The sequence below is a fragment of the Staurois parvus genome, unplaced genomic scaffold (assembly GCF_062004578.1).
Source record: "Staurois parvus isolate SC_StPar_1 unplaced genomic scaffold, SC_StPar_1.0 ptg001471l, whole genome shotgun sequence".
NCBI classification, from domain to species: domain Eukaryota; kingdom Metazoa; phylum Chordata; class Amphibia; order Anura; family Ranidae; genus Staurois; species Staurois parvus.
Window position 1 is genome coordinate 98,368 of NW_028319267.1, and position 144,179 is coordinate 242,546.

The following is a 144,179-nucleotide window of genomic DNA, read 5'->3' on the forward strand; positions in this document are numbered from 1 at the left end:
ACATTCGGTCAAACTTACTCAGTATGTGCCGGGCTGTAGACACCAGGACTAGCACTGCCTGTGACTTTCCCAGCGTCCATCCTCCTGAAGACATTCGGTCAAACTTACTCATTATGTGCCGGGCTGTAGACACCAGGACCAGCACTGCCGGTGACTTTCCCAGTGTCCATCCTCCTGAAGACATTCGGTCAAACTTACTCAGTATGTGCCGGGCTGTAGACACCAGGACCAGCACTGCCGGTGACTTTCCCAGCGTCCATCCTCCTGAAGACATTCGGTCAAACTTACTCAGTATGTGCCGGGCTGTAGACACCAGGACCAGCACTGCCGGTGACTTTCCCAGCGTCCATCCTCCTGAAGACATTCGGTCAAACTTACTCAGTATGTGCCGGGCTGTAGACACCAGGACCAGCACTGCCGGTGACTTTCCCAGCGTCCATCCTCCTGAAGACATTCGGTCAAACTTACTCAGTATGTGCCGGGCTGTAGACACCAGGACCAGCACTGCCGGTGACTTTCCCAGCGTCCATCCTCCTGGAGCAGAGTGTATTCCAGAGACCAGAAGTTGAGTCCCCCAATGAGCAAAGGTGTATACAAGTCCAAGGTCACATTACAAACTGGGAAGCCCCTGAGATGCCTCCAACCCCTTGTCCTGCTGTGTGAGATGCGTTTATATTGATATTGATCATAAAATAATATAATATTCAGATTAATAATCTCTTACCTGAGCCCCCAGTAAATTGTAGGTCAGCTGGTGTTAAACGACATTCATCTCCATTTGACCTTTCTAAAGAGAAAACCATAATTCAGTGAGAACGTTGTCTGTGAGGTTCTTCGGAGACAACACACGGACAGGAACGAAGCAGGAACATTCTCCTAGTGTTTTGAGGCGAACACTGATCTTATATTGTATATATTGTGTAGTATGTGGTGTTGGGTGTCAGTCTTGTCGCAGTGAGCAGCACAGTGACTTGGCGGTTAGCAGAGCTACCTTGCAGCACTGAGGTTATTGGTTCAAATCGCAACCAGGACACTACATGAATGGTGTTTTCATGTTCTCCTTCTGCTTGCATGGGTTTCCTCTGGGTCCTCTAGTTTCCTCCAACACTCCAAAGACATGCTGGTGGGTTACTGACACCTGTCACTAGTAGGAGCCAGCGAGAGAGGGGGTTGTAGATTGTAAGCAATGTAAGGGTGTGGGCTGATGTGTCAATGCTTTATAAATACTTGTAATAAGTAAATATTTAAAGCACCAAAAAAAGTGTATGAAACCTAAAAACATATAATAAGTGTAACTAATCCACCTTTAACATCAGAATATTAACGTGAAATCTGTAATATTCAATTTATATTAAGCACCTCCCACCCGCCCGCCATATAGTAATGTGAGGCGGTTCTCTCCTTCTGATCGGCAGTCTTTTGACGGCCTTCCATTCTCACCGCGCATCGTGGCTCAGGGAGCGTGCAGCACGGCGATCGGCGGTGCTCTGTGTCCCTCGGACACAGCGAATCACCGATCCACGGAAACAGCCGAAGACGTCAGCTCGGTCATGTGATCAGCTGTGTCCAATTACAACTGATCACATGTAAACAGGGAAATGCCGGTTATCGGCATTCCTCTCCTCATGAGCTGTCACGCTGACAGAGGAGAGGAGCAGAGAGCCGGTAATCAGCATTCCTCGGAGGGGATATCTACACTGATCATCAAAGCACTGATGATCAGTGTGCCCTGATGATCAGTGCAGCCCCAGCAGTGCCACCTGTCAGTGCCACATCAATGCCACATATCAGTGCCCATCTGAGCTGCCTTTCAGTATCACCTATCAATGCCAATCAGTGCCACCTATCAGTGCCAGTCAGTGTCGCCTATCAGTGCCAGTCAGTGCTGCCTATCAGTGCGCATCAGTGCCGCCTATCAGTGCCTGTCAGTGCTGCCAACCAGTGCCAGTCAGTGCCGCCTTCCAGTGCCAGTCAGTGCCGCCTTCCAGTGCCAGTCAGTGCCGCCTTCCAGTGCCAGTCAGTGCCGCCTATTAGTGCCAGTCAGTGCCGCCTATCAGTGCTGCATATCAGGGCCATGTATCAGTGCTGCCTTTCAGTGCCCATCAGTGATGCCTGTCAATGCCCATCAGTGCCACCTACCAGTTCCTCCTCATCAGTGCCCATCAGTGATGCCTGTCAATGCCCATCAGTGCCACCTATCAGTGCCTCCTCATCAGTGCCCATCAGTGCAGCCTATCAGTGTCCATCAGTGCAGCCTCATTAGCGCACATCAGTGACGGAGAAAAATCACTTGTTTACAAAATTTTATAACAGAAACTAAGAAAAAACATTTTTTTTTCAAAATTTTTAGTGGTTTTTGTTTTGTTTAGGAAAAAGTAAAAATCCCCGAGGTGATTAAATACCACCAAAATAAAGTTCTGCCTGTCTCAAAAATGATAAATATGTCATATGGGTACAGTGTTGCATGACCGCGCAATTGTCACTCAAAGTGTGAAATTGGCCTGGGGGGGAAGGGGGTAGAAGTGTCCGGTAGGCAGGAAGGGGGTAGAAGTGTCCGGTGGGCAGGAAGGGGGTAGAAGTGTCCGGTGGGCAGGAAGGGGGTAGAAGTGTCCTGTAGGCAGGAAGGGGGTAGAAGTGTCCTGTAGGCAGGAAGGGGGTAGAAGTGTCCTGTAGGCAGGAAGGGGGTAGAAGTACCGGTAGGCAGGAAGGGGGTAGACGTGCCCGGTAGGCAGGAAGGGGGTAGAAGTGTCCGGTAGGCAGGAAGGGGGTGAAAGTTCCCGGTAGGCAGGAAGGGGGTAGAAGTGCCCGGTAGGCAGGAAGGGGGTAGAAGTGTCCGGTAGGCGGGAAGGGGGTGAAAGTTCCCAGTGGGCAGGAAGTAGGTAGAAGTGCCCAGTAGGTAGGAAGGGGGTAGAAGTGCCCTGTAGGCAGGAAGGGGGTAGAAGTGCCCTGTAGGCAGGAAGGGGGTAGAAGTGCCCTGTAGGCAGGAAGGGGGTAGAAGTGTCCTGTAGGCAGGAAGGGGGTAGAAGTGTCCTGTAGGCAGGAAGGGGGTAGAAGTGCCCTGTAGGCAGGAAGGGGGTAGAAGTGCCCGGTAGGCAGAAAGGGGGTAGAAGTGTCCTGTAGGCAGGAAGGGGGTAGAAGTGTCCGGTAGGCAGGAAGGGGGTAGAAGTGTCCGGTAGGCAGGAAGGGGGTAGAAGTTCCCGGTAGGCAGGAAGGGGGTAGAAGTGCCCGGTAAGCAGGAAGGGGGTAGAAGTGTCCTGTAAGCAGGAAGGGGGTAGAAGTGCCCGGTAGGCAGGAAGGGGGTAGAAGTGCCCTGTAGGCAGGAAGGGGGTAGAAGTGCCCTGTAGGCAGGAAGGGGGTAGAAGTGCCTAGGGGGAATGAAGGGGGTAGAAGTGCCCGGTAGGCGGGAAAGGGGTAGAAGTGCCCTGTAGGCGGGAAGGGGGTAGAAGTGCCCGGTAGGCAGGAAGGGGGTAGAAGTGCCCGGTGGGCAGGAAGGGGGTAGAAGTGCCCGGTAGGCAGGAAGGGGGTAGAAGTGCCCTGTAGGCAGGAAGGGGGTAGAAGTGCCCTGTAGGCAGGAAGGGGGTAGAAGTGTCCGGTAGGCAGGAAGGGGGTAGAAGTGCCCGGTAGGCAGGAAGGGGGTAGAAGTGCCCTGTAGGCAGGAAGGGGGTAGAAGTGCCCGGTAGGCAGGAAGGGGGTAGAAGTGTCCTGTAGGCAGGAAGGGGGTAGAAGTGTCCTGTAGGCAGGAAGGGGGTAGAAGTGCCCGGTAGGCAGGAAGGGGGTAGAAGTGTCCTGTAGGCAGGAAGGGGGTAGAAGTGTCCTGTAGGCAGGAAGGGGGTAGAAGTGCCCGGTAGGCTTGTGGCTAAATTATACATACTTTGGTACAAGCACTGTATATACATATGTGTACAAAGAAACACATATCCCTTCCAAATAAACTCCATTCACGGGTACTGGTGCCACATTGCTGTCATATCTACATCCATCAACCTCCAGTACAGCTCTGTGATCTCTCCTCCATCATCCTCCAGAACAGAACTGTGATCTCTCCTCCAACATCTTCCAGTACAGCTCTGTGATCTCTCCGCCATCATCCTCCATTACAGCCCTGTGATCTCTCCTCCATCATCCTCCAGTACAGCTCTGTGATCTCTCCTCCATCATTCTCCAGTACAGCTCTGTGATCTCTCCTCCATCATCCTCCAGTACAGCTCTGTGATCTCTCCTCCATCATCCTCCAGTACAGCTCTGTGATCTCTCCTCCATCATCCTCCAGTACAGCTCTGTGATCTCTTCCATCACCCTCGAGTACAGCTCTGTGATCTCTCTTCCATCATCCTCCAGTACAGCTCTGTGATCTCTTCCATCATCTTCCATTACAGCTCTGTGATCTCTCTTCCATCATCCTCCAGTACAGCTCTGTGATCTCTCTTCCATCATCCTCCAGTACAGCTCTGTGATCTCTTCCATCATCTTCCAGTACAGCTCTGGGATCTCTTCCATCACCCTCCAGTACAGCTCTGTGATCTCTCCTCCATCATCCTCCAGTACAGCTCTGTGATCTTTCTTCCATCATCCTCCAGTACCGCTCTGTGATCTCTCCTCCATCACCCTCCAGTACAGCTCTGTGATCTCTCTTCCATCATCCTCCAGTACAGCTCTGTGATCTCTCTTCCATCATCCTCCAGTACAGCTCTGTGATCTCTTCCATCATCCTCCAGTACAGCTCTGTGATCTCTCCTCCATCATCCTCCAGTACAGCTCTGTGATCTCTCCTCCATCATCCTCCAGTACAGCTCTGTGATCTCTCTTCAATCATCCTCCAGTACAGCTCTGTGATCTCTCCTCCATCACCCTCCAGTACAGCTCTGTGATCTCTCTTCCATCATCCTCCAGTACAGCTCTGTGATCTCTCTTCCATCATCCTCCAGTACAGCTCTGTGATCTCTCTTCCATCATCCTCCAGTACAGCTCTGTGATCTCTCCTCCATCACCCTCCAGTACAGCTCTGTGATCTCTCTTCCATCATCCTCCAGTACAGCTCTGTGATCTCTTCCATCATCCTCCAGTACAGCTTTGTGATCTCTCCTCCATCATCCTCCAGTACAGCTCTGTGATCTCTCTTCCATCATCCTCCAGTACAGCTCTGTGATCTCTTCCATCATCTTCCAGTACAGCTCTGGGATCTCTTCCATCACCCTCCAGTACAGCTCTGTGATCTCTCCTCCATCATCCTCCAGTACAGCTCTGTGATCTTTCTTCCATCATCCTCCAGTACCGCTCTGTGATCTCTCCTCCATCACCCTCCAGTACAGCTCTGTGATCTCTCTTCCATCATCCTCCAGTACAGCTCTGTGATCTCTCTTCCATCATCCTCCAGTACAGCTCTGTGATCTCTTCCATCATCCTCCAGTACAGCTCTGTGATCTCTCTTCCTTCATCCTCCAGTACAGCTCTTGATCTCTTCCATCATCCTCCAGTACAGCTCTGTGATCTCTTCCATCATCCTCCAGTACAGCTTTGTGATCTCTCCTCCATCATCCTCCAGTACAGCTCTGTGATCTCTCTTCCATCATCCTCCAGTACAGCTCTGTGATCTCTCTTCCATCATCCTCCAGTACAGCTCTGTGATCTCTCCTCCATCACCCTCCAGTACAGCTCTGTGATCTCTCTTCCATCATCCTCCAGTACAGCTCTGTGATCTCTTCCATCATCCTCCAGTACAGCTTTGTGATCTCTCCTCCATCATCCTCCAGTACAGCTCTGTGATCTCTCTTCCATCATCCTCCAGTACAGCTCTGTGATCTCTCCTCCATCACCCTCCAGTACAGCTCTGTGATCTCTCCTCCATCATCCTCCAGTACAGCTCTGTGATCTCTCCTCCATCATCCTCCAGTACAGCTCTGTGATCTCTCTTCCATCATCCTCCAGTACAGCTCTGTGATCTCTCCTCCATCACCCTCCAGTACAGCTCTGTGATCTCTCTTCCATCATCCTCCAGTACAGCTCTGTGATCTCTCCTCCATCACCCTCCAGTACAGCTCTGTGATCTCTCTTCCATCATCCTCCAGTACAGCTCTGTGATCTCTCTTCCAGAGACAGAAATTAAATGAAATGTGTTTTTTTTGTCATCTTAAGTTGTTTCTCTCCCTCGGCATAGACATACTTAGCATTACACCCCAAAACACATTGTGCTACTCCTCCCGAATATAGAGATACCAAGAGACTTTTGCACAGCCTAGACACACAGAGGGGCCTAAAATCCTAGGAGCACCTTCAGGCGTTCCAGGGGAATAAATTACACATCTAATTTCCTGAATAGTTCTCACATTGTTGGAGGCCCTGGAGCAGCAGGACAGTGGAGATACCGACAAAGTTACTCCATTTTGGAGAGTAAATACTCCAAGTTATTGTTTTAGAGGCCTGGTGAGTCTTATGAAGACGTTTGAAGACTTCAGAGTGTTCCTGACCTTTGACTTTTTCTCCGACTGTTTCCACTTCATCCCAACCTGCAATCGTTTGTTACCTTTGGCTTGTTTGCCGACTACACTTCTGCTTGATCCCTACATGTTTCAATTGTTACTGGACCCCGGCTTTCTCACCTCCTGGTGGGGCGATCCTGAGGACCGTGTCCTGGCACAAGCACACTGCAAAACCCATCCCCACCATCAGGAGCTCTGGTGAAGTTAGTGCTTAGACCCCACACCTCAGGTGAGCTTGCATCACCCGCCAAGAGAACCTGCTTCTGTTTTTAGACTCCTGGTTTCTGTGGGAGCCTTTCCACTGCTATAGCCACCGGCCTCCGAGCTTGACCCCTGACTGTGACAACTTTTTAGATCTTTGAGGCTGTGTTCTTCTGTGGTTTCTGGCAGCACCTCCCTTTTGTCGATTGCATACCGATTGTAACGGAACCGTCCCCAGTCTGTGCTTGGGTACTTCTGTTATAATACTGCTTCCCTGTCCGAACACCGACCACTGACACCACCGCTGACCATACAAGACTAGACCACACCAATCTGTCCGAACACCGACCACTGACACCACAGAGACCATACAGGACTAGACGACACCAATCTGTCCGAACACCGACCACTGACACCACAGAGACCATACAGGACTAGACGACACCAATCTGTCCGAACACCGACCACTGACACCACCGCTGACCATACAGGACTAGACGACACCAATCTGTCCGAACACCGACAACAGACACCACAGAGACCATACAGGACTAGACGACACCAATCTGTCCGAACACCGACCACAGACACCACCGCTGACCATACAAGACTAGACCACACCAATCTGTCCGAACACCGACAACAGACACCAGAGAGACCATACAGGACTAGACGACACCAATCTGTCCGAACACCGACCACTGACACCACAGAGACCATACAGGACTAGACGACACCAATCTGTCCGAACACCGACCACTGACACCACCGCTGACCATACAAGACTAGACCACACCAATCTGTCCGAACACCGACCACTGACACCACCGCTGACCATACAGGACTAGACGACACCAATCTGTCCGAACACCGACCACTGACACCACCGCTGACCATACAGGACTAGACGACACCAATCTGTCCGAACACCGACCACTGACACCACAGAGACCATACAAGACTAGACGACACCAATCTGTCCGAACACCGACCACTGACACCACAGAGACCATACAAGACTAGACCACACCAATCTGTCTGAACACCGACCACTGACACCACCGCTGACCATACAGGACTAGACGACACCAATCTGTCTGAACACCGACCACTGACACCACAGAGACCATACAAGACTAGACGACACCAATCTGTCCGAACACCGACCACTGACACCACCGCTGACCATACAGGACTAGACCACACCAATCTGTCCGAACACCGACCACAGACACCACAGCCGACCGTACAAGACTAAACGACACCAATCTGTCCGAACACCGACCACTGACACCACCGCTGACCATACAGGACTAGACGACACCAATCTGTCTGAATACCGACAACAGACACCAGAGCCGACCGTACAAGACTAGAGGACACCAATCTGTCTATATACCGACCGCAGACACCACAGCCGACCATACAAGACTAGACGACACCAATCTGTCCGAACACCGACCACAGACACCACAGAGACCATACAGGACTAGACGACACCAATCTGTCCGAACACCGACCACTGACACCACCGCTGACCATACAGGACTAGACGACACCAATCTGTCCGAACACCGACCACTGACACCACCGCTGACCATACAAGACTAGACCACACCAATCTGTCTGAACACCGACCACAGACACCACAGAGACCATACAAGACTAGACCACACCAATCTGTCCGAACACCGACCACTGACACCACCGCTGACCATACAGGACTAGACGACACCAATCTGTCCGAACATGGGACTCTTTATTTGAAACTCGAACTGGCTTTTTATACACTCAGGGGACAGTCCCCCCTCCCTGCATAATGACACAGGGCGGGGCAATCTATACTTAGCAACAAGAGACACACAGGTATTCAAACTTCACACCAGCAGATAGTCCCATCAGTAGGGAGGGCTGCTGGAGACACCCCCCTCACCAAGCCAATACACAAACACATACATCCCATAATAGTTTGCTCCTAAGCCAGACACATAATAGAACAATGGGATGCACCACATGACACCAAACAATCCACAACCCCCCCCCCCCCAATATTAGGACAGATCACCCTGCACCCCTAACAGGCACAGGGTGACTTACACATAGGAGAGATATGGGGAGCTGAGACAGGGGTCTCCCCACCTCTCCAAAGTGAGCTGTGTTCCATGGGCCCCCCACCCATAGTGAGCTGTGTTCCATGGGCCCCCCACCCAAAGTCACTGTCACACCGATGGTGCGTATCATATCTCTAAGTACGTAGGATAAAACAAGACATTTGTACTTTCGCTTGTATTTATAACAATTATTAACCACTTGCCTACCGGACACTTCTACCCCCTTCCTGCCTACAGGACACTTCTACCCCCTTCCTGCCTACAGGACACTTCTACCCCCTTCCTGCCTACAGGACACTTCTACCCCCTTCCTGCCTACAGGGCACTTCTACCCCCTTCCTGCCTACCGGGCACTTCTACCCCCTTCCTGCCTACCGGACACTTCTACCCCCTTCCTGCCTACCGGACACTTCTACCCCCTTCCTGCCTACAGGGCACTTCTACCCCCTTCCTGCCTACAGGGCACTTCTACCCCCTTCCTGCCTACAGGACACTTCTACCCCCTTCCTGCCTACAGGACACTTCTACCCCCTTCCTGCCTACAGGACACTTCTACCCCCTTCCTGCCTACAGGGCACTTCTACCCCCTTCCTGCCTACAGGGCACTTCTACCCCCTTCCTGCCTACCGGGCACTTCTACCCCCTTCCTGCCTACCGGACACTTCTACCCCCTTCCTGCCTACCGGACACTTCTACCCCCTTCCTGCCTACAGGGCACTTCTACCCCCTTCCTGCCTACAGGACACTTCTACCCCCTTCCTGCCTACAGGACACTTCTACCCCCTTCCTGCCTACAGGACACTTCTACCCCCTTCCTGCCTACAGGACACTTCTACCCCCTTCCTGCCTACAGGACACTTCTACCCCCTTCCTGCCTACAGGGCACTTCTACCTTCTTCCTGCCTACAGGGCACTTCTACCCCCTTCCTGCCTACAGGACACTTCTACCCCCTTCCTGCCTACAGGACACTTCTACCCCCTTCCTGCCTACAGGACACTTCTACCCCCTTCCTGCCTACCGGGCACTTCTACCCCCTTCCTGCCTACAGGGCACTTCTACCCCCTTCCTGCCTACAGGGCACTTCTACCCCCTTCCTGCCTACAGGACACTTCTACCCCCTTCCTGCCCACCGGGCACTTCTACCCCCTTCCTGCCCACCGGGCACTTCTACCCCCTTCCTGCCCACCGGGCACTTCTACCCCCTTCCTGCCCACCGGGCACTTCTACCCCCTTCCTGCCTACAGGGCACTTCTACCTCCTTCCTGCCTACAGGGCACTTCTACCCCCTTCCTGCCTACCGGGCACTTCTACCCCCTTCCTGCCTACCGGGCACTTCTACCCCCTTCCTGCCCACCGGGCACCTCTACCCCCTTCCTGCCCACCGGGCACTTCTACCCCCCTCCTGCCTACAGGGCACTTCTACCCCCTTCCTGCCTACAGGGCACTTCTACCCCCTTCCTGCCTACCGGGCACTTCTACCCCCTTCCTGCCCACCGGGCACTTCTACCCCCTTCCTGCCTACAGGGCACTTCTACCCCCTTCCTGCCTACAGGGCACTTCTACCCCCTTCCTGCCCACAGGGCACTTCTACCCCCTTCCCGCCCACAGGGCACTTCTACCCCCTTCCCGCCTACCGGGCACTTCTACCCCCTTCCCGCCTACCGGGCACTTCTACCCCCTTCCCGCCTACCGGGCACTTCTACCCCCTTCCCGCCTACAGGGCACTTCTACCCCCTTCCCGCCTACAGGACACTTCTACCCCCTTCCCGCCTACCGGGCACTTCTACCCCCTTCCCGCCTACAGGACACTTCTACCCCCTTCCTGCCCACCGGGCACTTCTACCCCCTTCCTGCCTACAGGGCACTTCTACCCCCTTCCTTACCAGGCCAATTTTCAGCTTTCAGCGCTGCCGCACTTTGATTGACAATTGCGCGGTCATGCAACATTGCACCCATATGAAATTTTGATCATTTTTTTCTCACAAATAGAGCTTTCTTTTGGTGGTATTTACTCCCCGTTGGGCGCTTTACTTTTTGCACTATAAATAAAAAAATGCAAAAAATTTGAAAAAAAAAAAAAAAAGTTTCTTTGTTTCTATTATAAAATTTTTCAAACAGGTATTTTTTCTCCTTCACTGATGTGCGTTGATGAGGCAGCACTGATGGGCACTGATGGGCACTGATAGGCAGCACTAAAGGGCACTGATAGGCAGTACTAATGAGGTGGCACGGATAGGCGGCACTGATAGACAGCACTAATGAGGTGTCACGGATAGGCGGCACTAATATGCAGCACTGATAGGCGGCACTGATGATGGGTACTGATAGACAGCACTGACTGGCATCACTGCTGGGCACTGACTGGTGGCACTGACTGGCACAACCCCTGGGCACTGACTGGTGGCACTGACTGGCAGCACTGCTGGGCTGCACTGGTGGGCAGCACTGGTGGGTGGGCACAGGTGGGTGGCACTGGTGGGCACAGGTGGGTGGGCACAGGTGGGTGGTACTGCTGGGCACAGGTAGGTGGCACTTCTGGGCACAGGTGTGTGACACTGCAGAGTGGCACAGGTGGGTGATCTGCTGGGCACAGGTGGGCGGAACTTGCGGGTGGCACTGCTGGGCACCGATCATCAGGGCACTGATCATCAGTGCCCTGATGATCGGTGCCGATCCCCGCTCTGACAACTGCCGGTTCTCGGCAGTACTTACCTCACGATCTGACAGCGTGAGGAAAGTGCAGCCGAGAACCGGCACTTGCATTTCCCTCTGATCAGCGTGTCATTGGACACCGCTGATCACGTGGTAAAAGGCCGCTAGGATCGGCCTTTTACCACATCATGTGATCAGCTGTGTCCGTAGGACACAACGATCACGGAGATCGCCGGGTACGCGCCCCCTGGGGCGCGCAGGAGAGCGCGTTCTGGGAGGACGTCATATGACCCCCACCCAGAACTGGTCGGCCGCGGTGAAGCCGTCATTCGGCTATCTGCAACTAGTTAATAGATTATTATTAAAAAAGTGGAATAAGTTAGCGCTGAAAATGATGTAATATAACAGCAGCTATGCACCAAAGGCACCATATAAGACCTTCAAGTAAACAATAATATAAAGAGGGGGTGCAGCGCTGGTAAAATTCACAAAAATAACAAATAAAAAAAAAGTATAAAAACAATAAGTTCATATATAAATAAGCACAATAAAGTGACACTGCAAATATATGTGCCCCTGAATATGTGGCTAATATCGTGAAAGAGGTGTACTCAACCAACTTAAAGGTAAGTCCAAGGTGACAATGTGAGTGAGATCTCGGATGATCTTCAGACGTCCAATAACTGAAACCGTGGATGAGGTGAGAAAATGAAGTATAGATTGCGCACTCACCAGATACGCAATCTTTATGTGCATTTGTATTGTATATCAAAAGACATCAGATCACATAGGTCTGGTCCGATCTGGTCATGTATCATTCCCTGCCTCATGGTTCACACACAGGGTTCACACTCAGGGATGACCGCTCTGCAAGTATAGCCAGGTCCCACAGGGGCTCAAAAGAACAGAGGAGGCCAACAGTGCAGTATGCCAAGGATGTGTATTCCAGGAGTCAGGCAAGTGAGCATGATAGAAATAATAAGGCAATACTGACCAAGTCAAGATGGCCGCCGGGATTGATGTGGGATGTGAGGACATCTGAAGTCTTTTGATATACAGGGTGCAGCAACATAACTTCCTTTTTTGAAATGCGTGCCATTCAGGCTGTAGCGGCCATAGCGCGGTGGGAGTGGTCTCAGGCGACAGGCGTAGTTCTAAAGTTTTTGTTCTCTTCCAGGTCAGTCATCATCATGCGTTGGAACAGTGAGCAGCGTGCGTTTGCCGTAGAGGCCTACTTTTCGTATGTGAACATGTTGGAGGAATTTGTTTTTCCACGACTTGATGAATTGGACTTAGGGGGACATTTGGTTCCAACAGGACGGAGCGACGGCTCGCACTTCAAGAGCATCAATGGCTGTTTTAAGGGAACACTTCCCGGAGCGCCTCATCTCAATAAGGGGCGATTTGGAGTGGCCAGCCCGCTCCCCCGATTTGGCCCCTTGGGACTTTTTTTTGTGGGGTTTTTTGAAATCCCGCGTTTATGTAAACCGTCCAAGGACCCTACAAGACCTGAAGGCCAACATCCGCGCAGAAATTGCCAACATATCGGCTGCTATGCTGGTAAGGGTCATGAAAAACGCCAGAAATCGGCCTATTCAGTGTATGGACAATGGGGGGGGTCACCTACCTGATATGATGACTGTGTAAAACAGAACTTTAGATATGTACCTACATTATTAAAGACAATAAAAACAATTCTAATTCATAAAATGGGTTTTATTGCGTTTTGAAAAAAGGAAGTTATGTTGCCGCACCCTGTACAATACAAATGCGCATAAAGATTGCGTATCTGGTGAGTGCGCAATCTATACTTTATTTTCTCACCTCATCCACGGTTTCAGTTATTGGACGTCTGAAGATCATCCGAGATCTCACTCACATTGTCACCTTGGACTTACCTTTAAGTTGGTTGGGTACACCTCTTTCACGATATTAGCCACATATTCAGGGGCACATATATTTGCAGTGTCACTTTATTGTGCTTATTTATATATGAACTTATTGTTTTTATACTTTTATTTATTTCTCATTTTTGTGAATTTTACCAGCGCTGCACCCCCTCTTTATATTATTAATAGATTCTTGTATATACTTTGGATTGTGTGCCCACCATTAATGTTGGAGATGAACAAAACGCGAGTCGGTTGCTCATCTTTTTGCAGTAACGTTGTGATTTTTTCCACTATCACTCCCGCCCCGCAAGCCAAAGTCCTTGGCGTCATTCTTGACGCGAACCTCTCCCTCCAACCGCATGTCAAATCACTCACAAACACATGCAGGCTCCACCTCCGCAACATTGCCAAGATCCGCTCCTTCCTCACCCCAGACACCACCAAACTTCTAGTACACTCCCTCATCATCTCACGCCTGGACTACTGCAACTCCCTCCTCACTGGCCTACCCAAGTGCAGGCTCTCCCCGCTCCAGACCATCCTGAACTCAGCTGCCAGACTCATCCACCTCACCACCCGCTCCACCTCTGCCACCCCCCTCTGCCTCTCCCTCCACTGGCTCCACCCCCCTCTGCCTCTCCCTCCACTGGCTCCCGATTGCCCAACGCATCAAATTTAAACTCCTAACCCTGACCTACAAAGCCGTTCACAACACTGCCCCTGACTACCTCACCAACCTGATCACCAAGTACCACCCTACCCGTACCCTTCGCTCCTCACAGGACCTCCTTCTATCCTGCTCCCTGGTCTCCTCCTCCCATGCACGACTGCAGGACTTCTCCAGGTCCTCCCCCATCCTCTGGAACTCACTGCCCCAATCCATCAGACTGTCGCCTTCCCTATTCACATTCAGGCGCTCCCTCAAAACCCATCTCTTCAGGGAAGCCTACCCCACCCTCACCTAACGGCCATCCTCCCTCATTCCTCCCACCACTTCATCCCCCTCAGCCACTTCCTACTGTACCTTTACCCCCTCCCTCCTAGATTGTAAGCTCGTAAGAGTAGGGCCCTCTTACCCCTCGTACATTGTTTGTTGTTGTTGTATTGTGCCATGTATTGTCCCCCCCTATTGTACAGCGCTGAGCAAACCCTTTGGCGCTATATAAACTCCATGTAATAATAATAATAATAATAATAATTTTGCTATGAATGGACCTTTAGAAGAGGATTTTCTCTGTATTTAGTATAATAGGCGGGCACCATGGGGAACGAGGGCGTGGAGGTGCAGTATGTTACTACGTGTGAGTCTTGTACTATCGGCCCCATTAGTTACTATTTTAGGAGGTTTTTTCCTATCTACACACTTCAGGACTTCCTCCGGGACCTTAACAGTCCCATACTCTGCCTCCTAAATACAAAAAAAACCCCGGAAAAGCCTTGGCTACATTTTTGTTTAGTCCTGGATCAGCGTATAACGGAAACATTAAAAGTTCAATAATAATGAAGCTTCTTACCGCGATAGACCATGGGCACTGGAAGGGAGAGAAGAGAAGGAGCAGAGTTAGCTTGGATCCTCCATTGATGTCAACGTTATTTTATACAGGATAACCAGGATGTACATAGTGCACTGACCCCCAGCAACCAATCAGATCTCAGCTTACTGCAGTCACATGATAGAAGATGTGATATTTCTCAGTGAGCCTCTTTTCAACCACTGAGTCTTACTGAAGAGTTAAGCTGCCTGTGGATGGTGTCAAGTCAGCAGGTGACCATACTCTCTGGACAGATTGGGTCTAAGGAGGTATGCCAATGTATACTGTGTAGCAGGGGAGGACTGACCATTTGGAAAATCGGGCACTGCCCGAGGGCCCGGGGTCAGTAGGGGGCCCCATGAGATGCCCCTGGTACCTTTTTCATAGGCTTTTTTGAGTTTGGGCAAGGACACAGGGGCCCCATGACCCCTATTGCCCGGGGGCCCCATGAGTTGTCAGTCCGCCCCTGCTGTGTAGCTTCTCCTCTCCCTCCCCGCTGGCTTCCAATTGCTGTAGGCAATGCCAGGACAATATAATCTAGAGCCCAGGGTGAACATGCCGAATTGGGCCCCCCCCCCAAGATGTATGTGTCAGCAAAAATCACCTCTCCCCCGCAAAAGAATCAAGAACTAATCTGCATGCTTACCCTCTAAACATAAATCCCCCCTCCCCCCAGTACAAAATGTGCTGAAATCCCCTTCCCAGCATAAGTATTTGCCCCCCCCCAGCTCAAATCCTCCCATTCCTCATAGTCTCCCAGCACAAATCCACCCCCCGTGAAAAAATCCCCCCCCTCCTAGTACAAACCCTCAAATTTTACTTATGAGCATAAGTTCTCTCTCCCCACTCCAAATCCCCCCTCCATCGCAAATTATCTCCAGTCCCCCCATCCCAACACAAATTCACCCAAATTTCCCCTCCTAGCACAAATATCCACCCCCCCAAAAAAAAATCTCCTACTAGCACAAATTCCACCCCGTCCAACCTCCTTTTGGTGCCCCCCTGCACTGCCAGCTTCCATCCTCCCTTCTCCTTCATGCAGCTGCTTGGGGCACACAGGGGGATTGAGGGAAGGAGAGCTGTAAATATGTAATATTTCATGGGCCTTCCTTTCCTGAAAGAACACAATGAGCGATCGGTACTGATCATTCCTGTGTCCATTCATCACTGAAGCATCATAAACTGTGTTTATTATGCTTCCATTTGTGGACGGATAGGAAGCTGCTCAGCACAGAGCACTTCCCACTAATTCACTGCACAGTGCAGCTGAGGCTGCAGAGAAAGGAATCGAAGAATCTGTTTCCTCAGTTCTTTTCTCTGTTTGAAAAGTGAGACATCAGGGGTTCTGTTCAGACCCCTGATATTTCACCAAAGCTCCGCCCCCCCAAAAAAAGAAATCAAATTGTAAAAAATAAGTTTAAAAAAACATAATTAATGTTGATTTTTAGGCGCCTTCACACTGTCAGTTTTTTTAGGTGAACCTGTTCAGACTCTCCATTCAGCCCTATGGACCAATGGGTGCAGACGGACTTCTACCCCCGCCTACCTCCAATTGATCCTGACTGCTTGAAAAAAAAAACACGACAGGGAACCCTCCCCTCCAGAAATGTCTGATAATCTGATTTGTGGACCAGGACTATGCAATGTACAACTGCTGCTGATAAAAAAGCAATGAAATAGTGCGCTCAGACACGTACCTGGAACCTGAAGGGCCCTGGTGCAAGAAACCATGAAGGGCCCCCCAAACCACTGCCTGGGCCCTTCCCTCCGAGCTCGGAGCCCTTCCCACTGATCCTGGGACTCTTTAGTTCTGTCGCAGGGCCTTTTATTACAGCCATGCAGTGAATTCCTTTCACATGTTCTGCATTGGGCCCCCTCCCTACCATTGTGGGCCCCCTCCCTACCATTGTGGGCCCCCTGCCTACCATTGTGGGCCCCCTTCACAGTGGCAAAACACCAGAGCGAGCCTTTGCAGCCCTGGAAGTTCTGCCAGTGGTGTCAGTAGGACTGTGAATGGTGTCATTCAGCAGAGCAGTGAACGGTGTCCATATAGCAGTGGATTTTGACAGTAATGCAGTGGACGTGATCAGTAGGACAGTGCATGTGATCAGTAGGACAGTGCATGTGATCAGTAGGACAGTGCATGTGATCAGTAGGACAGTGCACGTGATCAGTAGGACAGTGGACGTGATCAGTAGGACAGTGCATGTGATCAGTAGGACAGTGCATGTGATCAGTAGGACAGTGCATGTGATCAGTAGGACAGTGCATGTGATCATTAGGACAGTGGACGTGATCAGTAGGACAGTGCATGTGATCAGTAGGACAGTGGACGTGATCAGTAGGACAGTGGACGTGATTAGTAGGACAGTGCATGTGATCAGTAGGACAGTGCATGTGATCAGTAGGACAGTGGACATGTTCAGTAGGACAGTGGATGTGATCAGTAGGACAGTGGACATGATCCGTAGGACAGTGGATGTGATCAGTAGGACAGTGGATGTGATCAGTAGGACAGTGGACATGATCCGTAGGACAGTGGATGTGATCAGTAGGACAGTGGATGTGATCAGTAGGACAGTGGACATGATCCGTAGGACAGTGGACGTGATCAGTAGGACAGTGGATGTGATCAGTAGGACAGTGGACGTGATTAGTAGGACAGTGCATGTGATTAGTAGGACAGTGCATGTGATCAGTAGGACAGTGCACATGATCAGTAGGACAGTGGACATGATCAGTAGGACAGTGCATGTGATCAGTAGGACAGTGCATGTGATCAGTAGGACAGTGCATGTGATCAGCAGGACAGTGCATGTGATCAGTAGGACAGTGCATGTGATCAGTAGGACAGTGCATGTGATCAGTAGGACAGTGCACGTGATCAGTAGGACAGTGCATGTGATCAGTAGGACAGTGCATGTGATCAGTAGGACAGTGCATGTGATCAGTAGGACAGTGCATGTGATCAGTAGGACAGTGGACGTGATCAGTAGGATAGTGCATGTGATCAGTAGGACAGTGGACGTGATCAGTAGGACAGTGGACGTGATCAGTAGGACAGTGGACGTGATTAGTAGGACAGTGCATGTGATCAGTAGGACAGTGCATGTGATCAGTAGGACAGTGGACATGTTCAGTAGGACAGTGGATGTGATCAGTAGGACAGTGGACATGATCCGTAGGACAGTGGATGTGATCAGTAGGACAGTGGATGTGATCAGTAGGACAGTGGACATGATCCGTAGGACAGTGGACGTGATCAGTAGGACAGTGGATGTGATCAGTAGGACAGTGGACGTGATTAGTAGGACAGTGCATGTGATTAGTAGGACAGTGCATGTGATCAGTAGGACAGTGCACATGATCAGTAGGACAGTGCATGTGATCAGTAGGACAGTGCATGTGATCAGTAGGACAGTGCATGTGATCAGTAGGACAGAGCATGTGATCAGTAGGACAGTGGATGTGATCAGTAGGACAGTGGATGTGATCAGTAGGACAGTGCATGTGATCAGTAGGACAGTGCATGTGATCAGTAGGACAGTGGATGTGATCAGTAGGACAGTGCATGTGATCAGTAGGACAGTGCATGTGATCAGTAGGACAGTGGACCTGATACGTAGGACAGTGCATGTGATCAGTAGGACAGTGGACCTGATACGTAGGACAGTGCATGTGATCAGTAGGACAGTGGACATGTTCAGTAGGACAGTGGACGTGATCAGTAGGACAGTGGACATGATCCGTAGGACAGTGGATGTGATCAGTAGGACAGTGGATGTGATCCGTAGGACAGTGGACATGATCCGTAGGACAGTGGACATGATCCGTAGGACAGTGGACGTGATCAGTAGGACAGTGGACGTGATCAGTAGGACAGTGGATGTGATCAGTAGGACAGTGGACGTGATCAGTAGGACAGTGGACATGATCAGCAGGACAGTGCATGTGATCAGTAGGACAGTGCATGTAATCAGTAGGACAGTGGATGTGATCAGTAGGACAGTGCATGTAATCAGTAGGACATTGGACGAGATCAGTAGGACAGTGCATGTAATCAGTAGGACATTGGACGAGATCAGTAGGACAGTGGACGTGATCAGTAGGACATTGGACGTGATCAGTAGGACAGTGGACATGATCAGTAGGACAGTGGACATGATCAGTAGGACAGTGGACATGATCAGTAGGACAGTGGATGTGATCAGTAGGACAGTGGACGTGATCAGTAGGACAGTGGATGTGATCAGTAGGACAGTGGACATGATCAGTAGGACAGTGCATGTAATCAGTAGGACAGTGGATGTGATCAGTAGGACAGTGCATGTAATCAGTAGGACATTGGACGTGATCAGTAGGACAGTGCATGTAATCAGTAGGACATTGGACGTGATCAGTAGGACAGTGCATGTAATCAGTAGGACAGAGGACGAGATCAGTAGGAAAATGGATGTGATCAGTTGGACATTGTCATTAGGACAGTGGACATGATCAGTAGGACAGTGGACATGATCAGTAGGACAGTGAACGTGATCTGTAGTAAAGTGGATGTGATCAGTAGGACAGTGGACATGATCAGTAGGACAGTGGACGTGATCAGTAGGACAGTGGACATGATCAGTAGGACAGTGGACATGATCAGTAGGACAGTGGACATGATCAGTTGGACATTCGACATTGTCATTAGGACAGTGGACATGATCAGTAGGACAGTGGACATGATCAGTAGGACAGTGGACATGATCAGTTGGACATTCGACATTGTCATTAGGACAGTGGACGTGATCAGTAGGACAGTGGACATGATCAGTAGGACAGTGGACATGATCAGTAGGACAGTGGACATGATCAGTTGGACATTCGACATTGTCATTAGGACAGTGGACATGATCAGTAGGACAGTGGACATGATCAGTAGGACAGTGGACATGATCAGTAGGACAGTGGACATGATCAGTAGGACAGTGGACATGATCAGTTGGACATTCGACATTGTCATTAGGACAGTGGACATGATCAGTAGGACAGTGGACATGATCAGTTGGACATTCGACATTGTCATTAGGACAGTGGACATGATCAGTAGGACAGTGGACATGATCAGTAGGACAGTGGACATGATCAGTTGGACATTCGACATTGTCATAAGGACAGTGGACATGATCAGTAGGACAGTGGACATGATCAGTAGGACAGTGGACATGATCAGTTGGACATTCGACATTGTCATTAGGACAGTGGACATGATCAGTAGGACAGTGGACATCACCAGCAGGACATTGGACATGATCAGTAGGACAATAGATATTGCAGGACAGTGGATGTGATCAATAGGACAGTGGACATAGTGAGTAGGACAGTGGACATGATCAGTAGGACAGTGGACATGATCAGTAGGACAGTGGACATGATCAGTTGGACATTCGACATTGTCATTAGGACAGTGGACATGATCAGTAGGACAGTGGACATCACCAGCAGGACATTGGACATGATCAGTAGGACAATAGATATTGCAGGACAGTGGATGTGATCAATAGGACAGTGGACATGATCAGTAGGACAGTGGACATGATCAGTAGGACAGTGGACATGATCAGTAGGACAGTGGACATGATCAGTTGGACATTCGACATTGTCATTAGGACAGTGGACGTGATCAGTAGGACAGTGGGCATGATCAGTAGGACAGTGGACATGATCAGTAGGACAGTGGACATGATCAGTAGGACAGTGGACATGATCAGTTGGACATTCGACATTGTCATTAGGACAGTGGACATGATCAGTAGGACAGTGGACATGATCAGTAGGACAGTGGACATGATCAGTAGGACAGTGGACATGATCAGTTGGACATTCGACATTGTCATTAGGACAGTGGACGTGATCAGTAGGACAGTGGACATGATCAGTAGGACAGTGGACATGATCAGTAGGACAGTGGACATGATCAGTTGGACATTCGACATTGTCATTAGGACAGTGGACCTGATCAGTAGGACAGTGGACATGATCAGTAGGACAGTGGACATGATCAGTTGGACATTCGACATTGTCATTAGGACAGTGGACATGATCAGTAGGACAGTGGACATGATCAGTAGGACAGTGGACATGATCAGTTGGACATTCGACATTGTCATTAGGACAGTGGACATGATCAGTAGGACAGTGGACATGATCAGTAGGACAGTGGACATGATCAGTTGGACATTCGACATTGTCATTAGGACAGTGGACATGATCAGTAGGACAGTGGACATGATCAGTAGGACAGTGGACATGATCAGTTGGACATTCGACATTGTCATTAGGACAGTGGACATCACCAGCAGGACATTGGACATGATCAGTAGGACAATAGATATTGCAGGACAGTGGATGTGATCAATAGGACAGTGGACATAGTGAGTAGGACAGTGGACATGATCAGTAGGACAGTGGACATGATCAGTAGGACAGTGGACATGATCAGTAGGACATTCGACATTGTCATTAGGACAGTAGACGTGATCAGTAGGACAGTGGACATGATCAGTAGGACAGTGGACATGATCAGTAGGACAGTGGACATGATCAGTTGGTCATTCGACATTGTCATTAGGACAGTGGACGTGATCAGTAGGACAGTGGACATGATCAGTAGGACAGTGGACATGATCAGTTGGACATTCGACATTGTCATTAGGACAGTGGACATGATCAGTAGGACAGTGGACATGATCAGTAGGACAGTGGACATGATCAGTTGGACATTCGACATTGTCATTAGGACAGTGGACGTGATCAGTAGGACAGTGGACATGATCAGTAGGACAGTGGACATGATCAGTAGGACAGTGGACATGATCAGTTGGACATTCGACATTGTCATTAGGACAGTGGACATGATCAGTAGGACAGTGGACATGATCAGTTGGACATTCGACATTGTCATTAGGACAGTGGACATGATCAGTAGGACAGTGGACATGATCAGTAGGACAGTGGACATGATCAGTTGGACATTCGACATTGTCATTAGGACAGTGGACATGATCAGTAGGACAGTGGACATGATCAGTAGGACAGTGGACATCACCAGCAGGACATTGGACATGATCAGTAGGACAATAGATATTGCAGGACAGTGGATGTGATCAATAGGACAGTGGACATAGTGAGTAGGACAGTGGACATGATCAGTAGGACAGTGGACATGATCAGTAGGACAGTGGACATGATCAGTTGGATATTCGACATTGTCATTAGGACAGTGGACATGATCAGTAGGACAGTGGACATGATCAGTAGGACAGTGGACATGATCAGTAGGACAGTGGACATGATCAGTAGGACATTCGACATTGTCATTAGGACAGTGGACGTGATCAGTAGGACAGTGGACATGATCAGTAGGACAGTGGACATGATCAGTAGGACAGTGGACATGATCAGTAGGACAGTGGACATCACCAGCAGGACATTGGACATGATCAGTAGGACAATAGATATTGCAGGACAGTGGATGTGATCAATAGGACAGTGGACATAGTGAGTAGGACAGTGGACATGATCAGTAGGACAGTGGACATGATCAGTTGGACATTCGACATTGTCATTAGGACAGTGGACATGATCAGTAGGACAGTGGGCATCACCAGCAGGACATTGGACATGATCAGTAGGACAATAGATATTGCAGGACAGTGGATGTGATCAATAGGACAGTGGACATAGTGAGTAGGACAGTGGACATGATCAGTAGGACAGTGGACATGATCAGTAGGACATTCGACATTGTCATTAGGACAGTAGACGTGATCAGTAGGACAGTGGACATGATCAGTAGGACAGTGGACATGATCAGTTGGACATTCGACATTGTCATTAGGACAGTGGACGTGATCAGTAGGACAGTGGACATGATCAGTAGGACAGTGGACATGATCAGTAGGACAGTGGACATGATCAGTAGGACAGTGGACATGATCAGTTGGACATTCGACATTGTCATTAGGACAGTGGACATGATCAGTAGGACAGTGGACATGATCAGTAGGACAGTCGACATGATCAGTTGGACATTCGACATTGTCATTAGGACAGTGGACGTGATCAGTAGGACAGTGGACATGATCAGTAGGACAGTGGACATGATCAGTTGGACATTCGACATTGTCATTAGGACAGTGGACATGATCAGTAGGACAGTGGACATGATCAGTTGGACATTCGACATTGTCATTAGGACAGTGGACATGATCAGTAGGACAGTGGACATGATCAGTAGGACAGTGGACATGATCAGTAGGACAGTGGACATGATCAGTAGGACAGTGGACATGATCAGTTGGACATTCGACATTGTCATTAGGACAGTGGACATGATCAGTAGGACAGTGGACATGATCAGTTGGACATTCGACATTGTCATTAGGACAGTGGACATGATCAGTAGGACAGTGGACATGATCAGTAGGACAGTGGACATGATCAGTTGGACATTCGACATTGTCATTAGGACAGTGGACATGATCAGTAGGACAGTGGACATGATCAGTAGGACAGTGGACATGATCAGTTGGACATTCGACATTGTCATTAGGACAGTGGACATGATCAGTAGGACAGTGGACATGATCAGTAGGACAGTGGACATGATCAGTTGGACATTCGACATTGTCATTAGGACAGTGGACATGATCAGTAGGACAGTGGACATCACCAGCAGGACATTGGACATGATCAGTAGGACAATAGATATTGCAGGACAGTGGATGTGATCAATAGGACAGTGGACATAGTGAGTAGGACAGTGGACATGATCAGTAGGACAGTGGACATGATCAGTAGGACAGTGGACATGATCAGTTGGACATTCGACATTGTCATTAGGACAGTGGACATGATCAGTAGGACAGTGGACATCACCAGCAGGACATTGGACATGATCAGTAGGACAATAGATATTGCAGGACAGTGGATGTGATCAGTAGGACAGTGCATGTGATCAGTAGGACAGTGCATGTGATCAGTAGGACAGTGGATGTGATCAGTAGGACAGTGCATGTGATCAGTAGGACAGTGCATGTGATCAGTAGGACAGTGGACCTGATACGTAGGACAGTGCATGTGATCAGTAGGACAGTGGACCTGATACGTAGGACAGTGCATGTGATCAGTAGGACAGTGGACATGTTCAGTAGGACAGTGGACGTGATCAGTAGGACAGTGGACATGATCCGTAGGACAGTGGATGTGATCAGTAGGACAGTGGATGTGATCCGTAGGACAGTGGACATGATCCGTAGGACAGTGGACATGATCCGTAGGACAGTGGACGTGATCAGTAGGACAGTGGACGTGATCAGTAGGACAGTGGATGTGATCAGTAGGACAGTGGACGTGATCAGTAGGACAGTGGACATGATCAGCAGGACAGTGCATGTGATCAGTAGGACAGTGCATGTAATCAGTAGGACAGTGGATGTGATCAGTAGGACAGTGCATGTAATCAGTAGGACATTGGACGAGATCAGTAGGACAGTGCATGTAATCAGTAGGACATTGGACGAGATCAGTAGGACAGTGGACGTGATCAGTAGGACATTGGACGTGATCAGTAGGACAGTGGACATGATCAGTAGGACAGTGGACATGATCAGTAGGACAGTGGACATGATCAGTAGGACAGTGGATGTGATCAGTAGGACAGTGGACGTGATCAGTAGGACAGTGGATGTGATCAGTAGGACAGTGGACATGATCAGTAGGACAGTGCATGTAATCAGTAGGACAGTGGATGTGATCAGTAGGACAGTGCATGTAATCAGTAGGACATTGGACGTGATCAGTAGGACAGTGCATGTAATCAGTAGGACATTGGACGTGATCAGTAGGACAGTGCATGTAATCAGTAGGACAGAGGACGAGATCAGTAGGAAAATGGATGTGATCAGTTGGACATTGTCATTAGGACAGTGGACATGATCAGTAGGACAGTGGACATGATCAGTAGGACAGTGAACGTGATCTGTAGTAAAGTGGATGTGATCAGTAGGACAGTGGACATGATCAGTAGGACAGTGGACGTGATCAGTAGGACAGTGGACATGATCAGTAGGACAGTGGACATGATCAGTAGGACAGTGGACATGATCAGTTGGACATTCGACATTGTCATTAGGACAGTGGACATGATCAGTAGGACAGTGGACATGATCAGTAGGACAGTGGACATGATCAGTTGGACATTCGACATTGTCATTAGGACAGTGGACGTGATCAGTAGGACAGTGGACATGATCAGTAGGACAGTGGACATGATCAGTAGGACAGTGGACATGATCAGTTGGACATTCGACATTGTCATTAGGACAGTGGACATGATCAGTAGGACAGTGGACATGATCAGTAGGACAGTGGACATGATCAGTAGGACAGTGGACATGATCAGTAGGACAGTGGACATGATCAGTTGGACATTCGACATTGTCATTAGGACAGTGGACATGATCAGTAGGACAGTGGACATGATCAGTTGGACATTCGACATTGTCATTAGGACAGTGGACATGATCAGTAGGACAGTGGACATGATCAGTAGGACAGTGGACATGATCAGTTGGACATTCGACATTGTCATAAGGACAGTGGACATGATCAGTAGGACAGTGGACATGATCAGTAGGACAGTGGACATGATCAGTTGGACATTCGACATTGTCATTAGGACAGTGGACATGATCAGTAGGACAGTGGACATCACCAGCAGGACATTGGACATGATCAGTAGGACAATAGATATTGCAGGACAGTGGATGTGATCAATAGGACAGTGGACATAGTGAGTAGGACAGTGGACATGATCAGTAGGACAGTGGACATGATCAGTAGGACAGTGGACATGATCAGTTGGACATTCGACATTGTCATTAGGACAGTGGACATGATCAGTAGGACAGTGGACATCACCAGCAGGACATTGGACATGATCAGTAGGACAATAGATATTGCAGGACAGTGGATGTGATCAATAGGACAGTGGACATGATCAGTAGGACAGTGGACATGATCAGTAGGACAGTGGACATGATCAGTAGGACAGTGGACATGATCAGTTGGACATTCGACATTGTCATTAGGACAGTGGACGTGATCAGTAGGACAGTGGGCATGATCAGTAGGACAGTGGACATGATCAGTAGGACAGTGGACATGATCAGTAGGACAGTGGACATGATCAGTTGGACATTCGACATTGTCATTAGGACAGTGGACATGATCAGTAGGACAGTGGACATGATCAGTAGGACAGTGGACATGATCAGTAGGACAGTGGACATGATCAGTTGGACATTCGACATTGTCATTAGGACAGTGGACGTGATCAGTAGGACAGTGGACATGATCAGTAGGACAGTGGACATGATCAGTAGGACAGTGGACATGATCAGTTGGACATTCGACATTGTCATTAGGACAGTGGACCTGATCAGTAGGACAGTGGACATGATCAGTAGGACAGTGGACATGATCAGTTGGACATTCGACATTGTCATTAGGACAGTGGACATGATCAGTAGGACAGTGGACATGATCAGTAGGACAGTGGACATGATCAGTTGGACATTCGACATTGTCATTAGGACAGTGGACATGATCAGTAGGACAGTGGACATGATCAGTAGGACAGTGGACATGATCAGTTGGACATTCGACATTGTCATTAGGACAGTGGACATGATCAGTAGGACAGTGGACATGATCAGTAGGACAGTGGACATGATCAGTTGGACATTCGACATTGTCATTAGGACAGTGGACATCACCAGCAGGACATTGGACATGATCAGTAGGACAATAGATATTGCAGGACAGTGGATGTGATCAATAGGACAGTGGACATAGTGAGTAGGACAGTGGACATGATCAGTAGGACAGTGGACATGATCAGTAGGACAGTGGACATGATCAGTAGGACATTCGACATTGTCATTAGGACAGTAGACGTGATCAGTAGGACAGTGGACATGATCAGTAGGACAGTGGACATGATCAGTAGGACAGTGGACATGATCAGTTGGTCATTCGACATTGTCATTAGGACAGTGGACGTGATCAGTAGGACAGTGGACATGATCAGTAGGACAGTGGACATGATCAGTTGGACATTCGACATTGTCATTAGGACAGTGGACATGATCAGTAGGACAGTGGACATGATCAGTAGGACAGTGGACATGATCAGTTGGACATTCGACATTGTCATTAGGACAGTGGACGTGATCAGTAGGACAGTGGACATGATCAGTAGGACAGTGGACATGATCAGTAGGACAGTGGACATGATCAGTTGGACATTCGACATTGTCATTAGGACAGTGGACATGATCAGTAGGACAGTGGACATGATCAGTTGGACATTCGACATTGTCATTAGGACAGTGGACATGATCAGTAGGACAGTGGACATGATCAGTAGGACAGTGGACATGATCAGTTGGACATTCGACATTGTCATTAGGACAGTGGACATGATCAGTAGGACAGTGGACATGATCAGTAGGACAGTGGACATCACCAGCAGGACATTGGACATGATCAGTAGGACAATAGATATTGCAGGACAGTGGATGTGATCAATAGGACAGTGGACATAGTGAGTAGGACAGTGGACATGATCAGTAGGACAGTGGACATGATCAGTAGGACAGTGGACATGATCAGTTGGATATTCGACATTGTCATTAGGACAGTGGACATGATCAGTAGGACAGTGGACATGATCAGTAGGACAGTGGACATGATCAGTAGGACAGTGGACATGATCAGTAGGACATTCGACATTGTCATTAGGACAGTGGACGTGATCAGTAGGACAGTGGACATGATCAGTAGGACAGTGGACATGATCAGTAGGACAGTGGACATGATCAGTAGGACAGTGGACATCACCAGCAGGACATTGGACATGATCAGTAGGACAATAGATATTGCAGGACAGTGGATGTGATCAATAGGACAGTGGACATAGTGAGTAGGACAGTGGACATGATCAGTAGGACAGTGGACATGATCAGTTGGACATTCGACATTGTCATTAGGACAGTGGACATGATCAGTAGGACAGTGGGCATCACCAGCAGGACATTGGACATGATCAGTAGGACAATAGATATTGCAGGACAGTGGATGTGATCAATAGGACAGTGGACATAGTGAGTAGGACAGTGGACATGATCAGTAGGACAGTGGACATGATCAGTAGGACATTCGACATTGTCATTAGGACAGTAGACGTGATCAGTAGGACAGTGGACATGATCAGTAGGACAGTGGACATGATCAGTTGGACATTCGACATTGTCATTAGGACAGTGGACGTGATCAGTAGGACAGTGGACATGATCAGTAGGACAGTGGACATGATCAGTAGGACAGTGGACATGATCAGTTGGACATTCGACATTGTCATTAGGACAGTGGACATGATCAGTAGGACAGTGGACATGATCAGTAGGACAGTCGACATGATCAGTTGGACATTCGACATTGTCATTAGGACAGTGGACGTGATCAGTAGGACAGTGGACATGATCAGTAGGACAGTGGACATGATCAGTTGGACATTCGACATTGTCATTAGGACAGTGGACATGATCAGTAGGACAGTGGACATGATCAGTTGGACATTCGACATTGTCATTAGGACAGTGGACATGATCAGTAGGACAGTGGACATGATCAGTAGGACAGTGGACATGATCAGTAGGACAGTGGACATGATCAGTAGGACAGTGGACATGATCAGTTGGACATTCGACATTGTCATTAGGACAGTGGACATGATCAGTAGGACAGTGGACATGATCAGTTGGACATTCGACATTGTCATTAGGACAGTGGACATGATCAGTAGGACAGTGGACATGATCAGTAGGACAGTGGACATGATCAGTTGGACATTCGACATTGTCATTAGGACAGTGGACATGATCAGTAGGACAGTGGACATGATCAGTAGGACAGTGGACATGATCAGTTGGACATTCGACATTGTCATTAGGACAGTGGACATGATCAGTAGGACAGTGGACATGATCAGTAGGACAGTGGACATGATCAGTTGGACATTCGACATTGTCATTAGGACAGTGGACATGATCAGTAGGACAGTGGACATCACCAGCAGGACATTGGACATGATCAGTAGGACAATAGATATTGCAGGACAGTGGATGTGATCAATAGGACAGTGGACATAGTGAGTAGGACAGTGGACATGATCAGTAGGACAGTGGACATGATCAGTAGGACAGTGGACATGATCAGTTGGACATTCGACATTGTCATTAGGACAGTGGACATGATCAGTAGGACAGTGGACATCACCAGCAGGACATTGGACATGATCAGTAGGACAATAGATATTGCAGGACAGTGGATGTGATCAATAGGACAGTGGACATGATCAGTAGGACAGTGGACATGATCAGTAGGACAGTGGACATGATCAGTAGGACAGTGGACATGATCAGTAGGACAGTGGACATGATCAGTTGGACATTCGACATTGTCATTAGGACAGTGGACATGATCAGTAGGACAGTGGACATGATCAGTAGGACAGTGGACATGATCAGTAGGACAGTGGACATGATCAGTTGGACATTCGACATTGTCATTAGGACAGTGGACGTGATCAGTAGGACAGTGGACATGATCAGTAGGACAGTGGACATGATCAGTAGGACAGTGGACATGATCAGTTGGACATTCGACATTGTCATTAGGACAGTGGACCTGATCAGTAGGACAGTGGACATGATCAGTAGGACAGTGGAGATGATCAGTTGGACATTCGACATTGTCATTAGGACAGTGGACATGATCAGTAGGACAGTGGACATGATCAGTAGGACAGTGGACATGATCAGTTGGACATTCGACATTGTCATTAGGACAGTGGACATGATCAGTAGGACAGTGGACATGATCAGTAGGACAGTGGACATGATCAGTTGGACATTCGACATTGTCATTAGGACAGTGGACATGATCAGTAGGACAGTGGACATGATCAGTAGGACAGTGGACATGATCAGTTGGACATTCGACATTGTCATTAGGACAGTGGACATCACCAGCAGGACATTGGACATGATCAGTAGGACAATAGATATTGCAGGACAGTGGATGTGATCAATAGGACAGTGGACATAGTGAGTAGGACAGTGGACATGATCAGTAGGACAGTGGACATGATCAGTAGGACAGTGGACATGATCAGTAGGACATTCGACATTGTCATTAGGACAGTAGACGTGATCAGTAGGACAGTGGACATGATCAGTAGGACAGTGGACATGATCAGTAGGACAGTGGACATGATCAGTTGGTCATTCGACATTGTCATTAGGACAGTGGACGTGATCAGTAGGACAGTGGACATGATCAGTAGGACAGTGGACATGATCAGTTGGACATTCGACATTGTCATTAGGACAGTGGACATGATCAGTAGGACAGTGGACATGATCAGTAGGACAGTGGACATGATCAGTTGGACATTCGACATTGTCATTAGGACAGTGGACGTGATCAGTAGGACAGTGGACATGATCAGTAGGACAGTGGACATGATCAGTAGGACAGTGGACATGATCAGTTGGACATTCGACATTGTCATTAGGACAGTGGACATGATCAGTAGGACAGTGGACATGATCAGTTGGACATTCGACATTGTCATTAGGACAGTGGACATGATCAGTAGGACAGTGGACATGATCAGTAGGACAGTGGACATGATCAGTTGGACATTCGACATTGTCATTAGGACAGTGGACATGATCAGTAGGACAGTGGACATGATCAGTAGGACAGTGGACATCACCAGCAGGACATTGGACATGATCAGTAGGACAATAGATATTGCAGGACAGTGGATGTGATCAATAGGACAGTGGACATAGTGAGTAGGACAGTGGACATGATCAGTAGGACAGTGGACATGATCAGTAGGACAGTGGACATGATCAGTTGGATATTCGACATTGTCATTAGGACAGTGGACATGATCAGTAGGACAGTGGACATGATCAGTAGGACAGTGGACATGATCAGTAGGACAGTGGACATGATCAGTAGGACATTCGACATTGTCATTAGGACAGTGGACGTGATCAGTAGGACAGTGGACATGATCAGTAGGACAGTGGACATGATCAGTAGGACAGTGGACATGATCAGTAGGACAGTGGACATCACCAGCAGGACATTGGACATGATCAGTAGGACAATAGATATTGCAGGACAGTGGATGTGATCAATAGGACAGTGGACATAGTGAGTAGGACAGTGGACATGATCAGTAGGACAGTGGACATGATCAGTTGGACATTCGACATTGTCATTAGGACAGTGGACATGATCAGTAGGACAGTGGGCATCACCAGCAGGACATTGGACATGATCAGTAGGACAATAGATATTGCAGGACAGTGGATGTGATCAATAGGACAGTGGACATAGTGAGTAGGACAGTGGACATGATCAGTAGGACAGTGGACATGATCAGTAGGACATTCGACATTGTCATTAGGACAGTAGACGTGATCAGTAGGACAGTGGACATGATCAGTAGGACAGTGGACATGATCAGTTGGACATTCGACATTGTCATTAGGACAGTGGACGTGATCAGTAGGACAGTGGACATGATCAGTAGGACAGTGGACATGATCAGTAGGACAGTGGACATGATCAGTAGGACAGTGGACATGATCAGTTGGACATTCGACATTGTCATTAGGACAGTGGACATGATCAGTAGGACAGTGGACATGATCAGTAGGACAGTCGACATGATCAGTTGGACATTCGACATTGTCATTAGGACAGTGGACGTGATCAGTAGGACAGTGGACATGATCAGTAGGACAGTGGACATGATCAGTTGGACATTCGACATTGTCATTAGGACAGTGGACATGATCAGTAGGACAGTGGACATGATCAGTTGGACATTCGACATTGTCATTAGGACAGTGGACATGATCAGTAGGACAGTGGACATGATCAGTAGGACAGTGGACATGATCAGTAGGACAGTGGACATGATCAGTAGGACAGTGGACATGATCAGTTGGACATTCGACATTGTCATTAGGACAGTGGACATGATCAGTAGGACAGTGGACATGATCAGTTGGACATTCGACATTGTCATTAGGACAGTGGACATGATCAGTAGGACAGTGGACATGATCAGTAGGACAGTGGACATGATCAGTTGGACATTCGACATTGTCATTAGGACAGTGGACATGATCAGTAGGACAGTGGACATGATCAGTAGGACAGTGGACATGATCAGTTGGACATTCGACATTGTCATTAGGACAGTGGACATGATCAGTAGGACAGTGGACATGATCAGTAGGACAGTGGACATGATCAGTTGGACATTCGACATTGTCATTAGGACAGTGGACATGATCAGTAGGACAGTGGACATCACCAGCAGGACATTGGACATGATCAGTAGGACAATAGATATTGCAGGACAGTGGATGTGATCAATAGGACAGTGGACATAGTGAGTAGGACAGTGGACATGATCAGTAGGACAGTGGACATGATCAGTAGGACAGTGGACATGATCAGTTGGACATTCGACATTGTCATTAGGACAGTGGACATGATCAGTAGGACAGTGGACATCACCAGCAGGACATTGGACATGATCAGTAGGACAATAGATATTGCAGGACAGTGGATGTGATCAATAGGACAGTGGACATGATCAGTAGGACAGTGGACATGATCAGTAGGACAGTGGACATGATCAGTAGGACAGTGGACATGATCAGTAGGACAGTGGACATGATCAGTTGGACATTCGACATTGTCATTAGGACAGTGGACATGATCAGTAGGACAGTGGACATGATCAGTAGGACAGTGGACATGATCAGTAGGACAGTGGACATGATCAGTTGGACATTCGACATTGTCATTAGGACAGTGGACGTGATCAGTAGGACAGTGGACATGATCAGTAGGACAGTGGACATGATCAGTAGGACAGTGGACATGATCAGTTGGACATTCGACATTGTCATTAGGACAGTGGACCTGATCAGTAGGACAGTGGACATGATCAGTAGGACAGTGGAGATGATCAGTTGGACATTCGACATTGTCATTAGGACAGTGGACATGATCAGTAGGACAGTGGACATGATCAGTAGGACAGTGGACATGATCAGTTGGACATTCGACATTGTCATTAGGACAGTGGACATGATCAGTAGGACAGTGGACATGATCAGTAGGACAGTGGACATGATCAGTTGGACATTCGACATTGTCATTAGGACAGTGGACATGATCAGTAGGACAGTGGACATGATCAGTAGGACAGTGGACATGATCAGTTGGACATTCGACATTGTCATTAGGACAGTGGACATCACCAGCAGGACATTGGACATGATCAGTAGGACAATAGATATTGCAGGACAGTGGATGTGATCAATAGGACAGTGGACATAGTGAGTAGGACAGTGGACATGATCAGTAGGACAGTGGACATGATCAGTAGGACAGTGGACATGATCAGTAGGACATTCGACATTGTCATTAGGACAGTAGACGTGATCAGTAGGACAGTGGACATGATCAGTAGGACAGTGGACATGATCAGTAGGATAGTGGACATGATCAGTTGGTCATTCGACATTGTCATTAGGACAGTGGACGTGATCAGTAGGACAGTGGACATGATCAGTAGGACAGTGGACATGATCAGTTGGACATTCGACATTGTCATTAGGACAGTGGACATGATCAGTAGGACAGTGGACATGATCAGTAGGACAGTGGACATGATCAGTTGGACATTCGACATTGTCATTAGGACAGTGGACGTGATCAGTAGGACAGTGGACATGATCAGTAGGACAGTGGACATGATCAGTAGGACAGTGGACATGATCAGTTGGACATTCGACATTGTCATTAGGACAGTGGACATGATCAGTAGGACAGTGGACATGATCAGTTGGACATTCGACATTGTCATTAGGACAGTGGACATGATCAGTAGGACAGTGGACATGATCAGTAGGACAGTGGACATGATCAGTTGGACATTCGACATTGTCATTAGGACAGTGGACATGATCAGTAGGACAGTGGACATGATCAGTAGGACAGTGGACATCACCAGCAGGACATTGGACATGATCAGTAGGACAATAGATATTGCAGGACAGTGGATGTGATCAATAGGACAGTGGACATAGTGAGTAGGACAGTGGACATGATCAGTAGGACAGTGGACATGATCAGTAGGACAGTGGACATGATCAGTTGGACATTCGACATTGTCATTAGGACAGTGGACATGATCAGTAGGACAGTGGACATGATCAGTAGGACAGTGGACATGATCAGTAGGACAGTGGACATGATCAGTAGGACATTCGACATTGTCATTAGGACAGTGGACGTGATCAGTAGGACAGTGGACATGATCAGTAGGACAGTGGACATGATCAGTAGGACAGTGGACATGATCAGTAGGACAGTGGACATCACCAGCAGGACATTGGACATGATCAGTAGGACAATAGATATTGCAGGACAGTGGATGTGATCAATAGGACAGTGGACATAGTGAGTAGGACAGTGGACATGATCAGTATGACAGTGGACATGATCAGTTGGACATTCGACATTGTCATTAGGACAGTGGACATGATCAGTAGGACAGTGGGCATCACCAGCAGGACATTGGACATGATCAGTAGGACAATAGATATTGCAGGACAGTGGATGTGATCAATAGGACAGTGGACATAGTGAGTAGGACAGTGGACATGATCAGTAGGACAGTGGACATGATCAGTAGGACATTCGACATTGTCATTAGGACAGTAGACGTGATCAGTAGGACAGTGGACATGATCAGTAGGACAGTGGACATGATCAGTTGGACATTCGACATTGTCATTAGGACAGTGGACGTGATCAGTAGGACAGTGGACATGATCAGTAGGACAGTGGACATGATCAGTAGGACAGTGGACATGATCAGTAGGACAGTGGACATGATCAGTTGGACATTCGACATTGTCATTAGGACAGTGGACATGATCAGTAGGACAGTGGACATGATCAGTAGGACAGTCGACATGATCAGTTGGACATTCGACATTGTCATTAGGACAGTGGACGTGATCAGTAGGACAGTGGACATGATCAGTAGGACAGTGGACATGATCAGTAGGACAGTGGACATGATCAGTTGGACATTCGACATTGTCATTAGGACAGTGGACATGATCAGTAGGACAGTGGACATGATCAGTTGGACATTCGACATTGTCATTAGGACAGTGGACATGATCAGTAGGACAGTGGACATGATCAGTAGGACAGTGGACATGATCAGTTGGACATTCGACATTGTCATTAGGACAGTGGACATGATCAGTAGGACAGTGGACATCACCAGCAGGACATTGGACATGATCAGTAGGAAAATAGATATTGCAGGACAGTGGATGTGATCAGTAGGACAGTGGACATGATCAGTAGGACAGTGGACATAGTGAGTAGGACAGTGGACATGATCAGTTGGACAGTGGACATGATCAGTTGGACAGTGGACATGATCAGTAGGACAGTGGACATGATCAGTAGGACAGTGGACATGATCAGTAGGACAGTGGACATGATCAGTAGGACAGTGGACATGATCAGTAGGACATTCGACATTGTCATTAGGACAGTGGACGTGATCAGTAGGACAGTGGACATGATCAGTAGGACAGTGGACATGATCAGTTGGACATTCGACTTTGTCATTAGGACAGTGGACATGATCAGTAGGACAGTGGACATCACCAGCAGGACATTGGACATGATCAGTAGGACAATAGATATTGCAGGACAGTGGATGTGATCAGTAGGACAGTGGACATGATCAGTAGGACAGTGGACATAGTGAGTAGGACAGTGGACATGATCAGTAGGACAGTGGACATGATCAGTAGGACAGTGGACATGATCAGTTGGACAGTGGACATGATCAGTAGGACAGTGGACATGATCAGTAGGACAGTGGACATGATCAGTAGGACAGTGGACATGATCAGTAGGACAGTGGACATGATCAGTAGGACATTCGACATTGTCATTAGGACAGTGGACGTGATCAGTAGGACAGTGGACATGATCAGTAGGACAGTGGACATGATCAGTTGGACATTCGACATTGTCATTAGGACAGTGGACATGATCAGTTGGACATTCGACATTGTCATTAGGACAGTGGACATGATCAGTTGGACATTCGACATTGTCATTAGGACAGTGGACATGATCAGTAGGACAGTGGACATCACCAGCAGGACATTGGACATGATCAGTAGGACAATAGATATTGCAGGACAGTGGATGTGATCAATAGGACAGTGGACATAGTGAGTAGGACAGTGGACATGATCAGTAGGACAGTGGACATGATCAGTAGGACAGTGGACATGATCAGTTGGACAGTGGACATGATCAGTAGGACAGTGGACATGATCAGTTGGACATTCGACATTGTCATTAGGACAGTGGACATGATCAGTAGGACAGTGGACATGATCAGTAGGACAGTGGACATGATCAGTTGGACATTCGACATTGTCATTAGGACAGTGGACATGATCAGTAGGACAGTGGACATCACCAGCAGGACATTGGACATGATCAGTAGGACAATAGATATTGCAGGACAGTGGATGTGATCAATAGGACAGTGGACATAGTGAGTAGGACAGTGGACATGATCAGTAGGACAGTGGACATGATCAGTAGGACAGTGGACATGATCAGTTGGACAGTGGACATGATCAGTAGGACAGTGGACATGATCAGTTGGACATTCGACATTGTCATTAGGACAGTGGACATGATCAGTAGGACAGTGGACATGATCAGTAGGACAGTGGACATGATCAGTTGGACATTCGACATTGTCATTAGGACAGTGGACATGATCAGTAGGACAGTGGACATGATGAGTAGGACAGTGGACATCACCAGCAGGACATTGGACATGATCAGTAGGACAATAGATATTGCAGGACAGTGGATGTGATCAATAGGACAGTGGACATAGTGAGTAGGACAGTGGACATGATCAGTAGGACAGTGGACATGATCAGTAGGACAGTGGACATGATCAGTTGGACATTCGACATTGTCATTAGGACAGTGGACATGATCAGTAGGACAGTGGACATGATCAGTAGGACAGTGGACATGATCAGTAGGACAGTGGACATGATCAGTAGGACATTCGACATTGTCATTAGGACAGTGGACGTGATCAGTAGGACAGTGGACATGATCAGTAGGACAGTGGACATGATCAGTAGGACAGTGGACATGATCAGTAGGACAGTGGGCATCACCAGCAGGACATTGGACATGATCAGTAGGACAATAGATATTGCAGGACAGTGGATGTGATCAATAGGACAGTGGACATAGTGAGTAGGACAGTGGACATGATCAGTAGGACAGTGGACATGATCAGTAGGACATTCGACATTGTCATTAGGACAGTAGACGTGATCAGTAGGACAGTGGACATGATCAGTAGGACAGTGGACATGATCAGTTGGACATTCGACATTGTCATTAGGACAGTGGACATGATCAGTAGGACAGTGGACATGATCAGTAGGACAGTGGACATGATCAGTAGGACAGTGGACATGATCAGTTGGACATTCGACATTGTCATTAGGACAGTGGACATGATCAGTAGGACAGTGGACATGATCAGTAGGACAGTCGACATGATCAGTTGGACATTCGACATTGTCATTAGGACAGTGGACGTGATCAGTAGGACAGTGGACATGATCAGTAGGACAGTGGACATGATCAGTAGGACAGTGGACATGATCAGTTGGACATTCGACATTGTCATTAGGACAGTGGACATGATCAGTAGGACAGTGGACATGATCAGTTGGACATTCGACATTGTCATTAGGACAGTGGACATGATCAGTAGGACAGTGGACATGATCAGTAGGACAGTGGACATGATCAGTTGGACATTCGACATTGTCATTAGGACAGTGGACATGATCAGTAGGACAGTGGACATCACCAGCAGGACATTGGACATGATCAGTAGGAAAATAGATATTGCAGGACAGTGGATGTGATCAGTAGGACAGTGGACATGATCAGTAGGACAGTGGACATAGTGAGTAGGACAGTGGACATGATCAGTAGGACAGTGGACATGATCAGTTGGACAGTGGACATGATCAGTAGGACAGTGGACATGATCAGTAGGACAGTGGACATGATCAGTAGGACAGTGGACATGATCAGTAGGACAGTGGACATGATCAGTAGGACATTCGACATTGTCATTAGGACAGTGGACGTGATCAGTAGGACAGTGGACATGATCAGTAGGACAGTGGACATGATCAGTTGGACATTCGACATTGTCATTAGGACAGTGGACATGATCAGTAGGACAGTGGACATCACCAGCAGGACATTGGACATGATCAGTAGGACAATAGATATTGCAGGACAGTGGATGTGATCAGTAGGACAGTGGACATGATCAGTAGGACAGTGGACATAGTGAGTAGGACAGTGGACATGATCCGTAGGACAGTGGACGTGATCAGTAGGACAGTGGACGTGATCAGTAGGACAGTGGATGTGATCAGTAGGACAGTGGACGTGATCAGTAGGACAGTGGACATGATCAGCAGGACAGTGCATGTGATCAGTAGGACAGTGCATGTAATCAGTAGGACAGTGGATGTGATCAGTAGGACAGTGCATGTAATCAGTAGGACATTGGACGAGATCAGTAGGACAGTGCATGTAATCAGTAGGACATTGGACGAGATCAGTAGGACAGTGGACGTGATCAGTAGGACATTGGACGTGATCAGTAGGACAGTGGACATGATCAGTAGGACAGTGGACATGATCAGTAGGACAGTGGACATGATCAGTAGGACAGTGGATGTGATCAGTAGGACAGTGGACGTGATCAGTAGGACAGTGGATGTGATCAGTAGGACAGTGGACATGATCAGTAGGACAGTGCATGTAATCAGTAGGACAGTGGATGTGATCAGTAGGACAGTGCATGTAATCAGTAGGACATTGGACGTGATCAGTAGGACAGTGCATGTAATCAGTAGGACAGAGGACGAGATCAGTAGGACAGTGGACATGATCAGTAGGACAGTGGACATGATCAGTAGGACAGTGAACGTGATCTGTAGTAAAGTGGATGTGATCAGTAGGACAGTGGACATGATCAGTAGGACAGTGGACATAGTCATTAGGACAGTGGACATGATCAGTAGGACAGTGGACATGATCAGTAGGACAGTAGACATGATCAGTAGTAAAGTGGATGTGATCGGGTGGACAGTGGACATGATCAGTAGGACAGTGGACATGATCAGTAGGACATTCGACATTGTCATTAGGACAGTAGACGTGATCAGTAGGACAGTGGACATGATCAGTAGAACAGTGGACATGATCAGTAGGACAGTGGACATGATCAGTTGGACATTCGACATTGTCATTAGGACAGTGGACGTGATCAGTAGGACAGTGGACATGATCAGTAGGACAGTGGACATGATCAGTAGGACAGTGGACATGATCAGTTGGACATTCGACATTGTCATTAGGACAGTGGACATGATCAGTAGGACAGTGGACATGATCAGTAGGACAGTGGACATGATCAGTTGGACATTCGACATTGTCATTAGGACAGTGGACGTGATCAGTAGGACAGTGGACATGATCAGTAGGACAGTGGACATGATCAGTAGGACAGTGGACATGATCAGTTGGACATTCGACATTGTCATTAGGACAGTGGACATGATCAGTAGGACAGTGGACATGATCAGTAGGACAGTGGACATGATCAGTAGGGCAGTGGACATGATCAGTAGGACAGTGGACATGATCAGTTGGACATTCGACATTGTCATTAGGACAGTGGACATGATCAGTAGGACAGTGGACATGATCAGTTGGACATTCGACATTGTCATTAGGACAGTGGACATGATCAGTAGGACAGTGGACATGATCAGTAGGACAGTGGACATGATCAGTTGGACATTCGACATTGTCATTAGGACAGTGGACATGATCAGTAGGACATTGACATGATCAGTAGGACAGTGGACATGATCAGTTGGACATTCGACATTGTCATTAGGACAGTGGACATGATCAGTAGGACAGTGGACATGATCAGTAGGACAGTGGACATGATCAGTTGGACATTCGACATTGTCATTAGGACAGTGGACATGATCAGTAGGACAGTGGACATCACCAGCAGGACATTGGACATGATCAGTAGGACAATAGATATTGCAGGACAGTGGATGTGATCAATAGGACAGTGGACATGATCAGTAGGACAGTGGACATGATCAGTAGGACAGTGGACATGATCAGTAGGACAGTGGACATGATCAGTTGGACATTCGACATTGTCATTAGGACAGTGGACGTGATCAGTAGGACAGTGGGCATGATCAGTAGGACAGTGGACATGATCAGTAGGACAGTGGACATGATCAGTAGGACAGTGGACATGATCAGTTGGACATTCAACATTGTCATTAGGACAGTGGACATGATCAGTAGGACAGTGGACATGATCAGTAGGACAGTGGACATGATCAGTAGGACAGTGGACATGATCAGTTGGACATTCGACATTGTCATTAGGACAGTGGACGTGATCAGTAGGACAGTGGACATGATCAGTAGGACAGTGGACATGATCAGTAGGACAGTGGACATGATCAGTTGGACATTCGACATTGTCATTAGGACAGTGGACCTGATCAGTAGGACAGTGGACATGATCAGTAGGACAGTGGACATGATCAGTTGGACATTCGACATTGTCATTAGGACAGTGGACATGATCAGTAGGACAGTGGACATGATCAGTAGGACAGTGGACATGATCAGTTGGACATTCGACATTGTCATTAGGACAGTGGACATGATCAGTAGGACAGTGGACATGATCAGTAGGACAGTGGACATGATCAGTTGGACATTCGACATTGTCATTAGGACAGTGGACATGATCAGTAGGACAGTGGACATGATCAGTAGGACAGTGGACATGATCAGTAGGACAATAGATATTGCAGGACAGTGGATGTGATCAATAGGACAGTGGACATAGTGAGTAGGACAGTGGACATGATCAGTAGGACAGTGGACATGATCAGTAGGACAGTGGACATGATCAGTACGACATTCGACATTGTCATTAGGACAGTAGACGTGATCAGTAGGACAGTGGACATGATCAGTAGGACAGTGGACATGATCAGTAGGACAGTGGACATGATCAGTTGGTCATTCGACATTGTCATTAGGACAGTGGACGTGATCAGTAGGACAGTGGACATGATCAGTAGGACAGTGGACATGATCAGTTGGACATTCGACATTGTCATTAGGACAGTGGACATGATCAGTAGGACAGTGGACATGATCAGTAGGACAGTGGACATGATCAGTTGGACATTCGACATTGTCATTAGGACAGTGGACGTGATCAGTAGGACAGTGGACATGATCAGTAGGACAGTGGACATGATCAGTAGGACAGTGGACATGATCAGTTGGACATTCGACATTGTCATTAGGACAGTGGACATGATCAGTAGGACAGTGGACATGATCAGTTGGACATTCGACATTGTCATTAGGACAGTGGACATGATCAGTAGGACAGTGGACATGATCAGTAGGACAGTGGACATGATCAGTTGGACATTCGACATTGTCATTAGGACAGTGGACATGATCAGTAGGACAGTGGACATGATCAGTAGGACAGTGGACATGATCAGTTGGACATTCGACATTGTCATTAGGACAGTGGACGTGATCAGTAGGACAGTGGACATGATCAGTAGGACAGTGGACATGATCAGTAGGACAGTGGACATGATCAGTTGGACATTCGACATTGTCATTAGGACAGTGGACATGATCAGTAGGACAGTGGACATGATCAGTTGGACATTCGACATTGTCATTAGGACAGTGGACATGATCAGTAGGACAGTGGACATGATCAGTAGGACAGTGGACATGATCAGTAGGACAGTGGACATCACCAGCAGGACATTGGACATGATCAGTAGGACAATAGATATTGCAGGACAGTGGATGTGATCAATAGGACAGTGGACATAGTGAGTAGGACAGTGGACATGATCAGTAGGACAGTGGACATGATCAGTAGGACAGTGGACATGATCAGTTGGACATTCGACATTGTCATTAGGACAGTGGACATGATCAGTAGGACAGTGGACATGATCAGTAGGACAGTGGACATGATCAGTAGGACAGTGGACATGATCAGTAGGACATTCGACATTGTCATTAGGACAGTGGACGTGATCAGTAGGACAGTGGACATGATCAGTAGGACAGTGGACATGATCAGTAGGACAGTGGACATGATCAGTAGGACAGTGGACATCACCAGCAGGACATTGGACATGATCAGTAGGACAATAGATATTGCAGGACAGTGGATGTGATCAATAGGACAGTGGACATAGTGAGTAGGACAGTGGACATGATCAGTAGGACAGTGGACATGATCAGTAGGACATTCGACATTGTCATTAGGACAGTAGACGTGATCAGTAGGACAGTGGACATGATCAGTAGGACAGTGGACATGATCAGTTGGACATTCGACATTGTCATTAGGACAGTGGACGTGATCAGTAGGACAGTGGACATGATCAGTAGGACAGTGGACATGATCAGTAGGACAGTGGACATGATCAGTAGGACAGTGGACATGATCAGTTGGACATTCGACATTGTCATTAGGACAGTGGACATGATCAGTAGGACAGTGGACATGATCAGTAGGACAGTCGACATGATCAGTTGGACATTCGACATTGTCATTAGGACAGTGGACGTGATCAGTAGGACAGTGGACATGATCAGTAGGACAGTGGACATGATCAGTAGGACAGTGGACATGATCAGTTGGACATTCGACATTGTCATTAGGACAGTGGACATGATCAGTAGGACAGTGGACATGATCAGTTGGACATTCGACATTGTCATTAGGACAGTGGACATGATCAGTAGGACAGTGGACATGATCAGTAGGACAGTGGACATGATCAGTTGGACATTCGACATTGTCATTAGGACAGTGGACATGATCAGTAGGACAGTGGACATCACCAGCAGGACATTGGACATGATCAGTAGGAAAATAGATATTGCAGGACAGTGGATGTGATCAGTAGGACAGTGGACATGATCAGTAGGACAGTGGACATAGTGAGTAGGACAGTGGACATGATCAGTAGGACAGTGGAAATAATCAGTTGGACAGTGGACATGATCAGTAGGACAGTGGACATGATCAGTAGGACAGTGGACATGATCAGTAGGACAGTGGACATGATCAGTAGGACATTCGACATTGTCATTAGGACAGTGGACGTGATCAGTAGGACAGTGGACATGATCAGTAGGACAGTGGACATGATCAGTTGGACATTCGACATTGTCATTAGGACAGTGGACATGATCAGTAGGACAGTGGACATCACCAGCAGGACATTGGACATGATCAGTAGGACAATAGATATTGCAGGACAGTGGATGTGATCAGTAGGACAGTGGACATGATCAGTAGGACAGTGGACATAGTGAGTAGGACAGTGGACATGATCCGTAGGACAGTGGACATGATCCGTAGGACAGTGGACGTGATCAGTAGGACAGTGGACGTGATCAGTAGGACAGTGGATGTGATCAGTAGGACAGTGGATGTGATCAGTAGGACAGTGGACATGATCAGCAGGACAGTGCATGTGATCAGTAGGACAGTGCATGTAATCAGTAGGACAGTGGATGTGATCAGTAGGACAGTGCATGTAATCAGTAGGACATTGGACGAGATCAGTAGGACAGTGCATGTAATCAGTAGGACATTGGACGAGATCAGTAGGACAGTGGACGTGATCAGTAGGACATTGGACGTGATCAGTAGGACAGTGGACATGATCAGTAGGACAGTGGACATGATCAGTAGGACAGTGGACATGATCAGTAGGACAGTGGATGTGATCAGTAGGACAGTGGACGTGATCAGTAGGACAGTGGATGTGATCAGTAGGACAGTGGACATGATCAGTAGGACAGTGCATGTAATCAGTAGGACAGTGGATGTGATCAGTAGGACAGTGCATGTAATCAGTAGGACATTGGACGTGATCAGTAGGACAGTGCATGTAATCAGTAGGACATTGGACGTGATCAGTAGGACAGTGCATGTAATCAGTAGGACAGAGGACGAGATCAGTAGGAAAATGGATGTGATCAGTTGGACATTGTCATTAGGACAGTGGACATGATCAGTAGGACAGTGGACATGATCAGTAGGACAGTGAACGTGATCTGTAGTAAAGTGGATGTGATCAGTAGGACAGTGGACATGATCAGTAGGACAGTGGACATAGTCATTAGGACAGTGGACATGATCAGTAGGACAGTGGACATGATCAGTAGGACAGTAGACATGATCAGTAGTAAAGTGGATGTGATCGGGTGGACAGTGGACATGATCAGTAGGACAGTGGACATGATCAGTAGGACATTCGACATTGTCATTAGGACAGTAGACGTGATCAGTAGGACAGTGGACATGATCAGTAGGACAGTGGACATGATCAGTAGGACAGTGGACATGATCAGTAGGACAGTGGACATGATCAGTTGGACATTCGACATTGTCATTAGGACAGTGGACGTGATCAGTAGGACAGTGGACGTGATCAGTAGGACAGTGGACATGATCAGTAGGACAGTGGACATGATCAGTTGGACATTCGACATTGTCATTAGGACAGTGGACATGATCAGTAGGACAGTGGACATGATCAGTAGGACAGTGGACATGATCAGTTGGACATTCGACATTGTCATTAGGACAGTGGACGTGATCAGTAGGACAGTGGACATGATCAGTAGGACAGTGGACATGATCAGTAGGACAGTGTACATGATCAGTTGGACATTCGACATTGTCATTAGGACAGTGGACATGATCAGTAGGACAGTGGACATGATCAGTAGGACAGTGGACATGATCAGTAGGACAGTGGACATGATCAGTTGGACATTCGACATTGTCATTAGGACAGTGGACATGATCAGTAGGACAGTGGACATGATCAGTTGGACATTCGACATTGTCATTAGGACAGTGGACATGATCAGTAGTACAGTGGACATGATCAGTAGGACAGTGGACATGATCAGTTGGACATTCGACATTGTCATTAGGACAGTGGACATGATCAGTAGGACAGTGGACATGATCAGTAGGACAGTGGACATGATCAGTTGGACATTCGACATTGTCATTAGGACAGTGGACATGATCAGTAGGACAGTGGACATCACCAGCAGGACATTGGACATGATCAGTAGGACAATAGATATTGCAGGACAGTGGATGTGATCAATAGGACAGTGGACATAGTGAGTAGGACAGTGGACATGATCAGTAGGACAGTGGACATGATCAGTAGGACAGTGGACATGATCAGTTGGACATTCGACATTGTCATTAGGACAGTGGACATGATCAGTAGGACAGTGGACATCACCAGCAGGACATTGGACATGATCAGTAGGACAATAGATATTGCAGGACAGTGGATGTGATCAATAGGACAGTGGACATGATCAGTAGGACAGTGGACATGATCAGTAGGACAGTGGACATGATCAGTAGGACAGTGGACATGATCAGTTGGACATTCGACATTGTCATTAGGACAGTGGACGTGATCAGTAGGACAGTGGGCATGATCAGTAGGACAGTGGACATGATCAGTAGGACAGTGGACGTGATCAGTAGGACAGTGGACATGATCAGTAGGACAGTGGACATGATCAGTTGGACAGTGGACATGATCATTAGGACAGTGGACATGATCAGTTGGACATTCGACATTGTCATTAGGACAGTGGACATGATCAGTAGGACAGTGGACATGATCAGTAGGACAGTGGACATGATCAGTAGGACAGTGGACATGATCAGTTGGACATTCGACATTGTCATTAGGACAGTGGACGTGATCAGTAGGACAGTGGACATGATCAGTAGGACAGTGGACATGATCAGTAGGACAGTGGACATGATCAGTTGGACATTCGACATTGTCATTAGGACAGTGGACCTGATCAGTAGGACAGTGGACATGATCAGTAGGACAGTGGACATGATCAGTTGGACATTCGACATTGTCATTAGGACAGTGGACATGATCAGTAGGACAGTGGACATGATCAGTAGGACAGTGGACATGATCAGTTGGACATTCGACATTGTCATTAGGACAGTGGACATGATCAGTAGGACAGTGGACATGATCAGTAGGACAGTGGACATGATCAGTTGGACATTCGACATTGTCATTAGGACAGTGGACATGATCAGTAGGACAGTGGACATGATCAGTAGGACAGTGGACATGATCAGTTGGACATTCGACATTGTCATTAGGACAGTGGACATCACCAGCAGGACATTGGACATGATCAGTAGGACAATAGATATTGCAGGACAGTGGATGTGATCAATAGGACAGTGGACATAGTGAGTAGGACAGTGGACATGATCAGTAGGACAGTGGACATGATCAGTAGGACAGTGGACATGATCAGTAGGACATTCGACATTGTCATTAGGACAGTAGACATGATCAGTAGGACAGTGGACATGATCAGTAGGACAGTGGACATGATCAGTAGGACAGTGGACATGATCAGTTGGTCATTCGACATTGTCATTAGGACAGTGGACGTGATCAGTAGGACAGTGGACATGATCAGTAGGACAGTGGACATGATCAGTTGGACATTCGACATTGTCATTAGGACAGTGGACATGATCAGTAGGACAGTGGACATGATCAGTAGGACAGTGGACATGATCAGTTGAACATTCGACATTGTCATTAGGACAGTGGACGTGATCAGTAGGACAGTGGACATGATCAGTAGGACAGTGGACATGATCAGTAGGACAGTGGACATGATCAGTTGGACATTCGACATTGTCATTAGGACAGTGGACATGATCAGTAGGACAGTGGACATGATCAGTTGGACATTCGACATTGTCATTAGGACAGTGGACATGATCAGTAGGACAGTGGACATGATCAGTTGGACATTCGACATTGTCATTAGGACAGTGGACATGATCAGTAGGACAGTGGACATGATCAGTAGGACAGTGGACATCACCAGCAGGACATTGGACATGATCAGTAGGACAATAGATATTGCAGGACAGTGGATGTGATCAATAGGACACTGGACATAGTGAGTAGGACAGTGGACATGATCAGTAGGACAGTGGACATGATCAGTAGGACAGTGGACATGATCAGTTGGACATTCGACATTGTCATTAGGACAGTGGACATGATCAGTAGGACAGTGGACATGATCAGTAGGACAGTGGACATGATCAGTAGGACAGTGGACATGATCAGTAGGACATTCGACATTGTCATTAGGACAGTGGACGTGATCAGTAGGACAGTGGACATGATCAGTAGGACAGTGGACATGATCAGTAGGACAGTGGACATGATCAGTAGGACAGTGCATGTAATCAGTAGGACAGTGGATGTGATCAGTAGGACAGTGCATGTATCACCAGCAGGACATTGGACATGATCAGTAGGACAATAGATATTGCAGGACAGTGGATGTGATCAATAGGACAGTGGACATAGTGAGTAGGACAGTGGACATGATCAGTAGGACAGTGGACATGATCAGTTGGACATTCGACATTGTCATTAGGACAGTGGACATGATCAGTAGGACAGTGGGCATCACCAGCAGGACATTGGACATGATCAGTAGGACAATAGATATTGCAGGACAGTGGATGTGATCAATAGGACAGTGGACATAGTGAGTAGGACAGTGGACATGATCAGTAGGACAGTGGACATGATCAGTAGGACAGTGGACATGATCAGTTGGACATTCGACATTGTCATTAGGACAGTAGACGTGATCAGTAGGACAGTGGACATGATCAGTAGGACAGTGGACATGATCAGTTGGACATTCGACATTGTCATTAGGACAGTGGACGTGATCAGTAGGACAGTGGACATGATCAGTAGGACAGTGGACATGATCAGTAGGACAGTGGACATGATCAGTAGGACAGTGGACATGATCAGTTGGACATTCGACATTGTCATTAGGACAGTGGACATGATCAGTAGGACAGTGGACATGATCAGTAGGACAGTCGACATGATCAGTTGGACATTCGACATTGTCATTAGGACAGTGGACGTGATCAGTAGGACAGTGGACATGATCAGTAGGACAGTGGACATGATCAGTAGGACAGTGGACATGATCAGTTGGACATTCGACATTGTCATTAGGACAGTGGACATGATCAGTAGGACAGTGGACATGATCAGTTGGACATTCGACATTGTCATTAGGACAGTGGACATGATCAGTAGGACAGTGGACATGATCAGTAGGACAGTGGACATAGTGAGTAGGACAGTGGACATGATCCGTAGGACAGTGGACATGATCCGTAGGACAGTGGACGTGATCAGTAGGACAGTGGACGTGATCAGTAGGACAGTGGATGTGATCAGTAGGACAGTGGACGTGATCAGTAGGACAGTGGACATGATCAGCAGGACAGTGCATGTGATCAGTAGGACAGTGCATGTAATCAGTAGGACAGTGGATGTGATCAGTAGGACAGTGCATGTAATCAGTAGGACATTGGACGAGATCAGTAGGACAGTGCATGTAATCAGTAGGACATTGGACGAGATCAGTAGGACAGTGGACGTGATCAGTAGGACATTGGACGTGATCAGTAGGACAGTGGACATGATCAGTAGGACAGTGGACATGATCAATAGGACAGTGGACATGATCAGTAGGACAGTGGATGTGATCAGTAGGACAGTGGACGTGATCAGTAGGACAGTGGATGTGATCAGTAGGACAGTGGACATGATCAGTAGGACAGTGTATGTAATCAGTAGGACAGTGGATGTGATCAGTAGGACAGTGCATGTAATCAGTAGGACATTGGACGTGATCAGTAGGACAGTGCATGTAATCAGTAGGACATTGGACGTGATCAGTAGGACAGTGCATGTAATCAGTAGGACAGAGGACGAGATCAGTAGGAAAATGGATGTGATCAGTTGGACATTGTCATTAGGACAGTGGACATGATCAGTAGGACAGTGGACATGATCAGTAGGACAGTGAACGTGATCTGTAGTAAAGTGGATGTGATCAGTAGGACAGTGGACATGATCAGTAGGACAGTGGACATAGTCATTAGGACAGTGGACATGATCAGTAGGACAGTGGACATGATCAGTAGGACAGTAGACATGATCAGTAGTAAAGTGGATGTGATCGGGTGGACAGTGGACATGATCAGTAGGACAGTGGACATGATCAGTAGGACATTCGACATTGTCATTAGGACAGTAGACGTGATCAGTAGGACAGTGGACATGATCAGTAGGACAGTGGACATGATCAGTAGGACAGTGGACATGATCAGTAGGACAGTGGACATGATCAGTTGGACATTCGACATTGTCATTAGGACAGTGGACGTGATCAGTAGGACAGTGGACATGATCAGTAGGACAGTGGACATGATCAGTAGGACAGTGGACATGATCAGTTGGACATTCGACATTGTCATTAGGACAGTGGACATGATCAGTAGGACAGTGGACATGATCAGTAGGACAGTGGACATGATCAGTTGGACATTCGACATTGTCATTAGGACAGTGGACGTGATCAGTAGGACAGTGGACATGATCAGTAGGACAGTGGACATGATCAGTAGGACAGTGGACATGATCAGTTGGACATTCGACATTGTCATTAGGACAGTGGACATGATCAGTAGGACAGTGGATATGATCAGTAGGACAGTGGACATGATCAGTAGGACAGTGGACATGATCAGTAGGACAGTGGACATGATCAGTTGGACATTCGACATTGTCATTAGGACAGTGGACATGATCAGTAGGACAGTGGACATGATCAGTTGGACATTCGACATTGTCATTAGGACAGTGGACATGATCAGTAGGACAGTGGACATGATCAGTTGGACATTCGACATTGTCATTAGGACAGTGGACATGATCAGTAGGACAGTGGACATGATCAGTAGGACAGTGGACATGATCAGTTGGACATTCGACATTGTCATTAGGACAGTGGACATGATCAGTAGGACAGTGGACATCACCAGCAGGACATTGGACATGATCAGTAGGACAATAGATATTGCAGGACAGTGGATGTGATCAATAGGACAGTGGACATAGTGAGTAGGACAGTGGACATGATCAGTAGGACAGTGGACATGATCAGTAGGACAGTGGACATGATCAGTTGGACATTCGACATTGTCATTAGGACAGTGGACATGATCAGTAGGACAGTGGACATCACCAGCAGGACATTGGACATGATCAGTAGGACAATAGATATTGCAGGACAGTGGATGTGATCAATAGGACAGTGGACATGATCAGTAGGACAGTGGACATGATCAGTAGGACAGTGGACATGATCAGTTGGACATTCGACATTGTCATTAGGACAGTGGACGTGATCAGTAGGACAGTGGGCATGATCAGTAGGACAGTGGACATGATCAGTAGGACAGTGGACATGATCAGTAGGACAGTGGACATGATCAGTAGGACAGTGGACATGATCAGTTGGACATTCGACATTGTCATTAGGACAGTGGACATGATCAGTAGGACAGTGGACATGATCAGTAGGACAGTGGACATGATCAGTAGGACAGTGGACATGATCAGTTGGACATTCGACATTGTCATTAGGACAGTGGACGTGATCAGTAGGACAGTGGACATGATCAGTAGGACAGTGGACATGATCAGTAGGACAGTGGACATGATCAGTTGGACATTCGACATTGTCATTAGGACAGTGGACCTGATCAGTAGGACAGTGGACATGATCAGTAGGACAGTGGACATGATCAGTTGGACATTCGACATTGTCATTAGGACAGTGGACCTGATCAGTAGGACAGTGGACATGATCAGTAGGACAGTGGACATGATCAGTTGGACATTCGACATTGTCATTAGGACAGTGGACATGATCAGTAGGACAGTGGACATGATCAGTAGGACAGTGGACATGATCAGTTGGACATTCGACATTGTCATTAGGACAGTGGACATGATCAGTAGGACAGTGGACATGATCAGTAGGACAGTGGACATGATCAGTTGGACATTCGACATTGTCATTAGGACAGTGGACATGATCAGTAGGACAGTGGACATGATCAGTAGGACAGTGGACATGATCAGTTGGACATTCGACATTGTCATTAGGACAGTGGACATCACCAGCAGGACATTGGACATGATCAGTAGGACAATAGATATTGCAGGACAGTGGATGTGATCAATAGGACAGTGGACATAGTGAGTAGGACAGTGGACATGATCAGTAGGACAGTGGACATGATCAGTAGGACAGTGGACATGATCAGTAGGACATTCGACATTGTCATTAGGACAGTAGACGTGATCAGTAGGACAGTGGACATGATCAGTAGGACAGTGGACATGATCAGTAGGACAGTGGACATGATCAGTTGGTCATTCGACATTGTCATTAGGACAGTGGACGTGATCAGTAGGACAGTGGACATGATCAGTAGGACAGTGGACATGATCAGTTGGACATTCGACATTGTCATTAGGACAGTGGACATGATCAGTAGGACAGTGGACATGATCAGTAGGACAGTGGACATGATCAGTTGGACATTCGACATTGTCATTAGGACAGTGGACGTGATCAGTAGGACAGTGGACATGATCAGTAGGACAGTGGACATGATCAGTAGGACAGTGGACATGATCAGTTGGACATTCGACATTGTCATTAGGACAGTGGACATGATCAGTAGGACAGTGGACATGATCAGTTGGACATTCGACATTGTCATTAGGACAGTGGACATGATCAGTAGGACAGTGGACATGATCAGTAGGACAGTGGACATGATCAGTTGGACATTCGACATTGTCATTAGGACAGTGGACATGATCAGTAGGACAGTGGACATGATCAGTAGGACAGTGGACATCACCAGCAGGACATTGGACATGATCAGTAGGACAATAGATATTGCAGGACAGTGGATGTGATCAATAGGACAGTGGACATAGTGAGTAGGACAGTGGACATGATCAGTAGGACAGTGGACATGATCAGTAGGACAGTGGACATGATCAGTTGGACATTCGACATTGTCATTAGGACAGTGGACATGATCAGTAGGACAGTGGACATGATCAGTAGGACAGTGGACATGATCAGTAGGACATTCGACATTGTCATTAGGACAGTGGACGTGATCAGTAGGACAGTGGACATGATCAGTAGGACAGTGGACATGATCAGTAGGACAGTGGACATGATCAGTAGGACAGTGGACATCACCAGCAGGACATTGGACATGATCAGTAGGACAATAGATATTGCAGGACAGTGGATGTGATCAATAGGACAGTGGACATAGTGAGTAGGACAGTGGACATGATCAGTAGGACATTCGACATTGTCATTAGGACAGTGGGCATGATCAGTTGGACATTCGACATTGTCATTAGGACAGTGGACATGATCAGTAGGACAGTGGGCATCACCAGCAGGACATTGGACATGATCAGTAGGACAATAGATATTGCAGGACAGTGGATGTGATCAATAGGACAGTGGACATAGTGAGTAGGACAGTGGACATGATCAGTAGGACAGTGGACATGATCAGTAGGACATTCGACATTGTCATTAGGACAGTAGACGTGATCAGTAGGACAGTGGACATGATCAGTAGGACAGTGGACATGATCAGTTGGACATTCGACATTGTCATTAGGACAGTGGACGTGATCAGTAGGACAGTGGACATGATCAGTAGGACAGTGAACATGATCAGTAGGACAGTGGACATGATCAGTAGGACAGTGGACATGATCAGTTGGACATTCGACATTGTCATTAGGACAGTGGACATGATCAGTAGGACAGTGGACATGATCAGTAGGACAGTCGACATGATCAGTTGGACATTCGACATTGTCATTAGGACAGTGGACGTGATCAGTAGGACAGTGGACATGATCAGTAGGACAGTGGACATGATCAGTAGGACAGTGGACATGATCAGTTGGACATTCGATATTGTCATTAGGACAGTGGACATGATCAGTAGGACAGTGGACATGATCAGTAGGACAGTGGACATGATCAGTTGGACATTCGACATTGTCATTAGGACAGTGGACATGATCAGTAGGACAGTGGACATCACCAGCAGGACATTGGACATGATCAGTAGGAAAATAGATATTGCAGGACAGTGGATGTGATCAGTAGGACAGTGGACATGATCAGTAGGACAGTGGACATAGTGAGTAGGACAGTGGACATGATCAGTAGGACAGTGGACATGATCAGTTGGACAGTGGACATGATCAGTAGGACAGTGGACATGATCAGTAGGACAGTGGACATGATCAGTAGGACAGTGGACATGATCAGTAGGACATTCGACATTGTCATTAGGACAGTGGACGTGATCAGTAGGACAGTGGACATGATCAGTTGGACATTCGACATTGTCATTAGGACAGTGGACATGATCAGTAGGACAGTGGACATCACCAGCAGGACATTGGACATGATCAGTAGGACAATAGATATTGCAGGACAGTGGATGTGATCAGTAGGACAGTGGACATGATCAGTAGGACAGTGGACATAGTGAGTAGGACAGTGGACATGATCAGTAGGACAGTGGACATGATCAGTAGGACAGTGGACATGATCAGTTGGACAGTGGACATGATCAGTAGGACAGTGGACATGATCAGTAGGACAGTGGACATGATCAGTAGGACAGTGGATATGATCAGTAGGACATTCGACATTGTCATTAGGACAGTGGACGTGATCAGTAGGACAGTGGACATGATCAGTAGGACAGTGGACATGATCAGTTGGACATTCGACATTGTCATTAGGACAGTGGACATGATCAGTTGGACATTCGACATTGTCATTAGGACAGTGGACATGATCAGTTGGACATTCGACATTGTCATTAGGACAGTGGACATGATCAGTAGGACAGTGGACATCACCAGCAGGACATTGGACATGATCAGTAGGACAATAGATATTGCAGGACAGTGGATGTGATCAATAGGACAGTGGACATAGTGAGTAGGACAGTGGACATGATCAGTAGGACAGTGGACATGATCAGTAGGACAGTGGACATGATCAGTAGGACATTCGACATTGTCATTAGGACAGTAGACGTGATCAGTAGGACAGTGGACATGATCAGTAGGACAGTGGACATGATCAGTAGGACAGTGGACATGATCAGTTGGTCATTCGACATTGTCATTAGGACAGTGGACGTGATCAGTAGGACAGTGGACATGATCAGTAGGACAGTGGACATGATCAGTTGGACATTCGACATTGTCATTAGGACAGTGGACATGATCAGTAGGACAGTGGACATGATCAGTTGGACATTCGACATTGTCATTAGGACAGTGGACATGATCAGTAGGACAGTGGACATGATCAGTAGGACAGTGGACATGATCAGTAGGACAGTGGACATGATCAGTAGGACAGTGGACATGATCAGTTGGACATTCGACATTGTCATTAGGACAGTGGACATGATCAGTAGGACAGTGGACATGATCAGTTGGACATTCGACATTGTCATTAGGACAGTGGACATGATCAGTAGGACAGTGGACATGATCAGTAGGACAGTGGACATGATCAGTTGGACATTCGACATTGTCATTAGGACAGTGGACATGATCAGTAGGACAGTGGACATGATCAGTAGGACAGTGGACATGATCAGTTGGACATTCGACATTGTCATTAGGACAGTGGACATGATCAGTAGGACAGTGGACATGATCAGTAGGACAGTGGACATGATCAGTTGGACATTCGACATTGTCATTAGGACAGTGGACATGATCAGTAGGACAGTGGACATCACCAGCAGGACATTGGACATGATCAGTAGGACAATAGATATTGCAGGACAGTGGATGTGATCAATAGGACAGTGGACATAGTGAGTAGGACAGTGGACATGATCAGTAGGACAGTGGACATGATCAGTAGGACAGTGGACATGATCAGTTGGACATTCGACATTGTCATTAGGACAGTGGACATGATCAGTAGGACAGTGGACATCACCAGCAGGACATTGGACATGATCAGTAGGACAATAGATATTGCAGGACAGTGGATGTGATCAATAGGACAGTGGACATGATCAGTAGGACAGTGGACATGATCAGTAGGACAGTGGACATGATCAGTAGGACAGTGGACATGATCAGTAGGACAGTGGACATGATCAGTTGGACATTCGACATTGTCATTAGGACAGTGGACATGATCAGTAGGACAGTGGACATGATCAGTAGGACAGTGGACATGATCAGTAGGACAGTGGACATGATCAGTTGGACATTCGACATTGTCATTAGGACAGTGGACGTGATCAGTAGGACAGTGGACATGATCAGTAGGACAGTGGACATGATCAGTAGGACAGTGGACATGATCAGTTGGACATTCGACATTGTCATTAGGACAGTGGACCTGATCAGTAGGACAGTGGACATGATCAGTAGGACAGTGGAGATGATCAGTTGGACATTCGACATTGTCATTAGGACAGTGGACATGATCAGTAGGACAGTGGACATGATCAGTAGGACAGTGGACATGATCAGTTGGACATTCGACATTGTCATTAGGACAGTGGACATGATCAGTAGGACAGTGGACATGATCAGTAGGACAGTGGACATGATCAGTTGGACATTCGACATTGTCATTAGGACAGTGGACATGATCAGTAGGACAGTGGACATGATCAGTAGGACAGTGGACATGATCAGTTGGACATTCGACATTGTCATTAGGACAGTGGACATCACCAGCAGGACATTGGACATGATCAGTAGGACAATAGATATTGCAGGACAGTGGATGTGATCAATAGGACAGTGGACATAGTGAGTAGGACAGTGGACATGATCAGTAGGACAGTGGACATGATCAGTAGGACAGTGGACATGATCAGTAGGACATTCGACATTGTCATTAGGACAGTAGACGTGATCAGTAGGACAGTGGACATGATCAGTAGGACAGTGGACATGATCAGTAGGACAGTGGACATGATCAGTTGGTCATTCGACATTGTCATTAGGACAGTGGACGTGATCAGTAGGACAGTGGACATGATCAGTAGGACAGTGGACATGATCAGTTGGACATTCGACATTGTCATTAGGACAGTGGACATGATCAGTAGGACAGTGGACATGATCAGTAGGACAGTGGACATGATCAGTTGGACATTCGACATTGTCATTAGGACAGTGGACGTGATCAGTAGGACAGTGGACATGATCAGTAGGACAGTGGACATGATCAGTAGGACAGTGGACATGATCAGTTGGACATTCGACATTGTCATTAGGACAGTGGACATGATCAGTAGGACAGTGGACATGATCAGTTGGACATTCGACATTGTCATTAGGACAGTGGACATGATCAGTAGGACAGTGGACATGATCAGTAGGACAGTGGACATGATCAGTTGGACATTCGACATTGTCATTAGGACAGTGGACATGATCAGTAGGACAGTGGACATGATCAGTAGGACAGTGGACATCACCAGCAGGACATTGGACATGATCAGTAGGACAATAGATATTGCAGGACAGTGGATGTGATCAATAGGACAGTGGACATAGTGAGTAGGACAGTGGACATGATCAGTAGGACAGTGGACATGATCAGTAGGACAGTGGACATGATCAGTTGGATATTCGACATTGTCATTAGGACAGTGGACATGATCAGTAGGACAGTGGACATGATCAGTAGGACAGTGGACATGATCAGTAGGACAGTGGACATGATCAGTAGGACATTCGACATTGTCATTAGGACAGTGGACGTGATCAGTAGGACAGTGGACATGATCAGTAGGACAGTGGACATGATCAGTAGGACAGTGGACATGATCAGTAGGACAGTGGACATCACCAGCAGGACATTGGACATGATCAGTAGGACAATAGATATTGCAGGACAGTGGATGTGATCAATAGGACAGTGGACATAGTGAGTAGGACAGTGGACATGATCAGTAGGACAGTGGACATGATCAGTTGGACATTCGACATTGTCATTAGGACAGTGGACATGATCAGTAGGACAGTGGGCATCACCAGCAGGACATTGGACATGATCAGTAGGACAATAGATATTGCAGGACAGTGGATGTGATCAATAGGACAGTGGACATAGTGAGTAGGACAGTGGACATGATCAGTAGGACAGTGGACATGATCAGTAGGACATTCGACATTGTCATTAGGACAGTAGACGTGATCAGTAGGACAGTGGACATGATCAGTAGGACAGTGGACATGATCAGTTGGACATTCGACATTGTCATTAGGACAGTGGACGTGATCAGTAGGACAGTGGACATGATCAGTAGGACAGTGGACATGATCAGTAGGACAGTGGACATGATCAGTAGGACAGTGGACATGATCAGTTGGACATTCGACATTGTCATTAGGACAGTGGACATGATCAGTAGGACAGTGGACATGATCAGTAGGACAGTCGACATGATCAGTTGGACATTCGACATTGTCATTAGGACAGTGGACGTGATCAGTAGGACAGTGGACATGATCAGTAGGACAGTGGACATGATCAGTTGGACATTCGACATTGTCATTAGGACAGTGGACATGATCAGTAGGACAGTGGACATGATCAGTTGGACATTCGACATTGTCATTAGGACAGTGGACATGATCAGTAGGACAGTGGACATGATCAGTAGGACAGTGGACATGATCAGTAGGACAGTGGACATGATCAGTAGGACAGTGGACATGATCAGTTGGACATTCGACATTGTCATTAGGACAGTGGACATGATCAGTAGGACAGTGGACATGATCAGTTGGACATTCGACATTGTCATTAGGACAGTGGACATGATCAGTAGGACAGTGGACATGATCAGTAGGACAGTGGACATGATCAGTTGGACATTCGACATTGTCATTAGGACAGTGGACATGATCAGTAGGACAGTGGACATGATCAGTAGGACAGTGGACATGATCAGTTGGACATTCGACATTGTCATTAGGACAGTGGACATGATCAGTAGGACAGTGGACATGATCAGTAGGACAGTGGACATGATCAGTTGGACATTCGACATTGTCATTAGGACAGTGGACATGATCAGTAGGACAGTGGACATCACCAGCAGGACATTGGACATGATCAGTAGGACAATAGATATTGCAGGACAGTGGATGTGATCAATAGGACAGTGGACATAGTGAGTAGGACAGTGGACATGATCAGTAGGACAGTGGACATGATCAGTAGGACAGTGGACATGATCAGTTGGACATTCGACATTGTCATTAGGACAGTGGACATGATCAGTAGGACAGTGGACATCACCAGCAGGACATTGGACATGATCAGTAGGACAATAGATATTGCAGGACAGTGGATGTGATCAATAGGACAGTGGACATGATCAGTAGGACAGTGGACATGATCAGTAGGACAGTGGACATGATCAGTAGGACAGTGGACATGATCAGTAGGACAGTGGACATGATCAGTTGGACATTCGACATTGTCATTAGGACAGTGGACATGATCAGTAGGACAGTGGACATGATCAGTAGGACAGTGGACATGATCAGTAGGACAGTGGACATGATCAGTTGGACATTCGACATTGTCATTAGGACAGTGGACGTGATCAGTAGGACAGTGGACATGATCAGTAGGACAGTGGACATGATCAGTAGGACAGTGGACATGATCAGTTGGACATTCGACATTGTCATTAGGACAGTGGACCTGATCAGTAGGACAGTGGACATGATCAGTAGGACAGTGGAGATGATCAGTTGGACATTCGACATTGTCATTAGGACAGTGGACATGATCAGTAGGACAGTGGACATGATCAGTAGGACAGTGGACATGATCAGTTGGACATTCGACATTGTCATTAGGACAGTGGACATGATCAGTAGGACAGTGGACATGATCAGTAGGACAGTGGACATGATCAGTTGGACATTCGACATTGTCATTAGGACAGTGGACATGATCAGTAGGACAGTGGACATGATCAGTAGGACAGTGGACATGATCAGTTGGACATTCGACATTGTCATTAGGACAGTGGACATCACCAGCAGGACATTGGACATGATCAGTAGGACAATAGATATTGCAGGACAGTGGATGTGATCAATAGGACAGTGGACATAGTGAGTAGGACAGTGGACATGATCAGTAGGACAGTGGACATGATCAGTAGGACAGTGGACATGATCAGTAGGACATTCGACATTGTCATTAGGACAGTAGACGTGATCAGTAGGACAGTGGACTTGATCAGTAGGACAGTGGACATGATCAGTAGGATAGTGGACATGATCAGTTGGTCATTCGACATTGTCATTAGGACAGTGGACGTGATCAGTAGGACAGTGGACATGATCAGTAGGACAGTGGACATGATCAGTTGGACATTCGACATTGTCATTAGGACAGTGGACATGATCAGTAGGACAGTGGACATGATCAGTAGGACAGTGGACATGATCAGTTGGACATTCGACATTGTCATTAGGACAGTGGACGTGATCAGTAGGACAGTGGACATGATCAGTAGGACAGTGGACATGATCAGTAGGACAGTGGACATGATCAGTTGGACATTCGACATTGTCATTAGGACAGTGGACATGATCAGTAGGACAGTGGACATGATCAGTTGGACATTCGACATTGTCATTAGGACAGTGGACATGATCAGTAGGACAGTGGACATGATCAGTAGGACAGTGGACATGATCAGTTGGACATTCGACATTGTCATTAGGACAGTGGACATGATCAGTAGGACAGTGGACATGATCAGTAGGACAGTGGACATCACCAGCAGGACATTGGACATGATCAGTAGGACAATAGATATTGCAGGACAGTGGATGTGATCAATAGGACAGTGGACATAGTGAGTAGGACAGTGGACATGATCAGTAGGACAGTGGACATGATCAGTAGGACAGTGGACATGATCAGTTGGACATTCGACATTGTCATTAGGACAGTGGACATGATCAGTAGGACAGTGGACATGATCAGTAGGACAGTGGACATGATCAGTAGGACAGTGGACATGATCAGTAGGACATTCGACATTGTCATTAGGACAGTGGACGTGATCAGTAGGACAGTGGACATGATCAGTAGGACAGTGGACATGATCAGTAGGACAGTGGACATGATCAGTAGGACAGTGGACATCACCAGCAGGACATTGGACATGATCAGTAGGACAATAGATATTGCAGGACAGTGGATGTGATCAATAGGACAGTGGACATAGTGAGTAGGACAGTGGACATGATCAGTATGACAGTGGACATGATCAGTTGGACATTCGACATTGTCATTAGGACAGTGGACATGATCAGTAGGACAGTGGGCATCACCAGCAGGACATTGGACATGATCAGTAGGACAATAGATATTGCAGGACAGTGGATGTGATCAATAGGACAGTGGACATAGTGAGTAGGACAGTGGACATGATCAGTAGGACAGTGGACATGATCAGTAGGACATTCGACATTGTCATTAGGACAGTAGACGTGATCAGTAGGACAGTGGACATGATCAGTAGGACAGTGGACATGATCAGTTGGACATTCGACATTGTCATTAGGACAGTGGACGTGATCAGTAGGACAGTGGACATGATCAGTAGGACAGTGGACATGATCAGTAGGACAGTGGACATGATCAGTAGGACAGTGGACATGATCAGTTGGACATTCGACATTGTCATTAGGACAGTGGACATGATCAGTAGGACAGTGGACATGATCAGTAGGACAGTCGACATGATCAGTTGGACATTCGACATTGTCATTAGGACAGTGGACGTGATCAGTAGGACAGTGGACATGATCAGTAGGACAGTGGACATGATCAGTAGGACAGTGGACATGATCAGTTGGACATTCGACATTGTCATTAGGACAGTGGACATGATCAGTAGGACAGTGGACATGATCAGTTGGACATTCGACATTGTCATTAGGACAGTGGACATGATCAGTAGGACAGTGGACATGATCAGTAGGACAGTGGACATGATCAGTTGGACATTCGACATTGTCATTAGGACAGTGGACATGATCAGTAGGACAGTGGACATCACCAGCAGGACATTGGACATGATCAGTAGGAAAATAGATATTGCAGGACAGTGGATGTGATCAGTAGGACAGTGGACATGATCAGTAGGACAGTGGACATAGTGAGTAGGACAGTGGACATGATCAGTTGGACAGTGGACATGATCAGTTGGACAGTGGACATGATCAGTAGGACAGTGGACATGATCAGTAGGACAGTGGACATGATCAGTAGGACAGTGGACATGATCAGTAGGACAGTGGACATGATCAGTAGGACATTCGACATTGTCATTAGGACAGTGGACGTGATCAGTAGGACAGTGGACATGATCAGTAGGACAGTGGACATGATCAGTTGGACATTCGACTTTGTCATTAGGACAGTGGACATGATCAGTAGGACAGTGGACATCACCAGCAGGACATTGGACATGATCAGTAGGACAATAGATATTGCAGGACAGTGGATGTGATCAGTAGGACAGTGGACATGATCAGTAGGACAGTGGACATAGTGAGTAGGACAGTGGACATGATCAGTAGGACAGTGGACATGATCAGTAGGACAGTGGACATGATCAGTTGGACAGTGGACATGATCAGTAGGACAGTGGACATGATCAGTAGGACAGTGGACATGATCAGTAGGACAGTGGACATGATCAGTAGGACAGTGGACATGATCAGTAGGACATTCGACATTGTCATTAGGACAGTGGACGTGATCAGTAGGACAGTGGACATGATCAGTAGGACAGTGGACATGATCAGTTGGACATTCGACATTGTCATTAGGACAGTGGACATGATCAGTTGGACATTCGACATTGTCATTAGGACAGTGGACATGATCAGTTGGACATTCGACATTGTCATTAGGACAGTGGACATGATCAGTAGGACAGTGGACATCACCAGCAGGACATTGGACATGATCAGTAGGACAATAGATATTGCAGGACAGTGGATGTGATCAATAGGACAGTGGACATAGTGAGTAGGACAGTGGACATGATCAGTAGGACAGTGGACATGATCAGTAGGACAGTGGACATGATCAGTTGGACAGTGGACATGATCAGTAGGACAGTGGACATGATCAGTTGGACATTCGACATTGTCATTAGGACAGTGGACATGATCAGTAGGACAGTGGACATGATCAGTAGGACAGTGGACATGATCAGTTGGACATTCGACATTGTCATTAGGACAGTGGACATGATCAGTAGGACAGTGGACATCACCAGCAGGACATTGGACATGATCAGTAGGACAATAGATATTGCAGGACAGTGGATGTGATCAATAGGACAGTGGACATAGTGAGTAGGACAGTGGACATGATCAGTAGGACAGTGGACATGATCAGTAGGACAGTGGACATGATCAGTTGGACAGTGGACATGATCAGTAGGACAGTGGACATGATCAGTTGGACATTCGACATTGTCATTAGGACAGTGGACATGATCAGTAGGACAGTGGACATGATCAGTAGGACAGTGGACATGATCAGTTGGACATTCGACATTGTCATTAGGACAGTGGACATGATCAGTAGGACAGTGGACATGATGAGTAGGACAGTGGACATCACCAGCAGGACATTGGACATGATCAGTAGGACAATAGATATTGCAGGACAGTGGATGTGATCAATAGGACAGTGGACATAGTGAGTAGGACAGTGGACATGATCAGTAGGACAGTGGACATGATCAGTAGGACAGTGGACATGATCAGTTGGACATTCGACATTGTCATTAGGACAGTGGACATGATCAGTAGGACAGTGGACATGATCAGTAGGACAGTGGACATGATCAGTAGGACAGTGGACATGATCAGTAGGACATTCGACATTGTCATTAGGACAGTGGACGTGATCAGTAGGACAGTGGACATGATCAGTAGGACAGTGGACATGATCAGTAGGACAGTGGACATGATCAGTAGGACAGTGGGCATCACCAGCAGGACATTGGACATGATCAGTAGGACAATAGATATTGCAGGACAGTGGATGTGATCAATAGGACAGTGGACATAGTGAGTAGGAGAGTGGACATGATCAGTAGGACAGTGGACATGATCAGTAGGACATTCGACATTGTCATTAGGACAGTAGACGTGATCAGTAGGACAGTGGACATGATCAGTAGGACAGTGGACATGATCAGTTGGACATTCGACATTGTCATTAGGACAGTGGACATGATCAGTAGGACAGTGGACATGATCAGTAGGACAGTGGACATGATCAGTAGGACAGTGGACATGATCAGTTGGACATTCGACATTGTCATTAGGACAGTGGACATGATCAGTAGGACAGTGGACATGATCAGTAGGACAGTCGACATGATCAGTTGGACATTCGACATTGTCATTAGGACAGTGGACGTGATCAGTAGGACAGTGGACATGATCAGTAGGACAGTGGACATGATCAGTAGGACAGTGGACATGATCAGTTGGACATTCGACATTGTCATTAGGACAGTGGACATGATCAGTAGGACAGTGGACATGATCAGTTGGACATTCGACATTGTCATTAGGACAGTGGACATGATCAGTAGGACAGTGGACATGATCAGTAGGACAGTGGACATGATCAGTTGGACATTCGACATTGTCATTAGGACAGTGGACATGATCAGTAGGACAGTGGACATCACCAGCAGGACATTGGACATGATCAGTAGGAAAATAGATATTGCAGGACAGTGGATGTGATCAGTAGGACAGTGGACATGATCAGTAGGACAGTGGACATAGTGAGTAGGACAGTGGACATGATCAGTAGGACAGTGGACATGATCAGTTGGACAGTGGACATGATCAGTAGGACAGTGGACATGATCAGTAGGACAGTGGACATGATCAGTAGGACAGTGGACATGATCAGTAGGACAGTGGACATGATCAGTAGGACATTCGACATTGTCATTAGGACAGTGGACGTGATCAGTAGGACAGTGGACATGATCAGTAGGACAGTGGACATGATCAGTTGGACATTCGACATTGTCATTAGGACAGTGGACATGATCAGTAGGACAGTGGACATCACCAGCAGGACATTGGACATGATCAGTAGGACAATAGATATTGCAGGACAGTGGATGTGATCAGTAGGACAGTGGACATGATCAGTAGGACAGTGGACATAGTGAGTAGGACAGTGGACATGATCCGTAGGACAGTGGACGTGATCAGTAGGACAGTGGACGTGATCAGTAGGACAGTGGATGTGATCAGTAGGACAGTGGACGTGATCAGTAGGACAGTGGACATGATCAGCAGGACAGTGCATGTGATCAGTAGGACAGTGCATGTAATCAGTAGGACAGTGGATGTGATCAGTAGGACAGTGCATGTAATCAGTAGGACATTGGACGAGATCAGTAGGACAGTGCATGTAATCAGTAGGACATTGGACGAGATCAGTAGGACAGTGGACGTGATCAGTAGGACATTGGACGTGATCAGTAGGACAGTGGACATGATCAGTAGGACAGTGGACATGATCAGTAGGACAGTGGACATGATCAGTAGGACAGTGGATGTGATCAGTAGGACAGTGGACGTGATCAGTAGGACAGTGGATGTGATCAGTAGGACAGTGGACATGATCAGTAGGACAGTGCATGTAATCAGTAGGACAGTGGATGTGATCAGTAGGACAGTGCATGTAATCAGTAGGACATTGGACGTGATCAGTAGGACAGTGCATGTAATCAGTAGGACAGAGGACGAGATCAGTAGGACAGTGGACATGATCAGTAGGACAGTGGACATGATCAGTAGGACAGTGAACGTGATCTGTAGTAAAGTGGATGTGATCAGTAGGACAGTGGACATGATCAGTAGGACAGTGGACATAGTCATTAGGACAGTGGACATGATCAGTAGGACAGTGGACATGATCAGTAGGACAGTAGACATGATCAGTAGTAAAGTGGATGTGATCGGGTGGACAGTGGACATGATCAGTAGGACAGTGGACATGATCAGTAGGACATTCGACATTGTCATTAGGACAGTAGACGTGATCAGTAGGACAGTGGACATGATCAGTAGAACAGTGGACATGATCAGTAGGACAGTGGACATGATCAGTTGGACATTCGACATTGTCATTAGGACAGTGGACGTGATCAGTAGGACAGTGGACATGATCAGTAGGACAGTGGACATGATCAGTAGGACAGTGGACATGATCAGTTGGACATTCGACATTGTCATTAGGACAGTGGACATGATCAGTAGGACAGTGGACATGATCAGTAGGACAGTGGACATGATCAGTTGGACATTCGACATTGTCATTAGGACAGTGGACGTGATCAGTAGGACAGTGGACATGATCAGTAGGACAGTGGACATGATCAGTAGGACAGTGGACATGATCAGTTGGACATTCGACATTGTCATTAGGACAGTGGACATGATCAGTAGGACAGTGGACATGATCAGTAGGACAGTGGACATGATCAGTAGGGCAGTGGACATGATCAGTAGGACAGTGGACATGATCAGTTGGACATTCGACATTGTCATTAGGACAGTGGACATGATCAGTAGGACAGTGGACATGATCAGTTGGACATTCGACATTGTCATTAGGACAGTGGACATGATCAGTAGGACAGTGGACATGATCAGTAGGACAGTGGACATGATCAGTTGGACATTCGACATTGTCATTAGGACAGTGGACATGATCAGTAGGACATTGACATGATCAGTAGGACAGTGGACATGATCAGTTGGACATTCGACATTGTCATTAGGACAGTGGACATGATCAGTAGGACAGTGGACATGATCAGTAGGACAGTGGACATGATCAGTTGGACATTCGACATTGTCATTAGGACAGTGGACATGATCAGTAGGACAGTGGACATCACCAGCAGGACATTGGACATGATCAGTAGGACAATAGATATTGCAGGACAGTGGATGTGATCAATAGGACAGTGGACATGATCAGTAGGACAGTGGACATGATCAGTAGGACAGTGGACATGATCAGTAGGACAGTGGACATGATCAGTTGGACATTCGACATTGTCATTAGGACAGTGGACGTGATCAGTAGGACAGTGGGCATGATCAGTAGGACAGTGGACATGATCAGTAGGACAGTGGACATGATCAGTAGGACAGTGGACATGATCAGTTGGACATTCAACATTGTCATTAGGACAGTGGACATGATCAGTAGGACAGTGGACATGATCAGTAGGACAGTGGACATGATCAGTAGGACAGTGGACATGATCAGTTGGACATTCGACATTGTCATTAGGACAGTGGACGTGATCAGTAGGACAGTGGACATGATCAGTAGGACAGTGGACATGATCAGTAGGACAGTGGACATGATCAGTTGGACATTCGACATTGTCATTAGGACAGTGGACCTGATCAGTAGGACAGTGGACATGATCAGTAGGACAGTGGACATGATCAGTTGGACATTCGACATTGTCATTAGGACAGTGGACATGATCAGTAGGACAGTGGACATGATCAGTAGGACAGTGGACATGATCAGTTGGACATTCGACATTGTCATTAGGACAGTGGACATGATCAGTAGGACAGTGGACATGATCAGTAGGACAGTGGACATGATCAGTTGGACATTCGACATTGTCATTAGGACAGTGGACATGATCAGTAGGACAGTGGACATGATCAGTAGGACAGTGGACATGATCAGTAGGACAATAGATATTGCAGGACAGTGGATGTGATCAATAGGACAGTGGACATAGTGAGTAGGACAGTGGACATGATCAGTAGGACAGTGGACATGATCAGTAGGACAGTGGACATGATCAGTACGACATTCGACATTGTCATTAGGACAGTAGACGTGATCAGTAGGACAGTGGACATGATCAGTAGGACAGTGGACATGATCAGTAGGACAGTGGACATGATCAGTTGGTCATTCGACATTGTCATTAGGACAGTGGACGTGATCAGTAGGACAGTGGACATGATCAGTAGGACAGTGGACATGATCAGTTGGACATTCGACATTGTCATTAGGACAGTGGACATGATCAGTAGGACAGTGGACATGATCAGTAGGACAGTGGACATGATCAGTTGGACATTCGACATTGTCATTAGGACAGTGGACGTGATCAGTAGGACAGTGGACATGATCAGTAGGACAGTGGACATGATCAGTAGGACAGTGGACATGATCAGTTGGACATTCGACATTGTCATTAGGACAGTGGACATGATCAGTAGGACAGTGGACATGATCAGTTGGACATTCGACATTGTCATTAGGACAGTGGACATGATCAGTAGGACAGTGGACATGATCAGTAGGACAGTGGACATGATCAGTTGGACATTCGACATTGTCATTAGGACAGTGGACATGATCAGTAGGACAGTGGACATGATCAGTAGGACAGTGGACATGATCAGTTGGACATTCGACATTGTCATTAGGACAGTGGACGTGATCAGTAGGACAGTGGACATGATCAGTAGGACAGTGGACATGATCAGTAGGACAGTGGACATGATCAGTTGGACATTCGACATTGTCATTAGGACAGTGGACATGATCAGTAGGACAGTGGACATGATCAGTTGGACATTCGACATTGTCATTAGGACAGTGGACATGATCAGTAGGACAGTGGACATGATCAGTAGGACAGTGGACATGATCAGTAGGACAGTGGACATCACCAGCAGGACATTGGACATGATCAGTAGGACAATAGATATTGCAGGACAGTGGATGTGATCAATAGGACAGTGGACATAGTGAGTAGGACAGTGGACATGATCAGTAGGACAGTGGACATGATCAGTAGGACAGTGGACATGATCAGTTGGACATTCGACATTGTCATTAGGACAGTGGACATGATCAGTAGGACAGTGGACATGATCAGTAGGACAGTGGACATGATCAGTAGGACAGTGGACATGATCAGTAGGACATTCGACATTGTCATTAGGACAGTGGACGTGATCAGTAGGACAGTGGACATGATCAGTAGGACAGTGGACATGATCAGTAGGACAGTGGACATGATCAGTAGGACAGTGGACATCACCAGCAGGACATTGGACATGATCAGTAGGACAATAGATATTGCAGGACAGTGGATGTGATCAATAGGACAGTGGACATAGTGAGTAGGACAGTGGACATGATCAGTAGGACAGTGGACATGATCAGTAGGACATTCGACATTGTCATTAGGACAGTAGACGTGATCAGTAGGACAGTGGACATGATCAGTAGGACAGTGGACATGATCAGTTGGACATTCGACATTGTCATTAGGACAGTGGACGTGATCAGTAGGACAGTGGACATGATCAGTAGGACAGTGGACATGATCAGTAGGACAGTGGACATGATCAGTAGGACAGTGGACATGATCAGTTGGACATTCGACATTGTCATTAGGACAGTGGACATGATCAGTAGGACAGTGGACATGATCAGTAGGACAGTCGACATGATCAGTTGGACATTCGACATTGTCATTAGGACAGTGGACGTGATCAGTAGGACAGTGGACATGATCAGTAGGACAGTGGACATGATCAGTAGGACAGTGGACATGATCAGTTGGACATTCGACATTGTCATTAGGACAGTGGACATGATCAGTAGGACAGTGGACATGATCAGTTGGACATTCGACATTGTCATTAGGACAGTGGACATGATCAGTAGGACAGTGGACATGATCAGTAGGACAGTGGACATGATCAGTTGGACATTCGACATTGTCATTAGGACAGTGGACATGATCAGTAGGACAGTGGACATCACCAGCAGGACATTGGACATGATCAGTAGGAAAATAGATATTGCAGGACAGTGGATGTGATCAGTAGGACAGTGGACATGATCAGTAGGACAGTGGACATAGTGAGTAGGACAGTGGACATGATCAGTAGGACAGTGGAAATAATCAGTTGGACAGTGGACATGATCAGTAGGACAGTGGACATGATCAGTAGGACAGTGGACATGATCAGTAGGACAGTGGACATGATCAGTAGGACATTCGACATTGTCATTAGGACAGTGGACGTGATCAGTAGGACAGTGGACATGATCAGTAGGACAGTGGACATGATCAGTTGGACATTCGACATTGTCATTAGGACAGTGGACATGATCAGTAGGACAGTGGACATCACCAGCAGGACATTGGACATGATCAGTAGGACAATAGATATTGCAGGACAGTGGATGTGATCAGTAGGACAGTGGACATGATCAGTAGGACAGTGGACATAGTGAGTAGGACAGTGGACATGATCCGTAGGACAGTGGACATGATCCGTAGGACAGTGGACGTGATCAGTAGGACAGTGGACGTGATCAGTAGGACAGTGGATGTGATCAGTAGGACAGTGGATGTGATCAGTAGGACAGTGGACATGATCAGCAGGACAGTGCATGTGATCAGTAGGACAGTGCATGTAATCAGTAGGACAGTGGATGTGATCAGTAGGACAGTGCATGTAATCAGTAGGACATTGGACGAGATCAGTAGGACAGTGCATGTAATCAGTAGGACATTGGACGAGATCAGTAGGACAGTGGACGTGATCAGTAGGACATTGGACGTGATCAGTAGGACAGTGGACATGATCAGTAGGACAGTGGACATGATCAGTAGGACAGTGGACATGATCAGTAGGACAGTGGATGTGATCAGTAGGACAGTGGACGTGATCAGTAGGACAGTGGATGTGATCAGTAGGACAGTGGACATGATCAGTAGGACAGTGCATGTAATCAGTAGGACAGTGGATGTGATCAGTAGGACAGTGCATGTAATCAGTAGGACATTGGACGTGATCAGTAGGACAGTGCATGTAATCAGTAGGACATTGGACGTGATCAGTAGGACAGTGCATGTAATCAGTAGGACAGAGGACGAGATCAGTAGGAAAATGGATGTGATCAGTTGGACATTGTCATTAGGACAGTGGACATGATCAGTAGGACAGTGGACATGATCAGTAGGACAGTGAACGTGATCTGTAGTAAAGTGGATGTGATCAGTAGGACAGTGGACATGATCAGTAGGACAGTGGACATAGTCATTAGGACAGTGGACATGATCAGTAGGACAGTGGACATGATCAGTAGGACAGTAGACATGATCAGTAGTAAAGTGGATGTGATCGGGTGGACAGTGGACATGATCAGTAGGACAGTGGACATGATCAGTAGGACATTCGACATTGTCATTAGGACAGTAGACGTGATCAGTAGGACAGTGGACATGATCAGTAGGACAGTGGACATGATCAGTAGGACAGTGGACATGATCAGTAGGACAGTGGACATGATCAGTTGGACATTCGACATTGTCATTAGGACAGTGGACGTGATCAGTAGGACAGTGGACGTGATCAGTAGGACAGTGGACATGATCAGTAGGACAGTGGACATGATCAGTTGGACATTCGACATTGTCATTAGGACAGTGGACATGATCAGTAGGACAGTGGACATGATCAGTAGGACAGTGGACATGATCAGTTGGACATTCGACATTGTCATTAGGACAGTGGACGTGATCAGTAGGACAGTGGACATGATCAGTAGGACAGTGGACATGATCAGTAGGACAGTGTACATGATCAGTTGGACATTCGACATTGTCATTAGGACAGTGGACATGATCAGTAGGACAGTGGACATGATCAGTAGGACAGTGGACATGATCAGTAGGACAGTGGACATGATCAGTTGGACATTCGACATTGTCATTAGGACAGTGGACATGATCAGTAGGACAGTGGACATGATCAGTTGGACATTCGACATTGTCATTAGGACAGTGGACATGATCAGTAGTACAGTGGACATGATCAGTAGGACAGTGGACATGATCAGTTGGACATTCGACATTGTCATTAGGACAGTGGACATGATCAGTAGGACAGTGGACATGATCAGTAGGACAGTGGACATGATCAGTTGGACATTCGACATTGTCATTAGGACAGTGGACATGATCAGTAGGACAGTGGACATCACCAGCAGGACATTGGACATGATCAGTAGGACAATAGATATTGCAGGACAGTGGATGTGATCAATAGGACAGTGGACATAGTGAGTAGGACAGTGGACATGATCAGTAGGACAGTGGACATGATCAGTAGGACAGTGGACATGATCAGTTGGACATTCGACATTGTCATTAGGACAGTGGACATGATCAGTAGGACAGTGGACATCACCAGCAGGACATTGGACATGATCAGTAGGACAATAGATATTGCAGGACAGTGGATGTGATCAATAGGACAGTGGACATGATCAGTAGGACAGTGGACATGATCAGTAGGACAGTGGACATGATCAGTAGGACAGTGGACATGATCAGTTGGACATTCGACATTGTCATTAGGACAGTGGACGTGATCAGTAGGACAGTGGGCATGATCAGTAGGACAGTGGACATGATCAGTAGGACAGTGGACGTGATCAGTAGGACAGTGGACATGATCAGTAGGACAGTGGACATGATCAGTTGGACAGTGGACATGATCATTAGGACAGTGGACATGATCAGTTGGACATTCGACATTGTCATTAGGACAGTGGACATGATCAGTAGGACAGTGGACATGATCAGTAGGACAGTGGACATGATCAGTAGGACAGTGGACATGATCAGTTGGACATTCGACATTGTCATTAGGACAGTGGACGTGATCAGTAGGACAGTGGACATGATCAGTAGGACAGTGGACATGATCAGTAGGACAGTGGACATGATCAGTTGGACATTCGACATTGTCATTAGGACAGTGGACCTGATCAGTAGGACAGTGGACATGATCAGTAGGACAGTGGACATGATCAGTTGGACATTCGACATTGTCATTAGGACAGTGGACATGATCAGTAGGACAGTGGACATGATCAGTAGGACAGTGGACATGATCAGTTGGACATTCGACATTGTCATTAGGACAGTGGACATGATCAGTAGGACAGTGGACATGATCAGTAGGACAGTGGACATGATCAGTTGGACATTCGACATTGTCATTAGGACAGTGGACATGATCAGTAGGACAGTGGACATGATCAGTAGGACAGTGGACATGATCAGTTGGACATTCGACATTGTCATTAGGACAGTGGACATCACCAGCAGGACATTGGACATGATCAGTAGGACAATAGATATTGCAGGACAGTGGATGTGATCAATAGGACAGTGGACATAGTGAGTAGGACAGTGGACATGATCAGTAGGACAGTGGACATGATCAGTAGGACAGTGGACATGATCAGTAGGACATTCGACATTGTCATTAGGACAGTAGACATGATCAGTAGGACAGTGGACATGATCAGTAGGACAGTGGACATGATCAGTAGGACAGTGGACATGATCAGTTGGTCATTCGACATTGTCATTAGGACAGTGGACGTGATCAGTAGGACAGTGGACATGATCAGTAGGACAGTGGACATGATCAGTTGGACATTCGACATTGTCATTAGGACAGTGGACATGATCAGTAGGACAGTGGACATGATCAGTAGGACAGTGGACATGATCAGTTGAACATTCGACATTGTCATTAGGACAGTGGACGTGATCAGTAGGACAGTGGACATGATCAGTAGGACAGTGGACATGATCAGTAGGACAGTGGACATGATCAGTTGGACATTCGACATTGTCATTAGGACAGTGGACATGATCAGTAGGACAGTGGACATGATCAGTTGGACATTCGACATTGTCATTAGGACAGTGGACATGATCAGTAGGACAGTGGACATGATCAGTTGGACATTCGACATTGTCATTAGGACAGTGGACATGATCAGTAGGACAGTGGACATGATCAGTAGGACAGTGGACATCACCAGCAGGACATTGGACATGATCAGTAGGACAATAGATATTGCAGGACAGTGGATGTGATCAATAGGACACTGGACATAGTGAGTAGGACAGTGGACATGATCAGTAGGACAGTGGACATGATCAGTAGGACAGTGGACATGATCAGTTGGACATTCGACATTGTCATTAGGACAGTGGACATGATCAGTAGGACAGTGGACATGATCAGTAGGACAGTGGACATGATCAGTAGGACAGTGGACATGATCAGTAGGACATTCGACATTGTCATTAGGACAGTGGACGTGATCAGTAGGACAGTGGACATGATCAGTAGGACAGTGGACATGATCAGTAGGACAGTGGACATGATCAGTAGGACAGTGCATGTAATCAGTAGGACAGTGGATGTGATCAGTAGGACAGTGCATGTATCACCAGCAGGACATTGGACATGATCAGTAGGACAATAGATATTGCAGGACAGTGGATGTGATCAATAGGACAGTGGACATAGTGAGTAGGACAGTGGACATGATCAGTAGGACAGTGGACATGATCAGTTGGACATTCGACATTGTCATTAGGACAGTGGACATGATCAGTAGGACAGTGGGCATCACCAGCAGGACATTGGACATGATCAGTAGGACAATAGATATTGCAGGACAGTGGATGTGATCAATAGGACAGTGGACATAGTGAGTAGGACAGTGGACATGATCAGTAGGACAGTGGACATGATCAGTAGGACAGTGGACATGATCAGTTGGACATTCGACATTGTCATTAGGACAGTAGACGTGATCAGTAGGACAGTGGACATGATCAGTAGGACAGTGGACATGATCAGTTGGACATTCGACATTGTCATTAGGACAGTGGACGTGATCAGTAGGACAGTGGACATGATCAGTAGGACAGTGGACATGATCAGTAGGACAGTGGACATGATCAGTAGGACAGTGGACATGATCAGTTGGACATTCGACATTGTCATTAGGACAGTGGACATGATCAGTAGGACAGTGGACATGATCAGTAGGACAGTCGACATGATCAGTTGGACATTCGACATTGTCATTAGGACAGTGGACGTGATCAGTAGGACAGTGGACATGATCAGTAGGACAGTGGACATGATCAGTAGGACAGTGGACATGATCAGTTGGACATTCGACATTGTCATTAGGACAGTGGACATGATCAGTAGGACAGTGGACATGATCAGTTGGACATTCGACATTGTCATTAGGACAGTGGACATGATCAGTAGGACAGTGGACATGATCAGTAGGACAGTGGACATAGTGAGTAGGACAGTGGACATGATCCGTAGGACAGTGGACATGATCCGTAGGACAGTGGACGTGATCAGTAGGACAGTGGACGTGATCAGTAGGACAGTGGATGTGATCAGTAGGACAGTGGACGTGATCAGTAGGACAGTGGACATGATCAGCAGGACAGTGCATGTGATCAGTAGGACAGTGCATGTAATCAGTAGGACAGTGGATGTGATCAGTAGGACAGTGCATGTAATCAGTAGGACATTGGACGAGATCAGTAGGACAGTGCATGTAATCAGTAGGACATTGGACGAGATCAGTAGGACAGTGGACGTGATCAGTAGGACATTGGACGTGATCAGTAGGACAGTGGACATGATCAGTAGGACAGTGGACATGATCAATAGGACAGTGGACATGATCAGTAGGACAGTGGATGTGATCAGTAGGACAGTGGACGTGATCAGTAGGACAGTGGATGTGATCAGTAGGACAGTGGACATGATCAGTAGGACAGTGTATGTAATCAGTAGGACAGTGGATGTGATCAGTAGGACAGTGCATGTAATCAGTAGGACATTGGACGTGATCAGTAGGACAGTGCATGTAATCAGTAGGACATTGGACGTGATCAGTAGGACAGTGCATGTAATCAGTAGGACAGAGGACGAGATCAGTAGGAAAATGGATGTGATCAGTTGGACATTGTCATTAGGACAGTGGACATGATCAGTAGGACAGTGGACATGATCAGTAGGACAGTGAACGTGATCTGTAGTAAAGTGGATGTGATCAGTAGGACAGTGGACATGATCAGTAGGACAGTGGACATAGTCATTAGGACAGTGGACATGATCAGTAGGACAGTGGACATGATCAGTAGGACAGTAGACATGATCAGTAGTAAAGTGGATGTGATCGGGTGGACAGTGGACATGATCAGTAGGACAGTGGACATGATCAGTAGGACATTCGACATTGTCATTAGGACAGTAGACGTGATCAGTAGGACAGTGGACATGATCAGTAGGACAGTGGACATGATCAGTAGGACAGTGGACATGATCAGTAGGACAGTGGACATGATCAGTTGGACATTCGACATTGTCATTAGGACAGTGGACGTGATCAGTAGGACAGTGGACATGATCAGTAGGACAGTGGACATGATCAGTAGGACAGTGGACATGATCAGTTGGACATTCGACATTGTCATTAGGACAGTGGACATGATCAGTAGGACAGTGGACATGATCAGTAGGACAGTGGACATGATCAGTTGGACATTCGACATTGTCATTAGGACAGTGGACGTGATCAGTAGGACAGTGGACATGATCAGTAGGACAGTGGACATGATCAGTAGGACAGTGGACATGATCAGTTGGACATTCGACATTGTCATTAGGACAGTGGACATGATCAGTAGGACAGTGGATATGATCAGTAGGACAGTGGACATGATCAGTAGGACAGTGGACATGATCAGTAGGACAGTGGACATGATCAGTTGGACATTCGACATTGTCATTAGGACAGTGGACATGATCAGTAGGACAGTGGACATGATCAGTTGGACATTCGACATTGTCATTAGGACAGTGGACATGATCAGTAGGACAGTGGACATGATCAGTTGGACATTCGACATTGTCATTAGGACAGTGGACATGATCAGTAGGACAGTGGACATGATCAGTAGGACAGTGGACATGATCAGTTGGACATTCGACATTGTCATTAGGACAGTGGACATGATCAGTAGGACAGTGGACATCACCAGCAGGACATTGGACATGATCAGTAGGACAATAGATATTGCAGGACAGTGGATGTGATCAATAGGACAGTGGACATAGTGAGTAGGACAGTGGACATGATCAGTAGGACAGTGGACATGATCAGTAGGACAGTGGACATGATCAGTTGGACATTCGACATTGTCATTAGGACAGTGGACATGATCAGTAGGACAGTGGACATCACCAGCAGGACATTGGACATGATCAGTAGGACAATAGATATTGCAGGACAGTGGATGTGATCAATAGGACAGTGGACATGATCAGTAGGACAGTGGACATGATCAGTAGGACAGTGGACATGATCAGTTGGACATTCGACATTGTCATTAGGACAGTGGACGTGATCAGTAGGACAGTGGGCATGATCAGTAGGACAGTGGACATGATCAGTAGGACAGTGGACATGATCAGTAGGACAGTGGACATGATCAGTAGGACAGTGGACATGATCAGTTGGACATTCGACATTGTCATTAGGACAGTGGACATGATCAGTAGGACAGTGGACATGATCAGTAGGACAGTGGACATGATCAGTAGGACAGTGGACATGATCAGTTGGACATTCGACATTGTCATTAGGACAGTGGACGTGATCAGTAGGACAGTGGACATGATCAGTAGGACAGTGGACATGATCAGTAGGACAGTGGACATGATCAGTTGGACATTCGACATTGTCATTAGGACAGTGGACCTGATCAGTAGGACAGTGGACATGATCAGTAGGACAGTGGACATGATCAGTTGGACATTCGACATTGTCATTAGGACAGTGGACCTGATCAGTAGGACAGTGGACATGATCAGTAGGACAGTGGACATGATCAGTTGGACATTCGACATTGTCATTAGGACAGTGGACATGATCAGTAGGACAGTGGACATGATCAGTAGGACAGTGGACATGATCAGTTGGACATTCGACATTGTCATTAGGACAGTGGACATGATCAGTAGGACAGTGGACATGATCAGTAGGACAGTGGACATGATCAGTTGGACATTCGACATTGTCATTAGGACAGTGGACATGATCAGTAGGACAGTGGACATGATCAGTAGGACAGTGGACATGATCAGTTGGACATTCGACATTGTCATTAGGACAGTGGACATCACCAGCAGGACATTGGACATGATCAGTAGGACAATAGATATTGCAGGACAGTGGATGTGATCAATAGGACAGTGGACATAGTGAGTAGGACAGTGGACATGATCAGTAGGACAGTGGACATGATCAGTAGGACAGTGGACATGATCAGTAGGACATTCGACATTGTCATTAGGACAGTAGACGTGATCAGTAGGACAGTGGACATGATCAGTAGGACAGTGGACATGATCAGTAGGACAGTGGACATGATCAGTTGGTCATTCGACATTGTCATTAGGACAGTGGACGTGATCAGTAGGACAGTGGACATGATCAGTAGGACAGTGGACATGATCAGTTGGACATTCGACATTGTCATTAGGACAGTGGACATGATCAGTAGGACAGTGGACATGATCAGTAGGACAGTGGACATGATCAGTTGGACATTCGACATTGTCATTAGGACAGTGGACGTGATCAGTAGGACAGTGGACATGATCAGTAGGACAGTGGACATGATCAGTAGGACAGTGGACATGATCAGTTGGACATTCGACATTGTCATTAGGACAGTGGACATGATCAGTAGGACAGTGGACATGATCAGTTGGACATTCGACATTGTCATTAGGACAGTGGACATGATCAGTAGGACAGTGGACATGATCAGTAGGACAGTGGACATGATCAGTTGGACATTCGACATTGTCATTAGGACAGTGGACATGATCAGTAGGACAGTGGACATGATCAGTAGGACAGTGGACATCACCAGCAGGACATTGGACATGATCAGTAGGACAATAGATATTGCAGGACAGTGGATGTGATCAATAGGACAGTGGACATAGTGAGTAGGACAGTGGACATGATCAGTAGGACAGTGGACATGATCAGTAGGACAGTGGACATGATCAGTTGGACATTCGACATTGTCATTAGGACAGTGGACATGATCAGTAGGACAGTGGACATGATCAGTAGGACAGTGGACATGATCAGTAGGACATTCGACATTGTCATTAGGACAGTGGACGTGATCAGTAGGACAGTGGACATGATCAGTAGGACAGTGGACATGATCAGTAGGACAGTGGACATGATCAGTAGGACAGTGGACATCACCAGCAGGACATTGGACATGATCAGTAGGACAATAGATATTGCAGGACAGTGGATGTGATCAATAGGACAGTGGACATAGTGAGTAGGACAGTGGACATGATCAGTAGGACATTCGACATTGTCATTAGGACAGTGGACATGATCAGTTGGACATTCGACATTGTCATTAGGACAGTGGACATGATCAGTAGGACAGTGGGCATCACCAGCAGGACATTGGACATGATCAGTAGGACAATAGATATTGCAGGACAGTGGATGTGATCAATAGGACAGTGGACATAGTGAGTAGGACAGTGGACATGATCAGTAGGACAGTGGACATGATCAGTAGGACATTCGACATTGTCATTAGGACAGTAGACGTGATCAGTAGGACAGTGGACATGATCAGTAGGACAGTGGACATGATCAGTTGGACATTCGACATTGTCATTAGGACAGTGGACGTGATCAGTAGGACAGTGGACATGATCAGTAGGACAGTGGACATGATCAGTAGGACAGTGGACATGATCAGTAGGACAGTGGACATGATCAGTTGGACATTCGACATTGTCATTAGGACAGTGGACATGATCAGTAGGACAGTGGACATGATCAGTAGGACAGTCGACATGATCAGTTGGACATTCGACATTGTCATTAGGACAGTGGACGTGATCAGTAGGACAGTGGACATGATCAGTAGGACAGTGGACATGATCAGTAGGACAGTGGACATGATCAGTTGGACATTCGACATTGTCATTAGGACAGTGGACATGATCAGTAGGACAGTGGACATGATCAGTAGGACAGTGGACATGATCAGTTGGACATTCGACATTGTCATTAGGACAGTGGACATGATCAGTAGGACAGTGGACATCACCAGCAGGACATTGGACATGATCAGTAGGAAAATAGATATTGCAGGACAGTGGATGTGATCAGTAGGACAGTGGACATGATCAGTAGGACAGTGGACATAGTGAGTAGGACAGTGGACATGATCAGTAGGACAGTGGACATGATCAGTTGGACAGTGGACATGATCAGTAGGACAGTGGACATGATCAGTAGGACAGTGGACATGATCAGTAGGACAGTGGACATGATCAGTAGGACATTCGACATTGTCATTAGGACAGTGGACGTGATCAGTAGGACAGTGGACATGATCAGTTGGACATTCGACATTGTCATTAGGACAGTGGACATGATCAGTAGGACAGTGGACATCACCAGCAGGACATTGGACATGATCAGTAGGACAATAGATATTGCAGGACAGTGGATGTGATCAGTAGGACAGTGGACATGATCAGTAGGACAGTGGACATAGTGAGTAGGACAGTGGACATGATCAGTAGGACAGTGGACATGATCAGTAGGACAGTGGACATGATCAGTTGGACAGTGGACATGATCAGTAGGACAGTGGACATGATCAGTAGGACAGTGGACATGATCAGTAGGACAGTGGATATGATCAGTAGGACATTCGACATTGTCATTAGGACAGTGGACGTGATCAGTAGGACAGTGGACATGATCAGTAGGACAGTGGACATGATCAGTTGGACATTCGACATTGTCATTAGGACAGTGGACATGATCAGTTGGACATTCGACATTGTCATTAGGACAGTGGACATGATCAGTTGGACATTCGACATTGTCATTAGGACAGTGGACATGATCAGTAGGACAGTGGACATCACCAGCAGGACATTGGACATGATCAGTAGGACAATAGATATTGCAGGACAGTGGATGTGATCAATAGGACAGTGGACATAGTGAGTAGGACAGTGGACATGATCAGTAGGACAGTGGACATGATCAGTAGGACAGTGGACATGATCAGTAGGACATTCGACATTGTCATTAGGACAGTAGACGTGATCAGTAGGACAGTGGACATGATCAGTAGGACAGTGGACATGATCAGTAGGACAGTGGACATGATCAGTTGGTCATTCGACATTGTCATTAGGACAGTGGACGTGATCAGTAGGACAGTGGACATGATCAGTAGGACAGTGGACATGATCAGTTGGACATTCGACATTGTCATTAGGACAGTGGACATGATCAGTAGGACAGTGGACATGATCAGTAGGACAGTGGACATGATCAGTTGGACATTCGACATTGTCATTAGGACAGTGGACGTGATCAGTAGGACAGTGGACATGATCAGTAGGACAGTGGACATGATCAGTAGGACAGTGGACATGATCAGTTGGACATTCGACATTGTCATTAGGACAGTGGACATGATCAGTAGGACAGTGGACATGATCAGTTGGACATTCGACATTGTCATTAGGACAGTGGACATGATCAGTAGGACAGTGGACATGATCAGTAGGACAGTGTACATGATCAGTTGGACATTCGACATTGTCATTAGGACAGTGGACATGATCAGTAGGACAGTGGACATGATCAGTAGGACAGTGGACATGATCAGTTGGACATTCGACATTGTCATTAGGACAGTGGACATGATCAGTAGGACAGTGGACATGATCAGTAGGACAGTGGACATCACCAGCAGGACATTGGACATGATCAGTAGGACAATAGATATTGCAGGACAGTGGATGTGATCAATAGGACAGTGGACATAGTGAGTAGGACAGTGGACATGATCAGTAGGACAGTGGACATGATCAGTAGGACAGTGGACATGATCAGTTGGACATTCGACATTGTCATTAGGACAGTGGACATGATCAGTAGGACAGTGGACATGATCAGTAGGACAGTGGACATGATCAGTAGGACAGTGGACATGATCAGTAGGACAGTGCATGTAATCAGTAGGACAGTGGATGTGATCAGTAGGACATTCGACATTGTCATTAGGACAGTGGACGTGATCAGTAGGACAGTGGACATGATCAGTAGGACAGTGGACATGATCAGTAGGACAGTGGACATGATCAGTAGGACAGTGCATGTAATCAGTAGGACAGTGGATGTGATCAGTAGGACAGTGCATGTATCACCAGCAGGACATTGGACATGATCAGTAGGACAATAGATATTGCAGGACAGTGGATGTGATCAATAGGACAGTGGACATAGTGAGTAGGACAGTGGACATGATCAGTAGGACAGTGGACATGATCAGTAGGACAGTGGACATGATCAGTAGGACATTCGACATTGTCATTAGGATGACAGGAAGGAGGCATTGTGACAGGAGCTGGTAAGTGTGTCATGAGGGTGGCATTCTGACAGGAGGGGGCAGTGGGACAGGAGGGGGGGTATTGTGACAGGAGGGGGCAGTATGACAGGAGGGGGGCAGTGTGACAGGAGGGGGGCAGTGGGGTGGGGGGCAGTATGACAGGAAGGAGGCAGTATGTCAGGAGGGGGGCAGTATGACAGGAGGGGGCAGTATGACAGGAGGGGGGTATTGTGACAGGAGGGGGGCAGTATGACAGGAGGGGGTAGTATGACAGGAGGGGGGTATTGTGACAGGAGGGGGGCAGTATGACAGGAAGGAGGCAGTATGACAGGAGGGGGGTATTGTGACAGGAGGGGGGCAGTATGACAGGAGAGGGGGCAGTATGACAGGAGGGGGGCAGTATGACAGGAGGGGGGCAGTATGACAGGAAGGAGGCAGTATGACAGGAGGGGGGTATTGTGACAGGAGGGGGGCAGTATGACAGGAGGGGGCAGTATGACAGGAGGGGGGGCAGTATGACAGGAGGGGGCAGTATGACAGGAGGGGGGGCAGTATGACAGGAGGTGGGGCAGTATGACAGGAGGGGGGGCAGTATGACAGGAGGGGGGCAGTATGACAGGAGGGGGGGCAGTATGACAGGAGGGGGGCAGTATGACAGGAGGGGGGGCAGTATGACAGGAGGGGGGCAGTATGACAGGAGGGGGGGCAGTATGACAGGAGGGGGGCAGTATGACAGGAGGGGGGGCAGTATGACAGGAGGGGGGACGTATGACAGGAGGGGGGGCAGTATGACAGGAGGGGGCAGTATGACAGGAGGGGGGGCAGTATGACAGGAGGGGGCAGTATGACAGGAGGGGCAGTATGACAGGAGGGGGGCAGTATGACAGGAGGGGGGGCAGTATGACAGGAGGGGGGCAGTATGACAGGAGGGGGGGCAGTATGACAGGAGGGGGGGCAGTATGACAGGAGGGGGGCAGTATGACAGGAGGGGGGGCAGTATGACAGGAGGGGGGCAGTGGGACAGGAGGGGGGCAGTATGACAGGAGGGGGGGCAGTATGACAGGAGGGGGGCAGTGGGACAGGAGGGGGGCAGTATGACAGGAGGGGGGGCAGTATGACAGGAGGGGGGCAGTGGGACAGGAGGGGGGCAGTATGACAGGAGGGGGGGCAGTATGACAGGAGGGGGGGCAGTATGACAGGAGGGGGGCAGTATGACAGGAGGGGGGCAGTATGACAGGAGGGGGGGCAGTATGACAGGAGGGGGGCAGTGGGACAGGAGGGGGTATTTGATCTCCTCTGCCTTTTTTATTTTTTGCGCTATAAACAACAAAAAGACCAACAATATTGAGAGAAAAACAACGTTTTTGACTTTTTGCTATTAAACATGTCCAGTCGAAAAATGTAAAAAAATCAAATTTCCTCATAAATTTCGGCCAAAATGTCTCCTGATCCGTGTCTTCGCTAAAAAAAAAAATCCCAATACGCGTAAATTGATTGGTTTTTGTGAAAGTTACAGCGTTTACAAATGGCGGGATAGATACTGAGATTTAAAAAAAAAATTTATACTAGTAATGGCGGCGATCAGCGACTTATAGCGGGACTGCGGCAGCATTCTGACACTGGGGGGGGGACTGACTTGGTGTCACTGACACCCCCAGTGACACCAATACAGTGATCAGTGCTAATAAAAAACACTGACACTGTACTAATGACACTGGGCAGGGAGGGGTTAATGTGAGGGGTGATCAAAGGGTTAACTGTGTTCCATAGTTCCATAGTTAGTCTGGCTGAAAAAAGACAAACATCTGTCCAGTTCAACCATAGAGAAAAAAAAAGTTATAATCCGACACCCACAGTTGATCCAGAGGAAGGCAAAACAAACCCAGCAAAACACGATCCAATCTGCTCCTGCAGGGAAAAAATTCCTTCCTATGCGCTGTGTGTGTTTCACTGTGAGCATGCTGCTATGCACAGCTATACAAAGCAGCATGTCTTTGTTGACAGGGGAGAGATCTGTGTTGTTTACATTTAGACCTCTCCCCCCGTCAGTGATACTCGCTGATCTCCAGGTGCCGGCGGGGAATCTCTGGATGGGACCCAGTGATTGACAGCTGAAGCCACCGACCCGGAAATGCAGATCACGTAGGTGGCCCCAATGGCAACACCCCACTTACCAAACTACAGTTGTGTTCAGAATAATATCCGTGTGATGATAAAAGTGACTAAAGCTGCAAATCCTTCTAATCCTTTTCTTTCCATCCACACAAATGCATTGGGAACACGACACATTCTATTCCAAATCACAACAGGAAGAAAAATACATCAAATTTGTGTTGTTCCTCTAAAAAAAATGGAAGAAAAGTGAATATTAGACGGTTCAAAAAAATGGCCGTGTTTGTATTCTTCTTTCCAAACTCCAACATTCACTATATAAACTGAGAAATGTTTGAAGATTTTGCTTTCCTTTGAATGACTTCATGAATATTTGGTTGTAGTCGCACTGTTTCTGAGAACTGCTGTACATCTGTGTTGCATGGAGTCCCCCAACTTCTGGCCCCTGTGATCAGGTATTCCAGCCCAGGATGATTGGACCACATTCCACAGTTCTTCTCGATTTCTTGGTTTGGCCTCAGAAACGGCATTTTTGATGTCACCCCACAAGTTTTCTATTGGATGAAGATCCGGGGATTGGGCTGGCCACTCCATAACGTCCATCTTGTTGGTCTGGAACCAAGATGTTGCACGTTTACTGGTGTGTTTGGGGTCGTTGTCTTGTTGGAACCCCCATTTCAAGGGCATTTCCTCTTCAGCATAAGGCAGCATGACCTCTTCAAGTATTCTGATGGATTCAAACTGATCCATGATCCCTGGTATGCGATAAATAGGCCCAACACCGTAGTATGAGAAACATCCCCATATCATGATGCTTGCACCACCATGCTTCACGGTCTTCACAGTGTACTGTGGCTTGAATTCAGTGTTTGGGGGTCGTCTGACAAACTGTCTCCGCCCACTAGACCCAAAAAGAACAATCTTACTTCCATCAGTCCACAAAATGTTGTGTCATTTCTCTTTAGTCAATGTGCTCTTTGGCAGATTGTAACCTCTTCAGCACACGTCTTTTTCCCAACAGTGGGACTTTGCGGGGACTTCTTGCAGATAGCTTGGCTTCACATCGGCGTCTTCTAATTGTAACAGTCCTCACAGGGAACGTCACACCTTCTTTCATCTTCCTGGAGCTGATTGTTGGCTGAGTCCTCACAGGGAACGTCACACCTTCTTTCATCTTCCTGGAGATGATTGTTGGCTGAGTCCTCACAGGGAACGTCACACCTTCTTTCATCTTCCTGCAGCTGATTGTTGGCTGAGTCCGCCCCATTTTGGCTATTCTTCTATCCATTCCAATGGTAGTTTTCCGCTTTCTTCCGCGTCTTTCAGGTTTTGGTTGCCATTTTAAAGCATTTGCCATCATTTTAGCTGAGCAGCCGATCATTTTCTGCACTTCTTTATATGTTTTCCCCTCCAATCAACTTTTTAATCACGGTACGCTGTTCTTCTGAACAATGTCTGGAACGACCTATTTTCCTCAGAATTTCAGAGAGAAATGCACTGTAACCAGCATGTCCAACATTTGCTGCCTTCCTTCCTTAAATAAGGGCAATAATTGCCACCTGTTTATCAAAGAATGAATGACCTCACTAATAGAACTCCACATTATTGTGAACACGCCCCTTTCAATGAGTGATTCAATGACACAGAATCAGCAGCATGCATGTCATGACTGTCGGGTCTGTTGGATTTCTATGACTCTACTACACCTGCTAGGAAATTATCTGCCATGTAGAAATATCATTTCCACCAAAAACAGAGATTGATCCGGTTAGTGATGTCTGACGGCTAGTATTTTCAACACAACTGTATATGTGATTTTGTGCAGCCCTACCGCCCTGTAGAAGTATTTCTGCCATAGGGCAGCGGGAAGGCGGTTACACAATAAATATTGGTGTATTATTGGACACGAGAGATGGAAAGAGCGTACGGGTTTGCACCATGGCTACTAAGCCGGTTTGGAGCGGCTGACATTTCGGATTGAGCCGGCATTTTAAAACAACAAAAATCTTTATTGGATGCTGACAATTGCGCCACACACACAATCTGTGATGTTTGGGTGGAATAAACAGCATTTCCATCCTGATTGGTGTTCTGCTGCAAATAAGGAGCACTGGGTGGGGTGACACCGAAAGGTTCACTTTACTGTTAATGCTGAAACTGTAAACCAAAATCTATCAATAAATAAATAACCCCCAAACTCCCCCAAAACAGAGCTGTAAACACTACAAGAAAAACAAGACACAGGATATTGTAGTGATGTCATCTTCCCGCTGAATTCTCAGCTCACCCCTCCGAGACGTGGAAGGTGCAGGAAAGGATGGGGATAACCCCCATGTTGCTGATGTTCGCCATTTTCAGAGTTAAGTTAGGTTTTTGCAGATATATTAGAAGTTTAAACGGTTTCAGCTGCACCAGGATGTATCAACAATGATAGGATGACCCTGACATTTTCTTTGTCCGGCTAATTCTCAGAAAGCAGCAAAACAATTTGTACCAAGAAATGTATATGTCATGTCTCATGTAATCAGCTCATGGTGGAAACTTACAATTACAGTTTAGAACTCGCTCCCCCCTCCCCCTCCCCCTCCCCCTCCCCCTCCATTATTATTTCTGTAGTCTATATAATCTTAGTAATGTCTAATAAAGTTTGAACATCTCTGAACATAAGCTGCCGTTATTTCCGTGTTCAAGGGGTGTTCCCAGAATTCTGCTGATAGACCAGGAATCTCTCCACAGACCGGGGGTCTCTGAGGGGATAAAGAAAATCATCCTTTCAGAACAGAGATCACCATGTGCTGCAATAGGCTCCTGTTGGTGTCATGGCGGCCCTCCTATACATGTCTATACAAATGATAGAGAAGGTCGGAGCAGATACAGGAATATATATGTGTGGTGAAGGCAGGCTGGAGACAGAACAATCAAATAACAAATATGAGACAAAAATGATTCCTTACGTGACAAATCACTGAGATCTATGTTGAGATCTACATGTCAGAGAGAAAAGAGTTCAGTGAGAACATTGTATGATGGAGCATCGGATACAATACAACACATGGACAGGAAATACACTGTAAGGTGGATGGAAGAGAGATCACAGAGCTGTACTGGAGGATGATGGAAGAGAGATCACAGAGCTGTACTGGAGGATGATGGAAGAGAGATCATAGAGCTGTACTGTAGGATGATGGAAGAGAGATCATAGAGCTGTACTGTAGGATGATGGAGGAGAGATCATAGAGCTGTACTGGAGAATGATGGAAGAGAGATCATAGAGCTGTAAGGTGGATGGAAGAGAGATCACAGAGCTGTACTGGAGGATGATGGAAGAGATCACAGAGCTGTACTGGAGGATGATGGAAGAGAGATCATAGAGCTGTACTGTAGGATGATGGAAGAGAGATCATAGAGCTGTAAGGTGGATGGAAGAGAGATCACAGAGCTGTACTGGAGGATGATGGAAGAGAGATCACAGAGCTGTACTGGAGGATGATGGAAGAGAGATCATAGAGCTGTACTGTAGGATGATGGAAGAGAGATCATAGAGCTGTACTGTAGGATGATGGAAGAGAGATCATAGAGCTGTACTGTAGGATGATGGAGGAGAGATCATAGAGCTGTACTGGAGAATGATGGAAGAGAGATCATAGAGCTGTAAGGTGGATGGAAGAGAGATCACAGAGCTGTACTGGAGGGTGATGGAAGAGAGATCATAGAGCTGTACTGGAGGATGATGGAAGAGAGATCATAGAGCTGTAAGGTGGATGGAAGAGAGATCACAGAGCTGTAAAGGTGGATGGAAGAGAGATCACAGAGCTGTACTGGAGGATGATGGAAGAGAGCACAGAGCTGTACTGGAGGTTGATGGAAGAGAGATCATAGAGCTGTAAAGGTGGATGGAAGAGAGATCACAGAGCTGTACTGGAGGATGATGGAATAGAGATCATAGAGCTGTACTGGAGGATGATGGAAGAGAGATCATAGAGCTGTAAGGTGGATGGAAGAGAGATCACAGAGCTGTACTGGAGGATGATGGAAGAGATCACAGAGCTGTACTGGAGGATGATGGAAGAGAGATCATAGAGCTGTACTGTAGGATGATGGAAGAGAGATCATAGAGCTGTAAGGTGGATGGAAGAGAGATCACAGAGCTGTACTGGAGGATGATGGAAGAGAGATCATAGAGCTGTACTGGAGGATGATGGAAGAGAGATCATAGAGCTGTACTGGAGGATGATGGAAGAGATCACAGAGCTGTACTGGAGGGTGATGGAGAGATCACAGAGCTGTACTGAAGGATGATGGAGGAGAGATCATAGAGCTGTAAGGTGGATGGAAGAGAGATCACAGAGGTATGTTGGCAATCAGGGAAGGGCCTTGCTCTTCTCCTCCTCCTGGCAGCCCCCCTACACACGGCTTACACCAACTCATTGTATTATTACCTTTTTAAAGTGTAACTCCAGACAAACGTTCTCTGGGTGGAGCAGGAAAAGGTTTTATGGCTGACTGGGTCCCTGCCGGGTGATTTCCCTCACATTCTCTCCAGGTGACACCACATTAGTCAGAGTCTGATATGGTGTCACAAAGACAGAAACTAATAAGGAGAACACGGACAGCACAGCAGAGATGACACAGACACCTTTCCACACTCCAACCACAAATCAAACAAACTCTGGGGTGGAGTTCCCCTTTAAGTGACATTTTTGTTACAGAATGATGGAAATAAGATGGCATCTAACAATGGAGCTCCTTACCTTCGGGGCGCTTGTATTCTGAAGAGAAGAGAAGACACAGAGTTAAAGTTTGATCTTCCATTGATACAGTTACTTTATACAGAGTAACAGGGATGTACCATGTGACCTGAGCCCCAGCAACCAATCAGATGTCAGCCCACTCTAGTCACATGATAGAAGATATGATTTTGGTCAGTGAGCCCTTATGGTGTGATTTGTTGTACAGTCCCGTGTTTCTCAGCTTTTTTTCCAGTTGGGGCCCCTTGGAAAGTATTTTCAGTCCTGAGGCACCCCCGTACAAGGCTTGGTTCACGTGTGTCACAGAATCGCTCTCATTCCTGACACGGAGACAAATGCTCTGCACTGTAGGGGTACCCCCACATTGGCAGTCTCGGGGGGTTGGTGTGGTGCAATGTTACAACTAAGGTCAGGGACGACTTTCCCTGCATCTCTGGCGGTAAGGCATTGAAATGATTGGACCACCCTACACACAGCCACACAGATGTGAACTGTGACGGGAGTGACTTTTGGGGGTGGGGGGACCTCTGTGTCAGCTTATGTTCCCCTCATTATGTTTAATCCACCCTGTGCCTGTTAAGGGGTACAGGGTGTACATGTGAGGATATTGTGTATTGGTGTGTTGTCCTTTGTTCTCGGCCAGGTGGCTGTCCTTTGTCCTTTTGCCATGTGCTGCAGCCCATTCTGTGTCTTGGTTGGATGGGGAGGGGTGATGATGTGTTTCCTGTAGCCCTTCCCACTGATGGGGAGGGGTGATGATGTGTTTCCTGTAGCCCTCTCCACTGATGGGGCGGGCTGATGATGTGTTTCCTGTAGCCCTCCCCACTGATGGGGTGGACTGATGATGTGTATTCCTGGTTGTGTTTCCCCGCCCTCTGTATATAACTTGTTGTTTGTGTAGAAATAAAGAAGTTGACTTCCTGTTTTAAGAAGAGTCGGGTGCTGTCTATTTCCTGAGGGATTTCAAGGGTGTGGTCCGTGGATTTGTGTTCGGACAGGGAAGCTGCGATATAATGGAATATATCCAAGTGTGGTCTGGGGTCCGGTTCCGGTACATTGGTGGCAAGCGGTGGGATTGTGCTTCCTGGCTGTAAACACATCCAAACCACAACCGGGATCCAAGGTTCAGATAGCAGGAGAGGAGAGACAGATACCACCTGCAGCTATGGAAACGGAGGTCTTATGGCGGATGCAGCAAGTGCTGGCTTACCTAGACGATCCTGTTTCTGCACGGGATGAGCTTGGATGGAGGAATGCGTCTGTCCAACAACTGGATGAGGGTGTGGAAGATGGAGCAGTTGGCTCATCCCTCCAATTACAGATCCCAGAATGTATGGATCTAATTGATTTTTCAATGGAGGATGTTGTGGGTGATGAGTCACCTGTCAAAGTGCTGGCACTGGACCCAAGGGCCTCCAGCCCATGCCCTGGACATTTAGCCATTCCAGAGACTGGGGATTTTACTGACTTTTTTACTGATGAGGAACCAGCCGGGGAGCTGCCAGCTGAAGCGCTGACAACCGGAGAGAGGGTCCAGGACCTCTGTCCCATGCCTGTGGTAGTTTCAGAGGCCCAGGGGGAGAAGGGAGAGGAGGTTGTTGTCCTCCCTCCCCCACAGTCAGCCAGAGTGGAGGAAACTGTTTTCCCTCCCAAGCCAGGATCTGTGCACCAGGGGGACAGTGACAGAGGAATGCCATCCCAGCAGCAGATCCACAGTCTGGGACTGGAGGAAGCCGGCCTCCATCCCCTATGGTTGGCCGGAGCAGATGTGGGGTCCCCAGCAGAAGTGCTGGCAACAGGGCAGAGGGCCGCTGGCCTCTTCCTAGCAACTACAGTCACCACCTGGATACCCCAGGGATGCTGGGTAGTCGGCCCAGATCCCCCACAGCATGATGGAGATGGCCCAGATCCCCCACAGCATGATGGAGCCAGCTAAGATCCCCCACAGCATGATGGAGCTGGCCCAGCCACCCTGTCTTCTCTCCAGTGGCTGAGAGGACTTCAGGGAGAAGGACCAGTCCGTACTTCTCCCCAGTGGCGGGTATGTTCTACGGGAGAGGCAGAGGTTGGCTGGGTGAGTAACGCTTGGTGTGGGACAATTTGCATGGGGTACTGTGTGGGTGCCGGCATTGGGGGACTGGAGGTACCAACTAACTTCAGAGTACATCCGTCTGGGATCTACTCCTGTGTTAGTCTCCAGCCAAAAGGGGAGATATGTGACGGGAGTGACTTTTGGGGGTGGGGGGAACTCTGTGTCAGCTCATGTTCTCCCCATTATGTTTAATCCACCCTGTGCCTGTTAGGGGGTACAGGGTGTGAATGTGAATGTCCTAGTATTGTGTATTGGTGTGTTGTCCTTTGTTCTCGGCCAGGTGGCTGTCCTTTGTCCTTTTGCCATGTGCTGCAGCCCATTGTTCTGTGTCTTGGTTGGATGGGGAGGGGTGATGATGTGTTTCCTGCAGTCCTTCCCACTGATGGGGCGGGCTGATGATGTGTTTCCTGTAGTCCTTTCCACTGATGGGGTGGGCTGATTATGTGCTTTCTGTAGCCCTTCCCACTGATGGGGCGGGCCGATGATGTGTTTCCTGTAGCCCTTCCCACTGATGGGGCGGGCTGATGATGTGTTTCCTGTTCCTGGTTGTGTTTCCCCGCCCTCTGTATATATCTTGTTGTTTGTGTAGAAATAAAGGAGTTGACTTCCTGTCTTAAGAAGAGTCTGGTGCTGTCTATTTCCTGCATGATCAGCGGTGGTGTCCGTGGATGGTGTTCGGACAGGGGAAGCTGCGGTATAATGGAATATACCCAAGTGTGGTCTGGGGTCCGGTTCCGTTACATGAACCAAGGGCCTGTTCACCTGTGAGGTTAGAGGGCGGCAAAACCACACAACTGAGCTGCTTTTACCACCCCCAACTGCTCCCCATTTAGCTGCAGAAACAGCAGTTGGGGGTATACCTCCAAGTAAATGGGTTTGAACTACAACTACCCCGCAACTGTGTGCGCATTGTATGCAGTTGTGGTGCGGTGACTGATGCTGGGGGTAAACCAGGTGGTGAGGAGGCAACATATCTGTCAAATGCCTCTGAAAAGCAATCTGAGCATGGATTGCTTTTCAGAGGAGAAGCAGTCCTTGCTGCTATTACGAACAAGTCCTAGAAAAGCATTTCTGATAGGACAGGAATAGGGGGCCGAGATTAAAAGTAAAATACATATACACACATATAAAAACACACACATCTACACGCACAGACACACATATATACATAAACATACGTACACACACACACGTATACGTACACACGCACACATACGTACACACACACACATGCATACATACACAAATACGTACATACATACACACACGCGCACACATACATACATACACAAATACGTACACACACGCATACATACACACACACGCTCACACATACGCATACATACACACATACGTACACATACACGCGCATACGTACACACACACATAAATATGTACACACACACACGCATATGTACACACATACATAAACACACACACGCATATGTACACACATACGTACACACACACACGCATACGTACACACACACACGCGCGCATATATACACACACATGCAAACACACATACATACACACACAAATATGTAAACACACACGCATACGTACTCACACGCGCTCACACACATGCACATACATACACACACGCATACATACACACACATACGCATACGTACACACCCATACATACACACACACGCATACGTACACACGCATACATACACACGCTTACGTACACACACATGCACATGTACACACACCCACACACAAATACGTACACACACACATATGTACACACACACGCATACGTACACACACACATACGTACACACACATGCATACATACGCACACACACATACATACACACATACGTACACACACATACGTACACACATACGTACACACACATACGTACACACACATACGTACACACACATGCATACATACACACACATGCAAACACACATTGATACACACACAAATATGTAAACACACATGCATACACTCACACACACGAATACGTACACACACGCATACGTAGACACATGCATACGTACACACACAGACACATGCACACGTACACACACCTGTACACACACACGTACACACACGTACACACACACACACACGTACACACACACGCATACGTACACACACACACACACACACACGTACACACACCTGTACACACACACGTACACACACGTACACACACACACACACACACACGTACACACACACGTACACACACGTACACACACACACATACGTACGCACACACATACGTACGCACACACACATGTACGCACACACATACGTACACACACACATACGTACACACACAAATACGTACACACACACGCATACGTACACACACACGCATACGTACACACACATACGTACACACACATACGTACACACACACACACATATGTACACACACACATACGTACACACACACATACATACATACACACACGCATACGTACACACACATGCGTACACACATATACGTACACACACACATAGGTACACACACAGGTACACACACATGCATACATACACAAATACGTACACACACACACATACATACACACACGCGCACACATACATACATACACAAATACGTACACACACGCATACATACACACACACGCTCACACATACGCATACATACACACATACGTACACATACACGCGCATACGTACACACACACATAAATATGTACACACACACACGCATATGTACACACATACATAAACACACACACGCATATGTACACACATACGTACACACACACACACGCATACGTACACACACACACGCGCGCATATATACACACACATGCAAACACACATACATACACACACAAATATGTAAACACACACGCATACGTACTCACACGCGCTCACACACATGCACATACATACACACACGCATACATACACACACATACGCATACGTACACACCCATACATACACACACACGCATACGTACACACGCATACATACACACGCTTACGTACACACACATGCACATGTACACACACCCACACACAAATACGTACACACACACATATGTACACACACACACGCATACGTACACACACACATACGTACACACACATGCATACATACGCACACACACATACATACACACATACGTACACACACATACGTACACACATACGTACACACACATACGTACACACACATGCATACATACACACACATGCAAACACACATTGATACACACACAAATATGTGACACACATATATTATAACACACATGCATACACTCACACACACGAATACGTACACACACGCATACGTAGACACATGCATACGTACACACACAGACACATGCACACGTACACACACACACACACACACGTACACACACACGTACACACACGTACACACACACACACACACGTACACACACACGTACACACACGTACACACACACATACGTACGCACACACATACGTATGCACACACACACGTACGCACACACACACGTACGCACACACACACGTACGCACACACATACGTACACACACACATACGTACACACACATGCATACATACACACACAAATACGTACACACACACGCATACGTACACACACATACGTACACACACACATATGTACACACACACATACGTACACACACACATACATACATACACACACACATACATACACACACACACACACACACACACACATATACGTACACACACACATAGGTACACACACAGGTACACACACATGCATACATACACACACACACACACACAAATACGCACACACACACGCATACGTACACACACGCGCTCACACACACGCACATACATACACACACGAATACGTACACACACGCATACACACATACGTACACACACACATACATATGTACAAACACGCATACATACGCACACACATGCATACATACACACACACACACGCATATATACACACACACGCACATACGTACACACGCACGCACACATACAAATACGTATACACACGCGCATACGCACACACACGCACTCACGCACACGCACATACATACACACACGAATATGTACACACATACGTACACACACACACATGCATATGTACACACACGCATACACACACACACACATGCATATGTACACACACACACGCGCATACGTACACACACACACGCGCATACGTACACACATGCATACGTACACACACACACGCATACGTACACACACACACGCATACGTACACACACACACGCATACGTACACACACACACGCATACGTACACACACACGCATACGTACACACACACACACACACGCATACGTACACACACACGCATACGCATACGTACACACACACGCATACGTACACACACATGCATACGTACACACACACGCATACGTACACACACACACATACGTACACACACACACGCATACGTACACACACACGCACATGCCCTATGAATAGTACCTAGCTTCCATCACACAGCCGTGTACTGCACTCTAGGGGGAGGCAGAGAGCACAGGAGACACTCCCCTTCCCTTTGCTGAGCGGTGCGATGGCTCCCAGTGCCGGTGTACAGTGCGGATGGGGATCAGGGGGATCAGGGATCGGGGGATCGGGGATCGGGGGGATCGGGGATCGGGCTCAAGTGACAACCATTCTCCCCACGGCACTCCTGAAGAGCTCTGGTGGCACCCCGGTTGAGAAAGGCTGGTATCATCTGAGGACCATCTATATCAGTGGTTGTCGAAGTTCAACCACAGGGGGCCTTAACGTGGAACAAAATTCTCTGTATCAACATGAACTATTTGTGACCCTTTTACCGCCAACACCAGTAATTCCATAGGATGGGAGATCATATTTACTTGTTTTATCCATTCTAAACTTTAGATATTCCACGTTCTTCCACCTACCTCACCTACAATGCCAGATCTCTCAATGTGTATGGAGAACTAGCCGCCTTGGATGTGCAAACAGCACGATGTTCCTCCATAGAACAAACTGAAGCTATGGACGGCCAAACATCTCCCTATACCATAGAGCATCCCTTGTGGGTCAAATGTATCATCGGTGGAGCCCAACCTCAAACAACATTTGATGGAACCCTCTTTATTTAAGGCCCACAGCCTCATAATACCACTTCTGGCAATAAACGGGGGCTGCCTCTACCTGTATCAGATCACTCCACCCTCAATGTCAGCATGAAAATATGGTCAGAAATCGGGGGGCGGATGGACGCCTGATACAGGAGCAGGAAGGGAGACTGCAGCGAGTGGGGGATCGACCAAAAGATCTATTCACACTGATCACCCGAGCATTTCACCCTCCAACAGCCGTAGATGTTGCAGAAGCTCAAGGAGTTCTTCCTCCGGCCTACAAGTGATGGTGGTAAAGATGACGCCGGCTCCACGACCCCAGCCTCCATTCCCAGCTACAGCGGACACTACATGGACCTTCCAGATGCAGCAACACAGGCCAAGGGTGGACATGGGGACTCACCACCCCACTCTAGTTCTCCTACTACAAGCCCTCCATGTGCAAGCCTTCCCAAAACCAGGATGAGGCTGGACACTGGAACACCAGACACAGCGGTGAGTCCTGGGGATTCCCCACATATTATAAACACCTCTACGCTTGTATCTTTTGCCTCCTTTCCTACCTCCAATCAATCTGTAATGGACACCCTGTGAGAAGATATCTCCCTCCAACAGTCACCACATGCTGACTCTCTCACATGCAAAATTTCAGCGGAAGTCGCTATTCTGGGAGACAAAGTCCATACAGTTGAAAAAGCAATAACTGATATGACCACCACTGTTAACCACCTAGTAGATGCTAATGAGGCTGGAGAAGATCAGAGAAAATGGTTAAGGGCAAAAGTAGCAGATCATGAAGATCGATCAAGACGCAATTAAAAATTCGATTGGGATTCGAAAAAAACGACCCTAGTACTGCCAGGCGGAAGTGCTAACCAGATCAACTTAAAAGCCTCGATTTACCCTTTACCACCCAAGAAATAATGCACGTTATGGAAACCCTGCCACCTCGGAAGGCCCCGGGTCCTGACAGAATCCCAGGGGAATACTACCATCAACTTAAACCTCTCTTAGCTCCCAATCTCTGTGAACGTTTCAATGCAGCTTCCTCCTCCTCTTCCTTTCCCAAAGAAATGTTGTCTGCTTTAGTGATTGTGGGGGCAAGTTGTCATATGACTGGATAGCTACTATGTCAATTTGCGATTCCTTGGCCGGTGAAGAACTTGGTCGACAAAGTTCCCTAGAGTATTTTTCACAGTGGGGGGATGTAAAATCCATAGCCCGTGCTCCCCAGTTGATGGAAGGATTGTGAGTGGAGAACCAAGGAATGCCCAGGATGATGGGAAACTTGGGTGACGTAATCAGCTGAAAGCTGATGGTCTCTGTGACAGAACCGGACCCCAGACTGCACTTGGGTATATTCCGTTATACCGCAGCTTCCCCTGTCCGAACACCATCCACGGACCACACCCTTGAGATCCCTCAGGAAATAGACAGCACCCAGCTCTTTTTAAAACAGGAAGCCAACAACTCTTTATATACACAGGATATATACAGAGGGTGGGGACAAAACCAGGAACAGGAAACACATCATCAGCCTGCCCCATCAGTGGGAGGCTGCAGGAAACACCTCATCACTCCTCCCCATCCAACCAAGACACAGAACAATGGGATGAAGCACATGGCATAGAACAATAGGCAACCACATGGCAGGGACAATACAGGAACACATGCATCCCATAATAGTTGGCTGGCCAGCAAGGCACAGCATAATGGGGGGTAGCACATGGCAAACAAACAATGGACAGCCAGGTGGCCTAGAACAAAGACAAAGGACCTCACATGTACACACCCTGTACCCTAACAGGCACAGGGTCACTTAAACATAATGAGAATTTGGGAAGATGATACAGGGGTCCCCCCACCCCCAAAAGTCACTCCCGTCACAGTGTCACAATGGTCAGCCTCAAACAGCAGTACCAGGGGAACCGTTTTATGGGTAACCAGTCCTGAAGATAAGGGTGACCCATCAACCGTCTCCATATCAATAGGGGAAATGTGTCTCTTGCTTGAATATTATTGCTGTTGGCAAACTCCATATCCATAAAGTTCCCCCCCCGCCCCCCCGGAGTCCAGCATAGCTGAGCATAGCTGAGCAGGAGATTTCACGGCCCTCAGATACAAGTTTAATAGGGATAACAAAGTGAGAGAGCAGAGAGTTCACTTTATTCTCTTCAGGAATCAGCGGGGAGACAGACTGGCTTATGGAGTTTATGTGTTCCGGCCAATCACATCAGTCACAGCAATTGTTCTTCTAACCTTGTTAGGACAATTGCATAATGACCAGAATCCCCCCAATATGGACACAAGTTCTCTGAACGTCTTCTTTCTCCTGGATGGAAATGGATCTCTTGATGGCATCAACCTGCATAGGCTCAGGAGTGTTAGAACCCAGAGAGACTCTTGAATCCTGCTGAACAAATGGACTAGCAGAGAGATGCCCCTATTACCTCCAAACATTCCCAGCCTCTCCTTCCTCCTTTCTGTAAGCCTTTCATCGATTCGGATACACAATTGGATGAATTCCTCAAGATCATTAGGAATATCTACTCTGGCAAGCTCATCCTTTACCTGTTCAGAAAGCTCTTGGTGGAACTGGCTTTTTTGTGCTGTAGGGTTCCAAGTGGTATCTGCCATCCAACTTCTGAATTCGGATGTGTAATCAGCAACCGAGCGTCTACCCTGCCGCAGACTATGCAACTTTGCTTCGGCAGTAGCACAACGGTTGGGATCATCAAAAACCTGATTCATCGCGGTCAAAAAGGTGAGAGGAGCAACGGGTTCAAGGTTTATGATAAACAAGGTGAAGGTAGGATCATCCAAATAATTGCCAAGGGAGCTGCCAAGCATTCCAGGTGGCTCAGCAAGAAAAAACATTGCCACTCACCGCAGAAGGCCCAGGTTCAGACCCAGGCTCTGACACCCAGCTTATATCCTGACTCTGCCTCTGCCTGATGTTCCTGTACCTCCCTGCCCGGCTGTGTACTGATCCCGGCTTATATCCTGACTCTGCCTCTGCCTGATGTTCCTGTACCTCCCTGCCCCGCTGTGTACTGATCCCGGCTCGTATCCTGACTCTGCCTGATGTTCCTGTACCTCCCTGCCCGGCTGTGTACTGATCCCAGCTGGTATCCTGACTCTGCCTGATGTTCCTGTACCTCCCTGCCCGGCTGTGTACTGATCCCAGCTTGTATCCTGACTCTGCCTCTGCCTGATGTTCCTGTACCTCCCTGCCCGGCTGTGTACTGATCCCGGCTTATATCCTGACTCTGCCTCTGCCTGATGTTCCTGTACCTCCCTGCCCCGCTGTGTACTGATCCCGGCTCGTATCCTGACTCTGCCTGATGTTCCTGTACCTCCCTGCCCGGCTGTGTACTGATCCCAGCTGGTATCCTGACTCTGCCTCTGCCTGATGTTCCTGTACCTCCCTGCCCGGCTGTGTACTGATCCCAGCTTGTATCCTGACTCTGCCTCTGCCTGATGTTCCTGTACCTCCCTGCCCGGCTGTGTACTGATCCCGGCTTATATCCTGACTCTGCCTCTGCCTGATGTTCCTGTACCTCCCTGCCCGGCTGTGTACTGATCCCGGCTGGTATCCTGACTCTGTCTCTGCCTGATGTTCCTGTACCTCCCTGCCCGGCTGTGTACTGATCCCGGCTTGTATCCTGACTCTGCCTCTGCCTGATGTTCCTGTACCTCCCTGCCCGGCTGTGTACTGATCCCGGCTCGTATCCTGACTCTGTCTTTGCCTGATGTTCCTATACCTCCCTGCCCGACTGTGTACTGATCCCGGCTCGTATCCTGACTCTGCCTGATGTTCCTGTACCTCCCTGCCCGGCTGTGTACTGATCCCGGCTCGTATCCTGACTCTGTCTCTGCCTGATGTTCCTGTGTCCTGCTGCCTGGCTGTTGATGACCTTTTGGGCTGTGTCCTGGCTACACTCCTGTCTGCCAAGCAAGTGTCACTGTGTTCCAGTCCCTGGTTCCTGCCTGGTGATCTATGGTCATCTGCTTCCTGCAAACCCCAGCTGGCGCTACCTGCTACACCGGCCCTCATACCACTCTGTATCCTCACACTCCCTGTCATCACCACCAGGGGTGTTGGACAAGAGGTGCAAGAGAAGTCCTCTCTCCAGCTCGATCTCCACCAGGTATGTGACAGAGAGGAAGACTATTCTGTGGGGCCGACATATGAAAGGGTCTTGGTGCACTCATAGAAGGTTTGGGGCCCAAGTATGAAAGGTATGGAAATCACATACGAAAGGGTCTTGGCTCACTCGTGAAAGATTTGGAGGCCATATATGAAAGGGTCTTGGTTCACTCCTGCAAGGTTTGGGGCCCCATATGAAAGATTTGGGGCCCACATATGAAATGTTCTTGGTTCACTCATGCGAGGTTTGGGGCTTCACTATGAAAGGATCTTGGTTCACTCATGAAAGGCTTGGGGCCTGCATTTGAAAGGGTCTTTTTTCACTCATGAATGATTTGGGCCCACATATGAAAAGGTCTTGGTGCACTCATGGAAGGTTTGGGGCCCAAGTATGAAAGGATCTTGGTTCACTCATAAAAAGTTTAGGCACCACATATGAAAAGGTCTTGGTGCACTCATGGAAGGTTTGGGGCCCAAGTATGAAAGGTATGGAGCCCGCATACGAAAGAGTCTTTGTTCACTCCTGAAAGGTTTGGGTCCCATGAATGAAAGGATCTTGGTTCACTCATACACGGTTTGGGGCCCACGTATGAAAAGGTCTCGGTTCACTCATGAAGAATTTGGGGCCCATATACGAAAGGGTCTTGATTTGCTCATGAAATATTTGGGGCCCACCCAGGAAAGACTTGCCCTGGGCCCACCAATGTCTTAAAGGGGCCCTGATCCATCCGCTCATTATTACCATCTACTCTGTGACTGTATAAAGGAAATGTATAACACTTTCTATATTTTCTTCATATATTTCATTTTTCTTTCTTTCTATAGTTTCTTCATATATTTCATTTTTCTTTCTTTCTATGGTTTCTTCATATATTTCTATTTTATTTCTTTCTATAGTTTCTTCATATATTTCATTTTTATTTCTTTCTATATTTTCTTCATATATTTCATTTTTATTTCTTTCTATATTTTCTTCATATATTTCATTTTTCTTTCTTTCTATAGTTTCTTCATATATTTCATTTTTATTTCTTTCTATGGTTTCTTCATATATTTCTATTTTATTTCTTTCTATAGTTTCTTCATATATTTCATTTTTCTTTCTTTCTATAGTTTCTTCATATATTTCATTTTTATTTCTTTCTATAGTTTCTTCATATATTTCATTTTTATTTCTTTCTATATTTTTTTTCCTGATGTTCTAAAAATAATATAATTTAAAAACATAGATTTCTTCTTTTTTTTAGCTTAATAAATGTAAAATAATGTCATTCAGCCGGCAGGAGCAGCTCTCGGCTCCTGCTCACATCTACCAATCAGGACAACAGATGTCTACAGCCATTCGCAGCAACCAATCCCGTTCAGAGAAGAGCAGGAACTAGAATTAGAGCCTCCAATCACTGGAGGTGTTGGGTCATGTGATCAGTACACTTTGGGGGCTTGTTTAGTGGGGATGTATATGGAAAGGACAGCATATTACCCCGACCCCCTACTCTCCGGGATAAATCCCAGCTCAGACCTGGATAGAAGGTGGAGGCTTCCATCCCCCCACATTACTCCCTGGACAATGATCTCCTCTCCAGACATCGGTGGAGGACACGGCCTGGACACAATGAGGAGGTATTGGGGATCTGAGAACCCTATTGGATGGGATGATGAGGAACACCAATAGCATCACAGAGACCATGTCAAATATGGAGGGAACCCCACCTACTTTACATAGAGATATTTCTCCACCTAAAACTGGAATGTGTAGAAATAGAAGTGAATGTCTGCAATAGTTTACTAACAATCGTTATATTGTACCAACCTGATGGGCCAGATACGGGATGACCTGCAGAGAGAAAATCATTTACAATTCAGTTGATTCTCAGGACTCATTTTTACACCCAAACGGAACATTTCTCCTGTACATAGTAAGGTTGAATAAAGACCCCAGTCCATCCAGTTCAACCGGAGTGTGTTTATGTCACTACCATATACCATATCCCTGTACATTGCATTCACTAAAATACACATCTAAAAGTTCTTCTGAATTGATGTATTTACACCGACTGTAGAAGGGAGTTCCACCTCCTCACTGCTCTGACAGTAGAGAACCCCGTACACAGTGTAAGATTGAACCACTTCTCCTCCGACTTCATCGTGTGGTCAGGTCATCTTTCCACACTCAGGGGAGTCACTGTACATTGTGATCATATCCCCAAGTACATGGAGGTTCCAGGGGATATGTAGAGAACCACAGGTCAGGGCAGAGCCAACAATTCGGTGATCCCAGTGGCTGCCGCCCACACAATCCTCCCACTGCCCTCAGGATCCGGGGCTGAGAACCCTACCGTTGGGTCCAGGATCATGTGTCACCCTCCAGCTTCAGGGAATATGTTTCTCCTCCGACTTCATGGTGTGGCCACGTCATCTTTCCAGACTCAGGGGTAAATAGTCTGCTGGAGTCACTGTACATTGTGATCATATCCCCAAGTGCATGGAGGTTCCAGGGGATATGGGCAGAGCCAACAACTCGGTGATCCCAGTGGCTGCCACCCACACAATCCTCCCACTGCCCTCAGGATCCGGGGCTGAGAACCCTACCGTTGGGTCCAGGATCATGTGTCACCCTCCAGCTTCAGGGAATATGTTTCTCCTCCGACTTCATGGTGTGGCCACGTCATCTTTCCAGACTCAGGGGTAAATAGTCTGCTGGAGTCACTGTACATTGTGATCATATCCCCAAGTGCATGGAGGTTCCAGGGGATATGGGCAGAGCCAACAACTCGGTGATCCCAGTGGCTGCCACCCACACAATCCTCCCACTGCCCTCAGGATCCGGGGCTGAGAACCCTACCGTTGGGTCCAGGATCATGTGTCACCCTCCAGCTTCTGGGAATATGTTTCTCCTCTCCACTGGCTTGGTGTATCCCTCTGGACACGCCTACATGTCATGCTTTGTAACCCAACATTAAAGTGAATTTCAATTTGAACTGTTCCTGGCTAGTGATTGGCTGAACACCCCCGTGTTCGCAGGCAAACATCTGAACCTACAGTGGGGTTCCCCGGTGACAGCTGAATATCAAAAGAATTGCCAACGTTGACCGACAATTGATTTTTTTTTTTTAAACGGTGTGAGGTCCCGCCTTCCATCCATACCAAGCCCTTTGGGTCTGGTATGGATTTTAAGGGGATCCCCCATGCCAACATTTTTAGAAAAAAGAACATGGAGGTGCCCCCAAAATCCACACCAGACTCTTATCTGAGCAAAGAGCCTGGAAGGTCAGGAAAGGGGGGGCAAGCGAGTGTCTCCCCTGAACCACATACCACATGCCCTCAACATGGGGGGGTGCTTTGGGGCAGGGGGTCTCCCCCCAAAGCACCTTGTCCCCATGTTGATGGGGACAAGAGCCTCTTCCCCACATCCATGGCCAGTGGTTGTGGGGGTCTGCATGGGGGGGTTATTGGAATCTGGAAGCCCCATTTAACAAGGGGTCCCCCAGATCCCACCCCCCCATGTGAGTATGGGGTACACGGTACCACTACCCATTCACAAAAAAAAGTGTCGTGTAAAAAAAGACAGAAGACCGTCTCTGACAAGTCCTTTATTAAAAATAAAAAGTCCCCCAAAGTAGATCCAAAGTCAATCACAATGCTGGCCGCCACCGCTGCCAGAAAAACAAAACACCCCCCCACACTTGGCTCATTGTGCTGGCCCCCGCTGTCTGACAGCTGCTCCCCGATGACAGGGCCATGAACCCCGCCATGACATCACAAGGGGGAGGGGTTCACTCCGCCACCTTGTTACATCATCCTGTGCTGTGATTGACCTGTGGTCAGGTGCATTGCTGTGACCAATCACAGTGCACTGTCAGGGAGAAATAGCCCGCCGCCCACCTGTACTGTTTGTGTTTTCGGTGAACACGCGAAAGGCCCATGTTTGGTATTCCTTGGCTTGTGACTCTATTGACTTCCACAGGCTTGGGATGCTCTTCTATTGGCTGGTTTGTGATTATATCCCCTCTTATGCATCTTCTCTCCAAGCAGAACAAGTCAAATGTTTGTAATCATTCCTCGTAATTGAACTCTTCCTTCCCCCTTCACTGAACTCCTCCATCTCCCAAAACTGAGCTCATCCAGCCCTCATAACAGAGCTCCTCCATCCACCATAACTGAGCTCCTCCATCCACCATAACTGAGCTCCTCCATCCACCATAACTGAGCTCCTCCATCCACCATAACTGAGCTCCTCCATCCACCATAACTGAGCTCCTCCATCCACCATAACTGAGCTCCTTCATCCACCATAACTGAGCTCCTTCATCCCCTATAACTGAACTCCTCCATCTCCCAAAACTGAGCTCATCCAGCCCTCATAACTGAGCTCCTCCATCCACCATAACTGAGCTCATCCAGCCCTCATAACGGAGCTCCTCCATCCACCATAACGGAGCTCCTCTATCCACCATAACTGAGCTCCTCTATCCACCATAACTGAGCTCCTCCATCCACCATAACTGAGCTCCTCCATCCACCATAACGGAGCTCCTCCATCCACCATAACGGAGCTCCTCCATCCACCATAACTGAGCTCCTCCATCCACCATAACTGAGCTCCTCCATCCACCATAACTGAGCTCCTCCATCCACCATAACTGAGCTCCTCCATCCACCATAACTCCTCCATCTCCTATAACCTCCAGCCCCAATAATTGAGCTTCTCCATCCCTCATAACTGAAGTCCTCCATCCCCCATAACAGAGCTCCTCCAGCCACCAAAACCGAGCTCCTCCATCTCTCATACAGTATGTGACGTACTTCAATGAGGCTGCATATGTGAGTATGCTTGGTGGTGATTGGCTCACATTGTAACCTCCTTGGTCCTAGTCTAGTTTTATTTGGCTAAAATATCAAAAACAAGGCCTACAGGTTGAATCTGTCCTGCCAGGCCATTTCATGTGTCCCTTGCACCTTTCCTGAAGCTGCAGCACTCCTCTTGTTGATTCCCCCTTGTCTCAGCAGTCGGGAGCAGAGAGGAGGACAGAATTCCTACACCAGATCCTGTGCTTCTCTGTGCTGCTACAGCACCCCTTCTGCCTTCCCTGGCCTAAGCATTCAGCAGCCACCGGCAGCTGACTCCCACCCTCCTCTGGTCCTCCTCCAGACCCTGCACTTTCTGTTTCTCAGCTCCGCCCCCAGCTTCTTCCCAGCACAAGGTAAGGTGGGTGCACTGTGATGTATAGGAAGGTGGGGAACTCTGATAGTGTGGAGGCTCTTGACATCTGATGTAAGGGGGGTGGGGTGCTCTGCACATCCAATCCTATAGATGGAGCCGGCTCTATGAGGACATCCATAATGCTGATGTGACCCGCAATGAAATGGAGTTTGACACCCCAGTTATAGACGGGTCCCCACCTATTAATACATGGATGTTCCTCCATCTGTGGACATATATCAGGACATTGTACAGCACATCACTAACCATCCAACGAAGGAGCGTTTCCATCGTCTTCTGAAGAGACCCGGAGGATAGGATCACCTGAAAAGAGAAAATCATTTACCATTCAGTCCATCTTCAGGATTCATCATTTCACACAAAAGGAACATTTCTGATCTTCATTTACTAAACTTTTATCTGTAACACGTTTGCTGCCCCTGATCTATGGCATGTACTGGATGTAAACCAACCGTCGGGTGGAAGAGGTTGGGTGGCTCTCCAGTCACCTGATTCCTTCCACACACCCTGGCAGCAGTCAATCCCCCGCCATATTTCCTGGGCTCTATGCTTCCATCGGCAGACCCGAGACTGTCATGGCAGGTGCCATTGGGGGGAGGGGGAGGGAGATCAATAAACTTCTGTTCACCGATCTCCCTTTATAGTCATTTCCAGGTCCTTCTGTCATGTTGGATCTAAAGGAGTGTGATCTGCGCTCCATTATCTTCAATAGGGAGCAGGTGAGACATCAGGGGTCTAAAAAGTCACCCAAAGTGGATTTTTTTTGTTCCCAAGTGATGAAATATGAAGTTTAGTGAAAAAAAAGTGTTCAAAAACTAAATTACACTCAAGAACTGAAAACCCCCTTTTATCCACTTCCAGTCCGGACACTTTCCCCCCCCTTCCAGTCCGGACACTCCCCCCCCCCTTCCAGTCCGGACACCTTCCCCCCACTTCCAGTCCGGACACTTTCCCCCCCCCCTTCCAGTCCGGACATTTTCCCCCCTTCCAGTCCGGACACTTTCCCCCCCCTTCCAGTCCTGACACTTTCCCCCCTTCCAGTCCGGACACTTTCCCCCCCTTCCAGTCCGGACACTTTTCCCCCCTTCCAGTCCGGACACTTTCCCCCCTTCCAGTCCGGACACTTTCCCCCCCTTCCAGTCCGGACACTTTTCCCCCTTCCAGTGCGGACACTTTCACCCCTTCCAGTCCGGACACTTTCCCCCCTTCCAGTCCGGACACTTTCCCCCCTTCCAGTCCGGACACTTTCCCCCCTTCCAGTCCGGACACTTTCCCCCCCTTCCCTTCCGGACACTTTCCCCCCTTCCAGTCCGGACACTTTCCCCCCCTTCCAGTCCGGACACTTTCCCCCCCTTCCCTTCCGGACACTTTCCCCCCTTCCAGTCCGGACACTTTCCCCCCTTCCAGTCCGGACACTTTCCCCCCTTCCAGTCCGGACACTTTCCCCCCCTTCCAGTCCGGACACCTTCCCCCCACTTCCAGTCCGGACACCTTCCCCCCCTTCCAGTCCGGACACTTTCCCCCCCTTCCAGTCCGGACACTTTCCCCCCCTTCCAGTCCGGACACTTTCCCCCCCTTCCAGTCCGGACACTTTCCCCCCTTCCGGACACTTTCCCCCCTTCCAGTCCGGACACTTTCCCCCCTTCCAGTCCGGACACTTTCCCCCCTTCCAGTCCGGACACTTTCCCCCCTTCCAGTCCGGACACTTTCCCCCCTTCCAGTCCGGACACTTGCCCCCCTTCCAGTCCGGTCACTGTCCCCCCCTTCCAGTCCGGACACTTTCCCCCCCCCCCTTCCAGTCCGGACACTTTCCCCCCTTCCAGTCCGGACACTTTCCCCCCTTCCAGTCCGGACACTTTCCCCCCCTTCCAGTCCGGACACCTTCCCCCCACTTCCAGTCCGGACACTTTCCCCCCTTCCAGTCCGGACACCTTCCCCCCACTTCCAGTCCGGACACTTCCCCCCCCCCCCTTCCAGTCCGGACACTTTCACCCCCTTCCAGTCCGGACACTTTCCCCCCACTTCCAGTCCGGACACTTGCCCCCCCTTCCAGTCCGGACACTTTCCCCCCCTTCCAGTCTGGACACTTTCCCCCCTTCCAGTCCGGACACTTTCCCCCCCTTCCAGTCCGGACACTTTCCCCCCCTTCCAGTCCGGACACTTTCCCCCCCTTCCAGTCCGGACACTTTCCCCCCTTCCAGTCCGGACACTTTCCCCCCCTTCCAGTCCGGACACTTTCCCCCCCTTCCAGTCCGGACACCTTCCCCCCCTTCCAGTCCGGACACCTTCCCCCCCCTTCCAGTCCGGACACTTCCCCCCACTTCCAGTCCGGACACTTTCCCCCCCTTCCAGTCCGGACACCTTCCCCCCACTTCCAGTCCGGACACTTCCCCCCACTTCCAGTCTGGACACTTTCCCCCCCTTCCAGTCCGGACACTTTCCCCCCCTTCCAGTCCGGACACTTTCCCCCCCTTCCAGTCCGGACACTTTCCCCCCCCCTTCCCCCCCAGGACAATTTTCAGCTTTCAGCGCTATCACACTTTGAATGACAATTGTGCGGTCATGCAACACTGTACCCAAATTAATTTTTTAGCATTTTTTTGAGACAGATAAAGCTGTATTTTGGTGGTATTTATTCACCGCTGGGATTTTTATTTGTTTTGCTATATAAACGAAAAAGTCCAAAAATTTTGAAAAAAAGTGTTTTTCTTTTAAAAGTTGGCAAATAAATTTTATTTTATCATAAATCTTGGCCAAAATTTATTCAGTTATCTTTTTAGTAAAAAAAAAAAAATAACCCAAATTAGTTTATAACCAAAAATTATAATTTTTTTAAAAAAAATGTACATTTTTATTTTATTTTTTTATATTATTATTTATGTTTTTTTTATATATATATATATATATATATATACCGTCACCCTAGCAGTGTGGGGTCACCATGGTGACACTGTACTACTTGTGGGGGGTGATGAAGATTTGTTTTTTTTTACACTGATTGCTTTTACACCCGTAAAGGCTGTAAGGAATCATTTCTCCTTCTCTCTGTCTGCATTCTTGCGGCCATTGAGAAGTACTGAGTGAGCTGTGATTGGTCACAGCTTGTCACATGGTACAAGGCTGTTGTGAATGGCCCTGTACCATGTGACCTCTGGGATCATTCACAGATTTCACACGTAGTAAGCAATGATGTCAGAAGTGACATCCTTGCTTACTACTCTGCATGTGATCACTGATTGGCCAATCACTGATCACATGATTGGGACCTCGCACAGAGCTCCCGTACGACGATCGGTGTTTCACTGTGTCCGGAGGATCGCGGTGCCACGCGCTCCCAAGGATCACACACAGTCCAAAATGGCGGGCGCTGTTTATGAACGGCAACCCACCCCCGCACTGCCCCCGTCTGGCCGTTTATATACAGCAGCCGGACAGGAAGGGGTAAAGAATGTTAGCCTCTGATGAAACCTCATATTGTATATTTTTTAAAAAAGGTAATATATTATGTTTTGTGCCGTATAATTGACTGTAGAATATTTTTAATGGACATTTTGAGATAAAGCGATAATGTGATAATATCGTCTGACACTGACCAATCGCACTGCGTACCACCATTTTACTCTCCGTGGTCTCAGGAAATAGATCGTGTTTAGGGGTAACCTTCCGGCCTAAAATGTTTAACCGCTTGCCCTCCGGAAGGTTTTGTTCCCCCTTCATGACCAGGTCATTTCTTGCTGTTCAGCACTGCGCTACTTTAACTGGTAATTGCTCGGTCATGCGACACTGTTCACAAATTACATTTATATCATTTTTTTCTTTTGGTGGTATTTGATCACCGCTGGGGTTCTTTATTTTTTATTTTATAAACAAAAAAAAGACAAAAATATTACAAAAAAAACTATATTTTTAACTTTCTGCTATAAAACATCCAATAAAATATATGGAAAGTCAAATTCCTTCATAGATTTTGTCCAAATTATATTCTGCTCCATTTCCTGGTAAAAATAACCCAAATCAGTGTATATTATATAGTCTGCAGGAAGTTTATAAAGTCCTCAAACTATGAGATATAAATGAAAATCCATCAATCCTGATGTACCGACGGCCAATCTCAATTCTTGAGGCACAAAACACCAGGACAGGACAAATCCCCCCAAATGTCAGGACAGGACAAATCCCCCCAAATGTCAGGACAGGACAAATCCCCCCAAATGTCAGGACAGGACAAATCCCCCCAAATGTCAGGACGGGACAAATCCCCCCAAATGTCAGGATGGTACAAATCCCCCCCAAATGTCAGGACAGGACAAATCCCCCCAAATGTCAGAACAGTACAAATCCCCCCAAATGTCAGGACGGTACAAATCCCCCCCAAATGTCAGGACGGTACAAATCCCCCCAAATGTCAGGACAGGACAAATCCCCCCAAATGTCAGGACAGGACAAATCCCCCCAAATGTCAGGACAGGACAAATCCCCCCAAATGTCAGGACGGTACAAATCCCCCCCAAATGTCAGGACGGTACAAATCCCCCCAAATGTCAGGACGGTACAAATCCCCCCAAATGTCAGGACGGTACAAATCCCCCCAAATGCCAGGACAGGACAAATCCCCCCAAATGTCAGGACAGGACAAATCCCCCCAAATGTCAGGACGGTACAAATCCCCTCAAATGTCAGGATGGTACAAATCCCCCCAAATGTCAGGACGGTACAAACCCCCCCAAATGTCAGGACGGTACAAATCCCCCCAAATGCCAGGACAGGACAAATCCCCCCAAATGTCAGGACAGGACAAATCCCCCCAAATGTCAGGACAGTACAAATCCCCCAAATGCCAGGACAGGACAAATCCCCCCCAAATGTCAGGACAGGACAAATCCCCCCAAATGTCAGGACGGTACAAATCCCCCCAAATGTCAGGACGGTACATATCCCCCCAAATGTCAGGACAATACAATTCCCCCCCAAATGTCAGGAGAGTACATATCCCCTCAAATGTCAGGACGGTACAAATCCCCTCAAATGTCAGGACGGTACAAATCCCCCCAAATGTCAGGACGTTACAATTCCCCCCCAAATGTCAGGAGAGTACAAATCCCCCCAAATGTCAGGACGGTACAAATCCCCCCAAATGTCAGGACAGGACAAATCCCCCCAAATGTCAGGACAGGACAAATCCCCCCAAATGTCAGGACGGTACAAATTCCCCCAAATGTCAGGACGGTACAAATTCCCCCAAATGTCAGGACGGTACAAATCCCCCCCAAATGTCAGGATGGTACAAATCCCCCCAAATGTCAGGACGGTACAAATCCCCTCAAATGTCAGGATGGTACAAATCCCCCCAAATGTCAGGACGGTACAAACCCCCCCAAATGTCAGGACGGTAAAAATCCCCCCAAATGTCAGGACAGGACAAATCCCCCCAAATGTCAGGACAGGACAAATCCCCCCAAATGTCAGGACGGTACAAATCCCCCAAATGCCAGGACGGTACAAACCCCCCCAAATGTCAGGACGGTACAAATCCCCCCAAATGCCAGGACAGGACAAATCCCCCCAAATGTCAGGACAGGACAAATCCCCCCAAATGTCAGGACAGGACAAATCCCCCCCAAATGTCAGGACAGGACAAATCCCCCCCAAATGTCAGGACAGTACAGATATCCCCCAAATGTCAGGAGAGTACAAATCCCCCCAAATGTCAGGACGGTACAAATCCCCCCAAATGTCAGGACGGTACAAATATCCCCAAATGTCAGGACGGTACAAATCCCCCCAAATGTCAGGACAGGACAAATCCCCCCAAATGTCAGGACGGTACAAATCCCCCCCAATGTCAGGCCGGTACAAATCCCCCAAATGTCAGGAGGGTACAAATCCCCCCCAATGTCAGGCCGGTACAAATCCCCCCCAATGTCAGGCCGGTACAAATCCCCCCAAATGTCAGGACGGTACAAATCCCCCCCAATGTCAGGCCGGTACAAATCCCCCAAATGTCAGGAGGGTACAAATCCCCCCAATGACTCCTTTTAGGAAAGTAGACAGTCTGAGGTATTTAGTAAGAGGCGTGGAAAGTTTTTGGAAGTTGTCATTTTTTGTCCCCGTTTTTTGGAAAATGAAGAAATGAAGTATATATTTGTTACATGCCGTCCCCAGTGCAGTATAGCGCCATCATATGGGCGGGGTGGTGATCAGCGACACTGACTGGTTATAGAATCATGTTTGGATGGGTTCTTAACCTCTTTGTCTTTTTTCCTTTTTTTTCCACCCTGTGATCAGAGTAGCTCAGTGTCACCATAGTGGGGGGGTGTCAGGGATTTGTTTACACTGTTATTGCCAATACAGTGATGATCATTATATAACCAGAGGGCCCGCCCACAATGTACCGCGGACAGGCGGCCCGGACAGACAATGTACCCGTATGTCGCTGCCTGCCTATGGGTGTAGAGCGTGCACATTGGCTCCTCCGCCAGAGGTCCCATCAGTCAGGAAAGGACCCCAACCTTACACAGGTATTTCTCCACCTATAACTGGTGTGTAGAATATACAATCCATCACTTACCATCTAAGAACTGTGTCCCTCCAGGATCTTCAGAGGAGGTGTTGAGGACAGGTAGGAGAAGACCTAAAAGGAGAAAATCATTTACAATTCTGTCCACTCTCAGGATTTATATTTCTATGCAAAATGAACGTCCTGCTTGTCAATTGTTACATTTAATGACCTTTATTAGTATAAAACAAATTGTAACATTAGAATTATACAGCCGGGATTTGTAAGAAGGATAAAAGTCAGAATGTGAGACTCAATCAGTACTCTCCTCCCACCCAACAACACGGAAATCTGCAATACAACTGGTCCCACAGGAAGGACCCAGAACCCGTCCAGGGGCAGATCATTCCTCTACAATCTCTGATATGGAAGGTCACCCCTTCCTCCTGACACCATTCCACTCAGGGTAACCCAGAACCCTTCCTGGAGCAGATCATTCCTCTGCCATCTTTGTGATGGAAGGTCACCCCTTCCTCCAGACACCGCTCTGCTCAGGGTGACCCAGAACCCTTCCAGGAGCAGATCATTCCTCTACAATCTCTGATATGGAAGGTCACCCCTTCCTCCTGACACCTCCCTGCTCAGGGTGACCCAGAACCCTTCCAGGAGCAGATCATTCCTCTACAATCTCTGATATGGAAGGTCACCCCTTCCTCCTGACACCGCCCTGCTCAGGGTGACCCAGAACCATCCCAGGGACAGATCATTCCTCTACAATCTCTGTGATGGAAGGTCACCCCTTCCTCCTGACACCGCTCTATCAGAGTGACCCAGAACCCTTCCAGGGGCAGTTCATTCCTCTACAATCTCTGTGATGGAAGGTCACCCTTTCCTCCTGACACCGCCCTGCTCAGGGTGACCCAGAACCCTTCCAGGAGCAAATCATTCCTCTACACTCTCTGTGATTTCTGTCATGTAGGCTGCCAAAGGTCTGAGAAAAACTTGTAATAAAAGTTTTTAAAAACATATACAGTATATTATATCTGCACAGCTGCTGTGCTCAATACCTGCAAGCAATGAAACAAATGAAGCCATTCATAACCTCCTAGAGCCCAGCGCTGGTAGTGTGAACCCCCCCATGTGCTCAATACCTGCAAGCATTCATAACCTCCTAGAGCCCAGCGCTGGTAGTGTGAACCCCCCCATGTGCTCAATACCTGCAAGCATTCCTAACCTCCTAGAGCCCAGCGCTGGTAGTGTGAACCCCCCCATGTGCTCAATACCTGCAAGCATTCATAACCTCCTAGAGCACAGCGCTGGTAGTCTGAACCCCCCCATGTGCTCAATACCTGCAAGCATTCCTAACCTCCTAGAGCCCAGCACTGGTAGTGTGAACCCCCCCATGTGCTCAATACCTGCAAGCATTCCTAACCTCCTAGAGCCCAGCGCTGGTAGTGTGAACCCCCCCATGTGCTCAATACCTGCAAGCATTCCTAACCTCCTAGAGCCCAGCACTGGTAGTGTGAACCCCCCCATGTGCTCAATACCTGCAAGCATTCCTAACCTCCTAGAGCCCAGCGCTGGTAGTGTGAACCCCCCCATGTGCTCAATACCTGCAAGCATTCCTAACCTCCTAGAGCCCAGCACTGGTAGTGTGAACCCCCCCATGTGCTCAATACCTGCAAGCATTCCTAACCTCCTAGAGCCCAGCGCTGGTAGTGTGAACCCCCCCATGTGCTCAATACCTGCAAGCATTCCTAACCTCCTAGAGCCCAGCACTGGTAGTGTGAACCCCCCCATGTGCTCAATACCTGCAAGCATTCCTAACCTCCTAGAGCCCAGCGCTGGTAGTGTGAACCCCCCCCATGTGCTCAATACCTGCAAGCATTCATAACCTCCTAGAGCCCAGCGCTGGTAGTGTGAACCCCCCCCATGTGCTCAATACCTGCAAGCATTCATAACCTCCTAGAGCACAGCGCTGGTAGTCTGAACCCCCCCATGTGCTCAATACCTGCAAGCATTCCTAACCTCCTAGAGCCCAGCACTGGTAGTGTGAACCCCCCCCATGTGCTCAATACCTGCAAGCATTCATAACCTCCTAGAGCCCAGCGCTGGTAGTGTGAACCCCCCCATGTGCTCAATACCTGCAAGCATTCATAACCTCCTAGAGCCCAGCGCTGGTAGTGTGAACCCCCCCATGTGCTCAATACCTGCAAGCATTCATAACCTCCTAGAGCCCAGCGCTGGTAGTGTGAACCCCCCCCATGTGCTCAATACCTGCAAGCATTCCTAACCTCCTAGAGCCCAGCGCTGGTAGTCTGAACCCCCCCCATGTGCTCAATACCTGCAAGCATTCCTAACCTCCTAGAGCCCAGCGCTGGTAGTCTGAACCCCCCCCATGTGCTCAATACCTGCAAGCATTCATAACCTCCTAGAGCCCAGCGCTGGTAGTCTGAACCCCCTCCATGTGCTCAATACCTGCAAGCAATGAAACAAATGAAGCCATTCATAACCTCCTAGAGCCCAGCGCTGGTAGTGTGAACCCCCCCATGTGCTCAATACCTGCAAGCATTCCTAACCTCCTAGAGCCCAGCGCTGGTAGTCTGAACCCCCCCATGTGCTCAAAAGAATCAAATAGAGACAACAAACCAAGAGATGAATTCATAAATAAAGGTCTTGTAAATAAACATAAAAATGATCCATGTGAATCAGGCCGGGTTCGGAGTCATACAAAATATTACAATTCTGAGGTAACATCTGCAAATGTCCATTCATAAAAAATACAGAAAGTCCATTTCAGTCTTTCAACAAATCCCTACTTTCCAAATAGGAACAACGTCTCCCCCCCCGCGTTCTATTCCTTCAGCCATGAAGTCCAACCCAAAGTCATCCCTTCCACCGGACAATCAGGTCCTTCCTCACCAGACAGCAATGCCGACCCGTGTCAAGAAAAGCACATGAATCCAAGCAGGGGCAGACTGAGAACTCATGGGGCCCCCAGGCAATAGGGGATCATGGGACCCCTGTGTCCTTGCCCACACTCAAACCACACCCAAAAAAGCCTATGAAAGGTACCAGGGGCATGTCATGGGGCCCCTTACTGACCCTGGGCCCTCGGGCAGTGCCTGAGTTCCCGAATGGTCAGTCCGCCCCTGGCTCCAAGTGATCTCAGGGGGAATCGTCCTCCACCTGTGTGCCGCTGCTCAGGACTCTACGGAGGACGAGTCACCCACAGGAAGAAATCGCTCACATAGTGCAGTACATGCAATACAAGGATTAGTAAAACCCAGAATCTACTCCCAGGTAAGGAGAACAGAAAGGCAGACTACAAAACACAGTCCAGGTGAACTCCCAATCAGCTGATACCTCTTGTAGGAAGGTTAAAATAAGTTAGGTGCTGCCCCCCCACATGGGGGGGAGGGGTAGGGATTAATTAGTCTTCCTGGTTTTGGTGGCATTCTTTGGACCTGGCCCACTGAGCCTGTAATATTAATTGGGACAGTGGTCCAGGGCCCAGGGAGCTGACTGGTAAAGTTGGAGGGAGGGGCGTTGTTGCAGATGCTGCCCACTTTAACCCTGGGAGATGTGACCAGTCCATGCCCTGAAGATGTGACCAGTCCATGCCCATAGAGTGTACCCGAAGATGCCAACATCTGCAGTCCTTGGAACCTTGGACTTTGCCATCTTGGATTCCACCCCTGCAAGTACACTGGGGCAGGTTAGGTTAGGGCTTTGGGATTACGGTGTTTTGTGGAACTTTTCTGCCTTGAACTGGTGTAATGTTTGCACTTTATTCAAAGTAAACTGTTGAACCTTGAATTCTGCCTTGTCTGAAGTCCTTCAAAGGGGTACAATGCAAGTAAACAGCACTGGTGTCACACTTGGTCCACTACTTGGGTCATTAACCATGGGGTATGAAGAGTAACCTGCTAAAGTCACCTTAATGCCCATTACATGTGGTTGCTACTAGCAACGGGAAGGTACAGGTCAGCAAGCAGCCTGTCTACAGAGTGTACATGGTGCAGGTGGATTAGGTGTGAGGGAGATGTTGTCAGGACTCCCATTCCATTTCTCACAGCAACTGGATTGGAACTGCTTTGCAGTGGTCCCCATTCTGCACATGGAAGGTCAAGAGTTACAAGTGCAGGTTGAAATGCTATGTGCATGGTGGGGTCCAGCTAGAGGACAGGTGGCTGTGGTCAGTGTTGGGCACTGCCCGCCTAATTGCACGCTACCTGGAAGAAATACATCAGTACAGGAACCCCAGAGTATCTGAGGAATAGGCATGTGTAATGTACATCATGCATTGTCCACCTCGGATGTTGGAGGTCCACCTTTAGGTTGAATTTCCTCCACAATGACCACAGCCTTGTTTGAAGGCCTGGAGGCAATTTCCGGCATGTTGGAACAGGAAGGGGCCATCCCCAAACTCTTCCCACAAAGTTGGGAGCATGAAATTGTCCAAAATGTCACCTTAAGAGTTTCCTTCACTGGAACAAGGGGGCCAAGCCCACCCCCTGAGAAACAATCCCACACCATAATCCCCCGTCCACCAAACTTTACACTTGGCACAATGCAGTCAGGCAAGTACCGTTCTCCTGGCAACCGCCAAACCCAGACACGTGCATTGGATTGCCAGACAGAGGCGTGATTGGTCACTCCAGAGAACACGTCTCCTCTGCTCTAGAGTCCAGTGGCAGCGTGCTTTACACCACAACATCCGACGCTTTGCATTGCACTTGGTGATGGAAGGCTTGGATGCAGCTGCTCTGCCATGGAAACCCATTCCATGAAGCTCTCTACGCACTGTTGTTGGGCTCATCTGAAGGCCACACCAAGTTTGGAGGTCTTTAGCTATTGACTCTGCAGACAGTTGGCGACTTCTGCGCACTGTGCGCTTCAGCATGCGCTGACCCCGCCCTGTCATGTGACGTGGCCTACCACTTGGTGGCTGAGTGGCTGTTGTTCCCAGTTGCTTCCACTTTGTTATAATCCCACTAACAGTTGAGCGTGGAATATTTAGTAGCCAGGAAATGTCACGGATGGACTTATTGCCCAGGTGGCCACCTATCACGGGACCACGCTTGGAGTCACTGAGCTCCTGAGAGCGACCCATTCTTTCACCAATGTTTGTAGAAGCCGTCTGCATGCCTAGGGGCTTGATTGTATACACCTGTGTCCATGGAGGGGATTGGAGCACCTGAATCACATGATATGGAGGGGATTGGAACACCTGAATCAGATGATATGGAGGGGATTGGAATACCTGAATCACATGATATGGAGGGGATTGGAACACCTGAATCACATGATATGGAAGGGATTGGAACACCTGAATCACATGATATGGAGGGGATTGGAACACCTGAATCACATGATATGGAGGGGATTGGAACACCTGAATCACATGATATGGAGGGGATTGGAACACCTGAATCACATGATATGGAGGGGATTGGAACACCTGAATCACATGATATGGAGGGGATTGGAACACCTGAATCACATGATATGGAGGGGATTGGAACACCTGAATCACATGATATGGAGGGGATTGGAACACCTGAATCACATGATATGGAGGGGATTGGAGCACCTGAATCACATGATATGGAGGGGATTGGAACACCTGAATCACATGATATGGAGGGGATTGGAACACCTGAATCACATGATTTAGAGGGCTGGCCCAATACTTTTGGCAATATAGTGTATCTAGCCATGGGAAATGGATGGAGAAGTGACAGACTTACATGTCCATAACTCCTCATTAAACTAGGGACATATAGACATACTGCCTACCCCAGTGCCAGGACAAGGTCATCCAGGGCAAAAATGCCAAACTGCGCCGCCCTTCCCCCGGTTCATGATGTGCAAGCAGAGGGGATCCTACACCCAACTGTCACTTACATGTCACAATCACTGCCACTGTTGCTGCTCCAGAAGAATGGTACCCCCATCGAGTGCGTCTAGAGAAGCCGCTCCTTCTGCCCACCCTTGTCCCAGCCCTGGCCTATCCACTACAACACCAAGGATGGTCCATATCTCCACATAACCTCAGAAGATGGACATCAAAATCTGAAAATCCCTAATCACTGATAAAACAGTCACTATTTAGTCCGCTATTCAACCCCTTCGGATGCAATGTGTCCATCTGGACTCTTTTAGTGCGATATCCCTCTGTTACCCCTCCCCAATGGGGTCCAAGACACTCAAGTAGTAGACTGGCATCCATATTATGTACTTCCCTATAGAGTAATGAAACACTGTGATATCACCCTACAATACTGAAATGGGGGTACTCACCCTCCGTCTCATTGTCCTCTATGGAGAGCGAGGTGGGGGGACACAATACATGATATCACCCTACAATACAGAAATGGGGGTACTCACCCTCCGTCTCATTGTCCTCTATGGAGAGTGAGGTGGGGACACACAATACATGATATCACCCTACAATACTGAAATGGGGGTGCTCACCCTCCATCTCATTGTCCTCTATGGAGAGTGAGGTGGGGGGACACAATACATGATATCACCCTACAATACTGAAATGGGGGTACTCACCCTCCGTCTCATTGTCCTCTATGGAGAGTGAGGTGGGGGGACACAATACATGATATCACCCTACAATACAGAAATGGGGGTGCTCACCCTCCATCTCATTGTCCTCTATGGAGAGTGAGGTGGGGGGACACAATACATGATATCACCCTACAATACTGAAATGGGGGTACTCACCCTCCGTCTCATTGTCCTCTATGGAGAGTGAGGTGGGGGGACACAATACATGATATCACCCTACAATACTGAAATGGGGGTACTCACCCTCCGTCTCATTGTCCTCTATGGAGAGTGAGGTGGGGGGACACAATACATGATATCACCCTACAATACTGAAATGGGGGTACTCACCCTCCGTCTCATTGTCCTCTATGGAGAGTGAGGTGGGGGGGGACACAATACATGATATCACCCTACAATGCTGAAATGGGGGTGCTCACCCTCCGTCTCATTGTCCTCTATGGAGAGTGAGGTGGGGGGACACAATACATGATATCACCCTACAATACTGAAATGGGGGTACTCACCCTCCGTCTCATTGTCCTCTATGGAGAGTGAGGTGGGGGGACACAATACATGATATCACCCTACAATACTGAAATGGGGGTACTCACCCTCCGTCTCATTGTCCTCTATGGAGAGTGAGGTGGGGGGACACAATACATGATATCACCCTACAATACTGAAATGGGGGTACTCACCCTCCGTCTCATTGTCCTCTATGGAGAGTGAGGTGGGGGGACACAATACATGATATCACCCTACAATACTGAAATGGGGGTACTCACCCTCCGTCTCATTGTCCTCTATGGAGAGTGAGGTGGGGGGACACAATACATGATATCACCCTACAATACTGAAATGGGGGTGCTCACCCTCCGTCTCATTGTCCTCTATGGAGAGTGAGGTGGGGGGGACACAATACATGATATCACCCTACAATGCTGAAATGGGGGTGCTCACCCTCCGTCTCATTGTCCTCTATGGAGAGTGAGGTGGGGGGACACAATACATGATATCACCCTACAATACTGAAATGGGGGTACTCACCCTCCGTCTCATTGTCCTCTATGGAGAGTGAGGTGGGGGGACACAATACATGATATCACCCTACAATACTGAAATGGGGGTACTCACCCTCCATCTCATTGTCCTCTATGGAGAGTGAGGTGGGGGACACAATACATGATATCACCCTACAATACTGAAATGGGGGTACTCACCCTCCGTCTCATTGTCCTCTATGGAGAGTGAGGTGGGGGGACACAATACATGATATCACCCTACAATACTGAAATGGGGGTACTCACCCTCCGTCTCATTGTCCTCTATGGAGAGTGAGGTGGGGGGACACAATACATGATATCACCCTACAATACTGAAATGGGGGTACTCACCCTCCGTCTCATTGTCCTCTATGGAGAGTGAGGTGGGGGGACACAATACATGATATCACCCTACAATACTGAAATGGGGGTACTCACCCTCCGTCTCATTGTCCTCTATGGAGAGTGAGGTGGGGGGACACAATACATGATATCACCCTACAATACTGAAATGGGGGTACTCACCCTCCGTCTCATTGTCCTCTATGGAGAGCGAGGTGGGGGGACACAATACATGATATCACCCTACAATACTGAAATGGGGGTACTCACCCTCCGTCTCATTGTCCTCTATGGAGAGCGAGGTGGGGGGACACAATACATGATATCACCCTACAATACTGAAATGGGGGTACTCACCCTCCGTCTCATTGTCCTCTATGGAGAGCGAGGTGGGGGACACAATACATGATATCACCCTACAATACTGAAATGGGGGTACTCACCCTCCGTCTCATTGTCCTCTATGGAGAGCGAGGTGGGGGGACACAATACATGATATCACCCTACAATACTGAAATGGGGGTACTCACCCTCCGTCTCATTGTCCTCTATGGAGAGCGAGTTGGGGGGACACAATACATGATATCACCCTACAATACTGAAATGGGGGTACTCACCCTCCGTCTCATTGTCCTCTATGGAGAGTGAGGTGGGGGGACACAATACATGATATCACCCTACAATACTGAAATGGGGGTACTCACCCTCTGTCTCATTGTCCTCTATGGAGAGCGAGGTGGGGGGACACAATACATGATATCACCCTACAATACTGAAATGGGGGTACTCACCCTCCGTCTCATTGTCCTCTATGGAGAGCGAGGTGGGGGGACACAATACATGATATCACCCTACAATACTGAAATGGGGGTACTCACCCTCCGTCTCATTGTCCTCTATGGAGAGCGAGGTGGGGGACACAATACATGATATCACCCTACAATACTGAAATGGGGGTACTCACCCTCCGTCTCATTGTCCTCTATGGGGAGTGATGTGGGGGGACACAATACATGATATCACCCTACAATACTGAAATGGGGGTACTCACCCTCCGTCTCATTGTCCTCTATGGAGAGCGAGGTGGGGGGACACAATACATGATATCACCCTACAATACTGAAATGGGGGTACTCACCCTCCGTCTCATTGTCCTCTATGGAGAGTGAGGTGGGGGGACACAATACATGATATCACCCTACAATACTGAAATGGGGGTACTCACCCTCCGTCTCATTGTCCTCTATGGAGAGCGAGGTGGGGGGACACAATACATGATATCACCCTACAATACTGAAATGGGGGTACTCACCCTCCGTCTCATTGTCCTCTATGGAGAGTGAGGTGGGGGGACACAATACATGATATCACCCTACAATGCTGAAATGGGGGTGCTCACCCTCCGTCTCATTGTCCTCTATGGAGAGTGAGGTGGGGGGACAATACATGATATCACCCTACAATACTGAAATGGGGGTACTCACCCTCCGTCTCATTGTCCTCTATGGAGAGTGAGGTGGGGGGACACAATACATGATATCGCCCTACAATACTGAAATGGGGGTACTCACCCTCCGTCTCATTGTCCTCTATGGAGAGTGAGGTGGGGGGACACAATACATGATATCACCCTACAATACTGAAATGGGGGTGCTCACCCTCCATCTCATTGTCCTCTATGGAGAGTGAGGTGGGGGGACACAATACATGATATCACCCTACAATACTGAAACGGGGGTACTCACCCTCCGTCTCATTGTCCTCTATGGAGAGCGAGGTGGGGGGACACAATACATGATATCACCCTACAATACTGAAATGGGGGTACTCACCCTCCGTCTCATTGTCCTCTATGGAGAGTGAGGTGGGGACACAATACATGATATCACCCTACAATACTGAAATGGGGGTACTCACCCTCTGTCTCATTGTCCTCTATGGAGAGTGAGGTGGGGGGACACAATACATGATATCACCCTACAATACAGAAATGGGGGTACTCACCCTCCGTCTCATTGTCCTCTATGGAGAGCGAGGTGGGGGGACACAATACATGATATCACCCTACAATACTGAAATGGGGGTACTCACCCTCCGTCTCATTGTCCTCTATGGAGAGCGAGGTGGGGACACAATACATGATATCACCCTACAATACTGAAATGGGGGTACTCACCCTCCGTCTCATTGTCCTCTATGGAGAGTGAGGTGGGGGGACACAATACATGATATCACCCTACAATACTGAAATGGGGGTACTCACCCTCCGTCTCATTGTCCTCTATGGAGAGCGAGGTGGGGGGACACAATACATGATATCACCCTACAATACTGAAATGGGGGTACTCACCCTCCGTCTCATTGTCCTCTATGGAGAGTGAGGTGGGGGGACACAATACGTGATATCACCCTACAATACTGAAATGGGGGTACTCACCCTCCGTCTCATTGTCCTCTATGGAGAGTGAGGTGGGGGGACACAATACATGATATCACCCTACAATACTGAAATGGGGGTACTCACCCTCCGTCTCATTGTTCTCTATGGGGAGTGAGGTGGGGGGGACAATACATGATATCACCCTACAATACTGAAATGGGGGTACTCACCCTCCTCATTGTCCTCTATGGAGAGTGAGGTGGGGGACACAATACATGATATCACCCTACAATACTGAAATGGGGGTACTCACCCTCCGTCTCATTGTTCTCTATGGGGAGTGAGGTGGGGGGGACAATACATGATATCACCCTACAATACTGAAATGGGGGTACTCACCCTCCGTCTCATTGTCCTCTATGGAGAGTGAGGTGGGGGGACACAATACGTGATATCACCCTACAATACTGAAATGGGGGTACTCACCCTCCGTCTCATTGTCCTCTATGGAGAGTGAGGTGGGGGGACAATACATGATATCACCCTACAATACTGAAATGGGGGTACTCACCCTCCGTCTCATTGTCCTCTATGGAGAGTGAGGTGGGGGGACACAATATATGATATCACCCTACAATACTGAAATGGGGGTACTCATCCTCCGTCTCATTGTCCTCTATGGAGAGTGAGGTGGGGGGACACAATACATGATATCACCCTACAATACTGAAATGGGGGTACTCACCCTCCGTCTCATTGTCCTCTATGGGGAGCGAGGTGGGGACACAATACATGATATCACCCTACAATACTGAAATGGGGGTACTCACCCTCCGTCTCATTGTCCTCTATGGAGAGCGAGGTGGGGGGACACAATACATGATATCACCCTACAATACTGAAATGGGGGTACTCACCCTCCGTCTCATTGTCCTCTATGGAGAGTGAGGTGGGGGGACACAATACATGATATCACCCTACAATACTGAAATGGGGGTACTCACCCTCCTTCTCATTGTCCTCTATGGAGAGCGAGGTGGACACACAATACATGATATCACCCTACAATACTGAAATGGGGGTACTCACCCTCCGTCTCATTGTCCTCTATGGAGAGTGAGGTGGGGGGACACAATACATGATATCACCCTACAATACTGAAATGGGGGTACTCACCCTCCTTCTCATTGTCCTCTATGGAGAGCGAGGTGGACACACAATACATGATATCACCCTACAATACTGAAATGGGGGTACTCACCCTCTGTCTCATTGTCCTCTATGGAGAGTGAGGTGGGGACACAATACATGATATCACCCTACAATACTGAAATGGGGGTACTCACCCTCCATCTCATTGTCCTCTATGGAGAGCGAGGTGGGGGGACACAATACATGATATCACCCTACAATACTGAAATGGGGGTACTCACCCTCCGTCTCATTGTCCTCTATGGAGAGTGAGGTGGGGACACACAATACATGATATCACCCTACAATACTGAAATGGGGGTACTCACCCTCCGTCTCATTGTCCTCTATGGAGAGTGAGGTGGACACACACAGAAGGATGAGAGGAAGACGGAGCTCCATCTCTGCACAGTGAAAGCACGAATAATAATGAGGAGACTTCTCTCTGTAGATGATGGGTTGGGTTCTTTATCTGAGTTGGAGGAGATGACAGTTGGAGATAATCTCAGCACAGACTTTGTGATTTCCCCAAACATGATCTCCATACATGATCTCCATACATGATCTCCATACATGATCTCCGTATGTGACGGCCAGCAGCTTCAAGCCAACTGAGCAGAGAATGAAATTGTCTCTCACCAACAATCCCATTACAGGGAATACCATTGTTATACAGACATGAGGGCCCGGAGCCCACACACCCTGTGCACATCATGATGGACAACCTCAGGGTCCAGGCACATACTGTATATAATATGGTCATATTTCCATTATACATTACAAAATATATTGAATGATGGAGCAAATACTGGAGTCCTCTGTGTACCCCTCTGCATAGCAGATCCATTCGGCGATAAGAGAGCTGAAAACCAAGCTGGAGGGATGTCCACTCTTCTCTTCTTATAAGACTTTGATATTAAACTGCAGACTTCTCTGAATCAGATGGAAACGGAGATAATGGAACCTAAACTTACCAAATATGTTGTCTGAGATCATCAAGACCACGAAGGTTTTATCTGAGACTCACCATCCATCTCAGGCCCTTTACTGGAATACTCTTGGAGGACATTTATGGATGACTCTAGACATGAAACCCTTTATGCCTCCATCCCCCATGATGAGTGTTGAGCTGAACATACCTGGGTCCGGTTTGAGACGGGTTCAGGTCATATCAGACACTGAATCTGATCCCCATAGACATTAGTGGGAGCTGAATGTTAAAAAACAGAGACGGCTATTTTCTAGGTTGGTTGGCAATGAATTGTCATAGAAATGGAATGGGGGGTTGGGCAGTATTGAAAAAAATGGAATTGGTTAGTAATGGTATGAATGCTTTAAGGATATCATTAAAAATACTGTCATTCCTTAAATACCACGAGAGATTCCCCGACCCTGAAGTGGCACATCTGTACGATGTATAGGACCTACTACAGCAACACTGAGGCTCCCGTCACATGTCAGCTGAAGCACTGACAACAAGGCGGAGTGCCTCTGGCCTTTGTCTTCTCATGGTCTATGATCACCACCAAGTAAAAACATTTTTTTTACTTTCTGATATAAAACATATCCAGAAATGTTTTTAAAAATAAAATCAAATTTCTTCATAAATTTTGCTCAAAATGTATTCTGCTCTATGCCTGCTGATTGGTTTGTGTGAACGTCATAGTGTCTGCATACTATGGGATGTATACTGGAATTTGTATTTATTTATGGGTGTTAATAATAATAAATGAATGAATAAATGTAAAATAAATACACAAATAAATAAAAATATTCCTAAATAATTACAATGTGATAATAATTAACCCTTAACCTTAACTCCCTACCCGTAAAAGAGTAATAAAATATTAGAAACATAGAAGTGACGGCAGAAAAGGACTGAGTGGTCCATCGAGTCTGCACATTATTTTTTGTGTGTGTGCTTTGTTTTTGGGGGGGTTTGGGGGGGCTGTTAACTTTTGTCTGAGTATAAATCTATGCTTGTCCCAAGCATGTTTGAAGCATTTACTGTTTAATAATAACAATAACGAATTATTTTTATTATTATTATTGTATTTGTTTGTTCGCGATTGGGTTTATTTAATATTTTTGTATTATTATTATTATTATTATTATTAATAATAATAATGTATCAGATATATATTTTTTTAGGGTTGGGGGTTAAGGTTAGGGGTTCGTTATTTATTTATTATTTATCAATCATTATTTATTTTATTTATTTGTGTATTTATTTTACATTTATTCATATATTATTAATTTTGTTATTTTTAATTTGGGCAGAAAATCGTGCAAAATGCACAAAAGGTACCTTCTTATCTTGATGATGGCAGGGTCCTCTTCTCCTCATCTTGATGATGGCAGGGTCCTCTTCTCCTCATCTTGATGATGACCAGGTCCTCTTCTCCTCATCTTGATGATGGCAGGGTCCTCTTCTCCTCATCTTGATGATGACCAGGTCCTCTTCTCCTCATCTTGATGTTGGCAGGGTCCTCTTCTCCTCATCTTGATGATGACCAGGTCCTCTTCTCCTCATCTTGATGTTGGCAGGGTCCTCTTCTCCTCATCTTGATGATGGCAGGGTCCTCTTCTCCTCATCTTGATGATGGCAGGGTCCTCTTCTCCTCATCTTGATGATGGCAGGGTCCGCTTCTCCTCATCTTGATGATGGCAGGGTCCTCTTCTCCTCATCTTGATGATGGCAGGGTCCTCTTCTCCTCATCTTGATGATGGCAGGGTCCTCTTCTCCTCATCTTGATGATGGCAGGGTCCTCTTCTTCTCATCTTGATGATGGCAGGGTCCTCTTCTCCTCATCTTGATGATGGCAGGGTCCTCTTCTCCTCATCTTGATGATGGCAGGGTCCTCTTCTCCTCATCTTGATGATGGCAAGGTCCTCTTCTCCTCATCTTGATAATGGCAGGGTCCTCTTCTCCTCATCTTGATGATGGCAGGGTCCTCTTCTCCTCATCTTGATGATGGCAGGGTCCTCTTCTCCTCATCTTGATGATGGCAGGGTCCTCTTCTTCTCATCTTGATGATGGCAGGGTCCTCTTCTCATCTTGATGATGACAAGATCGTCTGATCCTCATCTTGATGATGGCAGGGTCCTCCTCTCCTCATCTTGATGATGGCAGGGTCCTCTTCTCCTCATCTTGATGATGGCAGGGTCCTCTTCTTCTCATCTTGATGATGGCAGAGTCCTCTTCTCATCTTGATGATGACAAGATCGTCTGATCCTCATCTTGATGATGACAAGGTCCTCTTCTCCTCATCTTGATGATGACCAGGTCCTCTTCTCATCTTGATGATGACCAGGTCCTCTTCCCCACAACTCTGACCCAGCGGTTGTGCTGGCGTGGAGGTGGGGGGCTTATCAGAATCTGGAACCCCCATTTAAACAATCGGAGGGGAACCCAGAACCTGCCCCCCCCCCCCCGTACATGTGTAAGGGGCTCACAGAACATAGCGATTCCCAGTAGAATTAGAACATGTAAAGCTCACAGACACAGTTTTCGAAAAGAAGTCCCAGGAAAGTCTCCCTCTGTACATCCATCATCAATGACGTCATCCAGCAATGTAGATCCACATCCACGATGTCCTCTGCCTGACAACCTGCCATATGACCATATATGGTCATGTCCATGGTAGGGTTCCTGTCCTGCCAAGCCGAGTGTGAATTTCTGGCTGGCTCTCATGTTTTTTTTCCCATGATTTTTACGTGGGGTCCCTCTTAAAGTCCAAACCAGACTCAAACTGTTTGGTATAGAATTTGGGGGGACTTCATGCTGTGTTTTGGTTTCTTTTGTGTGGCACCCCCTTAAAAAGCCTTAGTATGAAGTAGGGGGGACCCCCATGCTTTTTTTTGTAAACTATCCCCAACACCTATGCTTTTATGGATGGGGATTTCTGCCCATGTGACTGGGGAGGATGATGTCATTGGTTGCAGGATCTACAGTAAGGAGCCACCCGACCTTCACCAGAGCCACCGGAGGTGTGGCGTGGTACTGCGAGGAACCCCCCCCGTAGCGACAACCTGGCTCTCTAACACACCCGTACAGGCACAGTGCAACCAAACAGCGCGCTGGAAGGACACGGGGTACCCACAGGATACTAGGGACCTACTGCAGCAAGCTAGGAGGGGGGCCCTGGGGCAGAGGCCGCAGGGTACAGCGCAGGAGAGGGGGGTGCTGGGCAATGGTGTGGAGGTAGGGGGACTCAGCAAGCTAGGAGGGGGCCCTGGGGCAGAGGACACAGGGTACAGCGCAGGAGAGGGGGGTGCTGGGCAATGGTACAGAGGTAGGGGGACTCAGCAAGCTAGGAGGGGGCCCTGGGGCAGAGGAGGAGAGAGGGGGATGATGGGCAATGTTGCAGAGGTAGGGGGACTCAGCAAGCTAGGAGGGGGCCCAGGGGCAGAGGATGCAGGGGACAGTGCTGGAGAGGGGGGGGGGGTGCTGGGCAATGGTGCAGAGGTAGGGGGACTCAGCAAGCTAGGAGGGGGCCCAGGAGCAGAGAATGCAGGGGACAGTGCAGGAGAGAGGGGGATGCTGGGCAATGCTGCAGAGGTAGGGGGACTCAGCAAGCTAGGAGGGGGCCCAGGGGCAGAGGATGCAGGGGACAGTGCTGGAGAGGGGGGGGGGGGTGCTGGGCAATGGTGCAGAGGTAGGGGGACTCAGCAAGCTAGGAGGGGGCCCAGGGGCAGAGGATGCAGGGGACAGTGCAGGAGAGGGGGGCGCTGGGCAATGGTGCAGAGGTAGGGGGACTCAGCAAGCTAGGAGGGGGCCCAGGGGCAGAGGATGCAGGGGACAGTGCTGGAGGGGGGGGGGGTGCTGGGCAATGGTGCAGAGGTAGGGGGACTCAGCAAGCTAGGAGGGGGCCCAGGGGCAGAGGATGCAGGGGACAGTGCTGGAGGGGGGGGGGGGGGTGCTGGGCAATGGTGCAGAGGTAGGGGGACTCAGCAAGCTAGGAGGGGGCCCAGGGGCAGAGGATGCAGGGGACAGTGCTGGAGGGGGGGGGGTGCTGGGCAATGGTGCAGAGGTAGGGGGACTCAGCAAGCTAGGAGGGGGCCCAGGGGCAGAGGATGCAGGGGACAGTGCTGGAGAGGGGGGGGGGGGTGCTGGGAAATGGTGCAGAGGTAGGGGGACTCAGCAAGCTAGGAGGGGGCCCAGGGGCAGAGGATGCAGGGGACAGTGCTGGAGGGGGGGGGTGCTGGGCAATGGTGCAGAGGTAGGGGGACTCAGCAAGCTAGGAGGGGGCCCAGGGGCAGAGGATGCAGGGGACAGTGCTGGAGAGGGGGGGGGGTGGGCGCTGGGAAATGGTGCAGAGGTAGGGGGACTCAGCAAGCTAGGAGGGGGCCCAGGGGCAGAGGATGCAGGGGACAGTGCTGGAGAGGGGGGGGGGGGGTGCTGGGAAATGGTGCAGAGGTAGGGGGACTCAGCAAGCTAGGAGGGGGCCCAGGGGCAGAGGATGCAGGGGACAGTGCTGGGAGGGGGGGGGGGGGTGCTGGGCAATGGTGCAGAGGTAGGGGGACTCAGCAAGCTAGGAGGGGGCCCAGGGGCAGAGGATGCAGGGGACAGTGCTGGAGGGGGGGGGGGGTGCTGGGCAATGGTGCAGAGGTAGGGGGACTCAGCAAGCTAGGAGGGGGCCCAGGGGCAGAGGATGCAGGGGACAGTGCTGGAGAGGGGGGTGCTGGGCAATGGTGCAGAGGTAGGGGGACTCAGCAAGCTAGGAGGGGGCCCTGGGGCAGAGGATGCAGGGGACAGTGCTGGAGAGGGGGGGGGGGTGCTGGGCAATGGTGCAGAGGTAGGGGGACTCAGCAAGCTAGGAGGGGGCCCAGGGGCAGAGGATGCAGGGGACAGTGCTGGAGGGGGGGGGGGTGCTGGGCAATGGTGCAGAGGTAGGGGGACTCAGCAAGCTAGGAGGGGGCCCAGGGGCAGAGGATGCAGGGGACAGTGCTGGAGAGGGGGGGGGGTGGGCGCTGGGAAATGGTGCAGAGGTAGGGGGACTCAGCAAGCTAGGAGGGGGCCCAGGGGCAGAGGATGCAGGGGACAGTGCTGGAGGGGGGGGGGGGTGCTGGGCAATGGTGCAGAGGTAGGGGGACTCAGCAAGCTAGGAGGGGGCCCAGGGGCAGAGGATGCAGGGGACAGTGCTGGAGAGGGGGGGGGGTGGGCGCTGGGAAATGGTGCAGAGGTAGGGGGACTCAGCAAGCTAGGAGGGGGCCCAGGGGCAGAGGATGCAGGGGACAGTGCAGGAGAGGGGGGTGCTGGGCAATGGTGCAGAGGTAGGGGGACTCAGCAAGCTAGGAGGGGGCCCAGGGGCAGAGGATGCAGGGGACAGTGCTGGAGAGGGGGGGGGGGGGGTGCTGGGAAATGGTGCAGAGGTAGGGGGACTCAGCAAGCTAGGAGGGGGCCCAGGGGCAGAGGATGCAGGGGACAGTGCTGGAGGGGGGGGGGGGTGCTGGGCAATGGTGCAGAGGTAGGGGGACTCAGCAAGCTAGGAGGGGGCCCAGGGGCAGAGGATGCAGGGGACAGTGCAGGAGAGGGGGGTGCTGGGCAATGGTGCAGAGGTAGGGGGACTCAGCAAGCTAGGAGGGGGCCCAGGGGCAGAGGATGCAGGGGACAGTGCTGGAGAGGGGGGGGGGGGTGCTGGGAAATGGTGCAGAGGTAGGGGGACTCAGCAAGCTAGGAGGGGGCCCAGGGGCAGAGGATGCAGGGGACAGTGCTGGAGGGGGGGGGGGTGCTGGGCAATGGTGCAGAGGTAGGGGGACTCAGCAAGCTAGGAGGGGGCCCAGGGGCAGAGGATGCAGGGGACAGTGCTGGAGAGGGGGGGGGTGGGCGCTGGGAAATGGTGCAGAGGTAGGGGACTCAGCAAGCTAGGAGGGGGCCCAGGGGCAGAGGATGCAGGGGACAGTGCTGGAGGGGGGGGGGGTGCTGGGCAATGGTGCAGAGGTAGGGGGACTCAGCAAGCTAGGAGGGGGCCCAGGGGCAGAGGATGCAGGGGACAGTGCTGGAGAGGGGGGTGCTGGGCAATGGTGCAGAGGTAGGGGGACTCAGCAAGCTAGGAGGGGGCCCTGGGGCAGAGGATGCAGGGGACAGTGCTGGAGAGGGGGGGGGGGGGGGGTGCTGGGCAATGGTGCAGAGGTAGGGGGACTCAGCAAGCTAGGAGGGGGCCCAGGGGCAGAGGATGCAGGGGACAGTGCTGGAGGGGGGGGGGTGCTGGGCAATGGTGCAGAGGTAGGGGGACTCAGCAAGCTAGGAGGGGGCCCAGGGGCAGAGGATGCAGGGGACAGTGCTGGAGAGGGGGGGGGTGGGCGCTGGGAAATGGTGCAGAGGTAGGGGGACTCAGCAAGCTAGGAGGGGGCCCAGGGGCAGAGGATGCAGGGGACAGTGCTGGAGGGGGGGGGGGTGCTGGGCAATGGTGCAGAGGTAGGGGGACTCAGCAAGCTAGGAGGGGGCCCAGGGGCAGAGGATGCAGGGGACAGTGCAGGAGAGGGGGGTGCTGGGCAATGGTGCAGAGGTAGGGGGACTCAGCAAGCTAGGAGGGGGCCCTGGGGCAGAGGATGCAGGGGACAGTGCTGGAGAGGGGGGGGGGGTGCTGGGCAATGGTGCAGAGGTAGGGGGACTCAGCAAGCTAGGAGGGGGCCCAGGGGCAGAGGATGCAGGAGACAGTGCTGGAGGGGGGGGGGGGTGCTGGGCAATGGTGCAGAGGTAGGGGGACTCAGCAAGCTAGGAGGGGGCCCAGGGGCAGAGGATGCAGGGGACAGTGCTGGAGAGGGGGGGGGGGTGCTGGGCAATGGTGCAGAGGTAGGGGGACTCAGGGGCTGCAGAGCAAACAATAGCAGGAAGCAATGCAGAGAAGGACAACAGCAACAGGAACTGAAGGGATTCACAGACAGAAACCAAAGGGAACATAACTGCACAGCCAGAGGGAAAACACTGAGAACAGAGACAGGATCAAACAGCACCCCAAATCTGGGAATACTCGGCGGCAGCGAACACCACAGGAACCTGAGGGGTCCGGCTTCCATGTGAACACTCGTTGCTCAAACACCAACACATGTCTGCAATTCCCTGTCCTGTGTTGATTCTGCACAGAGCAGTCCGGATCCTCCTCTTCTCGGGTCCCCCACCGGTGCTCCTGGCCCCTCCCTCCTCCCGGTGCCCCCGCAGCAAGCAGCTTACTATGGAGGCACCCTCTGCTCTGTGTGTCCATTCACATGGCGATGGTGGATATTGTGTATATATTATTAGATGTGTGCCCATTGGATGGCATTGATCAGGATGATGATGTCACAGCTGATATAGTATATGTAGTATGAAATGAGTGCTCATTGGATGGCATTGATCAGGAGGACGATGATGTCACAGGTAATATATAGTAGAGGATGTGAGTCCATATGACAGCACCAGTCGGGAGAATGATGATGTCATGGCTGGTATTGCATGTGCAGTAAGTGCCTATTGGGCGGCACCGCTGAGGATGATGTCTGGACTTCTATTGTATATTTCTTTCCCCACAATACTGTATATTAGAGCCAGGAAGGTTACATGGAGTCATGGAGTCATTAGTGTTGGGGAAAATCTAACGACATGAAAAGTGTGATAATATCTCAGCTTCTCCTCTGACTGACTTCCCCATCAGGAAGATCTGAAGCTTCTCAACGTCTGTCTGTAATCTAGATGAAGAATTCTGAATAATCCGATGATTGGTTTCCTCCGACGCTCAGACATTGTCCTCCTGATATTTCTGGTATTGTCCTTCTATATTCTGCAAGTCACCATTCCTGAGGTCTTCCCACATTAGGTACCCCACTATGGTCACTCCTGCTGATCAGAACTGCCAACTCAACCCAGAACCACCACCAGGTCCGAACTGGGACAAAAAATAGGCCCGGGCACTTTGGACTGAGCAGCCCAAAGCCTGGGGACCCTTTCCTCGGAGCCCGGTGGCGGGACGCCAGGGCTTGGTCGTAAGAGCGACCTTTGTGACCCTGGTAGTTCAGTCACTGAACAGTGTCAGTAGGTTATTATTTTTATTTAATTTTTCACTATTTTATATTTTATAATTTTTTTTTATTTTTTTGTAAGAAAGAGAGAGAGAGAGAGAGAGAGAGAGAGATAGGAGAGGGGGGAGAGAGGAGAGAGAGAGGTCTTCTGTCCAATGACTGGCCTACTTCTGATGGTCCAATGCCCGATGACCCACCTGCCTCTGATGGTCTGCTGTCCAATGCCTTTGACAATCCGGTGCCAGATGTTCAGCCTGATGTGTCCCATGCTTAATGTCCAACCTGCCACTGATCCTCTGCGCGATGTCCAGCCTGATCTTAGTAATCCTCTGCCTGCCGCCCAGCCAGGTTTTCCTGACTTTGTTTCTGATGCCCAGATAGATTCCATCAGTTCTATGGCTGCTGCTCAGCTGAATTATAATGCAAAGGTTAAGTGATCCCCGGCTAATAGGTCTTCATGGGCCTTTTATGGGTTAATTCAACTAAAGGAATGCGCTGAAAACATAAAAAATCCCCCAATAAATGTGCATAAATCAATATAAAATAAATCAGGAAATTTCAAACTAAACTACAAAAATAAATTGTGAATAAACCATTAAGTGTAGAAAAAACAATATATGAAAAGTACAAACACTTTTGAAAAAATCCCACAGGATAAATTTGAAACCACCGTGTGCAATCCACCACCAAATAAAGTTGGGTAACTCACCAGAGCTACATGCTGATCAATTCATGGACCAGCACAAGCGCTATTGCTCTGGGAGCGATGAGTCTTCCAATTCCAGGTATTGGGTGCAATATTCTGCAGTATTGAATCCCTTAAGCTGTGAAAAAATGTCACTCTGTACTATGGATTGATTCCAGACAATAATGGAAAGGGTCTCCGCAAGCACTCTCTCCTAGATGGGTTCTCCATAGGCATTGGGACCATGTTCAAAGGCAAAGAAAAGGCATAACTGCAGCGTGTTTAAAACCAAAGCATATTTTAATGTAGTAACACACTTACAGACAAGGTGTCTAGACCGACACCAGCATCAAAGGCATAAATCACTAGCACCGCTCACCGCGGGTCCCCTCCAACAGACACAGGAGGAGTGTCACAACATTAGAATCCAGTTGGCCACGCCCTACGCATTTCATCACCATGATCTCAGACCGCCCCGTCAGTCACCTGACCCTGGAGGTAGAACACTTTGCCTATTGATTGATCTTGGCAACAGGGCACCTCACTTGGAACCCAGCACTTCTTCAGCTTATGAGGAACTTTTTCTCCATAAAATATGATTTTTGTTCAACTACGGCTGGTTGGAGCATCTGGAGGCCACTTCTTAGAGGGGGGGGGGGGACTGTCAGGAATGAGTTCACCTGCTGGTGGCACTGTGGCTATAAGATCTATAGGCTGCAGTTCTGGTGTCTCTCAGCAGCCGGAATCTCATGGTAATTTGGTGTCACCGGAGGCTTTTATATAAATCTTGCCTGTGATTCTCCTCGTTGCCTTGGTGTTTGTCCGTGTGCTCCTGACCGGTGGTCCTGCGTCACCTCTCATTGTCCCGGCTGTCTTGACCTCCCATGTATGTCCCTGGCATCGCAGTCCTCTAGTCTTACCTTGCCGGCTGTAAATAGCTCAGTTATCTGGTTCAGGTCATTTATTGTGATCGCTCCCACCCATCTCCCTTCTCTGGTTTCCATTCTTGAGGTTTGGACCGTCTGGGTGAATGTGTGTTATATTGTTGTTTTACTGGCATTATCCTTTCATAAACCACATTATATCCGACTCATGCCTGGTGTTCTCTGTGCGGCTCCACATGTCTGGTCACTCCTATTCCCCAGGATACCAACACTTGGCACTCCTGACAGTGGCCCCACAATCATGTTGGTAGGTAATTGCCCAACGTCTTCCCTAGACAGTCCGGCTGTGATGAGATGTTGGAAGGTGGAGCTGCAGTTGCTTTGTGGTTGGTGTGAGTCCTGTTGTGATGGTGTCTCTGCACAAATCAGTGTGAATGGAGGCTCTGCACAAATCAGTGTGAATGGAGGCTCTGCACAAATCAGTGTGAATGGAGGCTCTGCACAAATCAGTGTGAATGGAGGCTCTGCACAAATCAGTGTGAATGGAGGCTCTGCACAAATCAGTGTGAATGGAGGCTCTTCTTTAGGTGGTATTTTTGTTTTTCCATTTATTATGAAACTTTTATGGTTTAACACTATGTGGAGTTCTATTTTCCTTTACAGCAATGTGAGGAAGAGATGACCCCCATATCAGAGGTGGTTCCATCATGGGTGATATGTAAAGATTGGGGGATGAGATTGGAGCATGATTGATGGTTCACAAACTTCACACATTAACCACCTTCTTGAAATATAGAGGTCATCATGTTCGGGTAAGTTACATAGTTACATAGTTACATAGTTCCATAGTTAGTCTGGCTGAAAAAAGACAAAAATCCATCCAGTTCAACCATAGAAGAAAAAAAAAGTTATAATCCTACACCCACAGTTGATCCAGATGAAGGCAAACAACCCAGCAAAGCACAATCCAATTTGCTCCTACAGGGGAAAAAAAAAATTCTTTCTGATCCCCCGAGAGGCAATCGGATATTCCCTGGATCAATAATCGGATATTCCCTGGATCAATAATCGGATATTCCCGGGATCAATAATCGGATATTCCCGGGATCAATAATCGGATATTCCCTGGATCAATAATCGGATATTCCCGGGATCAATAATCGGATATTCCCGGGATCAATAATCGGATATTCCCTGGACCAATATTCGGATATTCCCGGGATCAATAATCGGATATTCCCGGGATCAATAATCGGATATTCCCTGGATCAATAATCGGATATTCCCGGGATCAATAATCGGATATTCCCGGGATCAATAATCGGATATTCCCTGGATCAATATTCGGATATTCCCGGGATCAATAATCGGATATTCCCGGGATCAATAATCGGATATTCCCGGGATCAATAATCGGATATTCCCGGGACCAATAATCGGATATTCCCGGGACCAATAATCGGATATTCCCTGGATCAATATTCGGATATTCCCAGGATCAATAATCGGATATTCCCGGGATCAATAATCGGATATTCCCTGGATCAATAATCGGATATTCCCGGGATCAATAATCGGATATTCCCGGGATCAATAATCGGATATTCCCGGGATCAATAATCGGATATTCCCAGGATCAATAATCGGATATTCCCGGGATCAATAATCGGATATTCCCGGGATCAATAATCGGATATTCCCGGGATCAACGTTCCCTATAAATGTTCTATCCGGTTATATTCTGTGTATCCAAGAAAGAATCCAGGACTTTCCTACAGCAATCCACTGAGCTGGCCACACCCACCTCTGGAGGGAGTCTATTCCACATTCTCAGCTCTGACTGTGAAGAAAGCTGATCTCAGAGGTGGTGGAATCAGCAAATACAAGGAGATTGCTGCACTTTCTCCGCATAATGAGCAGGAGGTGAGATATGTATAGAAGGCGTTTGTAAGCCAAAAAGGTTTCAAAAGACCAAAAAATGTCATTTGTCATCACATACTACACCAGCCATTCTGCACCAGGGTTCCTCCAGGGTGGTGTCTGCGTAGTTCCAGGTCCAAGCCAGTGACTAGACTGCAAGGGTGACATTCGGGGCAATTCTTCTCACTTGCTGCCACCAATGTAAGGGGCATTTCCTGCTGACCCACAATGGACTCATCTTACCAGGGGATCTGACATTTATTTCAAGGGTTCCTCTGGGGTACAAAGGTTGAAAAAGGTTGTACTCTACTGTTTGGACTTTTTTTTTGACTCTTTGATATTTATTTGATGTATGAAAGAATGTTTTCGTTTTTTGTTTTTTTCTAGTTTGGTTTTGAGTGTGTTGTGTTTATTTTAGTTTGATATTCGGAGTGGCTTGTTTGACAAATGTGGGGATAGCAGTACTTTTTCTTTATTTTCAGAGGACAAGGGGGCGCTCTTTCCTTCTGGAGGAAAAGAAATGTCATCTCCAAACACGGAAAAGTTTCTTCACAGTGAGAGCTGTGAGAATGTGGAATAGACTCCCTCCAGAGGTGGGTGTGGCCAGCTCAGTGGATTGCTGTAGGAAAGTCCTGGATCCTTTCTTGGATACACAGAATATAACTGGATATAACATTTATAGGGAAATGTGATCCAGGGAATATCCGATTATTGATCCCGGGAATATCCGATTGCCTCTCATGGGATCAGGAAGGAATGTTTCCCCTGCAGGAGGAGATTGGATCGTGCTTTGCTGGGTGTTTTTGCCTTCCTCTGGATCCACTGTGGGTGTAGGATTAGAACTTTTTTTTTTAATGGTTGAACTGGATGGACTTTTGTCTTTTTTCAGCCAGACTAACTATGTAACTATGTAATTTATAGATGCAGTACAAATCATTATTATTTCAGTCTATTATGACCCTCAGTCTGGGTAAAGCTTCTGGGCCAAATGGAATTTCTCTTGAAGTCTATAGAAGCAGCATGGATGTTCTAATCCCCGCTATGGCCAGACAAACGCCCTCAAAACAGGTTCTTGGCCTACCTCTTTGTAGGATGCAGTGATCTAGAGCAGCTTTTCTCAACCAGGGTGTCCAGGCAGCCTGGGGTGCCTTGAGGTTTCTTCAGGGGTGGCTTGGCAAAATGTCTAAAAATTGCCCAAAACTTGTATAAAAAACCTGCCTTTTAGTGACACAAAGCCACAGGTTTTCATTGTGCACCATTACGACCTTCTAGCTTCTGTCACCCTGACAACCAATTACAGCATCAGTTGATAAGGAGGCTGTCAGCTGCCTGCACAGCATCCTAGTTTGCCCCTCCCCCACCCCTCTCCATCAGTGCTGGGGTCACATTAGCTCAGTGATGGAGAAAAACTGAGGGAGAGGAGAAACATTGGAATACTAGTCAGTACCAGTGTGCAGAAGTGTATTTGATTTGGAGGAATAAATCACCTCTAACGTTGGGGGTCCTCCATGTGTGGGTGTCGCTGCGTTATATAAAACTCTTAGCATAGCTTTTCACATTTTAGAATGTGGTGCCTCGGGACTGTCTATAATTTTAAAGGGGGCCTTGACTGAAAAAAGGTTGAGAAACACTAATCTAGCATGTTGTATTTTATTAAAGAAAATCAGAGTAATTGCAAGATTTTGGGCTCCCTGGAGTCTTTTGCCATAGTGTGCAAATATGCCAGGCCACTGAGGAAAGCAATATCTTCCATCTCTGTGATGGCCATGTTCTCCTCCATGGATCTCTGTGATGGCCATGTTCTCCTCCATGGATCTCTGTGATGGCCATGTTCTCCTCCATGGATCTCTGTGATGGCCATGTTCTCCTCCATGGATCTCTGTGATGGCCATGTTCTCCTCCATGGATCTCTGTGATGGCCATGTTCTCCTCCATGGATCTCTGTGATGGCCATGTTCTCCTCCATGGATCTCTGTGATGGCCATGTTCTCCTCCATGGATCTCTGTGATGGCCATGTTCTCCTCCATGGATCTCTGTGATGGCCATGTTCTCCTCCATGGATCTCTGTGATGGCCATGTTCTCCTCCATGGATCTCTGTGATGGCCATGTTCTCCTCCATGGATCTCTGTGATGGCCATGTTCTCCTCCATGGATCTCTGTGATGGCCATGTTCTCCTCCATGGATCTCTGTGATGGCCATGCTCTCCTCCATGGTGGCTGATCCATCTTCTCTGGGTCGTCTTCCAGGTTCAGAGTTTTGGCGGTCTTGATTAGCTCGGCTGGGATAACTGTCATGCATGGGCATGGAGACAATTCTTCTGAGCATCTCTGATGGAAGATACATGCACAGTCTACTGCCATAAATAGGCCTCTGCCCATGAAGCATCTATACCAAACAGACGTCCCTAACGTTTCAATTGTAGCTCATCACTCCTCCTCATATTTCTGTGTATGAATATGGGAGCTTCATGAACCAGCACCAGAACTGTGTAAGGGTACTCCATTCATGAACCATCACCAGAACTGTGTAAGGGTGCTCCATTCATGAACCATCACCAGAACTGTGTAAGGGGACTCCATTCATGAACCATCACCAGAACTGTGTAAGGGGACTCCATTCATGAACCAGCACCAGAACTGTGTAAGGGTGCTCCATTCATGAACCATCACCAGAACTGTGTAAGGGGACTCCATTCATGAACCATCACCAGAACTGTGTAAGGGTGCTCCATTCATGAACCATCACCAGAACTGTGTAAGGGGACTCCATTCATGAACCAGCACCAGAACTGTGTAAGGGGACTCCATTCATGAACCATCACCAGAACTGTGTAAGGGGACTCCATTCATGAACCAGCACCAGAACTGTGTAAGGGGACTCCATTCATGAACCAGCACCAGAACTGTGTAAGGGGACTCCATTCATGAACCAGAACTGTGTAAGGGTGCTCCATTCATGAACCATCACCAGAACTGTGTAAGGGTGCTCCATTCATGAACCATCACCAGAACTGTGTAAGGGGACTCCATTCATGAACCAGCACCAGAACTGTGTAAGGGTACTCCATTCATGAACCATCACCAGAACTGTGTAAGGGTGCTCCATTCATGAACCATCACCAGAACTGTGTAAGGGGACTCCATTCATGAACCATCACCAGAACTGTGTAAGGGGACTCCATTCATGAACCAGCACCAGAACTGTGTAAGGGTGCTCCATTCATGAACCAGCACCAGAACTGTGTAAGGGGACTCCATTCATGAACCATCACCAGAACTGTGTAAGGGTGCTCCATTCATGAACCAGCACCAGAACTGTGTAAGGGGACTCCATTCATGAACCAGCACCAGAACTGTGTAAGGGTGCTCCATTCATGAACCAGCACCAGAACTGTGTAAGGGGACTCCATTCATGAACCATCACCAGAACTGTGTAAGGGGACTCCATTCATGAACCAGCACCAGAACTGTGTAAGGGGACTCCATTCATGAACCAGAACTGTGTAAGGGTGCTCCATTCATGAACCATCACCAGAACTGTGTAAGGGTGCTCCATTCATGAACCATCACCAGAACTGTGTAAGGGTGCTCCATTCATGAACCATCACCAGAACTGTGTAAGGGTACTCCATTCATGAACCAGAACTGTGTAAGGGGACTCCATTCATGAACCATCACCAGAACTGTGTAAGGGGACTCCATTCATGAACCAGAACTGTGTAAGGGTACTCCATTCATGAACCAGAACTGTGTAAGGGTGCTCCATTCATGAACCAGAACTGTGTAAGGGTGCTCCATTCATGAACCATCACCAGAATTGTGAGTCTAAGGGGTTTCCAAAGCCTAAAGGTGACCTTCGCCCATCCAGAGCACGAAGCTTCATGTCGCTCCTCCTTCCTCCTCCACAATGTCAAACACAAATATCGCGCTTTTTTACCTTTTTACTTTTTTCATTTGTGAATTTGGCTCCACCCTTCTAGGCGAGAATGACATCTTTTGTGCCGTGAAGCCTCCTGGGTCACGCATGTCACATATCCCAGGATGCTTCAGGTTCCATCCATACAACTGGAGGTGTGCCAACCCAATGACATGCTAGTGGAACCAGGCTGCCCAAACCAGGAAGAGAGCACCCAGCCCCCCTTCAGGACCCCGACTCTGGTAGCAGGACAACACTGGATCTGATGGGCTGGTGAGTCTCTGAATTGAGGAGGACACTGCATGACCGATAAGAGTGGGGGAGGGGGGACTGGACAGGGTGACTGAATTTCCTCTCTATGTTATCTGATATGAAAAACAACATCCTCTGATCACAGCGATTGGATGAGAAAGTTTATTTAGAAGAGAAGAGTTACAAAGTAAAAGTAAAGATTAGAAAGTAGATCAGAGATCGGCACATACATGTGAGGTCAGACATAGTCCATGTGCCAAGATTTGTCATCTCTAATCTAGGAACGTTGCAATGTATGATCTCCAAAAACATATCATTTTACCGCATTCATTGAGGGGTTGGATGAGTAACACGGAACAATGACCAGAGACGAGTAACACGGAACAATGACCAGAGACGAGTAACACGGAACAATGACCAGAGACGAGTAACACGTAACAATGACCAGAGACGAGTAACACGGAACAATGACCAGAGACGAGTAACACGTAACAATGGCCAGAGACGAGTAACACGTAACAATGGCCAGAGACGAGTAACACGTAACAATGGCCAGAGACGAGTAACACGTAACAATGGCCAGAGACGAGTAACACGTAACAATGGCCAGAGACGAGTAACACGTAACAATGGCCAGAGACGAGTAACACGTAACAATGGCCAGAGACGAGTAACACGTAACAATGGCCAGAGACGAGTAACACGTAACAATGGCCAGAGACGAGTAACACGTAACAATGACCAGAGACGAGTAACACGTAACAATGACCAGAGACGAGTAACACGTAACAATGACCAGAGACGAGTAACACGTAACAATGACCAGAGACGAGTAACACGTAACAATGACCAGAGACGAGTAACACGTAACAATGACCAGAGACGAGTAACACGTAACAATGACCAGAGACGAGTAACACGTAACAATGGCCAGAGACGAGTAACACGTAACAATGACCAGAGACGAGTAACACGTAACAATGGCCAGAGACGAGTAACACGTAACAATGACCAGAGACGAGTAACACGTAACAATGGCCAGAGACGAGTAACACGTAACAATGACCAGAGATGAGTAACACGTAACAATGACCAGAGACGAGTAACACGTAACAATGACCAGAGACGAGTAACACGGAACAATGGCCAGAGACGAGTAACACGTAACAATGACCAGAGACGAGTAACACGTAACAATGACCAGAGACGAGTACCACGTAACAATGGCCAGAGACGAGTAACACGTAACAATGACCAGAGATGAGTAACACGTAACAATGGCCAGAGATGGTTATTTCTGTGATTTTGGAGTCTTGGCCATGACCCAGATTGGGAAATGCCTCTCTGTACAGTATTAGGAGGCAAGCCGTCTTTCTACTGAATGAATGACAACATGTTCCAGGGACCGTTCCTAGGATATACTAACAAGCCATTCCAGGGACCGTTCCTAGGATATACTAACAAGCCATTCCAGGGACCGTTCATAGGATATACTAACAAGCCATTCCAGGGACCGTTCCTAGGATATACTAACAAGCCATTCCAGGGACCGTTCATAGGATATACTAACAAGCCATTCCAGGGACCGTTCATAGGATATACTAACAAGCCATTCCAGGGACCGTTCCTAGGATATACTAACAAGCCATTCCAGGGACCGTTCATAGGATATACTAACAAGCCATTCCAGGGACCGTTCATAGGATATACTAACAAGCCATTCCAGGGACCGTTCATAGGATATACTAACAAGCCATTCCAGGGACCGTTCCTAGGATATACTAACAAGCCATTCCAGGGACCGTTCATAGGATATACTAACAAGCCATTCCAGGGACCGTTCATAGGATATACTAACAAGCCATTCCAGGGACCGTTCATAGGGGATTCTAACAAGCCATTCCAGGGACCGTTCCTAGGATATACTAACAAGCCATTCCAGGGACCGTTCCTAGGACCTATTACTGAGAAGTTCCATTGACATCCTAATAACATCTTTCTGCAAAGCAATCCCATTCTATGAAGAACCCAACATCCACCTATACTGTCCGCACTGAAAGGGAACCTCCACCCGATACTACAGCCATCCAACACTCGTTCTTTCTTTTTGATTTGCTTTTCTATCTTCTGTCTACTTCCTGGTTTCCCTGAAGGCATTGATGATGTGGCCCCGGCCGCACAGTTGCCCCCTGAGAAGGCAACACCATCAGGGCCCTCAGGTAGGTCTTGTACCTCTTCGGCCAGATCTCACTGTATTGTCACCCTGCACATGTGGGATGAAGCACATAATGTCATGAACTCCATCTCACTAAAACTATATTGCTAGCTGACCCATGGCTGGATCTAGGGGGGTGCTGGGGTGGACTGTGCCCCCCATCAGATTTCTCCCCCCCAGGCAACTCCCCTTACCATGGTTGTTGTGCCTGAGAGAAGCTGCCCTAAACCTAGGAGAGGACTGGCTGCAGCTGTGAAGGCCGAGTGTCCGTGACGCTCACACAGACCAGCCAGCACCCCCCCCCTGGCATGGATGAGAGAAGAGAGGGATCTGTTCTGCCTTCTCCCCCCCCATCCTCTGTCTCTGCCCCACCCGCACTGCAATCCCCCATGTGCAGCCAGTATTGGGCCTGACAGAGGGGATGTGTGAGCGGGAGATTGGAGGTACAGCCTCCTGCAAACCCATCATGACTGCATGATTGATGCCTCTTCCTGAGCCTTCAGATCCCAGTCTGGGGAGAGTGAGCAGTCCACTGAATTCTCCCCATCCCCCACCTGTCTCTCCTCTCCCGTTCTTCCAGGAGCTTCACACACTTACACAGCTAATTCCATGTCCAGATAGCACTTAGGGACAACTAAACTCTGATCTAAGGGGGCACTCTGATGGATTCTGATGTAAGGGGGCACGCTGATGGATTCTGATGTAAGGGGGCACGCTGATGGATTCTGATGTAAGGGGGCACTCTGATGGATTCTGATGTAAGGGGACACTCTGCTGGATTCTGATGTAAGGGGACACTCTGATGGACTCTGATCTAAGGGGACACTCTGATGGACTCTGATCTAAGGGGACACTCTGATGGACTCTGATCTAAGGGGCACTCTGTTGGAATCTGATCTAAGGGGGCACTCTGCTGGATTCTGATCTAAGGGGACACTCTGATGGATTCTGATGTAAGGGGGCACTCTGCTGGATTCTGATCTAAGGGGGAACTCCACTGGATTAAAGATCAAAGGATATCCTGGGGGATTTCCAAGGGGACACTCTGATAGCACTTAGGGACAACTAAACTTTGATCTAAGGGGGCACTCTGATGGATTCTGATGTAAGGGGGCACTCTGCTGGATTCTGATGTAAGGGGGAACTCCACTGGATTATGATGTAAGTGGTCACTGTCATGCCCACAGCAACTAGCTAACCGGGATGTGGCCCATGACTGGGGTAAGAGGGAATGAGGGGGACTTTGAGCATATAAGACTGGCCGTGATACACTTTCACAGCCCGCACTACCTCTGGCCACCACTAGAGGGAGACTCCACTCCAATCCAGCTGGCTGACCACACACAGGCAGATACGAATCTTATATACAATCTGGTGCACTCTAAGGGTTGGGGAGCAGCCTAGAAATTGGCGCACCCTTCTAGGATTCCTCCCGCTATCCTACAAGCTAGAATCCCGGTGTTAATCACTCTTCCACTGTCCACACACCCCACCCCTCCCCCACACCAGACACTCGCCTTCCCCACACACTCCCACACAGACATACAACAAAAGGTAGCTTGCCACCACCCAACAGTTTGTACGCAGAACGGTCTTCTGGGACACCCCACACATACACACAGATCTCCGTCTGGCAGATCTGCTACTTTACAATCTGCATGCAATCTGCCAACACACAGTGCAATTGCATACAGATTGGCAATGAACTTAGACTGAGCACATAGACACTACAATACAATACAATCTAATCTCTCATGAGATATGAGCCCGAGCTTAGTACACAGAAGTCACTTATTAATATTATGATCTAATATCCCGAAAAGTGGGCGGAGCATAAAATATAAACAAAGAAAAAATATTTACAGAAAATACAAAAAAGACAAAAAGACACACAATTGGCTATTGACTATAAAATAAAAAGGGAATAAAAACAGAAATAAAACTT

At 48.1% G+C, this 144,179-nt stretch overlaps 1 long non-coding RNA gene across 1 annotated transcript; it reads right to left on the reverse strand.

Moving 5' to 3' along the window:
* Positions 1–724: 724 nt before the first annotated feature.
* Positions 725–105,645, reverse strand: LOC149435803 (uncharacterized). The gene is made up of 6 exons (XR_016308367.1): positions 105,588–105,645; positions 101,931–101,954; positions 88,798–88,815; positions 87,001–87,030; positions 14,848–14,865; positions 725–787 (listed from the first exon to the last, which is right to left on the reverse strand). It is a non-coding gene; the product is annotated as an uncharacterized LOC149435803 (long non-coding RNA).
* Positions 105,646–144,179: the final 38,534 nt, after the last annotated feature.